At 45.0% G+C, this 142,658-nt stretch overlaps 8 protein-coding genes across 23 annotated transcripts in view; 5 read left to right on the top strand and 3 right to left on the bottom strand.

The window, feature by feature from the left end:
• The window catches only part of LOC109878171 (alsin), a 22,525-nt gene extending 19,496 nt beyond the window's left edge, over window positions 1-3,029 (bottom strand). For 6 of the 13 annotated variants that reach the window (XM_020470391.2, XM_031824408.1, XM_031824409.1 and 3 more), the window contains exons 1-5: window positions 2,706-3,028; window positions 1,914-2,035; window positions 1,524-1,669; window positions 358-1,349; window positions 1-84 (exon numbers count right to left, since the gene is read on the bottom strand). The exon at window positions 1-84 is cut by the window's left edge and continues 280 nt beyond it. In XM_020470391.2, coding sequence (XP_020325980.1) covers window positions 1-84; window positions 358-1,349; window positions 1,524-1,669; window positions 1,914-1,981 — 1,290 coding nt within the window. In that variant the 5' untranslated portion in view covers window positions 1,982-2,035; window positions 2,706-3,028. Of the gene's footprint in view, window positions 85-357; window positions 1,350-1,523; window positions 1,670-1,913; window positions 2,036-2,705 lie in introns of all 13 variants that reach the window. The other 7 variants (XM_031824404.1, XM_031824407.1, XM_031824405.1 and 4 more) reach the window with 4 other exon arrangements.
• A 3,951-nt stretch (window positions 3,030-6,980) lies between these two features.
• LOC109878172 (cyclin-dependent kinase 15) lies at window positions 6,981-30,031 on the top strand. 3 transcript variants are annotated; one of them, XM_031824403.1, is made up of 14 exons: window positions 6,981-7,095; window positions 7,619-7,799; window positions 12,989-13,020; window positions 16,142-16,282; window positions 17,113-17,207; window positions 18,496-18,575; window positions 18,777-18,934; window positions 19,074-19,197; window positions 19,571-19,691; window positions 20,823-20,916; window positions 21,244-21,307; window positions 25,389-25,437; window positions 26,815-26,957; window positions 28,949-30,031. In XM_031824403.1, the coding sequence occupies exons 2-14, from the start codon at window positions 7,754-7,756 to the stop codon at window positions 29,062-29,064; spliced, it is 1,263 nt and encodes a 420-aa protein (XP_031680263.1). In that variant the 5' UTR covers window positions 6,981-7,095; window positions 7,619-7,753; the 3' UTR covers window positions 29,065-30,031. The 3 variants fall into 3 exon arrangements, with proteins under 3 accessions (XP_031680263.1, XP_031680262.1, XP_020325985.2); XM_031824402.1 differs by lacking the exon at window positions 6,981-7,095 and having other exon boundaries at window positions 7,450-7,799; XM_020470396.2 differs by lacking the exons at window positions 6,981-7,095; window positions 7,619-7,799; window positions 12,989-13,020 and adding an exon at window positions 14,324-14,684.
• A 32,983-nt stretch (window positions 30,032-63,014) lies between these two features.
• LOC109878198 (frizzled-7-A-like) lies at window positions 63,015-66,403 on the top strand. Its single transcript, XM_020470436.2, has 2 exons — window positions 63,015-63,421; window positions 63,746-66,403. Exon 2 carries the CDS (start codon window positions 63,757-63,759, stop codon window positions 65,434-65,436), a length of 1,680 nt encoding a protein of 559 aa, XP_020326025.1. The 5' UTR covers window positions 63,015-63,421; window positions 63,746-63,756; the 3' UTR covers window positions 65,437-66,403.
• Window positions 66,404-68,364: 1,961 nt separating this feature from the next.
• On the bottom strand, window positions 68,365-71,419 carry LOC109878191 (small ubiquitin-related modifier 1). Of its 2 annotated transcripts, none has more exons than XM_020470430.2 (5): window positions 71,241-71,419; window positions 70,776-70,850; window positions 69,997-70,074; window positions 69,804-69,875; window positions 68,365-69,526 (listed from the first exon to the last, which is right to left on the bottom strand). In XM_020470430.2, exons 1-5 carry the CDS (start codon window positions 71,256-71,258, stop codon window positions 69,458-69,460), a joined length of 312 nt encoding a protein of 103 aa, XP_020326019.1. In that variant the 5' UTR covers window positions 71,259-71,419; the 3' UTR covers window positions 68,365-69,457. The 2 variants fall into 2 exon arrangements, with proteins under 2 accessions (XP_020326019.1, XP_020326020.1); XM_020470431.2 differs by having other exon boundaries at window positions 71,247-71,419.
• Window positions 71,420-74,564: 3,145 nt separating this feature from the next.
• LOC109878173 (mitogen-activated protein kinase kinase kinase 2-like) lies at window positions 74,565-93,517 on the top strand. Its single transcript, XM_020470397.2, has 15 exons — window positions 74,565-74,958; window positions 79,461-79,539; window positions 79,711-79,829; window positions 79,956-80,096; window positions 84,841-84,954; window positions 85,321-85,417; window positions 85,642-85,772; window positions 86,373-86,452; window positions 86,574-86,734; window positions 86,894-87,106; window positions 87,326-87,474; window positions 87,548-87,679; window positions 87,890-88,019; window positions 88,273-88,450; window positions 89,360-93,517. Exons 2-15 carry the CDS (start codon window positions 79,488-79,490, stop codon window positions 89,577-89,579), a joined length of 1,917 nt encoding a protein of 638 aa, XP_020325986.2. The 5' UTR covers window positions 74,565-74,958; window positions 79,461-79,487; the 3' UTR covers window positions 89,580-93,517.
• A 1,501-nt stretch (window positions 93,518-95,018) lies between these two features.
• On the top strand, window positions 95,019-109,433 carry LOC109878202 (cytochrome P450 27C1-like). The gene is made up of 9 exons (XM_020470442.2): window positions 95,019-95,324; window positions 99,199-99,389; window positions 101,380-101,579; window positions 101,805-102,002; window positions 102,326-102,489; window positions 104,695-104,861; window positions 107,161-107,242; window positions 107,408-107,614; window positions 107,982-109,433. The coding sequence occupies exons 1-9, from the start codon at window positions 95,058-95,060 to the stop codon at window positions 108,096-108,098; spliced, it is 1,593 nt and encodes a 530-aa protein (XP_020326031.1). The 5' UTR covers window positions 95,019-95,057; the 3' UTR covers window positions 108,099-109,433.
• A 104-nt stretch (window positions 109,434-109,537) lies between these two features.
• Window positions 109,538-128,617, top strand: LOC116374166 (transmembrane protein 198-B-like). Its single transcript, XM_031824401.1, has 5 exons — window positions 109,538-110,462; window positions 123,419-123,709; window positions 124,242-124,826; window positions 125,516-125,721; window positions 125,949-128,617. The coding sequence occupies exons 2-5, from the start codon at window positions 123,544-123,546 to the stop codon at window positions 126,111-126,113; spliced, it is 1,122 nt and encodes a 373-aa protein (XP_031680261.1). The 5' UTR covers window positions 109,538-110,462; window positions 123,419-123,543; the 3' UTR covers window positions 126,114-128,617.
• A 730-nt stretch (window positions 128,618-129,347) lies between these two features.
• LOC109878201 (desmin) lies at window positions 129,348-134,985 on the bottom strand. Its single transcript, XM_031824400.1, has 9 exons — window positions 134,167-134,985; window positions 132,860-132,920; window positions 132,357-132,452; window positions 131,845-132,006; window positions 131,210-131,335; window positions 130,772-130,992; window positions 130,258-130,301; window positions 129,831-129,919; window positions 129,348-129,467 (listed from the first exon to the last, which is right to left on the bottom strand). The coding sequence occupies exons 1-9, from the start codon at window positions 134,772-134,774 to the stop codon at window positions 129,426-129,428; spliced, it is 1,449 nt and encodes a 482-aa protein (XP_031680260.1). The 5' UTR covers window positions 134,775-134,985; the 3' UTR covers window positions 129,348-129,425.
• Between the last annotated feature and the right edge of the window lie 7,673 nt (window positions 134,986-142,658).

Genomic DNA, 142,658 nt, shown 5'->3' with positions numbered 1-142,658 from the left:
GCTGTTGAGGGCAGAGCTGGTGGTCACTGGCATGACCCCAGGGAGGAGGTCAGAGGTCAGGAGGTCAAGGCTATCTGCTGGGGGCTGAAACAAATACAGGGTGCATTAGGCACCACACAAAAGAAAACTGACAGAAACAGGAAGACTTCCTGGACCTATAAGAAAAGCACATTTTAGTTTTCCTTAGCAAAAATGTTTTACCTTTGCGTGCCTTAATGAACACGACCCAGGAAACACAGCGTGACAGCTCATTGTCACTTTTCAAACACCTCAAACTCCCAAAGTCAGCATGTCACCCACCAAGTGTGCAAAAAATGGGTAGCTTTAGGCTTAAAGCATCAAATCATCAGTACTAACCTGAAAACTTGCTCTTGCTATGGTCATCTTGGCAGTCTCCTCAGCCAATGAGGTGTCAGACAGTTTCTTGAGATATTCTTTCACTGCCTGATCATCAGGGTAGGGGGAGTTCTGAGACCCTGCACCCCCCACACCGCCAACAGTTCGACCTGAGTCTGTCCCAGCAGCAGAGATGTCAGAGTCTGTAGTGGTTAAGACTTCCCCATTCTGTGCCACTGTCCTCCTCCTCTCATAGCCTGTATGGTCTGTTATTGAGGGATGGAGACCAGGCGCTGAGGCCGAGGTATGAGAGGAGAGGGGCTCTGAAGGGGAGCTCTGGAGCCTGAGTGGAGGGGACCTTCCAGGCTCCAGCCTGGCCTCTCCGTCATCCAGCAACTCCACCCCTAGGGGGCAGTAATGACTATCTGAGATAATGACGTGGTCCTCCTTGTCCGTCATGGTGTAGAGCAGCTGGTTGCACTGGCCACACTTGTCTGGCAGGGGCCGCCGGGCCTCCTGAGGTGGTAGGCAACGCACCAAGGCAAGGCTGTGGAAGGCCCCACAGGCCACCTGAAGGACGTGTCTGCCCGCCAGGTGCTCCACCTTCTGGGGCTTCCATACGGGGAAGATGGTGGTGACCAGGCCCAGCTGGCAGCCGCTGCCCCAGGCCCACACCTCGTGCTGGGCAGAGAGAGCAAGGGAGTGCTGCTCCCCGCAGGCCAGCTCCAGGACCCGGATGGTATGAGGGGGGCTGGTGTCGGGGTCCAGGACAGCCACTGGAGTAGGGTTGGGGACTACAGTGAGGCTGGACAGGCCACACTGGCCGAAGGAGTTCTCCCCCCACATGTGGACCCCGCCGTCCTCGGTAACCGCCCCGCTGTGGAAGTTGCCCGCTGCCACGGCGACAACGCGCTGGCCGCTGAGAGCGCTCTCTAGGACGGGCTTCAGGGGGCCCACCTCCGAGACCTGGCTCTGTTTCCATGGGAACTCACCAAAGCTGTACACCTGCCCGCCTAAATACATCACAACATTCAAGTCATTAGACAAGAGGATTTATTAGAAATGATTAGCAGTAGTATGTGTAGATCAGTGTACAAACCCCAAACAAAATAAATTGTTTTAATTATAGATCAAGCAGGCTAATAATAAATGTCTTTATATATCAAAGACTGTCCATTGACTCTCACCCTCCACCAGTAGAACCCCATGGCGTGTTCCCAGGGCAGCCTGCAGCACAGGCCTGGACAGGAGCACTCTCTCTGGGGTGACACTACAGGAGTAGCCCTTCCAGGTGTGGAGCAAACCTCGCTCCCCTGAACTGTCCTCACCAGAGCTGGAGAATACATACAGAAGTAGACAGACAGACAGATTGACAAGTCATGTCTCAAGGATTCTGAACAACCACACAGATAGAGGAGACATTGTTTTTGAACTACCCCGATTAAACATGCCCTGGAACAGAAGATACAGTAGCTAGCTAGAGAAACAACAAGAGCTTTGTGAGGGCATAGACTTACATGAAGAATATTCTGAATTGTCATATGATGATCACATAACATTTATTGACAACACCCTACCTCGGGGCTGCATACCTTTTCCTCTGGGACTCCATCACTGAGATTTGTCCATGGCAATGCTGATGCATATAGACTGGTGAAATTCAACTTGAAAAACTCCAAATCCGTTTCTAAATTCAGCCCTGTATTGAATACGGCAAACAACATTGGACACAAGACAACTTACAAAAATGACTAGCTAATGGTAACACTGCCTCACTGAATTGCATACAGCCCCTACTGGTAGCTTGGTGGCGTCAAAATAACTAGCACGAGTGACAGTACGCGAGAGTTTGTGTTGTTCACACACACACACACACACACACACACACACACACACACACACACACACACACACACACACACACACACACACACACACACACACACACACACACACACACACACACACACACACACACACACATCATCATGGTTTACATGGCTAGCTGTCAATCATGTGGGAGTGACGTAACTAGCTAACACTGACACCCCCCCCCCCCCCCCCCCCCATTGATTTTAACTATACTATTAACTATTTATTTGACGAAATCCTATTTTCAGTCCATTAACTAATTGGTTCATTAGTTTGCTTGAAATTACGCAACTGGCTAGAATGATTAATTCATACCATAATTACTAGGTGCCTACCAAAGCCTTTGACAGTCTCAGTAACTTACTTTGTTATAGTCTCCGTGTAACTACCGTTAGCTAGCAACTCGGGGCTGACATGTATCCTTCCACTTGCTCCTTGTACTGTAGCTACAAACCATATATTATGTACAATCTCAGATACAATTGTCTTTCACTTACCGGTCCCCTGACCATGTCCATTTCTTCATAAACCTGTGAAATGTGCAGCGACTGAGTTATGCGAGGGATTAGCTGACTAGCTAATCGCTAACCTTTTTTTCGCTTTGTCGTTGTGACCACGAATTGAACGGAACCCGAGAGGACTCAAAGCGTGCGTATTTTCTTGCCTTTTTTATATTTCTTCTTTTTTTTTACAACATCGATTCTGTCAAGTAGCTTAGCTTTGTTAGATATCTATTTTGAAATTCACCAGATATGGAATTCTGCTGTTTTACACTGTGGTTTTCTATTTGATGAACGTGTGTCCTTGCTCAATGTCAAGGTGAAAAACAGGTGCAGGTACAAGGTGCAGGTAGGTGATAAATCATTGTCGGGAAAGTTGACAATTTGTACATTTTGGAAAAAATATAGCTGCAAGCGGCAATGATCAGGGTCCACAAGATGAGAAAGAACAATATCAGTTGGATTAAAAAGCAGGCACTCTATCCTGTAGGGACTATCTTTCTTTATGTGCCATCAGTGAAAACAGTGAGAAGTATTTTTAGCTTTAGAATATGTGCTAACTTGCATCTATAGGTACAGTGCAGCTATATTTGAATGCAAAAACCATTAAAGACTGATGTAATGAGTCTAAATACAAAATCTGGAGTGACTAACATACAGTGGGAAGGAAAAGTATGTGAACCATTTAGAATGACCTGTATTTCTGCATAAATTGGTCCTAATTTGATCTGATCTTCATCTAAGTCACGACAATAGACAAACACAGTCTGCTTAAACTACTAACACACAAACAATTATACATTTGAATGTCTTTATTGAACACACAGTGATGGTTGGAAAAAGTATGTGAACCCTTGGATTTAATAACAGGTTGACCTTCCTTTGGCAGAAATAACCTCAACCAAATGTTTCTGTAGTTGCGGATCAGACCTGCACAACGGTTAGGAAGAATTTTGGACCATTCATCTTTACTAAACTGTTTCGGTTCCACAATATTCTTGGGGTGTCGGGTGCGAATTGCTCTCTTGAGGTCATGCCACAGCATCTCAATCGGGTTGAGGTCAGGACTGACTGGGCCACTCCAGAAGACACATTTTCTTCTGTTCAAGCCATTCTGTTGTTGATACATTCTGTCTTTTGGGTTGTTGTCCTGTTGCATCACTTAGCGGACAGATAGCCTTACATTCTCCTGCAAAATGTCTTGATAAACTTGGGAAATCATTTTTCCGTCGACGATAGCAAGCTGTCCAGCCCCTGAGGCAGCAAAGCAGCCCCAAACCATGATGCTCCCTCCACCATACTTTACAGTTGGGCTGAGGTTTTGATGTTGGTGTGCTGTGCTGTGCCTTTTTTCTCCACACATAGTGTTGTATGTCCACAGAATATTTTGCCAGTAGCACTGCGGAACATCCAGGTGGTCTTTTGTGAACTTCAGACGTGCAGTAATGTTTTTTTTGGACAGCAGGGGCTTCTTCCATGGTGTCCTCCCATGAACACCATTCTTGTTTAGTGTTTTACGTATTGTAGACTCGTCAACAGAGATGTTGGCATCTTCCAGAGATTTCTGTAAGTCTTTAACTGACACTAGGATTCTTCTTAACCTCATTGAGCATTCTGCGTTGTGCTCTTGCAGTCATCTTTGCAGGAAGGCCACTCCTAGGGAAAGTAGCAACAGTGCTGAAATTTTTCCATTTATAGGCCATTTGTATTACCCTGGACTGACTTTTAGAGATACTTTTGTAACCCTTTCCAGCTTTATGCAAGGCAACAATTCTTCTTCTTAGGTCTTCTGAGATCTCTTTTGTTCGAGGCATGGTTCACATCAAGCAATGCTTCTTGTGAATAGCAAACTCTAATTTTATGAGTGTTTTTTACATGGCAGGGAAGCTCTAACCAAAATCTCCAATCTCATCTCATTGATTCGACTCCAGATTAGTTGACTCCTGACTCCAATTAGCTTTTGGAGAAGTCATTAGCCTAGGGGTTCACATACTTTTTCCAATCGACACTGTGAATGTTTAAATTATGTGTTCAATATAGATAAGAAAAATACAATAATTTGTGTGCTTTTAGTTTAAGCACACTGAGTTTGTCTATTGTTGTGACTAAGATGAAGATCAGATCAAATTGTATGTCAAATTCATAAATCCAGGTAATTCCAAAGGGTTCACATACTTTTTCTTGCCACTGTGTGGTTCATGAGGAGAAGCTGGTTGCAGATGATTTTTAGCGTTAGCGTTGCATATGCAAATAATGTTGTTAATAGTTTCCTTGTTTTTTCAGATATCAACACCAAATTTAGTATGGTTCATCTTAGGGACGTCCATTATAGTGGTGACACGTTTCAAGTCTATAGGCCACTGTGGAATAGATTTACAGTGGTTTAAATGGACATGTAAAATCTGATTTTGGATTTGTCAGTAACTCATTTGATTTGTCATTTGGTCCTATGGTTAATGAGAATACGTTTTTCACAGGTTTAAAAATATATACACTACCGTTCAAAAGTTTGGGGCCACGTAGTAATTTCCTGTTTATCTGCAATAAATAGTACCTGCAAAACACCAGTCACAACGTCAACTGCTCTTTTGCACACCAGTATCTCTACTTGCACATCATCATCATCAGCTCATTTATCACTTCAGTGTTAATTTGATAAATTGTAATTATTCGCTCCTATGGCCTATGTATTGTCTACCTGCTGATGCCTTTTGCACACACTGTATATAGACTTTCTTTTTTCTACTGTGTCATTGACTTGTTTATTGTGTTATTGGCTTTTTTTTATTGTTTACTCCATGTGTAACTCTGTGTTGTTGTCTGTGTCACACTGCTTTGCTTTATCTTGGCCAGGTCGCAGTTGCAAATGAGAACTAGCCTACCTGGTTAAATAAAGGTGAAATAAAAAAAATAAAAAAAAACAGTGCAGAGGCGACTCCAGGGATGCTGGCCTTCTAGGCAGAGTTGCAAAGAAAAAGCCATATCACAGACTGGCCAATAAAAATTAAAAATTAAGATGAGCAAAAGAACACAAACACTGGACAGAGGAACTCTGCCTAGAAGGCCGGCATCCCGGAGTCGCCTCTTCACTGTTGACGTTGAGACTGGTGTTTTGCAGGTACTATTTAATGAAGCTGCCAGATGAGGACTTGTAAGGCGTCTGTTTCTCAAACTAGACACTCTAATGTACTTGTCCTCTTGCTCAGTTGTGCACCGGGGCCTCCCACTCCTCTTTCTATTCTGGTTAGAGACAGTTTGCGCTGTTCTGTGAAGGGAGTAGTACACAGCATTGTATGAGATCTTCAGTTTCTTGGCAATTTCTTGCATAGAATAGCCTTCGTTTCTCAGAACAAAAATAGATTGACAAGTTTCAGAAGAAAGTTCTTTGTTTCTGGCCATTTTGAGCCTGTAATCAAACCCACAAATGCTGATGCTCCAGATACTCAACTAGCCTAGAGAAGGCCCGTTTTATTGCTTCTTTAATCAGGACAACAGTTTTCAGCTGTGCTAACATAATTGCAAAAGGGTTTTCTAATGATCAATCAGCCTCTTAAAATGATAAACATGGATTAGCGAACACAATGTGCCATTGAAACACAGGAGTGATGGTTGCTGATAATGGGCCTCTGTACGCCTATGTAGATATTCCATAAATAGTCTGCCGTTTCCAGGTACAATTGTCATTTACAATATTAACAATGTCTACACTGTATTTTTTATCAATTTGATGTTATTTTAATGGACAAAAAATGTTGCTTTTAAAGGACATTTCTAAGTGACCCCAAACTTTTGAACGGTAGTGTATATTTTTGGCATATTTTAGCATAGATGCTAATATGCATCTACTATAGTGTGGCCATCTTTGAATGCGTCAATGTTATTTTCTCATACTCTTTTGGGACTGTTGTGATGAGTCCCCCCCCCAAAAATGTGGGAGTGAATCTGACTTTTAGTTCATGAGAAGATGTTTTATGATTATTCTAATCATTATCATTACATAATCAAATCTTAACATGCTTCATCGTGGTAATGGCTGTGACGACCCTACAATGTTTCAAGTTGATAGGCCATTGTGAAGTGGATTAACAAAATATTTATTTTAATTGGACATGTAAAATCTGATTTCCTGATTTGATCAATAACTCAGCCATCTCTTAACCAACCAAGTGTTTCTCAAACTAAGTTAAGTGTTTTAGTGATGCACCACGGGGCCTACATACCAAACTTGGTGTTCTGTGGACTTATGGGTCATGGGAATTTGTTTTTCAGGTTTTCCAAAATGTCCAAGATGGAGGAAAATCTATCCTGATGGACCTTATGGGTCCTTGACACAAATTTGTTCAGCACGAGGAAAGACACCTACATTTCAAGCCTCTAGGTCAAACAGGTCGGTGAATAGGAGGGTGTAAGTGAGACTACTGGCCAATTGGTGCCATTGTTTTTGACCAAGTTACCCATGGCCTCTAGTTTCTGTGTACCAAATTAGATGTTGTTTTTTAACCAATCTATGTTTGAGTTATTGGAATGAAGATGATCAAAAGCGTGGCTCACTTCTGCCCCCAGGAGCCCACAGTACACACACACATTAGTGACTCCCTGAACACAATAATCAAGCTCCAACCTTTCAAAACACACGGGCAGCCCCGGCTCTCTCCTCCACTGGGCAGAGTCTCCTATCTGACGCCACTGATTGGCTATTGAATGTTGTCTCACAGGCAGCAGAATAACTGGCAGCAGGGGGAGACAGGGAGAAAGGAGGGAGAGAGAGGGAGGATACAGTGCAATATCATGAGAGGGAGAGAGCAAAACAGAGAGAGTAATAGAGGAGGCAAGAGCACCTTCAGGCAGAAGGAGGAATAAGAAAAAATAGGAAAATCCTGTCTGTGCTGCTAAAGCTGTTTACATCCTAGGTTGCTGAAGACAAGGAGGGGCTGTGACTGAAGTGAGAGTGCTGCTCTAGCTGGGTCCAGTTCTAAGGATGCCCGGGGTGTAAGTGAGGTTCTATAGCGGTTCCACAGCACCACCAGGCAGGAACCAACGCTGGGATGCAGAACCTAAGACATGCAGCCACGGAGGCTTTCCATCGCCTGGGTGAGTATCAGTCGAACCTACCCTCCCTAGAAACAGTACCACACTGACTCCAGTCGGGTTAGGGGATCGAACAGTGCTTGCTCAAGCTTTCTCATACCCACAAACAGTATTTACGGAGTTGGTATTAACCTACTATGCTTATTGTGTTCCATCTTTGTACTATGCCAGATTCCAGGATACACTGCATGGAGAATGTACTGCATGTTACCTAGGGAACACAATACCTAACTTGTTGGCATGACAACTATCCTTACACACTCTACAGGTAATGACAGGCAGCAGCTCGTGAACAGGGTCAGATGTTGTAGCGTGGTATGTTGCCGTGTTCCAGGGATGAGGGCACCCCTAGGGACTGGACTGTTACAAGCGTCAGTAGCTTGGCATGGACTGGCAAGTTATATTGCTGATCTGCAGATGCAGCTAGGAAGCCCACGGCTTATTGAATAAAGCATAAAAATGCTGATGAGCAGAGGGGCTGAGGAGACGAGAGGAGGAGAGGCAGCCCCAGTGGGAGCAGAGGGGTGTTTTGCTCGCTAAGTGGGAGAGGAAAGGGGTGAGGAGAGAGGTGAAGGAGGAGGTAAGAAGCAGATGTTTTTCTCGCTGAGTGGAAGAGAAGATGGGAGAGGAGTGAGATGGTAACCCACATCTCCCCCAGAGTGGGTGCAGGTTGTCAGGGGGAAGGAAGGTAGACAGCTAAGGCATCAAGGTGCAGATTGTCAGGGGGGGGGGGGGGAGGTAGACAGCTAAGGCATCAAGGTGCAGGTTGTCAGGGGGAGGGAAGGTAGACAGCTAAGGCATCAAGGTGCAGGTTGTCAGGGGGCGGGAAGGTAGACAGCTAAGGCATCAAGGTGCAGGTTGTCAGGGGGGGGGGGGTAGACAGCTAAGGCATCAAGGTGCAGGTTGTCAGGGGGAGGGAAGGTAGACAGCTAAGGCATCAAGGTGCAGGTGGTTCCAGTTCCTAGGGGAGGTAGGTTGTCAGGGGGGATGTGTACTGGGTAGTTATAGTGCTGTTATACACTCAGGGTAGTTATAGTGCTGTTATACACTCAGGGTAGATATAGTGCTGTTATACACTCAGGGTAGATATAGTGATGTTATACACTCAGGGTAGATATAGTGCTGTTATACACTCAGGGTAGATATAGTGCTGTTATACACTCAGGGTAGATATAGTGCTGTTATACACTCAGGGTAGATATAGTGCTGTTATACACTCAGGGTAGATATAGTGCTGTTATACACTCAGGGTAGATATAGTGCTGTTATACACTCAGGGTAGATATAGTGCTGTTATACACTCAGGGTAGATATGGTGCTGTTATACACTCAGGGTAGATATAGTGCTGTTATATACTCAGGGTAGTTATAGTGCTGTTATACACTCAGGGTAGATATAGTGCTGTTATACACTCAGGGTAGATATAGTGCTGTTATACACTCAGGGTAGATATAGTGCTGTTATACACTCAGGGTAGATATAGTGCTGTTATACACTCAGGGTAGATATAGTGCTGTTATACACTCAGGGTAGATATAGTGCTGTTATACACTCAGGGTAGATATAGTGCTGTTATACACTCAGGGTAGATATAGTGCTGTTATACACTCAGGGTAGATATAGTGCTGTTATACACTCAGGGTAGATATAGTGCTGGGAAAGCAGGATGCTGGTGGTTCTGTAGACGGAGATGAATAATTAATCATTCTCACAGCTGCAGTGTAAACAAAATAAAGTAAGTGCTCTGTAGTCCTCAAAAAAAACTCAGGGCAAATCTGTAAGGGGTCACTGCCAATTCAATGGCACGTCCTCCAACCAGTTTTTTTTCGCCACATTGGTTGTGTGTGGTTTGAATTGCAACTGTGCTAAGTCATTTTGTTATTGTACACAGACAGGACAGCCGATGTTCCTACTCTCTCTTGCCCTGTCAGTTTGAACAAGGAAGTTGTTTTTTCTCTAATCTGAAGAGACTCGGATGTGCTTTGCACATTTCTGTCAGAGAGAGAGATCTGGTATCAGGAGGATGTACTGCTCAGCTGCTTGGCCTGGGAGCATATCTCACTGGATGTCCAAACGAGCGACTAACTCTACACTATTCAGAGAGGCTGATAGTGTGTTTGTACACTAGGCTGCTAGTACACTGCTTCTACACGTGATCACATGTTTACTCATGTCTTGAATCATTACTTACTTGTACCATTTTCCATGCATCCCACACAACACACAATGATAGTATGCCAGAGGTAAGATTATAGAGGAAAGTGCCACGGCCAAAGCTCCAGTGTAGGCTAACCTATAAGACTGGCTACGAGAGGGACACGCCACAGGGCATTCCAATTCCAATAGAGCTCAGAGGAAATAGTATAAGAGCATCAATGACACATCGACTCCCCCCAAAAATGCCTCAACCTCAATTCATTGAGGAGTGGGTTCTTGAAGAATCCAATCTGTGTTTATGTGTGCTTTTTCCGCTTCGCTCTCTCTCTCTCTCTGACACATCCCATCCCCTCATCAATACCCCCACTCCCCCCTGGGTGAGTTGGACAATAGACAACATTGCACCTTTTTTGAACCCCTCAAGCTGTACCTGTATGGTGTCTATCTGTGTGATGTCTATCTGTGTGATGTCTATCTGTGTGATGTCTATCTGTATGTGACTGTCTGGTAGGCCTGGCTGGAGGGCTACAGCGGCTCCGTCCGGTGCACATATGCCTGCCTGGCCCTGAGGCCCCCCAGGCTGCTCCCAGTGGGTAGTGGTTTAACCAGCTGGCTGGAGGCTGCCTGCCTGCCTGTCCGCCTGTGACAACTGTCCACCTCCAATAGTTAGGTCCCACTCTACTCTGCTCTGATCTGCCTCAGGAATACGGATGAGGGCTATGTATGTACAGGTCTGTATGAGGGTGAGATGGAGAGATAGGAATGGAGGGAGGAGGGTAGGTGGTGAATGGTGGGCTCGGCTCGGGGTGTGATGGCGCATGAGTGTCTGTCTCTCTGTGCCTCCATCTCTCCTCCAAAAATAACCCTGACTGCAGTGACGTGCTGTACCAAGGCAGAGCTAGTAGCAATAATATAATATCCTAACCTTGAAATGGTGAGAGGGTTAGACATACCACTCCACACACAACCTCTCCATGGGTCACTAACATAGAAAAATACCTATGCCATAAAAATAGAATCCCTAGAACAGACATAGAACCTCAGACCATGGCATCATTGACTTGAATGGGGATACCCGTTCTTGGGATTCATAAAAAAAAAACATTTTTTTTACCCCTTTTTCTCCCCAATTTCATGATATCCAATTGGTTGTTACAGTCTTGTCCCATCGCTGCAACTACGGACTCGGGTGAGGTGAAGGTCGAGACCCATGCGTCTTCTGAAAAACGACCGTGCCAAGCCACTCTGCTTCTCGACACACTGCTCGCTTAACCCAGAAGCCAGCCACACCAATGTGTCGGAGTAAACACCGAACTGATGACCGAAATCAGCTTGCAGGCACCCAGCCCGCCACAAGGAGTCGCTAGAGCACGATGGGACAAGGCCATCTCGGCCAGCCAAACCCTCCCATTACCCGGACGGCGCTGGGTCAATTGTGTGCCGCCTCATGGGTCTCCCGGTCACGGCCGGCTGTGACACAGCCTGGCATCGAAGCCGGATCTGTAGTGACGCCTCAAGCACTGCGATGCAGTACCTTAGACCGCTGCACCATTCGGGAGGCCTCCGTTCTAGGAATTCTATTTCTATGGTGCCTACTTTACCTCACCTCAGTCAAATGCCCTTCAGTCAGTCATACCAGAACATCCATACTCCACGATGTCCTCTACTATACTGCTCAGATCATGACCTCCATTTCCTGGTTGCCATTCCTAGTTTCTACCTGATCTAATTATAACTTGACTTTGTCAATGGCTGCACATGCTGAGCCAAGAGGAGTTTTAGTTAGTTGGATAAGGCAATGTGCCAGCTGTACTGTATTCTTCCAAGACAAATATATTTAGACTGGAACATGTTTGTATGGGTTTAGTCATCCAATGTGTCCATTTTATAGATGTGGCTTTTATATGAACAACAACAATATACCTTCAATATCAAATTGATCAAATTGATTTGATCAATTATTGACAAACAATTATTGTTTTATATTACTGTATTCTATTCTGTTTACATACTATATGTGTTGCTATACAGAGAATAAGGCTTTCTGTAAAGCCTATTGTTATTGAAATCAAGCAGCCCTAAAGGCAATGTCTGGATGGGTACAGTGAAGCCTTCCCATTTAGTAGATAAGGAGCAGTCATGTTCCTGCAAACTTTGACTGTCACTTATGAGAAAGAGCTACCGATCCAGACTCTTCTCCAAGTTCTCTCTCGGTCATTGTATGTCTTTCTTTCTGTCTCTCTCCTCGTCTGTCTGTGTCTCTGTCTATCTGTGTCTCTCTCCCTCTGTCACTCCGTGTCTCTCTCCAAGTCTCTCCGTGTCTCTGTGTCTCTCTCTGTGTCTCTCTCTCTGTGTCTCACTCTGTGTCCCTCTCCAAGTCTCTAGGTGTCTCTGTCTGTCTCTCTCCAAGTCTCTAGGTGTCTCTGTCTGTCTCTCTGTCTCTCTGTGTCCCTCTCCAAGTCTCTAGGTGTCTCTGTCTGTCTCTCTCCAAGTCTCTCTTTGTCTCTGTCTCTCTGTGTCTCTGGCTCTCTATCTGTCTCTCTCTCCCCAACTTATATCATCACTCACATGTCACACGCACACATTTTCATCTCTTTCTCCTGTCACTCATCCTCTCCCTCCCCATCCTCTCCTTCCTTCCCTGCTCCACTCCTCTCTCATTTTACATTTCTGCTCCACTTTTCACATTCCATTAGAATCTCCCAGCTACAGAATTGTACCACAGTGGACTTAAATTCTATCTTCAGCTGAATTCAGGATTAGAAAGCACGATAACAGCAGTAGACATTGTAGCATCCTTGTAACACAGGATCTTAAAGTTTATGGTTTGGTCCAAATGTTCTATACAAGTGTTCCAACCATGTGTCCTATCCAAGTTTTCTAACCATGTGTTCTAACCATGTGTTCTATCCAAGTGTTCTGCCCTAGTGTTCTAACCAGTGTTCTATCCAAGTTAAGAACAAGTGTTCTATCCAAGTTAAGAACAAGTGTTCTTAATAAGTGTTCATGCTTTCTGTCTTTTGTTTCCTGGCAGGTCTGAAGCAAAGACAGCTGGGATATGAGGAGGTAAGATACCCTATGTTATTGTCTGTGACCGAAAACACTTACGAAATACTATTTTTAAGGGTCAGATTCGACTATGTACCATAAGAGTTTGAGACAGTTAGACATACTTTGTTGTTCCTTCTCTCTGGTTCTCTCTGGCGTCCTCCGTCCCTCCTGGGGAGAGAGAAGATTAACAGAATAGTCAACACTGCCCCCTGCTGAGAAGAGTGGGAGAAGGAGAGGGAGCAAGAGAGAGAGAGCGAGCGAGAGAGAGGGAGGAGAGAGAGAGATGCTGTAGACACACACACACACTCCACCACCACCACTCAGCGTTTCTCCCACTGTCACGTTGAAGTTGGAGAGGCATTTCATTTCAAGGGCCATTAAGTCCTGTCTCCCCCCCCATAGCGGAAAGAGCACCGTGAGATTCTACATTATACGTCTCTGAAAAGAAAGCGAGACAAAAATAGCCTTGCCTCCCCACTGAGCTCGACATTCTGCTCTGTCCTGTCCTCTGCTACTAAAACTGTAATTATACTCTTTATGGAGCTAATTCCCGTTTGCTGCTGCCCTACGTGGACCACTCAGCACTCCCAGAAAGCATCATTATGTGGTGGTACTAACTGCCCTGTGTCCTCCAAAACCTGCACAGAAATGTTATGTACTGTATTCAGTTAAGAAAATGTTTTGAGGGAGAAAAAAACCTGTTTTAAGAAAATGGGGAAAGTGAACCACAGAGAATAAAAGCTGCTCGTGGTTCAGATTGTCAGGTTATGGCGACTCTGTGGGAGACTGTTTTCACCCGCTGGTCTCTCCTCTCACACGCAATCCTTCTCAGTCCTCACACCTCGCCCTCATACAGGCTGGGAATGTGTCTGGAGCTAGCTTGTGTTAGGCCTCAAACTGTGTTTTCGGCACGTCGAGACTTTCTGGAGGGGTGGATGAGCAATGAGCGATGGCGGTTGAGAGATAATTGAGGAATTCTATCAATCACTCGCTGTATTATATTCGGAATGCCCCGTGCACATATTTGGGATTCCATTGAATGAAATCCAAGAGAGGAAGATGGGGGAGAAGCCTCCAATGGTGTGTAGAGGAAATGAGACAGAACCCCTTCCCCCTCCACCAACCCCTAAATGGAACAGAAATAGAATGTTAATTCGTATTAAACCCTCAAATTAGATTTCCCTCTATGAGTTCCTCTCTGTCCCTTTCTTCTCTTTACACACACAAACACACATGCACACCGGGACACACTCGTCGTCTCTTCTCTCAGCTTGTGCTGACTTGAATGGACACTCTTGTTCAAATTAGGTCGAGGTCCATGGTGTTTCTGTTTGTCTGCTACTGGGACAGGGAGGGGGTCATGGGACTGTGCGATTGGAGCCAGACTCATGCTAGTCATATGAGCTTCACCGAAAACAGGAAAAGAGAGACAGAGAGAGAGAGGGGGGAGAGAGAAAGTTTCTAGGAAGTGAGAGAGGAGGAAGATGGAGGATTTGAGATGGAGGGTCAGGGCCATGGCTGCTGTGTGTGTCCGGAATTGCTGCTGGTGCTGTGTTGAGGTCGAAGAAGATGGAGAAAGAGGGAAGGAGGAGGGGAGGGAGGAGGAGCAAGAGGAGGAGGGAATGGAGGAGCCCCCATCTCCAAAGAGCAGAAGTGTCGCGTCCTTACCATCTGCTGAGGTAGCAGTGTGTGTGTGTGTGTGTGTGTCTGTCTGTGTGTCTGTGTCTATGTCTATGTGTGTGTGTCTGTGTCTGTCTGATTCTGCAGACTTGGTTAGGGTGATGTCTGATGCCACTGTGTTATTACTGTCAGTGTCCTTGGATTATCACACTAACACTGAGTGTCATGATGTCAATGTTGTGGGGACTTTAGTGATCTGTCTCCGTCTGTCAGTGTGCCCTGTGCACACCTCCAAATAGGTTCAGTGAAACGCTCCTGACGGGGAATTCTCTCTCGGAAAGCGCCACTCCTCCACTTCTCTCGGGGTAGCCAGGGATTCTTTCAGCTAGCTTGTGAGTTTTTGTTTTTATGCCAAAGTTGTAAGCAAAGCTGGTGGGTAATGTATTCTAGCTGACAAGCTACAAGATGGCCAGTTACAATAATAGATGTGTCATCACAACAGCGGGCGGCGTGTCTCTCTAGGCCCTGGAGGGATGTGAGCTCTTTTTCTCCGCCCACGCCTGTCCACAACATTCAGAGAATCCACACATTCTGCTGTGTCTAACAAATGTATTTTGGGAAAAGGTGCCGTCGACAGGAACAGGGGAAAGCAATTCCATTGAATAGCGTAGACCCTGACGGTGGCGAGGTGATGGATGACGTTCCCATGGGACATCACAGGCCTCTGTCTCAGCACAGCTCACATTGAAACGTCCTGTACTCTACTGTGACTTTTACACTGAGTACACCAAATATTAGGAACCCCCCCCCCCCCCCCCCCCCTCTACCTTCAGAACAGCCTCAATTTGTCAAGGACATGGACTCTACAAGGTGTCAGAAGTGTTCCACAGGGATGCTGGCCCATGTTGACTCCAAGGCCTCCCACAGTTGTGTCAAGTTGGCTGGATATCCTTTCGGGGGGTGGACCATTTTTGATACACACGGGAACCTGCAGTTCTCGACACTGCGCCTGGCACCTACTACCATATCCCCGGTCAAAGGCACTTCAGTAATTTGTCTTGCCAATTCACTCTCTGAATGGCACACATACACAATCCTTGTCTCAATTGTCTCCAAGGATTAAACATACTTCTTTAACCCGTCTCCTCCACTTCATCTACACTGACATCAATAAGGGATGAAAGCTTTCACCTGGATTCACCTGGTCAGTCTATGTTGTGGAAAGAGCAGGTGTTCTTCATGTTTTGTATGCTCAGTGTTCACTGTATCTTTCATCGCGTTAGCTACAGTTGGTGGGGAGGCTGAGAAACTTTTCAACCCACAACAGTCTCCTCATATTGCCTCTTGTGTCTGTCTCTCTGTGTCTCTCTGTCTCTCTCTGTCTCTCTCTCTCTCTCTCTCTCTCTTTCTCTTGTCTGCCATGTGTTTATTTGCATCCACCACTCTCTCTCTCTGTCTCTCTCTGTCTCTCTCTCTCCTGTCTGTCTCTCTATTCTCTCTCCTTAAACCTGGCCAGTTGGATGAGACAGACCCGTCCTACTCCAAGCCCCAGCCTCACTGGTTCCACACGCTGCAGGTCCGCAGGCTGACGGTCCAGAGAGGACGCAGCAACAGTGACCCTATGGGGGGAAAGAGTTTCGATCAGGACTTCCAATGGGTGAGCCCTGGGAAGTTTAGCCTGGTCCCAGATCTGTTATCAAATCACATTTTATTGGTCACATACACATGGTTAGCAGATGTTAATGCTTGTGCTTCTAGTTCCAATAGTGCGGTGATATCTAACAAGCAATCTAACAATTCCCCAACGACTACCTAATACACACAAATCTAAGTAAAGAGATGGAATAAGAATATGTACACATACATATATGGATGAGCAATGACCGATCGGCATGGGCAAGATGCAGTAGATGGTATAAAATACAGTTTATACATATGAGATGAGTAATGACCGAGCGGCATGGGCAAGATGCAGTAGATGATGTAAAATACCGTTTATACATATGAGATGAGTAATGACCGAGCGGCATGGGCAAGATGCAGTAGATGGTATAAAATACAGTTTATACATATGAGATGAGTAATGCAAGATATGTCAACATCATTTTTAAAGTGGCATTAATAAAGTGACTAGTGATCCATTTGTTAGAGTGGCCAATGATTTCAAGTCTGTATGTAGGCAGCAGCCTCTCTCTGTGCTAGTGATGGCTGTTTAACAGTCTGATGGCCTTGAGATAGAAGCTGTTTTTCAGTCTCTCGGTCCCAGCTTTGATGCACCTGTATGATTTACTATGGTGTGTGACAATGGCTTTAGGATTTGGCAAGATGGTACAAACAGATCTGGGATCAGGATTGGTGAGGTAGGTGGCACCTGGTTATATCTGTAATGTACCTGCAGTTACCGCACTCTGTCAGTATGAAGATTTACTGTAAATGTTTTAGGTCGGCACCTTACCCCACCTAACACACTTGTGTCCGTCCTCACAGAAAACAGGCCTACAGTTTGGCACAGCCAACTCCTACCTGAACCTGGAGAAAATAGGGGAGGGGACATACGCTACAGTCTACAAGGGAATCAGCCGGTCAGTATCAATCAATCAATCGATCAGTTGTCATCAAGTGCTTGTACAGTAAGCCGAACCTTGACCCCAAAGAGCAAGCGGAATCTGAAGTCAGTACAGGTGCTATAAGCTGTAAGACATTACCACAACTCAACACTGATGAACAGCTCAATAATTACGTCGCCCACCCTGATAACGTCCAATAGGTCAGTGAGGTCATTCGTATATGACACATCTTTTACATTATCCCTACAAACTAGAGCGCTATGTCAGCTGGTATTGATTTGACTGACCCTGTTTGCCCCCTGTGCTGTTCGTTTGACGAAGGACAATGCGTTTTTGTGAAAATCTATTGGACGGTTCTACGCTAACGAGCACAGAGCATATAAAGCCTCTCACAGTGGTCTCACTTTATATGGTCAAACAGCACACAGCCGAGGCTGCCAGAGGTCACGTCACAGATGGAACAGATATTTCACCGGATGTACAAATGTGAAGCATCCGCTTGGCGTTTCCACTCAAAACCAAATATGGTAGAGAGAGGAAACCCAGTGGCTGGCGGTGGGAGAAGATGGAACGAGATGGATTTTGGCGAGAGAGCTTTATTAACTCATCAAGTCAGACTTCAGAAGACCAGGCAGAGAGTTTTATTAACACATAAAGTCTGACTCCAGAAGACCAGGCAGAGAGCTTTATTAACACATAAAGTCTGACTCCAGAAGACCAGGCAGAGAGTTTTATTAACTCATAAAGTCTGACTCCAGAAGACCAGGCAGAGAGCTTTATTAACACATAAAGTCTGACTCCAGAAGACCAGGCAGAGAGCTTTATTAACACATAAAGTCTGACTCCAGAAGACCAGGCAGAGAGTTTTATTAACTCATAAAGTCTGACTCCAGAAGACCAGGCAGAGAGCTTTATTAACTCATAAAGTCTGACTCCAGAAGACCAGGCAGAGCTTTATTAACTCATAAAGTCAGACTCCAGAAGACCAGGCAGAGCTTTATTAACTCATAAAGTCAGACTCCAGAAGACCAGGCAGAGAGCTGCCAAAAGCCACAGCTGCACTAAGATAAAGAGTTTTTCGGTCGGGTAGGAGATGTGATTTAATTGGTTGGCAGCAATGGAGTGCGAGGTGCGTTTGAGATTTTCATTGACATTTACTGAGGTCATGAATTGTATCGCTCCATTATAAATTATAATTGATGACTGTATTTGCCTGTAATACTATATTTGCCTGTATCTCCTCACCATAACTGAGCTGTGGGGAGTTCACTCTCTCTGTTACTCTCCTCTACTCTACCCTCAGGATAAACGGGCACCTGGTGGCCTTGAAGGTGATCCGTATGAAGACTGAAGAAGGCGTACCATTCACTGCCATCCGGGAGGGTGAGAGCTTTTCCAGGAGGCACATGCTGTGCATGCAAAACAGGATTGATCCTTTCGATGTCTCAGAGTACCCCCCGGGAGATGAACTGAAGTCAAGTCATGTTAGCATTAGCATGTTTAGGAGAATTGCATGTGCTTATCATATTCCATTCCCACTGTGAACAAAGTGAATTGGTATTAGCTCTGTGTCTGTCTGTCCAGCTTCCCTCCTGAAAGGCCTGAAACACGCCAACATTGTCCTGCTCCATGACATCATCCACACCAAAGAGGCACTCACATTTGTCTTTGAGTACGTACAAACAGACTTGGCTGAGTATATGACGCAGCACCCAGGGGGGCTGCATTCCTACAATGTCAGGGTAAGTTCAATATTTCAATAAACAGAACCTCAACCCGAAAATCTGTCCTCTTGTTTTTTCAATTGTTTTAATTGTTCACCGTTGACCACACTCTTCCTGCATGTCTGTCTGTGTGCCTGTCTGTATGTATGTCCATCAGATCTTCATGTTCCAGCTACTGCGGGGTCTGTCCTACATCCACGGTCGGAGGATCCTGCACCGGGACCTCAAACCCCAGAACCTGCTCATCAGCTACCTGGGGGAGCTCAAACTGGCTGACTTCGGTAAACCCAAACCCCTAGCTTAATGTCCACATTCCGGTTCAACACTAATCCTAGTCTGAACCACAACCCTAATCCTAGCTTCATGTCCAGATCCCAGTTCAACCCTAACCCACAACCCCACAACCCCCTAACCCTAGCCAACCCCTCCACACCCTCTGAAGTTCCTGCTAGTCCATTGTCCAGCTATCCTCTGAAGAAACCTATGGTGGCACTCATTCTTGAAAGTGTACAGTCCCCAAACTAACCCACATATGTAATGTTAGCTCCACATGGTGAAGCTCTGTTAATAACTCTCTCTTTATAATGTTATGTCTATGTTATATGTGGTATTGTATTCATGTTATAACTATATGGTTCTGTCTGTATCCACTAGGGCTGGCCCGGTCCAAGTCCATCCCGTGCCAGACCTATTCGTCTGAGGTGGTCACTCTGTGGTACCGGCCTCCTGATGTCCTCCTGGGTTCCACTGATTACTCCACTGCTCTGGACATCTGGTGAGTGGACTGGACATAGTTGGACGTATCTGGACAGGGTCTGAACATCCTCCATAACCAACCACGCTGCAGGCAAGGTTGCAATAACGTCATTTCAGTCAGCTTTTTCCCACTGGGCAGACAGATCTGAACCCACTAGCACTGAACCAGAATAACACCAGAATACCACTGGACCACACTGTTCTAGAGATGATATAACTACTTAGACCACTGTGTCATGGTGTTATCTAGACAATTGGGCGCTCGGGGAAAAACCGTGGTTAAATCATAACGTCAGTGGTCGGAAGGTCAGATCTTAGAAAGATGCTCGAGTTTCCGACTTGGAGTTCCGGGTTGGATGACCGTTCAAACAGATTTTCCCTAGTCGGAGCTGTTTTTTTCCCTGAGTTCCCAGTTGTCTTGAACGCACTGAAGGCTGAGATTTCCTAGTTCCCAGTTGTTTTGAGCGCGGCATCAGTGGTGGTGTTAGAGTAGCTGTCATTAGTGTTGCCATTAGTACTCTCCTACAGAGTGAGTTAAGTCAGTTTGGCTCAGAGAATGTTGCGTGTTCAGAAGAGTTTAACCTCTTGGCCTTCGTCTAACGATGCTTTGGTGCCATACTGAAAATCAAACGTTTAAAGTTGCTCTCCTAAGCAAAATATTATATCCCCCCTAGAGTTAAAGGAATTTTGTACTAATGAATAGCATAAGCGTTGGTATAAACCATCCTGTGCATTAATGTTAATGATATCTGGGCATGTTTCTATTTGACCTTTACCAAATAGAAGAGGTTGGGACCACATGTTGTTTATGGACTTTGAATACAAAGAGAAATGTATCAACAGGGTAGTATTTTAACAGCAATAATCCAAATGGGTCGGCCATAACCTAGGTATTTGCTTTCGTGTTGTATATTTTGGACGGTTTTAATATTTTACCAAGGAAACGTTTTTGAATCCATCCCCTTTTTCTACGCTATCTTTTGCCCTCGATGAATAGACTTGTTTAGGATACAAAACCTACCCTTGGTTTTTACCAAAGTAGTTCACTTATTGTGCCGATTTATGAGGTGCAGAAGAATGATGTCGCGTCCTTCTCTTTCTTTTCACTGATTTCTTAAATGACTTCTCTCAATCCTGTGTTGTCTTCCAGGGGAGCTGGATGCATCTTCATTGAGATGCTCCAGGGAACGCCAGCCTTTCCAGGGGTGGCAGATGTCTTTGAGCAGCTGCAGAAAATATGGGCTGTGAGTAGGATCCCCCTTTCACTCTTTTCAATGGCATCGTCCTCTCTACACTCTTTGGAAAAAGGTGCTATCTAGAACCTCAACGGGTTCTTCGGCTGTCCACATAGGAGAACCCTTTGAAGAACCCATTTTGGTTCCAGGTAGAACCTTTCTACGGCGGGTTCTTCATGGAACCCAAAAGGGTTCTACCTGGAACCCAAAAGGGTTTTCTTATGGGGAAGGACGAAGAACTCCTTTGGAAGCCTTTTTTCTAAGAGTGTAGATCCATAAAAATGAGTAGAGATGACGGTTGATTTCTCATTCTGGACCCTTTCTGTCTGTCTGCAGGTCGTAGGGGTCCCGACTGAGGAGATGTGGCCAGGAGTGAACGAGCTGCCCAACTTCAGACCAGGTCAGAACCTCTTCATCCCTTTCATCCTCCTCCGCCCTCATGACTATTACAATAATCCAATCTATGTGCTGCTGAGAAAATACAGTCATTCCCATTGGGTCAGAGAAAGGTCAGGGAGGGATTAGTTTGGGTAATCTACATTCTAATCTACACACGTAATAAATTCGACATAAACCACAGCAGACTAGTCTCGTGGTTTGCTGTGTGGCTCATCCCTAACCACTAGGGGGCAGCAGAAGTCAATGAGATACATTTTTATTGTGGTTGCATGGGACTGTGGGTCTATTTGTCTATGGTACTACTTTTGCTTTCCAGACTCATGGCATTTAAGACGGCTGTGGGAAGAGAGTATTTTCTAAAGCTCTTCCTAAAGTACTGTGGTCCAAGAGAGTTGAGATGCATGACGTGTGGCCGACAAACACACCTGCGAGAGGAGTCCGTGTGAAGGCTATGTGTGGGAGTTAACTCTTTGGTCTGAGAGAGAATGATGACAGGAACGGAAAAGACCTTCAAATGGACCTAAATACTGTGTGGTTTTGGACAGAGCTTTACTCCCCTGACCTGCCTATGCTGATCTCACACTTTCACCTTGTAAACCACGCTCAACGACACCATACCCAGCTGTGTGTACTTGTCAGTCTTTTATACTCTTCCATCCAACCCTGAGATTTAAACGTCATGCTGAGTTGAACCTGAGTCAGCCTGTCTTCCCACTCTTCCAGTAATGGGCTACAAAGGGAGTCCGAGGGTGACATATTTCACGGCTGTGTGTGTGTGTGTGTGTGTGTTTAACTATACTACACAAGAATAGTAAGCAAACAAACATTTGACCAACTGGGGACATTTTGTTAGTCCCCACAAGTTAAAGTGCTATTCCTAGGGGGTTTAGTGTTAAAGTTAGAATTAGTGTTAGAGTTAGGAGCTAGGACTAAGGTTAGGTTTTGGGGTTAAGGTTAGGGGTTAGGGAAAATAGCATTTTGAAGGACTGAATTGCGTGTCCCCACAAGGTTAGTTATACAAGTGTGTGTGTGTGTGTGTGGTGCTGCAGCTGAAGAAAATATGGGTTACTCTCTGTCTCTGCTAATTCCTCCCCTACAAGACCCATAGGAATTCAAAACCTCAGACTGTTAAAGTCTTAAAGTTCCTCAGCAAACATGAATAAATAAACATAAGATTCATAAATGCTGAATAAATGCATAGATGAATCTCCAAACTACACAGTGGGTCCTGTCTGCGCTGCCCCATGCAGTTCAATAAGGGCTCTGACATTGGTTGGGGGTGATGAGATGGGGAGAGAAGATGGGCTAGTAGAATGGTCTGGCAGTATAAGAGAGAACGTTCTGTATAAAATATGTGTAAAGCAAACAGAGCGGTGAGGCTGGGAGATGAGAAGACAGACAAGTCAGGCAGATGCTTGTACACACTATAGTATGTGAGCGGAGTGGAGCTGGAGCGGAGCGAGGAGCAGAGCGTGCCCAATTTGACTGGAGCGTGGAGCGAGATTCTCAAAGACTGGAGCGTCGGTCTTCTCGCCCGCTCCAATTTCGCTCCGGTAGCGCTCACTTTACGAGCTCAGTGCAAAAATGCTTTCATTTTTTGTTTAATTTGTATTTCATTGTAAGTCACAGCCTATATCCACAATTTATAGACTATATAATGATTTAATACAACAAAATGTTATTTAAATGCTGAGCACTTTATGTCCCTAACAGCCTATTGTGTCGCACTCACAGATGCTTCACAATGTATTTTTTTTGTAGGCTATAGCCTTGAAATCATTGAAATAATATAGCCGAAATAATTCATTTTAGTTCCTTCTTAGGCTTCCTGTCTGTCTCCTGACCTATTTATAGTGTTTATATGCGGTTTAAATATGACATTCTTACATTCACCTCTTCATGTTTATTCAAATACTTGGTTTGGTTTCAATACTTCAAAACCAATTGGTCCAGGTTGTCACAAAAATAGATGGGTGTTAGTTAAATCGTGATTTTAATGAATGGAGTGAATTTGATGTGACATTTCTTTCTCTCCCTATGAGCCCGGAGCGGTTTTTAGCTGAGCAGTATGAAAGCCCATGGAGCATTAGAGCAGTGTGCAAGCACCAACTCCAACAATGAGCGGGATTTCCAACTGCTCAACCCCGCTCACTTGCTCTGATACACACACACACACAAACAGGAAAGAGAGTGAGCCAGACAGCTTTCTATGCCTTGTCTGGCAATCTGGGCATGAAGGATGGCTGGACTTAGAACCTCTGTGTCTGACAGCTATAGACTCAAACATATTGTACCAGTCTGCTGTGTTTGGGATGGCGAACGAGTTGACATAGGGGGAAAACAGCAGTGTGTGTGTGGGGGGGGGGGGGGGGGGGGGGGGGGGAGTGCAGGCGTGCGTGTTGCACATGCACGTTACTGTGGTGTTTTAGGACACCCCCCTTGTGTGGGAATGACCCTAGCTAGGTATCTCCTCCTCTCCCCCCCCCCTCCCCCTCTCTCCCTCCTGGCTAGCTCCCTGCCTGGCCCCCTGACTGCTGCTGGCACCACTGGGCCTCTAGCTAGGTATCTCCTCCTCTCCCCCCCCCCCTCCCCCTCTCTCCCTCCTGGCTAGCTCCCTGCCTGGCCCCCTGACTGCTGATGGCACCACTGGGCCTCTAGCTAGGTATCTCCTCCTCCCCCCCCCCCCCCCCCCCCCCTCCCCCTCTCGCCCTCCTGGCTAGCTCCCTACCTGGCCCCCTGACTGCTGCTGGCACCACTGGGCCTCTAGCTAGGTATCTCCTCCTCCTCCCCCCCCCCCTCCCCCTCTCTCCCTCCTGGCTAGCTCCCTGCCTGGCCCCCTGACTGCTGCTGGCACCACTGGGCCTCTAGCTAGGTATCTCCTCCTCTCCCCCCCCTCCCCCTCTCTCCCTCCTGGCTAGCTACCTGCCTGGCCCCCTGACTGCTGCTGGCACCACTGGGCCTCTAGCTAGGTATCTCCTCCTCCCCCTCCCCCTCTCTCCCTCCTGGCTAGCTCCCTACCTGGCCCCCTGACTGCTGCTGGCACCACTGGGCCTCTAGCTAGGTATCTCCTCCTCTCCCCTCCCCCCCCTCCCCCTCTCTCCCTCCTGGCTAGCTCCCTGCCTGGCCCCCTGACTGCTGCTGGCACCACTGGGCCTCTAGCTAGGTATCTCCTCCTCTCCCCCCCCTCCCCCTCTCTCCCTCCTGGCTAGCTACCTGCCTGGCCCCCTGACTGCTGCTGGCACCACTGGGCCTCTAGCTAGGTATCTCCTCCTCCCCCTCCCGCTCTCTCCCTCCTGGCTAGCTCCCTACCTGGCCCCCTGACTGCTGCTGGCACCACTGGGCCTCTAGCTAGGTATCTCCTCCTCTCCCCTCCCCCCCCCTCCCCCTCTCTCCCTCCTGGCTAGCTCCCTGCCTGGCCCCCTGACTGCTGCTGGCACCACTGGGCCTCTCCAGATGTGGGAGCTGAATGGACCAATAGATGAAGGCCTGGGCAGCTTTCAGCAGGGCAGAGCGGGTGGCCAGCACAGAACAGGGAGAGGCCAAGAAGGGAAGAGGGAAAATATTGGGAAAATATTCCTTCAGTGCCCTGACTGGCCAGGGGAAAGCGATAGCTAGCCCGTACTATAGAGAACGCTTGTCTAAAAATGTATGTTTGCTTATGCTCCGTTGCACCCTGCAGGAGAGACTGAGCGCATACATTTCTTTAAAAAAATGTTTTCAAACAGTTTCATCTCCACGGTTGACTATTAATTCATCATGGAGCATCGGGGCTGTCCAAAAGCATCGGCTATCCAACCGTTAAAACACACTCATTAAAACTCTACGCCAGGGCCCAGAAACCACAAATTGCGATCAGTAGTGCCAAAGCATGTTTCACTTAGTCTCCCCGCCAGGATACCATAGCTGTAGCATTAATCATCAAAGAGAACAAGGCCTACTTTACCGTAAGTTTACACAGATATGTTTTTTAGTGTCCCGTGGGCTGACCACCTCACTGTTCCATCTTGCATTCCTTTGCAGCCATAGTTGCAGGCCAAACATTTCCTAACTAACCTGCTCGTGTTGCTCTCCTCTTCCTACAGAGTGGTTTCAACCGTGTGCGCCCCAGCAATTCAGGAATGTTTGGAAAAGGTACGGTGAAATCAGTTTGCTCAGCGTTCTGTCAGTACTATGAGTTTGCGAATGTGTTTAGTATGTCTTGCAGATCTGTTTAACTCGTGCAGGTTTGTATAATGTAGCTCAGCAACCTGCAAATGTGAACATTTGATACAAATAGTATTCTGCTCCAGCATATAAGTGACTGTAGAGGTAGAGTTTGGATACATGTGTACATATTATAGAGTATGGAACAGCTCTGTTTTGGACGGCCGCATGTGTTTGCCCATTCCATTGCCTCCGGCTGGGGAGGGGGAGGTGAGGGTGGTCCAGAGGTGGGCAGTTAGCCCTGTGGTAACAGGGGATTCTTTGTCTGGCCAGGCGCGTCTCCCCCTCCTCTCGCTTTCCTCCCCCTTCCTCCCAACATGATGACATCTGACCCAACACAGCTCTGCTCCTGTACCAACCCACAGGGAGCCCACACACACACACACACACACACACACACACACACACACACACACACACACACACACACACACACACACACACACACACACACACACACACACACACAGTCAGGTTATGGGAGACTAGGATGTCTGGAGTAGTCTCTGACTCGCTGTCATAACAAATATGAGATCCATTCAACAGTCTATAGCACACTAATGCAGTCTGGTCTGAAAAAAATCACACTGAAATTGGGAAACACATTACTAGGAATATGGATCTAATGGATTTAAATGAGAGACAGTGAATAAGGAAGAGAAAGAGAGAGAACGGGAGATAAGAAAGAGAGAATCCTCACAGTCATCAACAAAGTCAGTCCTGCTGCACAGCACGAGAGAGAGAGAGGGGGGGGGGAGGGGGAAGGGGGAGGCTCAGGGAGAGAAAAAAGGAAAACGGGTGTTTGAGCGAGACTCAGGGGAGTTATGGTGTGATTTTTAATGCAGGTCTTTTCAAGATGGTTGAATGGGAGTCCATCTCTCCCCCCCCCCTCTCCCCCACCCATCTCCCCCTCTCTCTCTTGTTCTAGCCATGGATTTAATTAACTAGACCCCCTGTTGGGACCAAACACTCTTTTCTCCAAATACATGGACACTGTCAGAAAAACACACACAGAAATAGCAGATAATTACATTGTGAAATAAAAGTTGCTTCGGTAGGACAGCGAGAAGGCACACAAAGCAGGGGGGGGGGGAGTACAGAGCTATGCACGCCAGTAGAGAAAATTGAGTTGAATTAATGCAAATGACTGAGAAGTATAGCTGGGTTGTTGTTATATGTCTAATGGCTATGGATGTAAAATCATTTACATAAAGTATGTGTATCTATTGGGGGTTGTCCATCTGTGTGTGTGTGTGTATATGTGTGTGTGTGTATCTCTTATAGTCCCCTCTGCTTCCCCCTCAGACTGTCCCAGTTGCCCTATAAGACAGAGGACCTGGCCCAGCAGATTCTGATCACCATCCCACGAGACCGCATCTCGGCCCAGGATGCACTGCAGCACCCCTATTTCAACACGCTACCGCCCCCCATCATGCAGCTACGAGACAGTGAGTGTATGTGTGTGTGTGTGTCACTCCACATCAATGAAACACATAACATATCAATCTATCTATGCAATATGAATTTGTGTTTTTTTGTCATAGCAATGACAGTCAAGTGATGCATAATGTGTGTGTGTGTCACTACACCTCAATAAAACCCATAACATATCAATCTATCTATGCAATAAGAACGTGTGTTTTGTCAGAGCAATAACAGTCACGCGATGCCTTGTGTGTGTGTGTGTGTGTGTGTGTGTGTGTGTGTGTGTGTGTGTGTGTGTGTGTGTGTGTGTCTGTGTGTACACGTGGGAGATTAAGCATGTGTTTGTACGTGTGTGTACGTATTCATGTGCATACGTTTCCCTCCTCTGACTCCCCCCATCAATATTCTCTGTTTCTCCCTCCCAGTGAGAGAGATTGGCACTCCGTTGCACTAAACTCCAGTGCAGTTTGTCACTTAAACAGTCTACCCATCCGACGCATGATTAAAGACACGAGCTTCCTACTGTGAGCACAGATGGCTCCTTTGAAAAGATCAGACTGTCTCCACAGCTCTCGGGTGGCTAAATATATATATATCAGGAGAATGCATGTATAAGTAAGCAAAGTTGCATTTGAAGTCTCTCTCCACCTGTCTGTCTATCCCGCTGACAGTCTGCCTGGTTTGGTTTAAACATAGATGTGTTTTTCAAGGCCATAGAAATAATATTCAGTGAACAGAAGAAGAGTACAGGGAGTACTAGGATAGATATTAGTGAAATGTAGGAATGTATTAGATGGGAATAAAGCCCAATGGGATACAGTGTCTGATATGGTCAACTAGTAGGCTTCCAGCTGAATGTGTCCTACACACACATGCTGGCAGATGCACACACACACACGCACAGTCTTGCGCAGCTAACCTTCTGAGGACATGCAATTCAGTCACATTCAAAATCCTATTTTCCTTAACCCCTAACCCGTACTCTAACCCAAAAACCTAACCCTTACTCCTAACCCTAACCCTAACCCTAGCTCCTAGCCCTAAACCTAATTCTAACAACAATTTTAACCTTAACCCTAAACACCCTAGAAATAGCATGTGACCTTGTGGTGGACCAGCAAAATGTCCCCAGTTTACTATCCCCACAAGTATAGTTAAACATGTCCACACACACACACACACACACACACACACACACACACAAAGACACACACTCTGCTCTTTTGATAATGAGCCATCATTACTGCTACTACTCTGCATAGCATCCCAGACGGGGAGAAAAGGCAGTAGGGGAGAGACATCAATGAACAGAGCGGAGAAGGAGAATAGGGAGCGACTAAGAAGTGAAAGAGCGTGGGGAGAGAAGGTTCTCTCCGGGATGAACAAACTTATTTTAATGATGCCATGTCTCGGCAGGGCAGAAGTGAGAAGGCCTAGAAGCAGACTAGTAGTAATGAGTACCCCCTTTTACCTTCACACAATGTATCACAATATAACTGGAACAGTGGCGAGCAGCATCAAGTGTTGAGAAGTCATTGTAGTTGTTAGGGATGAGGTTCTAGCTGGACTGTGGACGACCACACCCAACATTGATCACGTCCCAGCTAGTAGCCAGTACGTCTGGAAGGAGGGTGTGGTGGTGTTGAGGTTCTAAGCTGCAGTGAGCTGCCATGATCAGTATCTGTCAGACCAACTGCCCTATGAGGCTTCTCCAGTAGTCAGTGTGGGAGATGTTTATCTTTTTGTTGCTGTTGGTGAAGTGGCTGAGGAACTTTTTCACCTGACTTTATAACGATGTGAAGCTGTAAAAGTTGCCTGTCTCTCTCCCTATCTATCTATCTCCCTATCTATCTATCTCCCTATCTATCTATCTCCCTATCTATCTATCTCCCTATCTATCTATCTATCTATCTATCTATCTATCTATCTATCTATCTATCTATCTATCTATCTATCTATCTATCTATCTATCTATCTATCTATCTATCTATCTACACCTCCCCCGCTCTCTCAGCTGTATCAGTCTTCAAGGTCCCCGGAGTGAGGCTGGAGACCGAGGTGAAAGATATCTTCAGTCCCAGTCGAAGGATCAGACCGTCCCAGCTGGTGCCCTTGGCTAAGTGCTGGTGATAATGGACCTCTACCCCCCTGGGCTTGACCCCTAACCCCAGGTGCCCCAGCCCTGCTTGCAGGCTAGACCACTATCTGATCAAGATGGAGAGGCATGAGGCTTCACACACACAACACTTACCTACACCACCAGCATCCTCCACCAACCTCTGCTCTTGACTCCACCCAGCATTCCTCAGAGTTCCCATGTAAGAAGATAAGAGGGAGGGGTTGAATGTTACCTGGTATATCACATATTAGATGACGTCAGAAGTACTGTATATACTCTATATCTGAGACCCGATGTCTGTTGTTGGTGGCAACCGAAAGCTACGCAGTGTCTAAGAGAACTGTCAGGAAGCTCAGAACTCCTTAACATCTTCCTCCTGCTAAACCACCTCCTCCTGCTTCTTCTTCTTCCTCTTGCTTCCTCCTCCTGCTTCCTCCTCCTTCTCCTCGGCTGGTTTACCTCTTCCTCCTTCTCCCTCTCCTTCTCAGAGCATCTCCTTGGACTCACTAGGCTCTCTCTGCCTCCTCCTAAATGTACACTGAGATTCAATGATGACGATGGGTTAGTTTTGCAGATGAGTGTTTTATTTTGTACTGACAAAACATGCAGATATTATATACCTCTTATGTTAAATCAGGTCCTTGTGGACCATGATTGTTTTTTTTGCACAGCATGCAGGTGGGTATCCCTTCAACAGAGTGACTGTGACGATTGTGTGTACACTGTTGCGTTGTGTGTACACTGTTGCGTTGTGTGTACACTGTTGCGTTGTGTGTACACTGTTGCGTTGTGTGTACACTGTAATTCATGTTAGTATTGAACCGTGAAACTTCCTCCTTAACACCCCATATAGCGTCTTTTTCATTCGGCAATCTTGTGATCAATTGTACTATACTTGGGTGCAGCTTGCTTTTAAAATGTGTGTTTTCGTGAGAATGGGTGAAGGAGTGTGTGAGTCAATAAATGTTGCAGTCATGATATGTTTGTTATTTTCTGATATATACATATTGAACTGCCTGCAGGTCTACATATCATATTTAATTTGTTGTCTTCTCTTACAAGCTACACTATATAAACAAAAGTATGTGGACATCCCTTCAAATTAGTGGATTCGGCTATTTCAGCCACACCTGTTGCTGACAGGTGTATAAAATCGAGCACACCGCCATGCAATCTCCATAGACAAACATTGGCAGTAGAATGACCTTACTGAAGAGCTCAGTGACTTTCAACATGGAACCGTCATAGGATGCCACCTTTCCAACAAGTCAGTTTGTCCAATTTCTGCCCTTTTAGAGATGCCCCGGTCAACTGTAAGTGCTGTTATTGTGAAGTGGAATCGTCTAGGAGCAACAACAGCTCCGTGGTTGGCCACACGAGCTCACAGAACAGGACCGCTGTCTGTCTTCGGTTGCAACACTCGCTACCAACCAGCTCAAGAAATGTTTGTTGGGAGCTTCATGAAATGGTTTCCATGGCAGAGCAGCCGCACACAAGCCTAAGATCACCATGCACAATGCCAACAGTCGGCTGGAGTGGTGTAAAGTTCGCCGCCAGGTGTCCACATACTTTTTGGTCATGCAGTGTATATTGTTGTAAATGGATTTCGTCCTTCCTGTCATCCTCCCCTTTTCTCTCATGAACTTATACAGACCTTTTGTAGCATGGCAACATGTTGTTTTGTGAAGTGACTACATTCCTAGGAGGCTCCTCCAGTCGTCCAGACTCCGTCCATTATCATCCCACTGACCATCTCTCCTCTAAGACTGCAAGTCTGGACCTCCTGAAGACTGGCTGCTGCAGGGCCCCAGCTGGTATGTAATCTACCATTACACCATGTTTTAACTCTAGTGTACTGTGTAAAATAAGACATGTCCAGGTGATGAACAACTCTGACTTCCCTCTTCTGTCATAATGTCATTTCACATGATTACACAACACTATCCCCACTGGCTGGCTCTCGTGTACAGTATTAGGTTTCATACTTAATGAATAGACACTAGGTCACCGCAGAGGGAGAGACGGAAAGCAAGGGGAGAGGAAAAGAGTAGAAATATGGGGCAATGTTATGTTTATTTCCAGAGTCTCTGTGAGAAGCAAGAGTTCCCAGTCTCACATATCCTGCGTTAACTCCCTAGTCTGAGTGTTAAAGAGTAGGGTGAAGTTGCCCCTAGGGCCGAGATGCTGATCTTGGGTCAGTTTTGCATTTTCACCACTAATGGTTATGGTTAGGATTGGGGGAGGGGAAGCTAATCCTACATCGGTACTTAGGGGAACGTCTCCCCCCCCGAGCAAGGGTTTACCCTGAATTAATTTGTTCCCAACAGGCATCTGAGAGCACTGTATCTGTTGTCCACTAGGGGACACTACAAGCTATGCATGTCGTCCCCCTGAGACCGCACTGGTACACAGGTGTGTGTTATGCTGACAGTTTTATCTAGAAGTTCACACACATTCACACACACACATTCACTCACACATTCTCACACACACACACACATTCACACACACACACACACACACATACACACACACACATTCACACATTCACACACACATTCACACACATTCACACACACACATTCACACACTCACACATATGGAGAGGATTTATTGTGTTTATTTGAGCAGAAACTTATCCAAATGGAAGTGTTGCTTTGCCAGTTCACAGGGAGGTGTGACAAGCACAGGGGACTAAGGTGCCAAACCACCACTTGGGCACATGACACCTAGCTAGCTTGTCATCTCTCTGTGCCATGGAGCCTATAGTATTTCTGAGCCAGCTCTCGATCAGTTTACAGCCGATAAAGACAAAATGTTCCTAAGACAAAGACAGAGAATCAAACAGCCAACCGTGACGGTGAGGTAAGACTCCTATTCAAACAAGCTGTTCTCCAGAATGGGGGATGTATGTGTTACTATGTAACATAAACCTAGTCTAACAAACTAATGTCGATCTAATGTGATTTACTATGCTTAGTGAGACACCACTAACTAACAAGCCCCTAATCCACCTAACACCCTCAGCCTTCTTTGAAGGCCAGACAATGTAATGGGATGCTCCATGCCCAAACACCATCTTCCTCCCTGACAAACATCCTACGAGTATTCCTAGGTGTCCAACCCTTCAACTTCCCTACTCAAACACCTTCACATTTGGCCCGTTTAAGTCGCCCGCTGGCTGAGGTGTCACTAGGCATTGGGGGACCTTCACACTCGCACAGGATGGACTGGACTGGATCCAACCAGTCAGGCTAAAGCAATACGAACCCAGAGAAGCATAGAGAAGCATAGAGGAAGGACCTGGGATGGTGAACTTGAACCCTGGCTGCCTCATTCAGTAACAGTTGCTTGCTTAGCACATGTGACTCCCAGGCGTGTGTGTGTGAACAGTCCTGTGGGCAGTGGTGAGAGGGACCATATGCTCTGGGTCTGGGAGTGGAGGTCTGGTCCCAAAGCGTGGTCAACCGGCTCAACCCCGCACAGCGTGGTCAAGCCCTCACAGCATCCACACTGACCCCCTCTCCACAGGGACAGACCCCCCCCCCCCCCCCCCCCCCCCCCAGCACCACGTCCTGTTCCTCCACTCCGCCTTGCCAGCTATCAACCACTGGGGAATAGATGAATGGTCTCCCCCTGGCTTATGCTCTGCCTCCCACTCAATCGCTGTCTTGTCTATTTTCTCATCCTCAACTATTGCTTCATCTTTACACCCACCTCTCTTCCATTATCTGAACTCTTTCTCAATCCAATGAAATGTATGATTCCTATGACAATATTTGGATTAATTATTGTCTTTGTGTATTTACCATGCATCAGTTGTAACTGAGTAGTTTAGCTTGTATTACACAAGCTGGTCGTCTATTTTTTTTTCTTCCCAGAAGGAGACATGCCTGTCTTCCATCCCTGCCAGATGTCCATAAAATCACACAGTGTTACACAACTGGAGGCAGAGTGGTGGGGTGGGGTGGGGGGAGAGCAGAAATGTTTTTAGGAATTCCAGGAGGCGTAAAAATGTGAGATCAGATCTGCAGCATGAGATAGCCAGGGAGGACAGGAAAGGCAGAAATGTGAAATCAGATCTGCAGAGAGACAGAGAGCGCAGTAGGCGGGAGGTGGAGAAGCAGAGTGCGGTATGAGATAGCCAGGGAGGACAGGAAAGGCAGAAATGTGAGATCAGATCTGAAGAGACAGAGAGCGCAGTAGGAGGGAGGTGGAGAAGCAGAGTGCGGTATGAGATAGCCAGGAAGGACAGGAAAGGCAGAAATGCGAGATCAGATCTGCAGAGAGACAGAGAGCGCAGTAGGAGGGAGGTGGAGAAGCAGAGTGCGGTATGAGATAGCCAGGAAGGACAGGAAAGGCAGAAATGCGAGATCAGATCTGCAGAGAGACAGAGAGCGCAGTAGGAGGGAGGTGGAGAAGCAGAGTGCGGTATGAGATAGCCAGGGGGATCAGGAAAGGCAGAAATGTGAGATCAGATCTGAAGAGACAGAGAGCGCAGTAGGAGGGAGGTGGAGAAGCAGAGTGCGGTATGAGATAGCCAGGGGGGACAGGAAAGGCAGAAATGTGAGATCAGATCTGAAGAGACAGAGAGCGCAGTAGGAGGGAGGTGGAGAAGCAGAGTGCGTGCGGTATGAGATAGCCAGGAAGGACAGGAAAGGCAGAAATGTGAGATCAGATCTGAAGAGACAGAGAGCGCAGTAGGAGGGAGGTGGAGAAGCAGAGTGCGGTATGAGATAGCCAGGGGGGACAGGAAAGGCAGAAATGTGAGATCAGATCTGAAGAGACAGAGAGCGCAGTAGGAGGGAGGTGGAGAAGCAGAGTGCGGTATGAGATAGCCAGGGAGGACAGGAAAGGCAGAAATGTGAGATCAGATCTGAAGAGACAGAGAGCGCAGTAGGAGGGAGGTGGAGAAGCAGAGTGCGTGCGGTATGAGATAGCCAGGAAGGACAGGAAAGGCAGAAATGTGAGATCAGATCTGCAGAGAGACAGAGAGCGCAGTAGGAGGGAGGTGGAGAAGCAGAGTGCGGTATGAGATAGCCAGGGGAGACAGGAAAGGCAGAAATGTGAGATCAGATCTGAAGAGACAGAGAGCGCAGTAGGAGGGAGGTGGAGAAGCAGAGTGCGGTATGAGATAGCCAGGGAGGACAGGAAAGGCAGAAATGTGAGATCAGATCTGAAGAGACAGAGAGCGCAGTAGGAGGGAGGTGGAGAAGCAGAGTGCGGTATGAGATAGCCAGGGAGGACAGGAAAGGCAGAAATGTGAGATCAGATCTGAAGAGACAGAGAGCGCAGTAGGAGGGAGGTGGAGAAGCAGAGTGCGTGCGGTATGAGATAGCCAGGAAGGACAGGAAAGGCAGAAATGTGAGATCAGATCTGCAGAGAGACAGAGAGCGCAGTAGGAGGGAGGTGGAGAAGCAGAGTGCGGTATGAGATAGCCAGGGAGGACAAGAAAGGCAGAAATGTGAGATCAGATCTGCAGAGAGACAGAGAGCGCAGTAGGAGGGAGGTGGAGAAGCAGAGTGCGGTATGAGATAGCCAGGGAGGACAGGAAAGGCAGAAATGTGAGATCAGATCTGCAGAGAGACAGAGAGCGCAGTAGGAGGGAGGTGGAGAAGCAGAGTGCGGTATGAGATAGCCAGGGAGGACAGGAAAGGCAGAAATGTGAGATCAGATCTGCAGAGAGACAGAGAGCGCAGTAGGAGGGAGGTGGAGAAGCAGAGTGCGGTATGAGATAGCCAGGGGGGACAGGAAAGGCAGAAATGTGAGATCAGATCTGAAGAGACAGAGAGCGCAGTAGGAGGGAGGTGGAGAAGCAGAGTGCGGTATGAGATAGCCAGGGAGGACAGGAAAGGCAGAAATGTGAGATCAGATCTGAAGAGACAGAGAGCGCAGTAGGAGGGAGGTGGAGAAGCAGAGTGCGGTATGAGATAGCCAGGGGGGACAGGAAAGGCAGAAATGTGAGATCAGATCTGAAGAGACAGAGAGCGCAGTAGAAGGGAGGTGGAGAAGCAGAGTGCGGTATGAGATAGCCAGGGAGGACAGGAAAGGCAGAAATGTGAGATCAGATCTGAAGAGACAGAGAGCGCAGTAGGAGGGAGGTGGAGAAGCAGAGTGCGGTATGAGATAGCCAGGGGGGACAGGAAAGGCAGAAATGTGAGATCAGATCTGAAGTGACAGAGAGCGCAGTAGGAGGGAGGTGGAGAAGCAGAGTGCGGTATGAGATAGCCAGGGGGACAGGAAAGGCAGGAAAAGAAGAGGCTGGAGAAGACAAGCGTTTTTACAGACACAGACAAAGGAGATAGAGGAGATAGAGTGTTTCCTTACAAACGCTGTCAGAGAATGTAAGGAAACTCAAGGCAGGAGTCGCTCATTTTGCATTCTGTTTCCCTGATGAAAAAATAACATGGTTGCGTCTGAAATTGCACCCTATTCCCTATGTAGTGCACACATTTTGATCAGAGCCCATAGCGTCAAAAGAAGTGGACTATAGGGTGCCTTTTAGAAAGCACAATAAAGTCTTCCAATGATAACGTCAGGTATGCAATATAATAAACCCATTACAAAGCTTACCTGAAGTGTTGCCTAACGGAGTTCTGTGCGATAATAATTAGGATCCTTTACAATAATTCCTCCGATCATCTTTAAATGGGAGAAATCTGGGGAGGTGGGGTGGGCTGGTCCAACTCAAGGTGTCCTAAAAAAAAATCCATCCCCAGCCCCAATATTAAAAATATTTTCGCATGACCCTCCCCTTGTACTGTAAAATATACTGAACCCCCCCCCCCCCCCCCCCCCCAAAGAATTAACTCAAAATAATGTTTACAAAAATAACACTAATTGTAGCGACTTTTGTGTTTATAAACGTGGATGTCAACTTTGCAACTTCAGCATGCTTTGTGGCACAGTCGATGCCACACAGGGCTACGAGACCAAAGGTTGAGTGTTCGCCGACCACCACAGACGAGCTCAATCTCTCTACCTGTTTCATTACACTATGATCAGAGCAATGATCAGCTAGGGGGAAATCTGACTTTCAACATTTTGAAACCATATTTTAAATATATAAAATATATCCAACAAATGTTCAACCAATAGGTTTCTGTGCCAATACACCACGAGACCAATAAACAAAACATACCGACTTCAGACACTTCAATATCATGGTTTGCGTTTTCAACACCACAATGAAAAGACTATGTCAATCTTGACAAACAGAAAATCCATCCCTCACTACCTTGTAGACTTGCCCAGAATCGAAGGCTTGGCTTGACAATCTCCAAATGTTATTAAACGTTTTAATGTTTTGTAACAGATGTCTCTTTCCATTCATCAATTGGCCGCTGCACAGTTTGTATTGATTGATTGATTTGATTTCTCAGCTTAAAAAAATACATATGTACACAAATATTTTTTTAAGTGACCAGGATTGCACAATAAAGTCGGGGACTTATTTCCATTGTGGTCCCTATTTTTTTTATTTTTTACATCAATACATACAGTATACAATACAGAGATACAGAGATGGAGACAAAAACATTCTCAACCTCCAGATAAGTGTGAAAGGGGAGTTTTTTAAGTACACTTCTTTACAAGCTTGTTTGGCTGGTAGCTTATTCTTTAGATGTTTAGGGCTGCTGGTGAACCATGACATGCAGGCAAAAAATCAAAGTGACACTGGCCTAGCACACTTGCCAGAGTCTTTAGAGGGTCTATAGCTGGGTTTCCATCCAACTGCCGACAGATTTTCATGCGACGATTCAAAGATCGAAATAATAATATGCCATTTCGAAAAAGTTGGCGCTGGACAACACGACGGGGAAGATTTTTTATTTACCCGGACATTTGAGAAATTTTACGGATATCCATATGCGTTCCGATCCGACCTGGCGCAGCTCCGCAAATAAACGAGGGATATTGGCCAAATGAGCCACATTTACGTGTCTTTAAAAAGCATTATATTGTTAGATTATAGAAGTAAGTCTGGTAGGCCTGAAACAGACTTCCTCACCTCAAGTTCAAATGTTGGAGTCAGTTGGAGCGCTGGGACGCACTGCCGTCATTTCAAAGGCCTGCAGTAGCTAAAGCATAATAATCGCCACGCCATACCAAACCTTCACAAACGTTTCTAAACTTTATTAGGGTAATATCAAAAGTAAGTCAAATCATTGTTTATAAGGAAAGTACGAGCAGAAGAACGAATGTCAAACAGGGGGGAAAAATACACTACCCTTCCCTGTGCCCAGTAAAACAAAACACCCAACCCTTCCCAAAGCAAAAATAAAAAAGTTTGACAACCCTCCCTTTTTAAACATTTTTTCAACCTTTATTTAACTAGGCAAATCAGATAATTCAGAACAAATTCTTATTTACAATGACAGCCTACCCCAGCCAAACCCGACCGATGCTGGACCAATTGTCCGCAGCCCTATGGGGCTCCCAATCACGGGAGGTTGTAATACAGCCTGGTATCAAACCAGAGGATCTGTAGTGACGCCTCTAGCACTGAGATGCGGTGCCTTAGACCACTGCGCCACTCTTGAGCCCCCTTTTGGACCCCCCCCCCCGAGTAAATTTCGATCTGTCCCTAAGGGGGATCCAATGACAGCAGGTGTCAAATTGAGTCATTGAAAGCACAATGCATACCTCATTATTTTAATCCTATTCAAAACATTATCTCAGAGGAAACAGGCTATTATACGAACAGGAGGCTTCAGTGTTTTGTGATGCACACCTGCAGGGACTGGAGCTCTGGGGCCCTACATTACATTAGCATGTAAACAGTGCTCTCTTTAGCATAGAGATCCCATGGCCTGATATGGGCTTAATTCAATTGTCTAGGGAAATGTCTATTGTTTTCTCTCTATCCATTTAAGGGATAGCGAGGGGGCAGGGAATGGTGCTAGGCACAACACAAAGTACCTGATTCAAATTTGAACCAGGGTAAGATTTTATTTTGTAAAATCTTTAAAATGATTCCCTGTTTATTGCACTTTTACTGGGCTTTCTGGAGACGGATAGAGGAGAGGTGGCATGGGGGGATGGTGTCACTCATTCACTCTCTCGTTCTCTCTCACAGAGCTAGAATGAACGGCCGGGTGGCTGTGGATGTTGGGCTGTGTTTGTCATTCACACTCAAAGTCTACCTCTGTCACAGCAGATGGGAGCCGAAGGGGGAGGAGTACTTTGAGAAGGGGGACCAAAGGAATCTCATTCCCCACCAGTGTGTGTGTGTGTGTGTGTGTGTGTGTGTGTGACCACCACCCTTCCCTGCAGCTCCCCCCCCCCCCCCCCTCCTCCATTAGCATAACACCTCCAGAGAAGAACAAAACTCTAGCCTAGGCCTGGTGTTGGTCCTCCCCCCATGTGAAAACACAGACACACACACACACACACACACACACACACACACACACACTAGCCACGAGGAGCCCCCACAGCAACAGATGTCAGTATCATCTGACTGAGAGACAGTAAATAAACACAACTAGATAAACAGGACTCTGTGGAGACGCCACAAAGAGAGAAAGAGACGGAGAGAGATCGAGACGAAAGAGAGAGAGGGCCAGACCACAAAGACATGTTATAAATAAGAAGATGGCTGCTCATTTTCCAAAGCGGAGTTGAATGAGTTTTTGGAGACTGATTTTGATAAAACTGTAAGAAAACCTGCTGGCCTTGTCAGTCCAAGTGGAGTAGCAGCCTTCTCATTAGAACGGCAGGGATATTAGCTGATCATTTAGCGAGATTCACGTTTTCCCTGTCTCCTCTTTGGGACTGGTTATGATTGTTCTCAGCAGACAGAAAGCGAGTGAGTCCCAAATGGCTCTCTATATCCTATTTAGTACACTACTTTGGCATTTGGGACATTGCTAGTGCTATCCTTAGCCTATGGGGCTGAATACAGCTGTGGCAGGGCAATATGGTCCATCCATATAGTGTCAGACCTCAGGCCACGGAAGGCTACTGTGCCAGCTGCATGGAACTGTATCCAATAGATCTGTGGTTATGGGAGTTTTATATCAGCACAGGTGTCTGAGCCAGGTGTGAGAATATTGATGCCAATGTTTCTTTCTTTTTTTCTTTCTTTCTTTCTTTTTTTCTTTTCTTTCCTTCAATTCAAGGGCTTTATTGGCATGGGAAACACATGTTTACATTCACAAAGCAAGTGAAATAAATAATAAACAAAAGGGAAATAAACAAAACAATTACGGTAAACATTACACACACACAAGTTCCAAAGGATTAGAGACATTTCAAATGTCATATTATGGCTATGTACAGTGTTACACCAACGTGCAAATAGAAGTACAAAAGGGAAAATAAATAAACATACATATGGTTTGTATTTACAATGGTGTTTGTTCTTCACTGGTTGACCTTTTCTTGTGGCAACAAATCTTGCTGCTGTGAAGGCACATTGTGGCATTTCACTCAATAGATATGGGATAATAGATATTTATCAAAAATGGATTTGTTTAACAATTCCCCAACTACCTAAAACACACAAATATAAAGGGATGGAATAAGAATATGTACATATAAATATATGGCTGAGCGGCACAGGCAAGGTGCAATAGATGGTATAAGATACAGTATATACATATGAGATGAGTAATGTAAGATATGTAAACATTATTAAAGTGGCATTGTTTACAGTGACTAGTGATCCAGTTATTAAAGTGGCCAATGATTTGAGTCTCTATGTAGGCAGCAGCCTCTCTGAGTTAGTGAGTGCTGTTTAGCCCTTGTGGGGCCCCAGTGTTGAGGGTCAGCGACGTGGAAATGTTGTTTCTTACCTTCATCACCTGAGGGCGGCCCGTCAGAAAGTCCAGGACCCAATTGCACAGGGCGGGGTTGAGACCCATGGCCTCCAGCTTAGTGATGAGCTTGGAGGGTACTAAGGTGTTGAATGCTGAACTGTAGTCGAAGAAACAGCATTCTTACATAGGTATTCCTCTTGTCCAAATGGGATAGGGCAGTGGGCAGTGTGATGGCGATTGCATCGTCTGTGGACCTGAAGTGGGTCTAGGGTGGCAGGTAAGGTGGAGGTGATATGATCCTTGACTAGTCTCTCAAAGCACATTCATGATGACAGGTCAGTGCTACGGGTCGATAGTCATTTAGTTCAGTTATCAATGCCTTCTTGGGTACAGGAACAATGGTGGCCATCTTGAAGCATGTGGGGACAGCAGACTGGTATAGGGAGCGATTGAATATGTCCGTAAACACACCAGCCAGCTGGTCTGCGCATGCTCTGAGGACGCAGCTAGGGATGCCGTCTGGGCCAGCAGCCTTGCGAGGGATAACAGTCGGCCACGGAGAAGGAGGGAGAGGGGGAGGGGGGGTGCAGTCCTTGTTAGCAGGCCGCGACGATGTCACTCTATTATCCTCAAAGTGGGCAAAGAAGGTGTTTCGTTTGTCTGGAAACAAGACGTTGGTGTCCGTGACGTGGCTGCTTTTCTTTTTGTAGTCCGTAATTGCCTGTAGACCCCGCCACATACGTCTTGTGTCTGAGCCGTTGAATTGCGACTCCACTTTGACCATGTACCGGTATATCGCTTGTTTGATTGCCTTGCCGGAGGGAATAACTACACTGTTTATATTCGGCCACATTCCCAGTCCTCTTTCCAAAGTTAATTGCGGTGGTTTGCGCTTTCAGTTTTGCGCGAATGCCGACATCCATCCATGGTTTTTGGTTAGGGTAGGTTTGAATAGTCACAGTGGGTACAACATCTCCAATGCACTTCCTTATAAACTCACTCACAGTCAGCATATAGATTGATGTTATTCTCTGAGGCTGCCTGGAACATTTCCCAGTCCGCGTGATCGAAACAATCTTGAAGTGATGATTCCGATTGGTCAGACCAGTTGAATGGTTCTAGTCACGGGTACATCCTGTTTGAGTTTCTGTTTGGGCAGTAGAAGCAAGATGGAGTCATGGTCGGATTTACTGAAGGGAGGGCCTTGTATGCATTGCGGAAGTTAGAGTAGCAATGGTCCAGTGTATTTCCCGCGCTGGTGCTGCAATAGATGCTGATAGAATTTGCTGATAGAATTTAGGTAGCCTCAAGGCTACCTGCCAAACCTTCTCGCTTCCTTTTATGTGCTTGTAATTTAACGTCTCTTTTCTGGATTTTGATCATTAGTGGGTATCGGCCTAATTTTGCTCTGCAAGCATTATTTGGTGTTTTACGTTGTACACTGAGGATATTTTTGCAGAATTCTGCTGCAGAGTCTCAATTTGGTGGTTGTTCCATTTTGTGAATTATTGGTTTGTGAGCGGACTCCAGACCTCACAACCATAAAGGGCAATGGGTTCTATAACTGATTCAAATATTTTTAGCCAGATCCTAATTGGTATGTCAAATTTTATGTTCCTTTTGATGGCACAGAAGGCCCTACTACTACCTTTTCTCTCAGCTCGTTCACAGCTTTATGGAAGTTACCTGTGGCGCTGATGTTTAGGCCGAGGTATTTATAGCTTTTTGTGTGCTCTAGGGCAACGATGTCTAGATGGAATTTGTATTTGTGGTCCTGGCAGCTGGACCTTTTTTGGAACACAGTTATTTTGGTCTTACTGAGATTACTTTCAGGGCTCAGGTCTGGCAGAATCTGTGCAGAAGATCTAGGTGCTGCTGTAGGCCCTCCTTGGTCAGGGACAGAAGCACCAGATCATCAACAAACAGTGGACATTTGACTTCAGATTCTTGTATGGTGAGGCCCGGGGGTGCTGCAGACTGTTCTAGTGCCCTCGCCAATTCGATGATATGTATGTTGAAGAGGGTGGGGCTTAAGCTGCATCCCTGTCTCACCCCACTGCCCTGTGGAAAGAAATATGTTTGTTTTTTGCCAATTTTAACCGCACACTTTTTGTTTGTGTACATGGATTTTATAATGTTGTTTGTTTTTCCCCCAGCACCACTTTCCAACCCTTTGTATAGCAGACCCTCCATGCCAAATTGAGTCAAAAGATTTTTTGGAATAAACAAAACATGAGAAGACTTTGCCTTTGTTTTGATTTGTTTGTCAATTAGGGTGTGCAGGGTGAATATGTGGTCTGTCGTAAGGTAATTTTGTAAAATGGCAATTTGACAGTTGCTCAGTACATTGTTTTCACTGAGGAAATATACGAGTCTGCTGTTAATGATAATGCAGAGGATTTTACCATGGTTGCTGTTGACGCATATCAAACGGTATTGTACATTCAAGTAAATACAGTTGAAGTCAGAAGTTTATATACACTTAGGTTGGAGTCATTAAAAGTCATTTTTCAACCACTCCACAAATTTCTTGTTAACAAACTATAGTTTTGGCAAGTTGGTTAGGACATCTGTTGGCAAGTTGGTTAAGACATTTTTTCAACAATTGTTTACAGACAGATTCCAGATTACACAATTCCAGCGGGTTAGAAGTTTACATACACTAAGTAGACTGTGCCTTTAAACAGCTTGGAAAATTCCAGAAAATATCATGGCTTTAGAAGCTTCTGGTAGGCTAATTGACATCATTTGAGTCAATTGGAGGTGTGGCTGTGCATGATATTCAAGGCCTACCTTCAAGCTCGCTCAGTGCCTCTTTGCTTGACATCATGGGAAAATCAAAAGAAATCAGCCAAGACCTCAGAAAAAAATTGTAGACCACCACAAGTCTGGTTCATCCTTGGGAGCAATTTACAAATGCCTGAAGATACCACGTTCATCTGTACAAACAATAGTACGCAAGTATTAACACCATGGGACCACGGAGCCGACACACTGCTCAGGAAAGTTCTAGGAGAGTTCTGTCTCCTAGAGTTTAATGTACTTTGGTGGGAAAAGTGCAAATCAATCCCAGAACAACAACAGAGGACCTTGTGAATATGCTGGAGGAAACAGGTACAAAAGTATCTATATCCACAGTAAAATGAGTCCTATATCGACATAACCTGACAGGCCGCTCAGCAAGGAAGAAGCCACTGCTCCAAAACCGCCATAAAAAAGCCAGACTACGGTTTGCAACTGCACAAAGGGACAAAGATTGTACTTTTTGGAGATGTCCTCTGGTCTGATGAAACAAAAATAGAACTGTTTGGCCATAATGACCATCTTTATATTTGGAGGAAAAAGGGGGAGTCTTGCAAGCCGAAGAACACCATCCCAACAGTGAAGCACAGGTGTGGCTGCATCATGTTGTTAATCACCCAACTTATTGTGTGAATCTTGTGGAATGCTACCTGAAATGTTTGACCCAAGTTAAACAATTTAAAGGCAATGCTACCAAATACTAATTGAGTGTATGCAAACTTCTGACCCACTGGGAATGTGATGAAAGAAATAAAAGCTGAAATAATGAATTCTCTCTACTATTATTCTGACATGTCACATCCTTAAAATAAAGTGGTGATCCTAACTGAGCTAAAACAGGGAATATTTACTAGGATTAAATGTCAGGAATTGTGAAAAACTGAGTTTAAATGTATTTGGCTAAGGTGTATGTAAACCTCCGACTTCAACTGTATATGTGTATGCTCTGGGCGTGATGTCCCATCCCGAGTGGCGCAGCGGTCTAAGGCGCTGCATCTCAGTGCTTTAGGCGTCACTACAGACCCTGATTCGATTCCAGGTATCACAACCGGCCGTGATTGGGAGTCCCATAGGGCGGTGCACAGTTAGCCGGGGTAGGCCGTTATTGTAAATAATCATTTGTTCTTAACTGACTTTCCGTAGTTAAGTAAAGGTTACATAAAAAATAAAAAATACTGAACATACACTAGGCTGATGCTGACACAGTCAAGGTATTTAAGACCCCAGGGCTGTAAACGCCATGGCATCCCGTTCCAGCAGACCACTCTTCTCTTCTCTCTCAGTGGAGCAGGAAGAACCTCCCATTGTCCTGGGGATCCACAATAGCTCCCTGGGAGAGAGGGCTAGAGGGAGGGAGGGATGGAAGGAGGGGGGAGTGAGGGAGACAGGGATGGAGGAAGGGAGAGAGGGATGTAGAGAGGAAGGATTATAGAGAGGAAGGGGGGGAAACCACACACTCCCTCCCTCTCTCGCTCTCACACACACACCCATCTCGCTCTCTCTCACACACCTCTATCTATCTCTCTCTCTCTCTCTATCTCCCTCTCTCCCTCTCCCGCTCTCCCTCTCATGTGACCGGCAGTTGAACCTACTGTTTCTATACCCAGCACGTGTTGCCATAACACAGGAGTAAAGCCTTGATCTGCCTGTCAAGCTGACTAAATAAAAAGGTCTGGAGTCAAAGCTTTGCCGTTTTAAAGGGTTTAATTCCATTAGGCCTTTCTTGTGTGAACTGTTGAATTCCAGGGTTTGTTGAGTATTAATTTAGAGCTCTATTCAATTCGAAATTCCGCGTTCCAGCTTGATTGAAATTTGAAGGCAACGTTCCCGTGTTAGCGGAGACTGCATTCACGGCAACCGCTGCAAATGTCGGCTCAATAGGAAATGACCCTTACATTTCTAGTGTATCTCTCACGCCTCAGCAATACAGGTTGAATAGAGCCCTCACTGCTCCAGAGATCAAGCTGTTCTCAGCCTTTCACAGCCACAGTGAGGTGCCTCGAGTGAGCCTCTGAAATCACTCTGCTCAAACACACTGACATGGAGCACACCGTTTAGAATGCAGCCTTTGGTAAGAACAGGGGAGGTTATGTGTGTCTCTGCCTGACTGCCTGTCAGGACAAACTAGAGAGAGAGATCAACCAAAAATGCCATGCACAGATGATATCTTTTATTGAAGCCTGCCTGGCAGTATCTCTGTGTGTCTTCTGCCCTAATCTCATCTCTAATCCCATCTCTGTTTTCTCTGAGTCTTGTTGGGGTATCCCAACCCCTGCAGCTCTGAGGCCCGACACCCTGCAATCGGCCCTGTCTCATCCTCCAGACATCTTTCTCCACCTCCACCATGAAGGTAGAGATGGAGGGTATGGTAATCTCATTGGTAAAGGAATGAGCCATTCATATTTCTTCTCTCAGGGGAATCACATCCCTGTGTGACTTTCACACCAAATAAATGTCACTGCAGTATGTGTTTTATATAAGTGTGTGTGTCTGTGTGCATCTCTCTCTCTCTCTCTCTCTCTCTCTCTCTCTCTCTCTCTCTCTCTCTCTCTCTCTTTGGTGTGTGTGTTTGTGTGTGTATTTGTGTCCACATTCTCGCTTGAACTGCATGTAAGGGAGGGTGCTTACATATCTGTGCCTCCTCAGTCTATAAGCCCAGAGCAGCCCAGAGCGAGCACTGTCCAATTAATAACCCTGTAATTGTCCTAACCTTGTATTCCTCTTCATTAGACGTGTGACCTCTTTCCCAGAGGAGGCTAGCTGTTGTCCTTGCTAGTCCATGTCTGCAGCTCACACACTTCACATACTGACTTAAAGTTTATGTCTCATTCTACCTAAAGTAGAGTAGTGACGTGGGAAAAGTTGTTAGCTGCATCCTCTGCCAAGAGGATGGCGTTGTTAGCTGCTGTCATGTGCTCTTCTCTCTCTATTTCTGACCCCAACTAAAGACGAGTACTCATCGCCACAGATGTGTGTACTCATCATCAGCATGACAGGTCAGAGCCCCTTTTGAGATTTACAGCAGTGTTTAGGTTAGTTGACTCTGGCCGGACACGTCCTCTACTCCCACTGAGCTTTATCATGCCACTAATGACCATGTGGTCAAGTTGCTTGTATAGAAACAATTGGCCGTTTGAACTTCCTCCACACCCCCACACCCCTCTCTCCTCCCCCCCAGCCAGAGGTCTATGTTTAGGTTGCCCTACTCCTTTGAGCCCCAAGCCTCTACCCCTCTGTGCCTGTGGGAGGGCGAGGGGAGCGGGGGAAGAGGGGAGTGGGGAAGAGGGGAAGAGGGGGAAGCTAGCAATGAACCCAGGGCTATTCCTGGGAGGACAGCTCATATGTTTTGCCTAATGGCTCATTGCATCTCCTTAGAATGTGATTGGAGGGTCCTGAAACAGCCCCATAGCAATATGGGTTACAGTTAAACATAGAGCGATACACAGATTATTTTGCAATGGCTTCTGAAACATTAAAATGGATTCTCAATTCCTCCCTCCCTCTCTAAAACACTAACCACTTATCTAATTCCTACCCCTTCCTCTCCCTCTCCTCCTCTGGCATCTCTCTCTCTCTCTCTCTCTCTCTCTTGGTGTGCTGAGTGTGTTGCTCTGCTCTCTGCTTTCTCACACAGGGGTGTCTCAGTGCCATGATTAGACTCACACTGCGAGTGATCAGGCGTCAGGAAGCCTCTTCGTGTTCAATCTCCACTCAGAGCTTAACCCACTCACTCACACAGGAGGAGACTGTGCCTCCAGGAGTCATAGACACATACATGGCAGCCACACAATGATAAGCCGTCTAGACACACATTTGTTTCAGATAGAAATGGTTTGAATGTGTTACCTCCCAAGGACTAACTTCCTCCCAATAGAAAAGACATACCGGTACACCAAGGCTCCAAATTGAAAAAGAATAGGGATGGAAGAAGTAAAAACCAAGGCCTGAATTCAGTTGGAACGTGAACCCTGTTCAACTGAGGAAGTGACAAGAGATTTATTGAGAAGGGAGGACACATCTCCGATTTCAGAAGACGGAGGAGAACAGAGAAGAAAGAGAAAAGGTCTGCTCTGCTCTCCCTCCAAGATGGCCCCTGCACAATTCAGTCAAAGCCTCTACCCATGACCCTTTGGCCCCCAGTGACCTCTGCGGGTCAGCAAATGATGCAAAAATCTAGAAGTGTTTTGTCGTGTATGAACTGTGGCCAGGGCCTCGGGGCAAACATCTAAAAAGAAAACAGAGGGGGGAACGAGAGAGGAGGCGGGGAGAGAGAGAGAGCGAGTGAGAGAGGACGGGGGTTGGCTACAAAATTTGCCAGAATCTAAACATCAAAAGTAGAGGGTGTTGACTGATAAATATTGATGAATTTGGGAACACTTGTGGTGTTGTGCAAGACTGAGGTTTGTTTGTGTAAGATGAATCAGTGGGATAAGTGGAGGATTGAACAGAGGAAAAATACAATTAAAATCTCCATGATTTACATGAAACACTTTACAGTGTCCTTATTACTATTACTAATTAATGACAAAACATTTCATTCAAGAGATATTAGCAATACCAGTTGAAATCAAGTAAAGATTGTCTGTCATTTGAGGTTGTGTGTAAACAGTACACAGGAATGCATACACAGTTGAACCAGTTGGCTACTTTCTCCATAGAACCGCAGTTTATATAACACAATCTCGGTGTCCTATAGCTCTAGATGCCTTTCGGAGCACTTTTCAGTCTGCGTCTCTCCCTCAAGTTAGTCCGCCCACTCAAACTCCTCTTTTTTTTGTATCCCCCTGCCTATTCTTTCTCTTTGTCCTGCTCTACCCTTTTCCCTTACACCAGCCCTACTTCTTTCTCCCTCTTTCTCTCTTCTCTCTCTCTCTTATTCTTTTTTTCTTCTCCTCTCCTTTTCTCTCCTCCTCCCTGTGACTGACCTGTGGGAGGAGCTCTATTGTCCAGGGTATCCCAGGGTGCACTGGGCCCCCCCTTCAGGCAGCTTGTCATGTTAATGTGTGTGAATGGGATGGTAATGGGATGTTAATATCATGTGCTCTTTAACATAGCATCAACAGTGCAGGAATCCCCAGTACCCTTCCTGCCCTTTTTTACACAATATCTTTTATTTTATTTCAAAGACTTCATGGAATAAAAGGTGCTTTCTGAGAAAGTCTAGAGAGGGTGTTGGGTGGAGGTTTGTAGCTGGAGGTGTTGTTGTCACTCTTGTCACCCACGAGGCACTCTGTTTAATTCCTCAATATGTAAAGGTTAATGGAGCCAATGTGTGGATTGAAAGCACAACTTTCTCCATATTCGTTGATCTTATAAAATCAGTGATCGTGTAAGTCATTATGCGATGGAATGCTCTGTGATCGTGTGTTAAAAAAACAAAATAATTACCCCCTTTTTCTCCCCAATTTCGTGGTATCCAATTGTTAGTAGCTACTATCTTGTCTCATTGCTACAACTCCCGTACGGGCTCAGGAGAGACGAAGGTCGAAAGTCATGCGTCCTCCCATACACAACCCAACCAATGCTTCTTAGCGTGAATCCAACCCGGAAGCCAGCTGAACCAATGTTCCGGAGGAAACACCGTGCAACCTTGGTTAGCGTGCACTGCACCTGGCCTGCCACAGGAGTTGCTGGTGCACAATGAGTCAAGGATATCCCTATGGGCCAAACCCTCACTAAACCAGACAACACTAGGCCAATTGTGCGTCGCCCCACGGATCTCTCGGTCGCGGCCAGTTACGACAGAGCCTGGGCACAAACCCAGAGTCTCTGGTGGCACAGCTGGCGCTGCAGTACAGCACCTTTAACCACTGTGCCACCCGGGAGGCCCTAGGGTCTTGGCTTTTGATTGATTATATTATCTTTGGTAATTGAACTCCTGTGATGTCATGTCAGTGTCACAATCTACTGGCTTTATTTCAGCTAGTTGCATCAGCTTCTCAGACAGGGCCAAGAGCCTCACACATTGTCCGTGACAGCAGTTGATTCTGTACGCACTACATTCCATGTCCACTACACCACGGTCTGTATTACAACAGTCCAGTCAGATGACATCAGAGGGCCACAGAGATCTAGATTCTAGTGGGATCATCCAAATCACACGTTACACTGATCATTCAGAAGCCTTGTTTAAGCCGGTTACAATATGGTTCATATCAGTGGATAAACCCTTTTTTTTTTTAAAGACAAAGCTCTGACTTTAAGTGGTTGTTTGAAGTGGTGGTTATCAGATTTGAGACTTACTGCTGTTTCCTCCTCAGAGCAACTCGCCCGTATCTAACCTCTCCTCCTGAAACGGTCCCCTGGGAACCTTCACAGAGCGGGCATCAAGGTGACGAGGAAAGGGCTAAAGGGGAGATAAAGGTTGACTCTTTCTTTCACGTCATCCATCTGTCTGAGGCGGTCAACGGTATCAAGTGACAAAGCCAGACCTGTGGAACAGCAGGAAAACACATTATCAGCTCAGCCACACCGACACAGCCGGACGATAGAGCTGATGTGCTGGGAAACCAGTCCATGGGTATATCTCCACTTCTGCCATAGGTGAATTCTTCTCTGGTTATAGGAGACCTCTGGGTCACTGCATTGCACTAGCAAATCCAAAGAGACGCTTGTTGACTTTTCCAGGATCTCTACCAAAAGCTAAAGGTAGCTAAGTGGTCACTGAGTTTCTGATTTCACATAGAATGCTGTATCAGTCCTGAGTTACACAAGTCTTCTGGATGTGTATTTAATATCATTACATTTCTGAAAGCTCTAATCTATCTGGGATCTTTATGTTGGCTCATCTCTGGCTATCATTATGGGAATATTAGCTATGAAAGAGCTTTGTGGCTCAGGGGCCCTTCACTCTCACATCTGGCAAATGAATCAGAGAGACAATGGATAGCATACATCCCAGTCTGATATGTGATCCAGCAAAGGGAGCCTACAACTCCCATTAAATGACTATTATAAACCGGGTAGTTTCGGTCCTGGGTTTTGAAACAGCATTCCAGCCATGTGTATATCAGATAATATACCACGGGTGTGACACAACATGTTTACTGTTATATTTGGTATATAACAGCAATAAGGCACCTAGTGAGTTTGTGATATATGGCCAACAAACCACTAAGTGCTGTATCGAGGCACTCCGCTTTGCGTCATGCAAATAAACCACCCTTAGGCGTGGTATATTTAAGCAATAAGGCATGAGGGGGTGTTGTATATGGCCAATATACCACGGTTAACGGCTGTTCTTAAGCATAACGCAACAAGGAGTGCCTGGATACAGCCCTTAGCCGTGGTAAGTTAGTAATATATGACATACCTCTGAGGTGCCTTATTGCGATTATAAACTGGTTACCAAGGTAATTAGAGAAGTAAAATAAATGTTGTGTTATATCTGTGGTATATGGTCTGATATACCACGGCTGTCAGCCAATCAGCATTCAGGGCTCAAACCCCCCATTTTATAATTAAGTGATAACGCCAAGAAGGGTGTTTGGAATATATATTGGCATGGTGTTGTTATATTGGCAAACTGTGACAATATATCCTCTAAACACCGGCATCGAGGGCATAATCACTTTTATATTTAACGGGTTGCCAACATATTCAAATAATGATTAACATATTTTAATTAAAACAATATTATTAATTTATTCATACTATTTCATCCTTCCACAAGATATAGTCCGGGCACAAATCTAGGGTTGCTACCCTAGCCGGCTGGTCGTTCGTTCTATCAGTTTGGTTGCCAGACATTTATTTGGGTAGATCCATAACAATGAGCTAATGATGCACAATTTCGCCTGGCATAGAAAATGTGCTCTCTGGTCAGGACACTTGTTCAGAGGAGCTAGCCAACAACACAGCAAACACAATCGCGTCAAACTTGTATTGAATACTCAGGGAGAAAAAGGTATAGATTCATGCGCAGAGCGCGGCAGATGTTTATTAAGCCTTCACAGAAGGCAGGAATTATGGTCACAGGCAGGCAATGGTCAAACACAGGTAGGAAGTAAATAACAAACAATACCTCACGACCATACAAACAGAAAGAACTGAGCTAAAAAGGGAGCTGATGAGACCAGGTGAGAAACGAATGCAGATTAAATCAATGAACAAAAATGAAAGACAGGGCTACATTCCAGAACACAAAGAAACAGGGCTACGTTCAAGAACACAGAGAAACAGGGCTACGTTCAAGAACACAGAGAAACAGGGCTACGTTCAAGAACACAGAGAAACAGGACTACGTTCAAGAACACAGAGAAACAGGGCTACGTTCAAGAACACAGAGAAACAGGGCTACATTCCAGAACACAAAGAAACAGGGCTATGTTCAAGAACACAGAGAAACAGGGCTACGTTCAAGAATACAGAGAAACAGGGCTACATTCCAGAACACAAAGAAACAGGGCTACGTTCAAGAACACAGAGAAACAGGGCTACGTTCAAGAACACAGAGAAACAGGGCTACGTTCAAGAACACAGAGAAACAGGGCTACGTTCAAGAACACAGAAAAACAGGGCTACGTTCAAGAACACAGAAAAACAGGGCTACGTTCAAGAACACAGAGAAACAGGGCTACGTTCAAGATCACAAAGAAACAGGGCTACATTCCAGAACACAAAGAAACAGGGCTACATTCCAAAACACAAAGAAACAGGGCTACATTCCAGAACACAGAGAAACAGAGCTACATTCCAGAACACAAAGAAACAGGGCTACATTCCAGAACACAAAGAAACAGGCCTACATTCCAGAACACAAAGAAACAGGGCTACATTCCAGAACACAAAGAAACAGGGCTACATTCCAGAATACAGAGAAACAGGGCTACATTCCAGAACACAAAGAAACAGGGCTACATTCCAGAACACAAAGAAACAGGGCTCCATTTCATAACACAAAGAAACAGGGCTACATTCCAGAACACAAAGAAACAGGGCTACATTCCAGAACACAAAGAAACAGGGCTACATTCCAGAACACAAAAAAACAGGGCTACATTCCAGAACACAAAGAAACAGGGCTATGTTCAAGAACACAAAGAAAAAGAACACAAGGTTGACTAAGAAAAGAAAAGCAGAACCTTACAAAACTGAAGCTGTAAAGACTGCAAACTAGCTGCATTTCGTTTAGTTTGACCTGTTTTCTATTGATAGATATTTGTATATATCCATAATAATGATGCTGAATCATGATTTCGACTGGCTGAGAAAACCTGCCTGCCTGTCTGTCTCATCCTGATTCCTGACACGTTCATTGATATAGGACAGCTGGAGATCGAACTTGAATATTGAAACAATGTTGCAAATGTCGGATAGACAGAAACCAAGGTTTATATAAATCTCCAATGTTGAAAATGAAATGTTAGTCTAAAAGAAATGTGAGATAATGTGTAGATGCTTTTTAGAGTGCAGATTATGTTTATAAATTGCCTGGCTGGGCTGATGACACAGTGGATTGCGCAGTAAAATGAAACAGAGTAAATAGGCATTTTAATGCATTGATCTAACCGGTGGTAACTTGTGGAATAGACACAGGCTGGAATGCGGTTTTAACCAATCAGCATTCAAGATTGTACCCACCCGTTGTATAATGGCCATTATAAACTGGGTGGTTCGAGCCCTGAATGCTGATTGGCTGACCACCGTGGTATATCAGACTGTATATAATTACGTTGGTAACCAGTTTATAATAGCAATAAGGCACCTCAGGGGTTTGTGGTATATGGCCAATATATAACGGCTAAGGGTTGTGTCCAGCCAGTCCACGTTGCGTCGTGCCTAAGAACAGCCCTTAGCCGTGGTATATTGGCCATATACCATACCACCTCGGGCCTTATTGCTTAAATATAGCATCTATACAGATCCTATGTAATCTGTGAGGTTATGGTATCTCTGAGGTGGGCAATAGCATAGGCCCGATGACCTCCAGTGTGTGTGTATGTGTATCAGAGGGAGGAGAAGGGGAGATGGAGACACTGAGAGAGAAAGGGGGTGAAAGAGAGGGAGAGGTAGAGAGAGGGAAAGGGAGATAGAGAGAGATAGAGAGATCTGTTGGAGAGGAGAGGCCTGGTTTTTCTCAACACCACTTTCTCTGGAATTTGGATGATGGGAGGATAATTGAGTGGGGAGATGAAAAGATGGAAGGAAGGGAGAGAGAGATAGAGAGAGTGAATGAGAAGGAGAGATATGCTTACTGGCATCGCAGGTTACAGGAGTCCAGTTTGTGGGAGTAAGAGAAGCACTAATGTGTTTAGTTTAAATAGTATCTGTCACTATGGCTGACTAGTAACAGGCTGATCCTACATGGCCATGGATTTGTGAATAAAACAAAAATGTAAATGGTGAATGTTATCAATGTGTGTGTGCATATGTATAAATATGTATGCAATTGTGTGTGTGTGTGTTAGGGAGGGAAGGGAGCTGGATAAATGAAACATGAGCCAGCGGTGTGGGTGCTGGTGCTGCCTCGGAATATAAATGTTTTTTCATTCTCTTTTATCTTCCATACTGAGAGTGGCGAGTAAGTAATCGCAAGACTCCTCTCTGGAGACTGACCCCCCCTTAGCCCCCTCCATCCACCTCCTCTTCCTCCCCCCGCCCATCCCCCCATTCAGTCATTTGATCCCTATTCTCTACCCTTGTCACTCCATCGCCCTTATAACTTGTTTTAGCGCTCTCTTGCGGTTTCTTCTACTAGTATGTTTCAAACGTACGTACAAATACTGTACACGTGTCCATGGACACACACACACATACACACACACACACACACACACACACACACACACACTAAACCCGTGGGGTGCGCTGAATTGATGTTCACAGGTGTTATCCCACAGACATACTGTACAGTAGATCACAGTATGAGCTGGGTAACACACATTTAACACAGACACACAATCTATCATCCCAGGTTAATGTAAGCTTAAATCCTCAGCTGTCTCAAGCGACCCTGTGTTTACAAAATCCTCCATCCAGACCTGAGGCACAGCTAGTTTTAACAGAGCCAAGCTCAAGAACCTTAGTGGGGGTTTCTCTCTTCCTTTTGTTGTGATGAGTCCAAGATGGCTGCCTAACATACCACTTAGTTTACACAAGGATTGTAAGACATCCAGTCATACCCACCCTCTCCCCGCACTCTGCACCTCACACCCACTTACATTTCCAGGGGGAAATATCACTCATTCTTTCAGCATGTTTTATTTTATTTTATAAATGGGGATAATGCATGGAGCATTGTGTGTGTGTGTGTATGTAAATGGGGTTCATGCATGGAGCATTGTGTGAATGTGGTGTGTGTGTGTAAATGGGGTTCATGCATGGAGCAGCCATGCTTCATATCTGTAAGTAATAAATCATTCTGTCATCACCACTTTTTCCCGGGCCCCTGGTTGTTCCCGTGTGGGTCCCAAATGCCACCCAATTCCTTATTTAGTCTATTACATTTGTAGCAGGACCCATAGTGCTCTGGTCAAAAGTAGTGCACAATATAGGGAATATGGTGCTATTTGGGATGCAACCCTATGTTTTGGGAAGGAGATGTACACCCTTGCCCCTGTACTGCAGGGGCTCTGTACACTGTAGAGGGATTTGAGCCAGCTGCACTGAACCCACCACTCTCTTCTACATTCTCAACTCAATCAATTCATCACCACCAATACTCTACTAACCAGTACGATGAAGCATGTAGGTGTTTATGGTTATGTCACTGTATATGTTTGAATGTATGTGTGTATGCTTGTATTGTATTGAATGTATGTGTGTATGCTTGTATTGTATTGAATGTATGTGTGTATGCTTGTATTGTATGCAGATATGTGTAAGCTAGAGAAAGAGAGAGAGAGAAATTGAGAGAGAAACAGAAGGAGAGAGAGGGAGAGAAAGCTAGAGATGAGAGAGAGAGAGAGAGAGAGAGAGAGAGAGAGAGAGAGAGAGAGAGAGAGAGAGAGGTCGACAGATCCACACCAGCCTGCTGCCTCCATGCACTTGATGCTGCAGAGCCTTCCACAATGTTTTGCCTAAAAAGGTCCTTTGCAGTGTGGTGTGTTTGGGTTAGTGGCATGGTATGTTTACGTTCCCCGCACATCTCCAGCGGTGAAACAACGGCAGGGTTGTGAGATATCCAGGGTCAGACGTGTCCTGCCGACAGCTGGCCTCTTGAGTTAAGAAAACAACCGGAGAGAAAGAGAGCGAGAGAGAGAGAGAGAGAGAGAGAGAGAGAGAGAGAGAGAGAGAGAGAGAGGGAGAGGGAAAACCCCAATACAGCAACACAATTAAACAGAAACAAATTATGCGAAAGCTCAAATATAATTATTTGACACACTGAAAATAATTAACAAAACAACGGAGCAAATTTGAACCCTATCTGTCCCCAAACAGAGAATACACAGTGGCAGAATACCTGACCACTATGACTGACCCCAAATCCTTGACTATGTACAGAGCATAGCTTTGCTATTAAGGGAGGCTGCCAATGGCAGACCTGGCTAACGAGAGAAGACAGGCTATGTGCACACTACCCCAAAAAATTATGGGGAAACTGAGCTGCACTTCCTAACCTCCTGACAAATTTATGACCACATTAAAGACACATATTTCCCACAGACCCACAAATAATTGGAAAACAAATCAAACATGGATAAACTCCCATATCTGTTAGGCGAAATACCGCAGTGTGCCATCACAGCAGCAAGATTTGTGGCCCGTTGCCATGACAATAGGACAACCTGTGGAGCACAAACAACATTGGAAATACAACCTATATTTTGTCTGTTTATTTATCTTCCCCTACTATTCATAACACAACACTATGTCTTTATCTTTTTGAAACCTCCCCAATCCAATAAAACCCTGACAAATTTAATTGAGAGAGAGCAAGAGAGAGAGAGAGAGAGAGAGAGAGAGAGAGAGAGAGAGAGAGAGAGAGAGAGAGAGAGAGAGAGAGGAGTGCTATAAGTGAATCATAATATAAAGACTGATGGCATGACACCACATGAAAAAATGTCCCATCCCATGTGTGATTTTTAGGCTGCATACAAAGCAATATTTGTGGACGTGTCATGAGTTAGATAAAGAAAGCAGGAGAAAGAGGCAACATTGGTTCAAAACATTCCAGATGTCCATTCGAGAGCCCTGACCAGGTTATCAGTGGAGTGAGGGAAAAGTGTGACCCCTTGAACCTTCCATGAACTTCCATAACCCAGATTCCCCCAGGCTACAGGTTGGATCTGAGAAGAGCCCTGCCACCGGTGAAAGAAGAGAGGGAAGAGCGGGAAGAGAGGGAGGATAGGGTGTTGTCTAAATTCACTAATTAAAGCCAGAGTTGAGTCCCTAACCCCCATCCTCCCACAAGAAGAAGCAATGATACACCCCCCCCCCCCCACACACACACACACACACACACACACACACACACACACACACACACACAGCGGACCCTCGGTAGCATTTGCACCGGGGAATTCTAATGAAGGAATATAATATTTAGACCAGAGAATCAATGATTGTGGTACGACACAGGCGGAAAGTGAATTATCAGTCAAAGAGCAATGGAATTTGTGAGCAAATCAAGGTCAAATGTTCTCCTGTACGCCTCAGTGTGATAACAATCTAACCTACTGTACCATGAAGACCATCAAATTGAATAGGAAGGGACTGTTTCACAGATCTATTTCAGTGGGTCAGAGTCAGACACATAGCTGTCTTATGTATGAGACATTAGGGAGTCATCCTCCTCCTGAACAACTCCAAGCTCCAAGCTGCTCCTTCAGTTGAACCCTTGGTGACCCAACTCCATGCAGTACTCTGTATGCAGTTCAGATACATCTATCAGGACCACTGGACACTAGTCAGTGTCTTATACCGTACATACCTGCCCCACGGAAGCTTTGATCTCAGGAGATATGCTATGCTAAACCTACTTGAACAATTACTGCCAATTTTGACTTCAGCGCCACTCAAGGGCAGAGAGAAAACCGAGAGGCATGAAAATGTAACTGATAGAGAGAAAGAGAGACAAAAAGAAAGAGGGAGATGAGAGGGGGGGGGGGAGAGAAAGCCCCAGGACAGCAACACAATTAGACCCAAATTATGAGAAAGCGAAAAGATAACACTGAAAAGAATCAACTAAAAAAAACGGAGCAAAATGGAATGACTTCAAATGGCCATTCCTTGTTTGACCCTCTAGGCTCTGTATGATTGATGTTGGGAGCTCAGCGTGGAGTATACTCACCTCTCCCCGTCTCCAAATGTACATGGAGAACGCGAGCGTGCTGCTGCTATACTCTAACTGTGATCTATTTTTTTAAACACACTCCAGAGGTAGGCCGGGAAAGGTTTTTAATTCATGGAATACTGTAAATTAATCAATAACCGAACAGCATCAGTCATTGATGATGAGGTCTAAGACATGATTAATTGATTGATGGGTTAGATTTGCGCAGATATCTTGCTGTGATGGAACCCTGCATGGTTTGAAGTGCAGATACTGTTGCGTACTTCCTTAACGAAGTCTCATCTCTATGAAACTTCCATTAGTGTCATCAGTTCTTCAGGTCAGCTAAACTTAATCTCTCCATTTCATCAGATTTCTTTTTCAGTTTACTTTTTTCATAACTAGACTACTGGTCAAAAGTTTTAGAACACCTACTCATTCAAGGGTTTTCATTTATATTTTATATTTTCTACATTGTAGAATAATAGTGAAGACGTCAAAACTATGAAATAACCAAAAAAGTGTTAAATGAATCCAAATATATTTTATATTTGAGATTCTTCAAATAGCCACCGTTTGCCTCTATGACAGCTTTGCACACTCTTGACATTCTCTCAACCAGCTTCACCTGGAATGCTTTTCCAACAGTCTTGAAGGAGTTCCCACATGTGCTGAACACTTGTTGGCTGCTTTTCCTTCACTCTGCGGTCCGACTCATTCCAAACTATCTCAATTTGGTTGAGGTCGGAGGATTGTGGAGGCCAGGTCCTCTGATGCAGTACTCCATCACTCTCCTTCTTGGTAAAATATCCCTTACACAGCCTAGAGGTGTGTTGGCTCATTGTCCTGTTGAATACCAAATGATAGTCCCACTAAGCGCAAACCAGATTGGATGGCGTATCGCTGTGGTTACCATGCTGGGTAAGTGTGCCTTGAATTCTAAATAAATCACAGACAGTGTCAACAGCAAGCACCCCCACAACCTCACACCTCCTCCTCCAAGCTTTACAGTGGGAAATACACATGCAGAGATCATCTGTTCACCCACACGCGTCTCACAAAGACACGGTGGTAGGAACCAAAAATCTCCAATTTGGACTCCAGACCAAAGGACACATTTCCACCGGTCTAATGCTTGTGTTTCTTGGCCCAAGCAAGTCTCTTCTTATTATTGGTGTCTTTTAGTAGTGGTTTCTTTGCAGCAATTCGACCATGAAAGCCTGATTCACGCAGTCTCCTCTGAACAGTTGATGTTGAGATGTGTCTGTTACTTGAACTATGTGAAGCATTTATTTGGGCTGCAATTTCTGAGGCTGGTAACTAATGAACTTATCCTCTGCAGCAGAGGTAACTCTGGGTCTTCAATTGCTGTGGCGGTCCTCATGAGAGCCAGTTTCATCATAGCGCTTGATGGTTTTTGCGACTGCATTTGAAGAAACGTTCAAAGTTCTTGGAATGTTCCGTATTGACTGAACTCCATGTCTTAAAGTAATGGACTGTTGTTTCTCTTTGCTTATTTGAACTGTTCTTGCCATAATACGGACTTGGTCTTTTACCAAATAGGGCTGTATACCACCCCTACCTTGCCACAACACAACTGATTGGCTCAAACGCATTAAGAAGGAAAGAAATTCCACAAATTCGATTTTAAGAAGGCACACCTGTTATTTGAAATGCATTCCATACCTCATGAAGCTGGTTGAGAGAATGCCAATAGTGTGCAAAGCTGTCGTCAAGGCAAAGTGTGGCTATTTGAAGAATCTCAAATATAAAATATATTTTTGATTTGTTTAACACTTTTTTGGTTACTACATGATTCCATATGTGTTATTTCATAGTTTTGATGTCTTCACTATTATTCTACAATGTAGAAAATAGTTTTAAAAAATAAGAAAACCCCTTGAATGAATAGGTGTTCTAAAACGTTTGACCAGTAGTGTACGTATTGTTGTGGTTGAATGAGCCGGTTGGAATTAAAATATACTGCTGGAACAGTGCACAAGAGAAACTATTGGCAAGCTCTGACATACTGTACATTGTTCAATAGATGGAGAATAAGAGCACCTCTTCCTAGCTGCCCACTGTACTGAGGCTAGGAAACACTGTCACCACCGATAAATCTACGATATTCGAGAATTTCAACAAGCATTTTTCTACGGCTGGCCATGCTTTCAACCTGGCTACCCCTACCCCGGTCAACAGCTCTGCACCCCCCACAGCAACTTGCCCAAGCCTCCCCCGTTTCTCCTTCACCCAAATCCAGATAGCTGATGTTCTGAAAGAGCTGAAAAATCTGGACCCCTACAAATCAGCTGGGCTAGACAATCTGGACCCTCTCTTCCTAAAAAGTATCCACCGCAATTGTTGCAACCCCTATTTCTAGCCTGTTCAACCTCTCTTTCGTATCATCTGAGATCCCTAAAGATTGGAAAGCTGCTGCGGTCATCCTCCTCTTCAAAGGGGGAGACACTCTAGACCCAAACTGTTACAGATATATATCCTACCCTGCCTTTCTAAAGTCTTCGAACGCCAAGTTAACAAACAGATCACCGACCATTTCGAATCCCACCGTACCTTCTCCGCTATGCAATCTGGTTTCCGAACGGGTCATGGGTGCACCTCAGCCACGCTCAAGGTCCTAAACAATATCATAACCGCCATCGATAAAAGACAATACTGTGCCACTGTCTTCGTCGACCTGGCCAAGGCTTTCGACTCTGTCAATCACTGCATTCTAATCTGCAGACTCAACAGCCTTGGTTTCTGAAATGACTGCCTCACCTGGTTTGCCAACTACTTCTCAGATAGAGTTCAGTGTGTCAAATCGGAGGGCCTGATGTCCGGACCTCTGGCAGTCTCTATAGGGGTGCCACAGGGTTAAATTCAAGGGCCGACTCTTTTCTTTGTCTACATCAATGATGTCGCTCTTGCTGCTGGTGATTCTCTTGTCCACCTCTACGCAGATGACACCATTCTGTATACTTCTGTCCCTTCTTTGGACACTGTGTGAACAGCCCTCCAGACGAGCTTCAATGCCATTCAACACTCCTTCCGTGGCCTCCAACTGATCTTAAATGCAAGTCAAACTAAATGCATGCTCTTCAACCGATCGCTGCCGGCACCCGCCCACCCGACTAGCATCACTACTCTGGACGGTTCTGACTTAGAATATGTGGACAACTACAAATACCTAGATGTCTGGTTAGACTGTAACCTCTCCTTCCAGACTCACATTAAGCATTTCTAATCCAAAATTAAATCTAGAATCTGCTTCCTATTTCGCAACAAAGCATCCTTCACGCATGCTGCCAAACATACCCTCGTAAAAGTGACTATCCTACCGATCCTCGACTTCGGCGATGTCATTTACAAAATAGCCTTCAACACTCTACTCAGCAAATTGGATGTAGTCTATCACAGTGCCATCCGTTTTGATGGGATTTGATCTTGCAACCTTTCAGTTACTAGTCCAACGCTCTAACCTTTAGGCTACCTGCCGCCCCAGCGTAGAGACAAAGGCACTCTCACCAACATTTCCCATCAGTGTTTCAAGATTTAGCAGCGAGATATTCATTCTCACTCCCTGGTAATAATCAACAGACACAGGATGGCAAAAAGGAGAGGCCACCTACTTAGGTTCTGTAGCAGCCACAGCGTAGTGTTAAGTATAACACACGGTTGCCAGTAAAGCAGAGCAAAAACAGAGCTTCCTAAAGACACCCATCACACAGAACTGGAGTCTGCATCACAAATGGGGCCTGGTAAAAAGTAGTGCACTATATAGGGAATAGTGGTGTAGCAGTTAGATATCATTATAAGAACACACAGCATTAGATTATCTGGTGAATAAAACCCAATTAGATTGACCGTCCACAGCGTGAATCAGCATGCGTGTGTCCCTAGATACGGTGTTTTATGCAGGTCCCAATGACTGTATCTGTATAGTCATTCACAACAGATTACAAAGACTGTATCTGTATAGTCATTCATAACAGATGGAGATTGGGGTTAAGGTCTATAATGTGTTCATATAGGAGAGGGAACAGTGGTAGTCTTTAGGCTAGTAGGGCCCATTGAGAAACTGCAGTGACAGTTGAGGTATAAACACACACATGCCCGCCCGCACGCACGCACGCCTGCACGCTCTCTCTCTCTCTCTCACACACACACACACACACACACACACACACACACACACACACACACACACACACACACACACACACACACACACACACACACACACACACACACACACACACACACACACAGAGCTCTCTCTTTTTCAACGCAGCTTGCTTTCAGCCCTGAGTCAAAAACATTCCCATATGGTTTGCTGCATAGATTCAGAGGGATGGTATAAATACATAGCTGTACTTGCGGACCCCGGGGGTTATGTTCTGCTGGTCTCTCTGAGGGGAATGGAGGGAGGAGGGGAAGGGTAGTACGGTATGGCTTTCTCTACTCTGGGAGCCTTGATTGAAAAACAGAATGTAGGAGAAAGAGAGAGAGAGAGAGAGAGAGAGAGAGAGAGAGAGCAACAGCGAATCCATATGCTGGATGGAAAACATCAAGGCATTTCCTCCCTATAAGCTCTCCCAACTCAGTGGACCACCATCTCTACAGAAAACAAACAGGCATTATATTACACACACATTACAAAACAGCAAGAGTCATGAAAACCATGTCGGAAAAATCAATACCCACACCAAAACAAATACTATCTAGAACTTAAACTGGTTCTTTGGATGTCCCCATAGGAGAAAACCTTTTAGTTCCAGGTAGAACCCTTTTGGTTCCAGGTGGAAACCTTTAGGGCTCCATGTAGAACCATTTCCACAGAGGGTTCTACATGGAACCCAAAATAGTTCTACCTGGAACCAAAAAGGGTTCTCCTATGGGGACAGCTGAAGAACCCCTTTGAAACACTTTTTTTCTAAGAGTATAGGACTACTACTATGTAACTACATAGATGATACATCACATGGTTACATCATAAAGGCTATGTGCTGCTATCTCATGATAATCACTGTTGTGGGTGTGAAGATATCCAATCAATAGGAAAATATGAAAAATGTTTAGGAATAAGGAGAGGCTAATATTTGTATTAACATTAATACATTACCATACAATAGGGTACAATTGTCACGCCTGCTCCCGCTCCCCCTCCCTGGTGCTCAAAGGCCCCAGGCTCCCCAGCATTACGCACTCCTGCCACCCTCATTACGCACACCTGCCTTCCCCCCGTCACGCGCATCAGCGTTCATTGGACTCACCTGGACTCAATCACCTCTGTCATTACCTCCCCTTTTTCTGTCTGGTTCCCCGCTCTGTTCCCGGCTTCTGCATTGATTGTCATTTGTCGTTGTTTACCCGCGTGCTGACGCTGTTCCTGTTTTGTTACCTGTCTGTTCCTGAATAAATGTTGAATCCCCGTACCTGCCCCTCATCTCCAGGGTCGGTCATTACAACAATAGCAGCCCATTAGCTTGACTCTATCAGTGGCATGCAAGGCCATCTCTAACACCATCCAAAAAACAACCTGACATCCACCAAGAATTACATTATAAGGACATGTTTGTTTTGAAAAACTCAACAAACAAACAACTTAAAATTATATTTGATGAATGAGCCATGGGCAAAATTCTAAAACATACTTAATCGAGATACAAGTCATAAGTAAAACGTTCTTGGCTGCGTAACAGTTTTCGCAGTCCACATACCAAGATGATTTACCAGAAACTTTGGGCTCCACTCTGAAATAAACAATACCATAAATATTACAATTATTGCTCTACTTTGTCAGAGGCCTGGCTTACGAGTTTAACCCTGGACACTATCCTGACAAACAGAATGAGATATAGGGCATGCAAAAGAACATCAATTACTTCATGTAGGTCTAAGAAGCTGTAAAGAGTAGGATAGGTGGTCTAATGTACTTTTTCAACTTCTAATGTTTGAATGTCTCCTAAATTATCTATAGCCCGCTCCCAACATAGAATATTTAAAAAAAAATGTATATTCTAAACCATTTTTATATTTTAATTGACTAACAAAAAAGGTATACAAAAAAAAGATAATCCACTGTATCGCTGAAGATAGCATAAAACTCCACCCTTTTCACTTCACTCCAATCAATGGCGAGATGGGAGAGAAAACAAATCATTCAATTGGTGGAGAAAGTGTGGTTTCAAGGCGCCCCTGAAAATACGCATGTGTGGGCACCAAGAAACCGATCAAACTCTGTAGTGTGTGGGGGGAATCAATCTTGCAAGTTTCTCTAGAAAGAAGATCACGGTTTTAGCGTTGTGGGAAGAAATAGTTTGACGAGTAGTATACTTTTGGAAGAGATTTGCCTTTTACTACAGACTTTGAGCCGGGTTAATCGTAGTGCATAGCCTACCAATGCGCTTCGAGCTGAACATTGGCTGAGTTGTAAACGCGAGATGGAAAACCATGAGGTTTTGCAGACTTCAATTTTGCTTCAACCTATAATGTGATGTAAGGAAGATTTGTGGGTATCTGGAAGAAATTAGTCAACGCATTCCATTTTCAAGTCATACGTTTGTTTCCAATACGAAGAACCAGGTCAGTAAAGAAACGAACTGCAAAAAAAGAAATACTATTTTGGAATTTCACAGGTTTTCAGTGGTTTGATTGGAATAAATAAATCCCTCACCAGCAATCCTCCATTTTCTTGGAGAGTTCTGTGAACACTGGAATAAGGAATGTGGGGAGAGCGACCGATGGCATTTTCAAGCATTTAACTTTGTTTTAACTTTAGGCTCCTCTCCCTTTTTAATATAGACGGGAGAAGAGAGGACATTTCAACCTTTTGTTGACTGAAATTGATTTGGTCTTTTTGCAGCTCCGGGGTAATATTCTAAGACACTTTTTTTGTTCTGAACACAGGGGCTGCTATCATGGCGGTAAGGAGAACCTGTGAGTGGATTTGGATAACGGGGTGCGCGCTGGTGACTGTTTGTTTAATGCTGGAGCCGTGTACCGGTCAGTATCATGGCGAGAAAGGAATTTCTATACCAGAACACGGTTTTTGTCAGCCAATTTCCATCCCCCTCTGCACGGACATTGCCTATAATCAAACCATCATGCCGAATCTTTTGGGACACGCAAACCAGGAGGATGCGGGGCTGGAGGTCCATCAGTTTTACCCGCTCGTAAAGGTCCAGTGTTCCATGGACCTGAAGTTTTTCTTGTGTTCCATGTACGCACCGGTGTGCACAGTTCTAGAACAGGCCATCCCTCCATGCCGATCACTGTGCGAGCGCGCACGCCAGGGCTGCGAGGCGCTCATGAACAAGTTCGGGTTTCAATGGCCAGAGAGACTCCGTTGTGAGAACTTCCCCGTCCACGGCGCTGGGGAGATCTGTGTGGGTCAAAACACTTCAGACACGGACATCCCTACCTCGGACCCCACTCCCAACCTGCCTGAGCTCATGACCCTATCCCCAAACATTGGTCGCCCTGCTGCCCAGCCCTTCTCCTGTCCCCTACAACTTCAGGTCCCAACCTACCTCAACTACAAATTCCTGGGGGTGAAAGACTGTGGTGCCCCATGCGAGTCCACCAAGCCCAACGGACTAATGTATTTCCGCGAGGAGGAACTGAAATTCGGCAAACTCTGGGTGGGTATCTGGTCTATCTTGTGTTGTGTGAGTACACTGTTCACTGTGCTCACATACTTGGTAGACATGCGGAGGTTTCGCTACCCGGAGAGGCCCATCATCTTCCTCTCAGGCTGCTACTTCATGGTGGCGGTGGCCTACACAGCAGGCTTCTTCTTGGAGGATAAAGTGGTCTGCATAGACAAGTTTAAAGAGGACGGTTACAAGACGGTGGCCCAGGGCACCAAGAAAGAGGGCTGCACCATCCTCTTCATGATTCTCTACTTTTTTGGCATGGCTAGCTCCATATGGTGGGTGATCCTGTCCCTCACCTGGTTCCTGTCTGCTGGTATGAAGTGGGGTCACGAGGCCATCGAGGCCAACTCTCAATACTTCCACCTAGCGGCTTGGGCGGTGCCGGCTGTCAAAACCATCACTATCCTGGCCATGGGGCAGGTGGATGGGGACCTTCTCACAGGGGTGTGCTACGTCGGCATCTACAGCGTGGATTCATTACGAGGGTTCGTCCTGGCCCCCCTGTTCGTCTACCTCTTCATCGGAACCTCGTTCCTCCTGGCCGGGTTCGTGTCTCTGTTCCGCATCAGAACCATCATGAAGCACGACGGCACCAAGACGGAGAAACTAGAGAAGCTGATGGTGAGAATCGGTGTGTTCAGCGTCCTGTACACCGTCCCCGCCACCATCGTCATCGCCTGCTACTTCTACGAGCAGGCCTTCCGCGACCAATGGGAGAAGACCTGGCACATGCAGACGTGTAAGCGCTTCGCGGTGCCGTGCCCGGCCAACAACTTTGCCCCGATGACCCCGGACTTCACGGTGTTCATGATCAAGTACCTGATGACTATGATCGTGGGCATCACGTCCGGCTTCTGGATCTGGTCAGGGAAAACATTACAGAGTTGGTGCAGGTTTTACAAACGGCTTAGTAACCGCAACCAAGGAGAGACGACCGTATGAACTTTGTGGAAGTTTAATGTGGAGGAGTTGTGTGTTTAAAAAATATATATATATTTTTGATGAAACCGACTGAGCATATCCCTTCCCATCTCCTATTGGACGTAGGACATTTGAACTCTGAAAACAGTACTTTTACTTTGAGAATGTCCCTCCTGACGACCTTATGAGCCATTGACTGAACATTTGTTCATTATTTGAAGGGTTTTAAAATCTTCAGTAACCCCCCCCCCCCCCCATGACATTTTAAAACATTCTATAATCTCTTTTAAACGTGACTTTTAAACCACAATGTGCCACCCAGTGATGTAACGGCAGCAACAAAGAAAGTCTGTTTTGCCATGACTTTTCAATATGTTTTCAGCTATTTTGTATTATGTCGTGAGTTTCTCATCCAAGGAGAAACCAGGGATACAGGGCTAATGTCTGACGAGACCAATGTATGTTAAGTATTGCAAGGAATTGCAAAGGTTTTTGGAATATGTGCATTTCATTCCTTGCTTCTGTACTTTTTAAATTGATGTTCCTGTTTTTGTTAACGTGTGGCTGATGTTACTTTTACGCTAACTTGCAGACATCTGAGAACATTCATCTTGGCACAGAGAGAAATGTCTAACACACCTTTAAAAAAAAGTTGTATTATGCTTGTGTATAGTGTTTATGTCCCAAATGGCACCCTATTCCCTATATAGTGCACTGCTTTTGACCAGAGCCCTAGTGGACCTGGTCAAAAGTAGTGAACTACATAGGGAATAGGGTGCCATTTGGGATGTAGTCTAGCTGTAAGATGTCGCTATTAAATTGCCACATTCTGTAAATATTCACCCTTTTTTAAAAGAACATATGTATTTATAAGACTTATAATCTTGCTGTTTCTACTTGATGTTTCTTAATGCAATATGGCTTGTATCTTGTACAGTTTCACAGAATAAAACGATGACGTTTTTAACCTGCGGTCACTTGAACGTCATTGGTGTTCTGTTTGGATGTTTTTAAACTTACGTTTTTGAAAGTCTAAAAGAAATCCTTGGACGAGGCAATGTAAAACCAGCGTGATTGTGATGCCTTCCTAAAATGTATCCAATGGGTAGGATGAAGGGGTACACTGTAAACGAAGGCCTAGATATAGAGATTCTGTTTCTAACGTGGTTTGGAATATCAACCATTCCACACCTAACGTCCTCAATTACTTTTAACATCTGCTTGTACAATACTCCCTATGAAGGCTGTAGTGTGGACACATTACCCTGTTATACAGCATGTTGCTATTTAGTTTCTCTGGTCGTCTCCTGTTCTATCCTCCAGGTCTAATTTCTACTCACTCTGATTGGCTGTGGAATAGTATCTCTCCAATGGTGTCAGGTCAATATATCAGAGCCATTGATTCAAGATGGTATTTCTGTAGGAAAAATAACTAGCATGATGAGTTCAAGGGGGGGGGGGGATTTGCCCCGAAAGCTTACGAACAGGAAATCGACACACTGCCTTGAGCGGATCTCCTCCTTTCCTGCTGAAATGTGAGATCTCCTTTTTGGCTTCTCTTGTCTTGAGTTCACCTCTCCTTCCCTTTTGTTTTGGTAGTGTGTCCTAGGTAGGGCGGAGTGTACCAGAATGTTGTTTTAGACATTGTGCGTTATCTGTTCTATATCTATTACGTGTTGTGTTCAACTGGAGTGTCAGGAGGCCTTAAATAATGACCCCGAACGTGCATTTGTATCGTATTACTGTTGCATTTGTGCAACTGAAACGAGAGTACCTAATCCAACAAGCAGACATGATTTTGTTGAACAATAGAAATATTTTGGGAAAAATCTTATTTGCTTTAAAACTGTTGCAAAGACCAGCATGATATTGCCGTCCAATCAAGGACAGATGCCTGCAGTCAACGTAATCTGATTGAAAGAGTATGGAATTTTTGCATGTTAACCTGGCAAACCATCAAGCTAATTATAGGTCATTATCTCTTGCTGTGTTTCACTTTTCTATAAGGTGATGTAACTGGTCAGGGTTGGGTGGGTCAGGATCCACAAATTTGAGCAACTTTCAGTGTTCTGCAAGCACAATAGTAAAAGCAAAAGGCTGCATGTGTAACTGAGTTGATATATAGCGTTGAGACATGTTCACTCTTCATATCGTGAGTTCACACACACCATCCCCTCCCCGTCTCCTGGCTGGCCCACATCTGGTAGTGTTTTGCCACTGTGAGGTATCCCAGGCTTAGAAACCAGATCTCCTCCAGGCAGTCTTAACCCAGGGCCTGATATATACACACACACAGTTTACTGACCTGACCCTAAGTCGCTCTCTCTTTCTGCACTCTCTGCTGTTTCTCTTACCCTGTCACTGGTCAATGACTCTCCTCCCCCTCCCTCAACTCTTCCTTTCCCCCCTTCAAACTCCACACCATCCTCCCTTCCCTGGGCCTCACAGAAATCGGACGCTTTACAAATAAATATTCGCTCCGTCTGCAGCGCGGTGATGTACTCATGAGGTACCTCCCTCTCTACAGTTCCACACTTGCCTTTTCCAGGTAAGATAATTGTGAGTAAACATATTAAAAATCACATTGAGAAGCCTCACTGCTACATAATGGAGTAAAAGTGACATTTCCAACCCACATACATTTTTTATCACAACCAACCCCACACTGGACAGTTATTTTAAGACTCATTTTGCTTTTACATTGTCCAAGGCCTTGAATGGAGGATAGGCAGCACGGTAAATACCCTCTGCATGTGGCTATGTACATGGCCAAAGTTGTTTTCATAATGTATCATGGAATGTGAGATGTCAAATAAATACCCAGTCACTCTTGTCATAAACATGACGAGAGCTCCCTCTGGTGGACAGGAATCCAACCTGCAGTCCTAATTCAGGATATTCTTGTTTTGTCTGCAATGGTATACAAGTGTCAAAGTTGGAAAATATCAGTCCTGTTTTTGTTAAACATTTTATTCAAAAAAAGAAAAATGATCTGCTTCAAACCATCCGGATCAAAGCCTCCATAAAAGGAGTCATTTGTTGCATTGACATTTCTGTGCGGCTACTGTTGTGGTTCAATACAGCAAGATTATCTTGATTAAAAAAAGAGACAAACATTTAAATCCAAGAAGAAGCCAGAGATTAAACAGAAACTTTAACCCCTTGAAATGATCTGAACTTAATAATTCAAATAGAAATAAAAAAGAACACCTAGGAAAGGCATCAACTGGATTCAGCCATGGGCTGATTTTTTTCTTGAACGGGTGGTCAGGGGGCCAGAACATAATTACGAATAATTTAGAGACTGCAAATTGACCCCAAGAAGCCCAAACAGATATATATTTGACTGAAACATAATTTCAAGCCTTGCTTACATGTGTATATGATCACAGCTCTCTTTTTGAAACAAATATCCCAAATTAAAATCACTTGTAGCAGGTTCGCTGGTGTTTTTACAGTCTTATGTCCAACAATTTAAAATATTGTTTTTGGCCCGTGGGCAAATAATCACCCGCGGGCCCAATTCAGCCTGCCAGTTGGGGAACCCTGACCACGGACAGACTAATTATTACACACAAATAATGGATGCAAAAATATACATCCTGATCATAAAAACATTTCATATTTTAAATATCATTAGACCATATCCATCAGTGGTAGGAAATGTGGGATAGTTAAAGATTCATAACAATGCTTTAGCATTCAGAGGTGGTATATTCAAACTTTAGGTGCGAAAGAGGCGTGTGTAGCAGAGTCTAGAGAAAACCAGTCATTGTATGCGTGTTCTCTCTCTCAATAGGGGGACATTCAGCTATGACGCTGTCTGCACTACAATGTTACCTGCATTGTAAAGGAAGGGAGAAGAAATGACTGTGCGAGGTGTTTAAAAGGAGAAAGAACAGATCATCTATCCATTCTAACACAGTCGTTCTTTGTGCCCTCGCACATGGAAGCCCCAATAGAGTGTGTGATCCAGATGGTGCAAAGAACAAAAGCAAAATACATACAAAATTCTAAATGAGAAAAAAAAAATACAGCAAGTCTAATCATTCCAAAGTCCACCGGTCTGTTCCTGATACACTTCAATGACATCCTCATCTTCCATTCCAAGCTGGGGAGGGAGAGAAAGTCAGACAAAGACGCAGGGGAAAGTTTATCTGCAAGCATGTTCAAGGTTCACAGGAAAACAAATTGAAATGTCACCTAAATAAAATTATAATAAATAAGAACATTTTGACTTTAGGAGACAGTGGTGGTTGTATAACCTGAGTGCCAGTCTGTTCATGTTTGGAATTGCCATTCCATAAGGGTTTGGCCAGAGAAACAGCCTGGCACCCAGACTAGTGACTGTATGGATGATACAAGGGAAGAGGGATGGGTTGGGTTACCTCTTTGGGGGTTTGGTTGTCTGAGATTCTCTGTCCTTCAAAAAGAAACCTTAGGGTGTTCATTGGTACACCCTGCAGGAAGGAATCACACATGGTTGCATCAGATACTGAGAACATGATGACATTCATTCTGAAGTTCTGACCCACATTGTCAAAATGAGATGGGACAATCGTTGGGGCTTCATAACTCTACCTGTCTTTGACTGTAAGATTCCTTTAGCTTCTTTAGATGTGTTGTCATCTTCACTTTGAAGTGAATTTCGCTGTTGTCCTGAAAGTAAAGATAGAATTAGGCTTTTTTGTTGTTGTTGCCTTTTCTCAATTGGTTTTACTCGACTGCTGCATCCTCTCTCTCCTCCGTCCTCTTTTTTGTAAAAGGTCAAAGGTAACCGATGGAGATGGAAGGTGGACGGAAATATGCACTAGTATGAAATGAAACTCGTCCAATGGTGTGTCATCAGGCAAATTACGTTTACAGGGTGGAATCCCAAAATAAATGTATAAAGTGAATAAAACTAATTTAGCTAGTTGTGAAATACATGTAATAGATTAAAGGAGGAGCAGCATATGGTTTAAATGTTTGCATGCTTTTCTCCTTTGAGAAAACATTAGCTGATTTAATTGTGGCAAATTTCTAAACTTGTCCTAAGGACTCAGGTAGGATACACTTGTGCCACAGAAAGAACAATGAGCTAGTTACAAAAATATTTGCTTGTGCTTACTTACCAAAAGGAGGTTATCAAGGGAGGACCCTCTTCTATTTGCCGACTAACGAATTGACACTCTCCTCGACCACTTATCGGTTTCCGAGAGAGGGCGGAGGAGAGCGGGAGGACAGACTTTTACCCAAATGAGAAAAGGCCTATGGCTCCCCCAGTGTCCTTTCATATTAGCACGTATAGGAAAGGAAATAAGGCAAGGAAGCGAACTCTCCTGTCTGAGATGCATCCACACTTCTCCATATTATCTTACCTGACCAATCACCTTCAGTTTAATGTACTCTCCATCCTTCTTCTCACTTCCATCTCCACTTGAGGGTTTTGTCTCCTGGAATAAAAGTGTCCCATTGACATGTACATACAACATTACATCAGCATAGTCAGCCAGCCTACTGCACTGTCAACATGTCACGAATCCCTCCATGGTTGCCAAACAGAATAAGTTGAATCGGTACGTATTATACCAAAATGGAGAGTCAGGTGACATATAGCTAGCTACAATCTTGTAAAAGTAAAACCTAATGTTATACCGTTCGTGCACAGTCAGTGGCACTATTTTCGATCTAGCTAACGTTACCTACAGTAGATAGCCTGTGTTAGCAAACACTACTCTTCTCGGCCCACACAGCGGCTAACGTAGCTTGCTAGCTAGCATTGCTCAACCATTATTCTGTCTCTTCAACCAATTCAGAAAAGTAAGATGTTTATTAAACCGTACCCCTACCGTGTCTGACATGGTATTTTTCTTGTGATGTTTATTTTATTTCACTAAACGTTTTGTTCAAATTGTATACACTGCCTCGGGATTCTTGCTGTTGTGAGAAGCAGGTACCATTAATAAACTGACCCGGAAAGTGAATAGTTCTGGTTCTTCTTCGTCTGTGGTTTTTATATGGCGCCTGGGAACCAACTCTAAGGTGAATTACCGCCCCCAACTGGACTGGATTACTGGAGCAGAGATAGGGAAGGGCTCAATCTTACCCATTATTCATCGTCTCCTTAAAGGAAACTAAGTACCTAATTAAACACTACATAAGATTTTCTCAACAGTTCATTTAAGCTTGGCTCTTCAACACCATTACTCCTTAAATCTAAATACTCCCCTTTCCCTCCCATGTTGCTGGCACTGAAGTAGCATGTGTTCCACTGTCCCCATGTTTTCCCGACTGTGTTTACACCTCCCAGTCGTATGTTTTCCTACCAATTTCAATGTACTGTTGAGCCTTGTGTGTCCCAGTCTCAGCTTTGTGATTACACTTTCCTCCCCTTTTCTCAACCTGAGGACATCCCTGCCCCCACCATTTTCCTGGATCTTATACAGCTTTCTTCCCTTTCCCTCCCTGTTCCACATTGCCATTCGTTTTTAACCACTGTTCTTATTAACACGTAGCTTCTGCTTTACTGATTGACATGTCCATATCAACATTAGGATGTTTGAGAGCCTGCTTGGTGAGAGCATCCACCTCCTCATTCCCCTCTACTCCCACATGAGCTGGTACCCAGACGAACATCACAAATACCCCCATCTGTCTCACCCGACACAGGCACTGCAAAATCTCATACAATACATCTTGTCTGCTTTGTGACAGAAATTAAGCTCATCAGTGCTGCACGAGTCAGAGCAGTTGACTATCCTGTCTGGCCTCACCTCCTCCACACACTCTGCAGCCAAGAGCATAACCAGCAACTCCACTGCGTATAAATGGCCTGTTGCTCTTTTTGTCACTGCCACCTGAAACTCAGAAACACTAAAAGCTTCACCTGTCCTCCCTGTTTTAGGGTCCTTAGATCCATCAGTGAATACAACATATTCAAGACAGCATACAAACAGTCCCACCTCTCTCACCATGCCCTTACCTAACCCCCAAAACTTGCATTCAGATCTCATTTATGCTCCCAGGACCACCTTTTTTTCCCAGGATGTGTGACTTTATGTCCTTGAAGATTTACCCAATATTTCATGGGTAGTTATTATCTTCTCAACTTTAACAGCATCTCTCAAATCAAATCCAATTGTATTGGTCACATACACATATTTAGCAGGCGTTATTGCGTGTGTAGCGAAATGCTTGTGTTCCTAGCTCCAACAGTGCAGTAATTTCTAACAAGTCACAACAATGCACACAAATCTAAAGTAAAAGAATGGAGTTAAGAAATATATCAATATTAGGACGAGCAATGTGGCTGCCACCGGGGGAGGTCCTGACTGCGCCACAACGTATTCTTAGAGCTTGAGCCTGGATTACGTCTAGCTTTTTTGAATATGTCAGAGCTGCTGATCCATATACTACACTACCATAGTCCAGTGATAAGCTTGATAGGGCTGTATATAACGTTTTTAAATGCCATTCTACCCGACCCCCCACTCCATTCCTGACAGGCAACGCATCACATTCAGTATTTTATTTCCTTTGCTAACTACTGTGTTAATATGTTCCGCCCATGTCGTTCGAGTGTCAAATCAGACCTTCAGGAACCTAAACACTTCCACCGTCTCCAGCTTCCTCCCGTAGAGCTTCAGCTATACTTCCGCCCGAACATTCCTTCTAGTAGGAAACCCAGTCTGTGTTTTCTCAACGGAGAACATGAACATGAAGCCCCACCCGAGGGACCACTGCTCAACTTCTCTGATTGCTTCTTGAACTCTCTCAGTTGTATGTGGAATTTTTCTTCCTCTCTTCAACAGCGCCTGGTCATCCGCAAACAATCACCTCCCAATATCTGATCTCACCTGGAGAATAATTCACCAATCATAACGGAGAACAACAAAAGACTAATCACACTTCCCTGGGGGGGGGGGGTACCATTATCTACCTCATAGCTTTCTGACATACAGCTACCCACTCTCACTTGTACTGATCGTCCAAAAAGGAAGTCCTTTATCCAGTCAAAAACACTTCCTCCAACCCCCATGCTATCCAGTTTGATAAGCAGGCCCCCCTTCCCCATCATATCATAGGCCTTCTCTGAATCAAAGAAAATGGCTACCACCACCACCTTATTTGCCTGTGCCTTCCGTATGACTGACTAGACCCAATACACGATGCATCGTTCCCCTGCCTTTCCTGAATCTGATAACATCGGCCTCTGCTCTCCAGGAAGTACGTCAGCCTTTCTGTTATCCTCCTTTCCGTAAGTTTACAGACATGAGCTGTCAACGCTATCAGTCTATAACATGATGGATTAATAGGGTCTTTCCTTGGTTTCCGTATTCCGTCCTGCCACACCTTATTGTAAAGGTCCAATTCTTTCCCCATGATGTAACACATCTCCTCCTTCTCTCCTCTGATCCTCTCTTTCCAACGCTGTCCCTCTTCCGTTAGATTATTTGAGCTGTGCACCTTCACAAATGTCTGAGCTAACATCTCTGCCTTCTCCATGTCTCTCATTGCAACAGTCTACCCACTTTTCAGCACAGGGAGATCCCGATCTCGTATGACCCCACTCATCCTCGTAATCATACCTCTCCCACAGAAGTAGTCCTGCCTATGTTTCCACAGAAAGGGAATAGCTTGTTTTTCTAAATAAGAGTCCTTTTAATTTTGTGCTTTGGCCATTGCATCACTAACTATTCGCCAGCAGATTTAGTGGCACTGAAGAAGCAACCTGGAATTTGAAATGTTGGAGTAAAAACAATTACATACATTTCACATGATTTAAGTACTGTAGCTAAATTGTATTGCCCAAGTGTGAATGCCAGGGTTAAATTGCAAAAACGTTGGAAGATTGAGATTGGAAGTGCATAGCAATGCACATAGTGAGATTGGAAGTGCATAGCAATGCACATAGTGAGATTGGAGGTGCATAGCAATGCATTCTGACCTATTTTGAATCAAAACGGAATAATGTGAGATTTCTACAATTATTGTATGAATATTTTAACTATAAAGTGCAGGACTCGGAGTGTAAGTTATTAACAAATATATTTATAACTATCTTTCTTTTTCTAGGTTACCTCTTCTGTCTGTGTTATTAATCTGACAGCCAAATCGAACGACCACATATTCTGATGACGAAACCAGAAGCACACACACATTTCTCTGACATCAACAAACTTGTGTTGTGGTTGGACTCTTCCAACTAGGCTTGCTGTTATTATTGGGGGAAGATTGCAGCTGAGCTGTGTCGGTAGAACCGTTTTCATGTAGCTAGGTTTACAAATCAAACAGAAGTGTGGATTAAGTTCTCGTCAACGGATAGATAATCAAATGCTTGTTTTAATTTGTGCACGTCGCCATTGTCAGTTTTCACGTCGAAGAACGTCTTGCACAACACAAGCGTTAGTGATATCTTGGCCTGAAACTCTGGGCCTTGGACTCAAGTAAAGTTCGAAGCGGACTCTAAACTTCTGCTTTCTCAAAGACCGCTATCCGCGGGGCCGGGGCTCTTGTCGCTGGCCCTGTGGATGAGGAAGTGAAGATACAGAATCCACCCAGGTGAATTAGAAACATTTTAGTTAACCGTTACAATTTACAGAAGGAAAGTACTTGACGAATTGATTTGCACGATGTGTGTGGCCCACGTCACGTAGCTAACTAGCTACGTACCGGTAGCAAGCAAGTTAATCGTGGAAAACATTTAGCTAGCTAACGTTAACCAGCTAACTCGACAACTTCCCTGTCAGGCGATGTAATCTAACGTTCGCTGTCTTTTGCAAATTGTTGATTGTAATCAGATAATATCAGTTTGCTAGCACAGATGCATGTCACCGTCGATAACCAACTAACACGTTAGCTAGCTGTCAACTTCTGTCATGAACCGACTGGTTAGCTGTGCAGCTAGCAAATGAGGGTGTCTCATGTTGATTTGGATCGAAGTGTTTAGAGAGATAATGACCATAGTCATAGATCCGAATGTTATAGCTCAATTAGCTAGAAAAGCGTGCATTGCTAACTAGCTTGAACAATAGCCTCATATGGGTTCGTTCCATTTGATTTCAATCACTTTTTGACCGCACCCCATTTGGTTTGAATGACACTTTAAATATTTGCCAATGGCAGAGGTGGTCAGAAAGCTAAAACATTTTAGTAGGTAGAGGGGTGTTCAAATTGAACCAATTTTGCACACGGGCAACTACAGTAACAGTGACGCTGAGACTCAGATTTGTCAGACTCAGAAACAATTTCCACTTAACATTTTATAAAAACACATTCACTTAAAGAACAGTGCAGATGCAAAGTTTAGTAACATAATGATTGCACAAACCTTCACTCTATTACCAAAGTTTACACCTGCACTGTTCAAGTAAATGTGTTTTTTGTAAAATGTGAAGTGGAAATTGAAAGTAGTCATTGTGCATTAAGTTCTATGGTTAGTTTAGCTTTGCAAATATTGTTTTTTGTTTGACATTTGAATGTGAAAAAGTCTGTCACACTGTTATCGTGAAATTGCACACCCCACCCTACATTGCCTAATAAATCAGACTTTGATACAAATGATTGGTATACAGTCTGAAACAAAGTACAGCAAAATTGTGGACATTTTCCTTACAAGCCAGAATGTTGAATAAAATTATATTTGAACTTAATCTACCGGTTGGTCCTTCAGCTGCTTAACATGTTTGTTAAAATATCAACAGGAAAGTATTGTTTACCTAACTTACTGAAGTAGACATTTCTATAACCTGCCACATGCAAAACCATGTAAAGACCTGTTGGTATGAGTGTGTGCATGTACTTCTGTCTTGTGCACATGCCTTCGGTCATAAGCAAACACGTTTTGATTGCCACACACACAGACCCACGTTTTGATGTCTGTTTAATAATACTTCCCTGTTGATATTTTGACCAGCTGAAGGATCAAATATCATTTTATTCAACATTTGTTGGTAGAGAATGTAATGTTAATTTCTCTACCATAAGCCGCCTCCAACATTGATTTAGAGAATTTGGCAGTATGTCCAACCGGCCTCACAACCTCAGACCATGTGTATGGTGTCGTGTGGGTGAGTGATTTGCTGATGTCAATATGGTGGGGTTATGGTATGGGGCAGGTATAAGCTACGGACAACGAACACAATTGCATTTGATCGATTGGCAACTTGAATGCACAAAAATACCTCTACGAGATCCTGAGGCCCACTTCTTTTTTTTAAAGATGGGTCCACCCACTTGTTAGCCAGGCCCACCCACTGTGGAGACAGGCCCAGCCAATCAGAATTAGACAGATACTCCCCAGTTTCATCAGCAAGTCCTGATGGCCGGTCTCAGACGATCCCGCAGTTGAAGAAGCTGGATGTGGAGGTCCTGGGCTGGTGTGATTACACATGGTGTGCAGTTGTGAGGCTGGTTGGACGTACTGCCAAATTCTCTAAAATGACATTTGAGGGGGCTTATGGTAGAGAAATTAACATTCAATTCTCTGGTACCAGCTCTGGTTGACATTCCTCCAGTCAGCATGCCAATTGCACGCTCCTTCAAAACTTGAGAAATCTGTGGCATTGTGTTGTGGCATAACTGCATGATATGCCACACTTGTCAGGTGGATGGATTATCTTGTCAAAGGAGAAATGCTCACTAACAAGGATGTAACAAATTTGTGCATTTGAGAGAAATGTTTTTTGTGCGTATGGAGCAGTTCTGGGATATTTTATTTCAGTTCATGAAACATGTAACCAACTCTTTACATGTTGTGTTTATATTTTTGGTCAGTATATTAAATTGTTGCATGTTACACAGCATACTCTTGAATACAGGTTTAGTGTCATGTCAATCATAGATATATATTTCAGACCCCTTCAGACCACTGCAATTTAACAGGTGCATCATTGGCATTTTAAATTGAAATAACATTTTTACTTCCATTTACTACCACAACGATGGCAGCTGGTCCACCCACTGGCGAATGTCAACTTAAATGGGAATGTTGGTTCTATTATCTATATTTCTGTGATTTCAATAGGTTTCCTATGGAGGACTGACAGTATAATTTACAACAAATTATATTTCCATTAAAGTAAAATTTTTTTGATGTGTGGACAATCCAATCATCTTTGTGCTACCAGTTTTGAATGTTGAAATGTTATTCCCATTTTAGTTCATTTATCATACTCATCCTGTATTCAAGAGCCTCAATGTCTGTGTCTCAAGCGATGGCGGGCACAACACAAGCATCACAGAAGATGTAAAATAGGGTGTAAAATAAGAGTTTTTAGATAATTGATGTTAAAATATTATTAAAGTAGTTTGACAACCCTGTTTGTAAGCTTCAAAATGTATATCAAACTGAACTGTTTATCTTTTCCGGTGATGAAGACATGGATGTCTCATGGTAGGGTGGGGGTGTGCAAAATGGGTAATCTTTAAGCACCTCTATCTCCTAAATGTTTCGGCATTCGGGTCCCAAAAGTTACTTTCTGACCACTTCTACCATGGGCAAATATACACTGCTCAAAAAAATTAAGGGAATACTAAAATAACTGGCTCCTGGATGAGCCAGTTCCTATGCTTCCTGGCTGATGTTTTGGTCACTTTTGAATGCTGGCGGTCTTTCACTCTAGTGGTAGCATGAGACGGAGTCTACAACCCACACAAGTGGCTCAGGTAGTGCAGCTCATCCAGGATGGCACATCAATGCGAGCTGTGGCAAGAAGGTTTGCTGTGTCTGTCAGCGTAGTGTCCAGAGCATGGAGGCGCTACTAGGAGACAGGCCAGTACATCAGGAGATGTGGAGGAGGCCGTAGGAGGTCAACAACCCAGCAGCAGGACCGCTACCTCTGCCTTTGTGCAAGGAGGAGCAGGAGGAGCACTGCCAGAGCCCTGCAAAATGACCTCCAGCAGGCCACAAATGTGCATGTGTCTGCTCAAACGGTCAGAAACAGACTCCATGAGGGTGGTATGAGGGCCCGACGTCCACAGGTGGGGGTTGTGCTTACAGCCCAACACCGTGCAGGACGTTTGGCATTTGCCAGAGAACACCAAGATTGGCAAATTAGCCACTGGCGCCCTGTGCTCTTCACAGATGAAAGCAGGTTCACACTGAGCACATGTGACAGTCTGGAGACCCCGTGGAGAACGTTCTGCTGCCTGCAACATCCTCCAGCATGACCGGTTTGGTGGTGGGTCAGTCATGGTGTGGGGTGGCATTTCTTTGGGGGGCCGCACAGCCTTCCATGTGCTCGACAGAGGTAGTCTGACTGCCATTAGGTACCGAGATGAGATCCTCAGACCCCTTGTGAGACCATATGCTGGTGCGGTTGGCCCTGGGTTCCTCCTAATGTAAGACAATGCTAGACCTCATGTGGCTGGAGTGTGTCAGCAGTTCCTGCAAGAGGAAGGCATTGATGCTATGGACTGGCCTGCCCGTTCCCCAGACCTGAATCCAATTGAGCACATCTGGGACATCATGTCTCGCTCCATCCACCAACGCCACGTTGCACCACAGACTGTCCAGGAGTTGGCGGATGCTTTAGTCCAGGTCTGGGAGGAGATCCCTCAGGAGACCATCCGCCACCTCATCAGGAGCATGCCCAGGCGTTGTAGGGAGGTCATACAGGCACGTGGAGGCCACACACACTACTGAGCCTCATTTTGACTTGTTTTAAGGACATTACATCAAAGTTGGATCAGCCTGTAGTGTGGTTTTCCACTTTAATTTTGAGTGTGACTCCAAATCCAGACCTCCATGGGTTGATAAATTTGATTTCCATTGATAATTGTTGTGATTTTGTTGTCAGCACATTCAACTATGTAAAGAAAAAAGTTTTTAATAAGAATATTTCATTCATTCAGATCTAGGATGTGTTATTTTAGTGTTCCCTTTATTTTTTTGAGCAGTGTATATATATTTAATTCAAATGAAAAAGGTGACGCGGTCAAAAAGTGAATGAAATCAAATGGCACGACCCAATGTAAACTATATTTAGCTAGCAATGCAGTCTGATTCTTGGTTGAATCGGCTTGCTAGTGAGTGACTGATTCTGTTGGTGTGCAATACTCAGATTTTACAGGAGAAAGGAACCCCTTTGATGGGAGAATCCTCTATCCTGGACTCCTGGGTGAATCAACGTGTCAAGATGAGTATGTACACTTCCTCCCAACACATAGACGCAGTTGTAATACATCTGAACTGTCATGACATTAGACCATATCTGATCATCTAAGGTGCCCTGGGAATGCTTTGCAATACTCTCTGTTCTATGGCTTCTATTCTGTGTTTTCTGTTCTGAGCTTTCGATCTGCCCCAAACAGACGAACAGGAGGCGCTGAACTCTATAATGCAGGACCTGGCCGAACTGCACCGCTCTAGCCGCCCTGCCATGACCCTATCTGACCTGGGCAAACCCAAGGCCTCTTCACCCAAAAATCAGGTCTGTCCACTTCTCAACTTGTCACTGATCAGAGAATACTCTCAATACAATAAATGGCATTTCTCTTCCTCATCCCCTTTCCTCTCATGAATGCTGATCTCTCTGTGTGTGTGTGTGTTTATACAGAACGATGTGCGAGTGAAGTTTGAGTACAAAGGGGAGAAGAGGATCCTGCAGTTCTTTCGCCCAGTCAGGCTTGATGACCTGGGGAACAAAGCCAAAGTGGCCTTCGGTCAGGCCATGGACCTGCATTACACCAACAATGAGGTACATATCACGATAACATCATCACCAAGTCACAGTGGGGCTGGGCTGTATACCGTATTTTACAATAGACCGGTATTGATGTACAGACTAGTTTGGGTTTCAACTTGACCTTCTATAACGGTATTTGAATATTTGGTTTGTGATACGCTGTGTGTAACGTCCATTGTTATTGTTTATGTTGCTACTTGAGTCATCGCTCACCATGGCGCTTTCCACTCAGACCTAGCCCCTGCCTCTGCCCCTGAAGGAGCTCTTTTGTTGTTCCTCAACCACAAGCATGTGTACTTCATAGTAATAATAATAATACAATAATACAGTAAACCTTGAGACACTTGCGTTCTGTCTGCATGGTCAGTGCAGCAGATGCTACAATGATGTTGATGACAGCTATGATGTTTTCACTTTGCTTCTGAATATAAATCCTCTAGTGTTCTATAATGACACTATTAGTTTGTGTTTCTTACATCTGCAAACAGCTAGTTTGTCTTTCCTTAGGAAGTTGGGCCTAAATCTTGTTTGCCGCTAATGGATAGTTAGCTGGCTAGCTAGCTAATAAATGTACTGAGTAAGAGCAAACGTAACTAGCTGAACAGCCTGATAATACCAGTGATGGTGTAGACCTAAATCAGCATGTTTGTGCAATAGTATCTTCTAAATAAAGAGGAGTACCCAAAGCATGAATGTTAGCTATGTGAAGTAGCTAAGAGAGAACATTCAATGTAGCCAAAGAATATAGGGTCCCCTAGAAAACACTTAGGTTCCTACCCTGTCACAATAACTTCTCCTTGGCATTTTGTCATGTCAAACAACACTATATTCAAAATGCCCACTATTATATTCTAACTATAACATATGAATGATCATTATATGTCCATGATATCAACAGTTCACACAAGTGTTTGTCTTTAAATTTCAAATCGGATCAATATTCAATCAAATGTATTTATAAAGCCCTAATTACATCAGCTGCTGTCACAAAGTGCTGTACAGACACCCAGCCTAAAACTCCAAACACCAAGCAATGCAGGTGTAGAAGCACGGTGGCTAGGAAAATCTCCCTAGAAAGGCCAGAACCTAGGAAGAAACCTAGGGAGGAACCAGGCTATGAGGGGTGGCCAGTCCTCTTCTGGTTGTGCCGGGTGGAGATTATAACTGAACATGGCAAGATGTTTAAATGTTCATAGATGTCCAGCAGGGTCAAATAATAATAATCACAGTGGTTGGAGAGGGTGCACCAGGTCAGCACCTCAGGAGTAAATGTCAGTTGGCTTTTCATAGCCGATCATTCAGAGTATCTCTACCGCTTCTGCTGTCTCCAGAGAGTTGAAAACAGCAGGTCTGGGACAGGTAACACGTCCGGTGAACAGGTCAGGGTTCCATAGCCACAGGCAGAACAGTTGAAACTGGAGCAGCAGCACGACCAGGTGGACTGGGTACAGCAAGGAGTCATCAGGCCAGGTAGTCCTGAAGCATGGTCCTAGGGCTCAGGTCCTCCTCTGAGAGAAAGAGAGAGAGAGAGAGAAAGAACAGAGAGAATTAGAGAGAGCATACTTAAATTAACACAGGCCACCAGATAAGACATGATAAATACTCTAGATATAACAGACTTATCCTAGCCCCCCGACACAAACTATTGCAGCATAAATACTGGAGGCTGAGACAGGAGGGTTCGGGAGACACTGTGGCCCTATCTGACGTTATCCCCGGACAGGGCCAAACAGGCAGGATATAACCCCACCCACTTTGCCAAAGCACAGCCCCCACACCACTAGAGGAATGTCTTCAACCACCAACTTACCATAATGAGACAAAGCCGAGTACAGCCCACGAAGATCTCCCCCACGGCACAACCCAGGAGAGAGGGAGGGGGGGGGGGGTGCCAACCCGAACAGGAAGATCACATCAATGACGCACCCCTCCTAGGGACGGCATGGAAGAGCACCAGTAAGCCAGTGACCCAACCCCTGTAATAGGGTTAGAGGCAGAGAATCCAAGTGGAGATAGGGGAACCGGCCAGGCAGAGACATCAAGGGCGGTTCGTTGCTCCAATGCCTTTCCGTTCACCTTCACACTCCTGGGCCAGACTACACTCAATCATAGGACCTACTGAAGAGATGAGTCTTCAATAAAGACTTAAAGGTTGAGAGCGAGTCTGCGTCTCTCACATGGGTAGGCAGACCATTCTATAAAAATTGAGCTCTATAGGAGAAAGCCCTGCCTCCAGCTGTTTGCTTAGAAATTCTAGGGACAGTAAGGAGGCCTGCGTCTTGTGACCGTAGCGTACGTGTAGGTATGTACGGCAGGACCAAATCAGAAAGATAGGTAGGAGCAAGCCCATGTAATGCTTTGTAGGTTAGCAGTAAAACCTTGAAATCAGGCCTAGCCTTAACAGGAAGCCAGTGTAGGGAGGCTATCACTGGAGTAATATGATAACAATTTTTGGTTCTAGTCAAGATTCTAGCAGCCTTGTTTAGCACTAACTGAAGTTTATTTAGTGCTTTATCTGGGTAGCCGGAAAGTAGAGCATTGCAGTAGTCTAATCTAGAAGTGATAAAAGCATTGATACATTTTTCTGCATCATTTTTGGACAGAAAGTTTCAGATTTTTGCAATGTTACATAGAGGGAAAAAAGCTGTCCTTGAAACAGTCTTGATATGTTCGTCAAAAGAGAGATCAGGGTCCAGAGTAACGCCGAGGTCCTTCACAGTTGGGACCTAGAACTATCATCTCTGTTTTGTCCGGGTAAGAAAGGTAAAACATTTGCCGCCATCCACTTCCTTCTGTCTGAAACACAGGCTTCCAGGGAGGGCAATTTTGGGGCTTCTCCATGTTTCATCGAAATGTACAACTGTGTGTCGTCCGCATAGCAGTGAAAGTTAACATTATGTTTCTGAATGACATCACCAAGAGGTAAAATATACAGTGAAAACAATAGAGGACAAACCATCCACAGAGACCAGGCCAGAACATGTCCGTGTAGACCAATTAGGGTTTCTAATCTCTCCAAAAGAATGTGGTGATCAATGGTATCAAAAGCAGCACTAAGGTATAGGAGCACGAGGACAGATGCAGAGCCTCGGTCTGACGCCATTAAAAGGTCATTTACTACCTTCACAAGTGCAGTCTCAGTGCTATGATGGGGTCTAAAACCAGACTGAAGCGTTTTGTATACGTTGTTTTTTTTCAAAAAATGTTGAGAGGAATGGGAGATTCGATATAGGCCGATAGTTTTTTATATTTTCTGGGTCAAGGTTTGGCTTTTTCAAGAGAGACTTTATTACTGCCACTTTTAGTGAGTTTGGTACACATCCGATGGATAGAGAGCCGTTTATTATGTTCAACATAGGAGGAACAAGCACAGGAACAAGCACAGGAAGCAGCTCTTTCAGTAGTTTAGTTGGAATAGGGTCCAGTATGCAGCTTGAAGGTTTGAAGGCCATGAATATTTTCATCAATGTGTCAGGGGATAGAGTGTTAAAAAACCTGGGTGTCTCCCTTGATCCTAGGTCCTGGCAGAGTTGTGCAGACTCAGGACAACTGAGCTTTGGAGGAATACGCAGATTTAAAGAGGAGTCCGTAATTGGCTTTCTAATGATCATGATCTTTTCCTCTAAGAAGTTCGTGAATTTATCACTGCTGAAGTGAAAGCCATCCTCACTTGGGGAATGCTGCTTTTTAGTTAGCTTTGCGACAGTATCAAAAATACATTTAGGATTTTCCTCAATTAAGTTGGCAAAATAGGATGACCGAGCAGCAGTGAGGGCTCTTCGATACTGCACGGTACTGTCTTTCCAAGCTAGTCGGAAGACTTCCAGTTTGGTGGAGCAGCAGTGAGGGCTCTTCGATACTGCACGGTACTGCCTTTCCAAGCTAGTCGGAAGACTTCCAGTTTGGTGGAGCAGCAGTGAGGGCTCTTCGATACTGCACGGTACTGCCTTTCCAAGCTAGTCGGAAGACTTCCAGTTTGGTGGAGCAGCAGTGAGGGCTCTTCGATACTGCACGGTACTGCCTTTCCAAGCTAGTCGGAAGACTTCCAGTTTGGTGGAGCAGCAGTGAGGGCTCTTCGATACTGCACTGTACTGCCTTTCCAAGCTAGTCGGAAGACTTCCAGTTTGGTGTAGTGCCATTTCCATTCCAATTTTCTGGAAGGTGCTTCAGAGCTATATTTTCTGTATAGCAGGGAGCTAGTTTCTTATGAGAAATGTTTTTTGTTTTGCAACATTTGGTTAAAAATAAAGCCTAGATTGTTTGCTCATATTGTGCAGCCCTACGTGACAGTGTGGAGATCTCAAATGAGTGCAGAAATGGATTAAAATGCAGGAAATTATATTTTGTTGAATTGAACACTATAGAACCATCAGATTGGAGAAAGACACATTGAAATCACTTAGGATGTATGTGTTGCCACTCTAGGGTCATAAAGCAAATGTAGAACTTATTATTCATAACATAAAATACTGTCATGCCGTCCAATATTTAGTAAATACCGTGATATGATATTTGGGCCATATAGCCCAGCCCCAAGTCACAGTGTTGGTTTCTGGCAGTCAAATAAGCACCAAAAGCCAAAATCCTCAACATGTCTGAGCGAGATAATTTATTGTTCTGAGAGAAACTACCAATATACCTTCCACTTCTCTTTCACTTCCTTCTCTTCCTGCCGTTTTGCTCTCGTTTCTTCCTCTTCTTCTAATCCGGCCTGTCTGTTTCCCTCTCTGTGGTTCTCTCCTCTCCTCCCTCCCAGCTGGTGATTCCTCTGACCACTCAGGATGACCTGGACAAGGCCGTGGAGCTGCTGGATCGCAGCGTCCACATGAAGAGCCTGAAGATCCTCCTGGTGCTCCAGGCCTCCTCTCAGGTTAGGACCACAGAGTTGGGAGTGCTGATCTAGGATCAGTTGAGCCTTTTGGATAATAATGAATAAGATTACGCGGACAGATCCTAGATCATTACTTCTACTCTGAGAGGCTTGGCGGATATGGGCCCAGATCACAGCACAGTGACTAGGGAATCACACACAATCCATAGCATACTGCTGTACTGGCTGATTGACCCATCAACAGCTCACTATGTTCAGCACACTTTCTTGAGTATTTACTTGAATGAATCATCTTGAGACCAATGTTTAAGCTGACATAAAAGCATTGTTTTATTCTGTAAAAGAAACGGTTGTATAGTAAAACTGTTTTGATATGGATGGATGGTGTTTAATTTCTCCTCTCAGACCTCCACGTCCAGCATGGACCTGCTGCCCCCACACGAAGACCTGGACAACACCCGCTTCAGGGCCACAGACAATAAAAGCATGCTGGCTTTGATAGGTGGGTCATCAACTCTGTGGTGTTTTCAATGACAAGTGTGTGTGTGTGTGTGTAATTCATTAATTCATCTGCGAAATTGTCCTTCTAGTAAATACTTTCCATTTCTTTCTCCAAATCCATTTGCTTCATGACATTAGACGCATCCAAAACAAATCGTCTTTCACCACCAGTCAGTCTAGTAGTAAGTCTTCAGCTAGAAATGTGTGTAATTGTCTTTCATCCAGGGTCCCACTCCGGGGACCGCAGCTCTCCCCCTCCAGGCTACATTCCCGATGCCCTCCAGCAGGTGGCCAGAAACGGCTCCTTCACCAGCATTAACAGCGAGGGAGAGTTCATTCCAGAAAGCATGGACCAGGTAACCTCACCTATAGAGATGGATAGAAGACTCTTTATCCATCTAACCTGTTTTAGCATTGACATTGCCTTTTAGGACTTCCACCATTTTTTTAAAGTAGTCAACTGTTTGGGGTATTCCTATGGGTTGGGCGATCAGCCAATCAGAGCGTCGTCTTCTTCAAATTGGGTTGCCTATGGTTTGTAAATGGCTTTTAAGCTACATCACCGCCATCTAGGGGCTGTAATAAATGAGTGACACACGATTTTGTCCAGGACTCCAGCACTGCAGTTGGTGGTAAATCACAAATATCAGCTTCACTCTTCTTTTTTTTTTATACACAAAAGAAGAAAATTGACTACTTTAAAATGGAGATGGCCTCAATGGCGATGCCCATGCTCTCACAGATGCCATAATGGCACAGATACAAAGATGAGTCATCTATCTGTATGACCTCACCTCTGAGACTGGGGAAAGATTAGGAACAGTCATACTAAGGCCTGGTCCCAACACTCTCGCCTACTCGTAACTGGCATCATTACCACTGTTATGAACATTTTTATTAACATGTTCAGAGTATAACAAATAACAGCAGTCACAAACTCAATCTCTCCTTTCTAGATGCTGGACCCTCTGTCAATGAGCAGTCCAGAGAACTCTGCATCAGGGAGTTGTCCCTCACTGGACAGCCCACTGGACAGGTGAGTCGTGAACATCCAACTGAGAACCACATAGCCAGCATGCATTGTGGTAACCTTCAACACTTCACCTTCTGAATCAAACTGTTTTTAAAGCATGTATTCCTCCTGTATTTCCTTGCAGTGATAACTATCCTAAGTCCCGTATGCCCCGGGCACAGAGCTACCCAGACAACCACCAAGTTTACCCAGAGTATGATATTCCAGTGTTTGAGAAGTCGGGGAAAGGGGGCACTTACCCAAGGCGATACCACATTTCCTTTGGCCTTCAGGACTACAGTGATGGTGAGGGACCAACAAAAAAAACAGACTCTCTCTAAAACAAAAGTCCTATTCAATTCAACTTTAAATCCGGGTGTCCCGAGTCCGATTCTTTATTTTTAGAGTATCACAGAAAACTATTGTTGTTTACCTTCATTCTCCCTCTCCCATCCTCCCCTGCAGGGCGTAAGACGTTCCCTCGAGCGCGGCGGACCCAGGTCCACGGCTTCCATTCCCCGGTCAGTTTCAGCCCCACAGAGCAGTCGCCCAGCACCAGCAGTGGCAGCAGCATATTCACCCCAGACCTGGAGGAGCCCGGGGGTCGCAGACGCAGGGGCAGCGACATCGAACCCAACCCCACCCTCTCCGTTATGGACATCAGCCCACCCAGCCGTTGTGAGTAGAGCTGGCTGGGGGAGAGAATAGGGAGGGGTGGGAGAAAAAGGACAGATTGAGAATGGAGAGAAGAATGCTTATGTGGGGGTGGAAGAATGGAAGAAAGTTCAGGTGGAAGGATAGCTGGTCTGGCCAGGTAGCTGCTAAGCACTTTGCAACAAACTTATTTCTTGGAAGCGCACACAAATGACCTGATTGATTTCCCCCATGTGTCCCCAGCTCCACGTGCCCCTACGAACTGGCGGCTAGGTAAGCTGCTGGGTCAGGGTGCGTTTGGCCGTGTCTTCCTGTGCTACGATGCAGACACGGGCAGAGAGCTGGCTGTTAAACAGGTCCAGTTTGACCCAGAGAGTCCCGAGACCAGCAAGGTGAGTGGAACCGAGATTGTGTTTGTCGAGAGTTGTGTACACTGTGCACTCAACATATCTTGTCTATCTGCAGGAGGTAAGTGCCCTGGAGTGTGAGATCCAGTTACTGAAGAACCTGTGCCATGAACGGATCGTCCAGTACTACGGCTGTCTACGAGACTCCAACGAGAGAACTCTGTCCATCTTTATGGAGTACATGCCCGGGGTAAGTGCGTGTGTATACGGTTGAATAACTGAACTTAGACCAACTCAATCCTGTCTCTGTCCACCAGTGTGGCGATGTCGGCTGCGTTCCAGGTTGTATTTGTTTCAGTGAAGTTTCACAGATGACCGGCACGGCGCTGCTGCAGTAACGATGACCTGGAACGGACCCGCCGGTTGCTTTAACTCCCATATGGTCACCCTCTGTCCCCAGGGCTCCATCAAAGACCAGCTGAAGTCGTACGGGGCCTTGACGGAAAACGTGACGCGTAGGTACACCCATCAGATCCTGGAGGGAGTGTCCTACCTCCACAGCAACATGATCGTCCACAGAGACATCAAAGGTACAGAAGGAGAAGGGGATAAATGGATGGAATATTGGAGTAAAATGTTGCTGATTCCAATAGGAAGGACCATTATCATGAATGAGAGTGCTGGGCCCATATTCTGGTTAATGTAGTGCTTATGACAGATTGTTGATGGGTATTGAGGGAAACATTGCTGTAACTCAAGCAGTGCCTTCTGGGTAATGTTTCTTATGAGAGAATGTACCTATACCACCTCCTTACCTCTTCCTGTCCCTCCCTCTTTTTCCAGGGGCCAACATTCTGCGGGACTCTGTGGGAAACGTGAAGCTGGGGGACTTTGGGGCGAGCAGGCGGCTACAGACCATCTGTCTGTCAGGAACAGGGATCAAGTCAGTGACTGGTACTCCCTACTGGATGAGCCCAGAGGTGATCAGTGGAGAGGGCTATGGCAGGAAGGCTGATATCTGGTAAGACTGATTATTACTGAGGCAGACTTACCAGCAAAATAGTTTCCACCTCCTTGTCTCCTCTTTCAAACCATGGGCTGAGACTTAAAGCCCACATGCAGTCTTTGTATTTAAAAAAAAAAAACGCTGTATGGCTAAAATGTAATGAAAATAACTCATACATTTTATTTTATCATGTATTTCCCTGAGCATCCCTGAGCCCTTGCTCTGTCTGATCGTGTGGGCGTTAGGGAACACACATTTAGAAGATATTTGGATACACACCTGTGATTAGCTAAAAGGATGGTCTAGAGCCCACCCCCTTACCCAAATGACTAGTCATTGGTCTATTATAATCAGATCCCATTGTCATGTGGGCCAAAAGTTCCATCCCACCTGAACTTCCAGGCATTCTTTTCAAACCGCTCTTACACCAAAAGCTCATTATAATTTGTACAATTTCAGACTGTTATTTTGACCTCATAGTGTCGAAATATCATAACAGAACATGAAATACTAGTTTAATTGCACTGCACCTTTAAGAGGTTTCATATGATTTTCAATTAAGTCTCTTTAAATTAGTGGTCAGAAAGGAGAGTGTATCTGGAAAGGAGGCTATGGTAGATGAGTGTAACAGCCACTGTCATGTAAATCTTGGTGAGATGAGAACCAATAACGATCTTGATGTGTTGAGTGGGAGGCTGGTGGGAGGAGCTATAGGAGGACGAGCTCATTTTAATGTCTGGAATGGAATTAATGGAGCAGAGTATCAATATGTTTGGTACCATTCCATTGATTCCATTCCAGCCATTACAATGAGCCTGTCCTCCTATAGCTCCTCCCACCAGCTGCCTCTGGTGGGATGTCAAGTCAACTGTTGATGAGGAGAATGATGATGATGTTGGCTAATGTCAGTGGTGTTCTCTCCAGGAGTGTGGGTTGCACGGTGGTGGAGATGCTTACCCAGCGGCCCCCCTGGGCTGAGTTCGAGGCCATGGCGGCCATCTTTAAGATCGCCACCCAGCCCACCAACCCCTCGTTGCCCGCCCACGTCTCCGACCATGGCCGTGACTTCCTCAAGCGCATCTTCGTGGAGTCCAAGCTGAGACCCTCGGCCGACGACCTTCTGAGGCACATCTTTGTTCACTAGCCCCTTCCCCCTGACCCCTGAACTGCCAGAGATGTCCTTAGATGATTCGCTGCCTCTGACTCCCCCTGACTCCACCCTCCCAGCTCCAGACAGAAAGCCCCCATTGGACCAGAGAGGACTTGGTGGGAGGTATCCATCTGGTGATTGGATGAGGTGGGTAGCAGTGGGGATTACAACTCCTGCGTCTCTGTTTTTAGGAGACTGGCAAGGAGGAATTAATGAAAGAACTCATTTAGAGAAAAAGTTGCACCTTAATTTCAGAAATATGGTAAGTTGCTCAACCAAGATGACAAAATAACCTTTTTTGAAAATGTTTTTCTGATTAATATCTCCTGCTTTTGATTGTGGAGTGTGACTCGGTCACTCTGCACTTAGCTCACTGAGTCAACGTCTGTGTTTCTGATCTGGACCTTAGTGGAGATTTGAGGTGATGATCATGATAATCTGGGCCACGTTTAGTAGGCAAACGTTGTGGAACACATTGCAGATAGAGGTGGCATGACTAGAGCCGAAACGATTCCTTATTCTACATATCTTAGAGGAAGGTTTGTTCTACATGCTATATCGATCTGAGCGTTGCATAACGTTGTGTCCTGCTGAACGCACCCCTAGTGTGGTCCTAACTCGACCCAGAATGTACAGCTGAAAACCCATAGCACGCTGCTATCGAATCCACAACCAGAACACCGGGTGAGGAGAACACCCCCCCCCCCCACGCTTCCTGTCACACTGCTGCCTACGTTGCTCCCCCCTCACTTGCACATTCACAGTCCATGTAGAGCACCCAGAACTCAACGGTTCTTCTTACTTATACTGTAGACATTCTCTCGATGCTGAAAACATGCTTTTGTTGCTAGGATCCCTCGCTTTACGTCAGTCTGTCCTGCGACAGTTGTGAGTGTCCGTCTGTTCCTGTGCTGTGTCAGTCAGGTCGCCTGTCTGTCAGGGTCTGTTGTCAAATCCCCTCCCAGCCTTTTGTTCTTTTCCTTGTGCCTTTTTTAGCAGTGTAGAAACATGTCTAGTTGAAACGTTTTCGGTATGCATCAGACAAGTACCAGCCTATTTACGGTGCGGATCAGATCCAAGTGTTGTGGCACTGTTCTCTGCCTTCTCCTCACCAGGGGTCATAGGTCTCTTACTGACCCCAGATCAGATACAATCGAGACACACCAAAGCAGAAACCTAGAGTGCTCATCATAATGGTTTTGGTGCTTCAGTTCTTAACAGAAATGCATCTGAACTCTGTGATTGGCCGTGTGGTACTATGAGGCCAGTTGATTGCCTAAAGTTTAGGCAGGCCTTAGTTGATTGGTCAAAGGTACATTATGGCATTTTAAAACCGGAAGAGTGGAGAACCGCTAGCCAATTAGGATGCTTGTTACTCAGTTGTAGGCATACTGTATGTTAATATCAGGTACTACTTTGTGCTGAAGCACTATGTTAGCCAGTTTACATCTTGACTAAGATACTACTGCACTGAACAGTACTCAGCAAAAAGCTCTGTAATTATGCCAATATCAATACTCGACAGTACTGGTGAATACTCAGTTATACTCCACAGTGTTGGACACCATCTGGTACTATTGTGCCCCCTTGCCCTACAATGCCTTGCGAAATAAAGTACTGGTATGTTGTAGTAGTATGTGCTGTGTCATGTCTCACATGCTGCTCCTCTCAAACACTCCTTTAGCATGCGCACACACCAGAGCAGTTTTCAGTATGTTTCAGTTGGGGATGGGCTTGACTACTCGATTCTCGATTTGTATTGGAAATGTGCAAATGCAACTATTTAGCAGGTTCAAATGACAACATTTCAAACTCTAATATGTGTTTTATTGTTTGGAGTGTGTCAAGTGCACTGCAAATATCTCATTTAAAAAAACATGAATTGAAGCAATCGATAGCATACTGCAAGATGGTTTTGCCAGCAGCCCTGTATTGTACTTGCATGTGAGTACTCGAGTACCTGAAATTGTTTGCATGAGAATACTCAGACATTTTTTTCCAGATGTCAATCCCTGGTTTCAGTGCTGTACTCAGCCATACCTCAACATTACTAACAAGTAGACTTATCTAAAATCACAGCAGTGCTACCTGTTTTGTGCTGCTTTGCACAGTGAATGTCAGATATATTTGACCCTTATTTTCTAGATGCAGAAGGATAGGTATTGGATGACGACCTCGTCCTTTTTTAAATTAGTGATGGAAGGGGCTGTCTATTTGACTCCAGGGGGTGTTGTTGTTGTCATTGCCTGTAAGCTAACCCATAGGTACTCATGGTATGGAAACACAAGCTCTTTTGTGTGAGGAGTTCAGGAAACCTACTGATAAACTAGCCTGAAATATGATCGAGCATTTCTCCCATCACCTAGGCATTAACTCCCCCTCAACCATAGGTACTAAATCCGGTCTCTCTCGCCCGCTGAAGGAGTGCTGGTTAAGCTGGTTAAGAAAAATAATTGTCGTTCTTTTAGTCTGAGAAGCAAAATAGCGACCGTGCGTGTTATCGGCTAAGCTGGTCCCCAAGAAGCTAGACCCCTTCCTTACCCTCCTGCATTGCCTGTAAAAATGAAACTGAACATTTCCATTGGCACTGGACTCGCTGAAATCAACTGTCAACAGAAATAGTGACGCCATATGCACTATTTAAAACTGGTACATAATGCGTTCTCTACCGCTCGCTTCTTCAAGGTTACTCATTGGACGACGGACTTCTACTCTGTTGAGCATAGACTGTCTTGTGTTGTTTCTGTTAGTGATGACCTTTTTTGCACATTTTTTAAAGACTTCAGATTTTTTTACACTGATTGTAATACTTTTGCTTCTGTGGATGTGTGTGAATGTTGTATGTGAATGTCTGTGGTTGTGTTGCACAAGGATCTTAGTCAGGAATGTAATGTTTCATTCTCACCACCAGGTGGCCTCATTCACCATTGTGGATTAACACTCCCCTGTTGAAATGAGAAGTCTATTCTAACTCTGAACACAGACTTGGTGGCTGTCCTTCATTTGGTTTTTAATTTCACACCCCCACTCAGAGGGACTGTTAGTTAGTGATAGTAGTGTATGGTAGACGAGACCTGAATCCCAAAACCCCCTGCTCCTTACTTGTGTAGATCTGAGAGGATTGGACAGGTGGGTTTGGGATCCAGGAAAGACGTAAAGTAAAAGGCAGTGAACTGAGATACATATGATAAGGAACCACATGGTATTCCCCTGCTTCTTCTAGAAAACCAACAAGGTACAGACAAACTATACCAATATGGTCCAATATGTGCTTTTATAAGCAACTGCTGACACTCCAGGGTGCTGTAAGCACTTCTCTCGTGTGTGTGTGTGTGCTTGACTGTGTGTACTGCAATTTGTGCTCAAATGACACTTGGGGGTGCCCAAAATGCCTTGCGCATTCGGACTGTAAAAAAATATATAGTTGAAGAAAAATAATGTGCCCCTTTTTAAAAAGAAAGATTACACTTATATCCCACACATTTGTTTTCTGTGTATTGTAAAAGAAGCCATGTTTATAATTCCATTTGGTTTGTGACCAATAAGCCTGTTTTTATCAGAACTGTATATCAGTGGTATGCATCATTTTTTAATATATATTTTTATTTTTAAATGGGAGATTTTATGCATGGTTGGATCCTGAGGAGAGGTTCAATGGTGGCGGGAGGCCCATTGGTTTTAGCCTGAGTGCCAGTCTGTCTGTGCCACCATACTAATTCCATGTCACTCATTGTTTGGTTTGTCAAATGATAGCAATGGAGTAAACAAGAACAGATCTGGGACCAGGCTAAGGCCTATTGGCTCCTCTAAATGAATGCTGAAGAGAGGAGACATCTTGATGGAAAAGGGTTGGGAGAGACTGTCAGTCTGTTGGCACTTTGATGTGTTAATAATTATGATGACAATGAAAATAATAAAATATATTTATTTCACCTGTTTTTCTAAGATTTACTTATTATTTTTGCAAAAAAATGTATTTAACCTGTTTTTGAGATTTATGAGCACAATATACTGCTGTGTAGTGCTAGGGCAAAAAACTAAACATGGGACCGAGTTTGTGAAACACAATTAGTGACAGGTCTGAGTCTCACACCCACACTGCCCTGAGCCACCTAGATAAGACAAATACCTATGTTCATTGACTGCAGCTCAGCGTTCAGCACCATTCTCCCTTTAAGCTCGTCACCAAGCTTAGGACCCTGAGGGCTGACCTCTGCCTTGCTGTCCCTCAACACGGGGGGCCCCACAGGGGTGTGTGCTTAGTCCCTTCCTGTACTCCCTGTTCACCCACAACTAACACCAAGTTTGAGACATGAAGGGGGTAAGCCTGATCACTGGTGACAATGAGACGGCCTACAAGGAGGAGTTCAGAAACCTGGCAGTGAGGGGCCGGAGCAACTTCTCCCTCAATGTCAGTGAGATCAAGAAGCTGATCGCGGACTACGGGACACGGAGGGGGGACGAGCACACTCCCATCCACATAGACGGAATTGCAGTGGAGTGGGTCGAAAGCTTCAAGTTCCACAGTGCTTAAAATGGTCCGCGCAGAGTCGCGAAGAAGGCACGTCAGCGCCTCTTGCCCCTCAGAAGGTTGAGAAGGTTTGTCATGGACACTCAAATCCTCAAAGTTCTACACTACAAAGTGTAACATTGAGAGCATCTTGACTGGCTGCATCACTGCTTGGTATGCCAATAGCACCGGCCTAGATTGCATTGTGCTACAGAGGGTGGTACGGACAGCCTAGTACATAACACGGGCCATACTCCCTGTCATCCAGGAACTCTATATCAGGTGGTGTGAAAGGAAGGCCCGGAAAATCATTAAAGACTCCAACCATAGACTATTTGTTTTCTCTGCTTCCGCACGGCCAGCAGTACCAGTGCATAAAGTCTGACACCAACAGGCTCCTGAACAGCTTCTATTCTCATGCCATAAGACCACTAACTAAATGGCTACACAGACTGAATTGAGTTGTCTCTGCACACTTACAGGGCCCTACACACTACTGCACACACACTCACTCCATCATTTGCTCACAAACACATATGCACATACATTTATACGGACTCTAAACACACCCGCACACACAATCATATAACATGCTGCTTCTCTGTCTATCATCTCCTGATGGTTAGTCACCTTACCCCTTATACATATCTACCTCTATAGATACAATATCCCTGCACATTTGTAAATATGGTACTGGAACAGCTACTGTATATATTATAGTATGCTTGCTTTATCGTGTTCTTGTTTTTATATCTCGTGTTTTGATTTAACATTATTTTTAGTATTACATAGTTATTGATAACTGCATTGTTGGGTTTTGAGTTTGCAAGAAAGGCTTTTCACTGTACTTGTGCACGTGACGTTGAAATGTGAAACGTATGGGCGAGTCCCAATGTGCTGCAGGGCAAACTGTACTAAAAAGCCACAGATGGTAGAATGAATTTGTATGCGCTCCACTCAACATGTGTAGCCCTACGGCGGTGACCTGGCCGCTCGGACTCACAGTTCACCACGGCCAGAAACTGTCAGTGGCGCTGGACGGCTTTGTGTCTGGTGGTCGGAGGTTCAAGTCCGGTGCCAGCAGACACGTGGGACAAAAATTGCAGACAACGATAGAAACAACTCCGGAGAAGTGCAAAACAATAGACGATCTACACGGACCTAGTTTGGCCACGACGGTGTATTGGCTGTTCGTGAAGGGATATGCAGATAAGAGCCATGCGATGCAGGTAAAACGAATCCCACAATCTCTCATTTCTGCCACTCTTTCATCCAAGTATGTCTAGTTTCATACGTGTCGTGAGTGCACGTTATCGAGCGAATTAAATTATATCAACGTAATATTTAACGACGTAGACTAAGAAGCTAAATTCGATTGTCCATCACAATCCTAATTGTTGCAAGAGAAGAGGTAAATCGCTCTTATTCAACTATACAGAAGAGGTAAATCGCTCTTATTCAACTATCCAGATCATTTTCCATCAAAGGATGTCGATGTAACTTGTTTTGACGACTGCTATGATTAAACAATAAGACCCGAGGTGTGGTACCACAAATCCCTGAGGTGCCTTATTTCTATAAACTGGTGACCAACGTAATTAGAACATAATTATTTTTGGTCATTCAGGTGGTACATGGTCTGCCGTTATTTTGTGGCAGATGTTAAGACTACAAACCGTTATAAATGACCTATTTGCGAGATTTACTTATTTCAATAGGTATCGGCTACTGACTAAAATCTGGGTTTATAATCGCAATTCAATGTTGATATGGTTTCCTGAGCTAGATGCAGGTAGGGCAACATCTAATTTCAGTGAAAAGTCCACAATGAAACGGGCATTAAATGTGTAGAATGATACGTTTTCAATAGAGCTGTAACCATGATCACAATTGATAACTGCAGCACTCTCAACCAGTGCCCTCTCTTTCAGTCTCACCTCCGCCAATTGAATGAATTTATACTGTTGTTGCACAAAAATATGGTGTAAGAATACCTTTTACTCGATCAAAAAACAGTACGTAAACACCAGTAGCTGGTTTCCCTTACCTATTGAAATCAAGAAGAAGAAAATAACAATGGTGAAATAGACCAGTTTACTGCTGTGCAATGTCACATGTACAGTTGAAGTTAGAAGTTTACATACACCTTAACCAAATACATTTAAACTCAGTTTTTCACAATTCCTGACATTTAATCCTAGTAAAAATTCCCTGTCTTCGGTCAGTTAGGATTACCACTTTTATTTTAAGAATGTGAAATGTCAATAATAGTCGAGAAAATTATTTATTTCCGCTTTTGTTCCTTTTAGCACATTCCAAGTAGGTCATATGTTTACATACACTCAGTAGTATTTGGTAGCATTGCCTTTAAATTGTTTAATTTGGGTAAAACGTTTTGAGTAGCCTTCCACAAGCTTCCCAGAGCTGGTGTAACTGAGTCAGGATTGTCGGACTTCTTGCTCGCACACGCTTTTTTCAGTTCTGCCCACAAATTTTCCATAGGATTGAGGTCAGGGCTTTGTGATGGCCACTCCAATACCCTGACTTTATTGTCCTTAAGCCATTTTGCCACAACTTTGGAAGTTTGCTTGGGGTCATTGTCCATTTGGAAGTCACTTCCTGACTGATGTCTTGAGATGTTGCTTCAATATATCCACATAATTGTCCTCCCTCATGATGCCATCTATTTTGGAAGTGCACCAGTCCCTCCTGCAGCAAGGCACCCCCACAACATGATGCTGCCACCCCTGTGCTTCACGGTTGGGATTATGTTCTTCGGCTTGCAAGCCTCCCCCTTTTTCCTCCAAACATGATGATGGTCATTATGGCCAAACAATTCTATTTTTGTTTCATCAGACCAGAGGACATTTGTCCAAAAAGTATGATCTTTGTCCCCATGTGCAGTTGCGAACCGTAGTCTGGCTTTTTTATGGCGGTTTTGGAGCAGTGGCTTCTTCCTTGCTGAGCGACCTTTCAGGTTATGTCGATATAGGACTCGTTTTACTATGGATATAGATACTTTTGTACCTGTTTCCTGCAGCATCGGGTCCTTTGCTGCTGTTCTGGGATTGATTTGCTATTTTTGTACCAAAATACGTTAATCTCTAGGTGACAGAACGCGTCTCCTTCCTGAGCGGTATGACGGCTGCGTGGTCCCATGGTGTTTATACTTGCGTACTATTGTTTGTACAGATGAACGTGGTACCTTCAAGCATTTGAAATTGCTCCCAAGGATGAACCAAACTTGTGGAGGTCTACAATGTTTTTTTCTGAGGTCTTGGCTGATTTCTTTTGATTTTCCCATGCTGTCAAGCAAAGAGGCACTGAGTTTGATGGTAGGACTTGAAATACATCCACAGCCAGACCTCAAATTGACTCAAATGATGTCAGTTAGCCAGAAGCTTCTAAAGCCATGACATAATTTTCTGGAATTTTCCAAGCTGTTTAAAGGCACAGTTAACTTAGTGTATGTAAACCCCTGGCCCACTGGAATTGTGATACAGTGAATTATAAGTGAAATAATCGGTCTGTAAACAATTGTTGGAAAAGGGACTTGTGTCGTGTGTAACGGGTGTGAAACGGCTAGCTTAGTTAGCGGTGGAATAGTGCGCGCTAAATAGCGTTTCAATTGGTGACGTCACTTGCTCTCTGACCTTGAAGTAGTGGTTCCCCTTGCTCTGCAAGTGCCGCGGCTTTTGTGGACTGATGGTTAACGATGCTTCGAGGGTGACTTGTTGATGTGTGCAGAGGGTCCCTGGTTCGCGCCCGGGTATGGGCGAGGGGACGGTCTAAAGTTATACTGTTACACGTGCACAAAGTAGATGTCCTAACCGACTTGCCAAAACTATAGTTTATTAACAATACATTTGTGGAGGGGTTGAAAAACGAGGTTTAATGACTCCAACCTAAGTGTATGTAAACTTCAGACTTCAACTGTATGTATATTAATAAAGACTAGGGTAGGCCAATTTATTTTGTAGATTTTCTTAATTGAAATAAAAGATGAAGGTGGTTCTGGAAGTATTCTCAGGGCGATTATTAGGTTGTATAAACATGAGTGCTTTCCTCCCACAATTCCACAAATGATCAGTCATTTTGATAAATAGGACTCACATGCGAGATGTCACTTCACAATAGAAACTTGCTCTATTTCAAATATATAATTTTCTATAATTCTTATTTGTACTTATGAGTTTAACAGGGGTGATCCAGTCATAACATTTGGAATTTAGTAGTACTGTGTAGAAAGCCAGTACCTAAGGTGGTTAAATCATTTCACATCCATCAAATTTATCATAGCATTTTATTTAGGAGGTCAAATTGGCTCTGATATTGGTGGGATCATGACCCCAGAAGTTATGCACCTGGATTCATGGTTTATTAAACTAGAGGTTGATTTGACTAATTAGGATAATAAGTAGTTTATATACTGTTATTTTTAGTAAATATACACTGTGTACAAAACATTAAGAGCACCTTCCTAATATTGAGTCCACCCCCTTTTCCCCTCAGAACAGCCTCCATTTGTCAGGGCATGGACTATAAGGTGTCAGAAGCATTCCATGGGGATGCTGGCCCACGTTGACTCCAATGATTCCCATAGTTAGGTCAAGTTGGCTGGATGTTCTTTGGGTGGTGGACCATTCTTGATACACACAGGAAACTGTTGAGAGTGGGGGGGAAAACAGCAGTGTTGCAGTTCTTGACACAAACCGGTGCAACTGGCACCTACCACAATACCCTGTTCAAAGGCACTTCAGTCTGTTGTCTTGCCCATTCACCCTCTGAATGGCACACATACATAATCCATGTCTCAAGGCTTAAAAATCCATCTTCAACTTGCCATCTTCCCTTCATCTACACCGATTGAAGTGGATTTAACAGGTGACATCAATAAGGGATCATAGTTTTCACCTGGATTCATTTGGTCAGTCTGTCATGGAAAGAGCAGGTGTTCCTAATGTTTCGTATACTCGGTGTATATTTTGTGAATCATTAATTCATATGAAATATAATTATATAGGACTGTCTCACTGTGCATTTCCAACATCTTTGTGTACATTTCCAGAATCAAATATCTTCTACTCTTTGCCCCCAACCCAGGTTGAACACAAGAAACTGTACGGGCCCATCTGGCGCTCGCGGTTCGGCCCGTTTGATGTGGTGAACGTGGCGTCTCCAGAGCTCATATCCCAGGTGATCCGTCAGGAGGGCCGCTACCCGGTCCGGACAGAGCTGCCACACTGGAAGGAGTACCGCGATATGAGGGGACAGGCCTATGGACTCCATGTGGAGTGAGTGGCCGATGAACCACATCAAAGACTATTCCTAGATTGGGTGTAGGAAAGGGTTAATACTTACACACACTGTTTCCTCATTTTTTTGGCGCACTGAGGAAATATTTGCTCTCGTGAAACTTGCACAAAATCCTCACATGTTTACAGTAAACCCTGCGGCTGTACCATTACAGTTTTAGACCGTAGCCAATAGGCTATTGTGGCTATTTGACCGTAATGTAGGCTTACCAACAAAACCAATGGCGCAAATCCCATAACATTTTCACATGGAAACAGCTTTAGATTTCCGTGATATAGCCTACAGTAGCCTATATGTGATGTTCAATGCAGGCCCATACTGCATTCCATTTTTAATCATGTTTTTAACATTATGCAACACTTGATATTAATCATGTTTTACTTGGCCTGTGACACTATAGGGTGACAGTACATTGTGTTGTATGATGCAAGAAACCACTTTACAAAATACTATTTATTATTGCCATACAGAGACTTAGACAATGTAGGATATGCAAGCGTGTTTCAAAATACAACACTGCCCCTTTAATTACGATGTAAGCTTTTAAGCTGATTAGCATTTCAAAGAGAGCTTGAAATGTGGCCTACACGTTTTGTGCTCTTGTAGGGAGGGGTAACTCCCCATTGCTGACCTATATTTAAGCAGTAAAGCACCTCGGGGGTTGTGGTGTATGGCCAGTATACCACGGCTAAGGGATGTTGTTGTGTCGTGAGTGCCTGGATACAGCCTTTAGCCGTGGCATATTGGCCATATACCACAACCTCTGAGGTGCCTTATTGCTATTATAAACTGGTTACCAACGTAATTAGAGCAGTAAATGTTTTATCATACGCATGGTATACGGTCTGATGTACCACGCCTGTCAGCCAATCAGCATTCAGGGCTCGAACCACCCAGTTTATAATTATCAATAACTGGGCAAATAACTCGCTAACTAGCAAAGAATATCAACAAATGTGCACATGCGTGCTCTGAACTGATCTGAAAAGCGCATTCACTCGCGGGTGATTGAAAGACCGCTCATGGGCTACCCCCACCCAAATAATTATACTCTGCTGCACACTGGCTCTGCCTACAACTAGCGACACAACGCGGAGGGCCTGGATACAGCCCTTCGCCATGGTATATTGGCCATATACCACCAACCCCCGAGGTGCCTTATTGCTATTATAAACCGGCTACCAACGTAATTATATACGGTCTGATATACCACGGCTGTCAGCCAATCAGCATTCAGGGCTCGAACCACCCAGTTCATCCTTTTGATTCAATCACAGAGAAAACGGTAATCTATATAGTGCAAACGAATGCGGCGAACTCAGTGAAGTTCAATCTCTTACGTCTCTGCATGGCATTTCTTCTGCGCGGCATCCTGGGGGAGGTGCGCAGCTTAGAGGGAACATTGCTTACACCCTATGCTTCAAAGATACACTATGACAGTTATTGGTAATAAATCATTGCCTTGGGTAAAAGCAATGTTGGTCTGGTTTGAGGAAACCCTAACTCTACAGGTAAACTTGTTTCAGTAGTACCTCCACCTCCAACATGATCAATCTAATCTATAGGTAACTGCCAAAATAAAGGAAACGCCAACATAATGGGGCATTGGGCCACCACTAGTCGCCAGAAAAGCTTGAATATGCCTTGGTATAGATTCTACAAGTGTATGGAACTCTATTGGAGGGATTTGACACCATTATTCCATGAGAAATTCCATCATTTGGTGTTTTGTTGATGGTGGTGGAAAACGCCGTCTCAGGCGCTGCTCTATAATCTTCCATAAGTGTTCAATTGGGTTGCAATCTGGGATGTTCATTGCTTGCTGTGTGGAAGCAGCTGCGTTTAATATACTTTGTATCCTTCATTTAAGGTTTTCCTTTATTTTGGCCACGACCTGTAGATAAACCTCCACCCCTTTATTCTGAATATCCACTGTAGATTCAGTGTCTGTCCTCTCCTCTCCTACAGTAAAGGCCCACAGTGGTACCGTATCCGTAGTGTCCTGAATCCAAAGATGCTGAAGCTAGCGGAGGTGTCTGCGTACGCGCCTGTCATCCACCAGGTGGTAGGGGACCTGCTACAGCGTATTGAGAGGCTCCGCCTCCGCAGTCAGGACCACACCACCGTACCAGACCTCACCGCAGAGCTCTACAAGTTTGGCTTTGAAGGTGTGATACCATTGGTTCATTCAGTATTATTTATGCTTTTAACCCCTTCAGAAACACACACACACACCCAGTGGGGTTGGAAGCCAGAGTCTGCCACAGTCAGCAGCTTAGGTAAAGTGCCTTGCTCGGGGGTACAACGGCAGGAGATATGCATCTAGGATACCGAGAATCCCACCAGCTCTGTGTCGTCCTCATTGTTCAACTGTGTTCTCTCCGCCCCTGCAGGGATCTCTTCCATCCTGTTTGAGACGCGGCTGGGTTGTCTGCAGGAGGAGATCCCTAAGGACACGCTGAAGTTCATCGCTGCAGCCAACGACATGCTAACTCTGTCTGAGACCGTCCTCTTCCTCCCGCTCTGGACACGCAATGTCCTGCCCTTCTGGAAACGATTTGTCCAAGCCTGGGACGACCTGGTGGCTGTAGGTATGTTTGCAAATAATGTCCGGGGCTCCTTCTATTGAGCGACAAGCGGACTTAAAGGTTGGAAAGTAGACATGGTAGGTTCGACCCCCACAATGCAAGCGTACGGTTATTTCTATTGCACAAGGGCTTTCCCTGTCACATCAGCCACTGTCAGTCGCTAAGCACCGTTGAGACGGGTCGGAAATCGCAGACCTACACTTTGTTAGTGTGGGAGGCAACCCGTCTGCCAAAGGAAACTCACTGTTGAGCTTTGTTCAGTGTGTGTTTGTGTGCGTCCCCTACATGAATGTGTGTGTTCAATGTATTTCTACATAAACCCTCAGCTCAGCGTCTCATTGACCATAAGTTGGCGCAGATGGATGCCCAGGTGCTGGCTGGGAAGCAGGTGGAGGGGATGTATCTCACCTACCTGCTGTCCTGTGATAAACTGACCCTGGGAGAGGTGTACATCAGCATCACAGAGCTGTTGCTGGGCGGAGTGGACACGGTGAGAGGAGAGGGTCATGGGAGGTCATACATAACAGCAGGGTCACGTTCTGTAGGGTACACCGTAAACAAACCTTTTGAAATGGAAAGCGAACATGTGAATTTCTCAATGGCAAATTATATTCTTTCCTCTTCATTTCAAAATGTTTTCTTCTGTTTTGTGCCTACTGGACATGTCCTAGGGAATGGGGGAAGTGATGGAGTCAGAGGCTTTTGTAGGGTGGAGGTGTATTTTGGCTTTAAGATTACACGATTCTCCCCAGGCCATAAATACTAAAAACATTTGCTTTAGTTTGTAGACATATATATTCGCGGTGTAACTTTGTATTAATTTTAGAGGGTACAAAATGCACTCACAGAACCACAGATACACAGTAACCATACAAACCATACAAACACTACATGACCTGCCTGGCTGCATTCCCTGGTGCAGTCGGGTCTTGTTTTTGTCAGGCGTCACTTGCTGATTTCTGGGATCTGTTGCTGAGTAAAGCACAAGTCTCAAGCTCCATTTATTCCACCTTTTATGTTACGTCATAGAGATAAATGTATTTTGCTCACTGGAAATCAGTGTTCTCACTTGAGATGGTCTTTTTCAATGACTAGATGTCACTTGAAAGGATCTACTGTTCCAAAGTCATTTCCTCTGCTGATTTTATGATGAATTGATGTCAATAAATGTTGATGATCACTTGATAACTAGTCTCTGATACAGCCTCCACCACTCCCTCAACTTTGAATATATTTATTTGTTGAAACATCAGCACTTTAATTGTCCAAGTCAAATTTCCCCTCAGGGACGATAAAGTACGCTGAACAAAAATCTTCAAAGGTTTTATAGAGTTACAGTTCATATAAGGAAATCGGTCATTTGAAATGAATTAATTAGGCCTTAATCTATGGATTTCACATGACTGGGAATACAGATATGCATCTGTTGGTCACAGATACCTTAAAAGAAAAAGTAGGGCCTCCCGAGTGGCGCAGCGGTCTAAGGCACTGCAGTGCTTGAGGCGTCACTACAGATCCGGGTTCGATCCCGGACTGTGTCGCAGCCGACCGCGACCGGGAGACCCATGAGGCGACGCATAATTGTCCCAGCGTCGTCCGAGTTAGGGGAGGGTTTGGCCAGCCAGGATGTCCTTGTCCCATCGCGCTCTAGCAACTCCTGTGGCTGGCCGGGCTCACGTACGCCGACACGGTCGCCAGATGTACTGTGTTCATCTGACACATTGGTGGGGCTTAAGCGAGTAGTGTGTCCAGAAGCAGTGCAGCTTGGTAGAGTCGTGTTTTGGAGGATATATGGCTCTCGACCTTCGCCTCTCCCGAGTCCGTACGGGAGTTCCAGCGATGGGACAAGACTGTAACTACCAATTGGGGAGAAAAAGGGGTACAATTAATAAGAATATGAGAGAAAAGTAGGGGCGTATCTGGCGTGACCACCATTTGCCTCATGCAGCGCGACACATCTCTTTCACCTAGAGTTGATCAGGCTGTGGATTGTGGAATGTTATCTGACTCCTCTTCAATGGCTGTGCTAAGTTGCTGGTTATGGACGGGAAATGGAACACGCTGTCGTACACGTCGATTTAGATTACCCCAAACATCCTCAATGGGTGAAATGCCTGGTGAGTAAGCAAGCCATGGAAGTACTGGGACATTTTCAGCTTCCAGGAATTGTGTTCAGATCCTTGCAACATGGGGCCGTGCATTATCATGCTGAAACATGAGGTGATGGCGGCGGATGAATGGCACGACAGTTGGCCTCAGGATCTCATCACGGCATCTTTGTGCATTCAAATTGCCATCGATAAAATGCAGTTGTGTTCGTTGTCCGTAGCTTATGCCAGCTTATACCATAACCCCACCGCCACCATGGGGCACTCTGTTTACAACGTTGACATCCTCAAACCGCTTATGGTAGAGTAATGAATATTCAATTCTCTGGCAACAGCTCTGGTGGATATTCCTGCAGTCAGCATACCAATTGCACGCTCCTTCAAAACTTGAGACATCTGTGGCAGTGTAGTGTGACCAAACTGCACATTTTATAACAGACTTTTAATGTCCCCAGCACAAGGTGCACCTATGTAATGATCGTGCTGTTCAATCAGCTTGCTTTCAGATGTTTGTTCAGTATATATCATATCACTTCACTCTAAGTAAACCCCTCTTTCTTTCTATCGTCCTTCTCCTTTTGCCTCAGACGTCCAACACCTTGTCGTGGGCGTTGTACCAGTTGGCTCGCGACGCCGCGTCTCAGGACAGGCTGTACCGTGAGATCATGTCTGTGTGTCCGGGAAGACAGCAGCCCAGATCAGAGGACCTGAGCAGGATGCCCTACCTGAAGGCTGTCATCAAGGAGACTCTGAGGTGAATACACGCACGTAGGCACGGATGCATGTACACACATGCAGGTTCTGAGGTGAACACACGCACGCCAAGAACGGTGACCTGCAACTGGCCTCTTGTTTTGAGCATGCCTGGTCAAAGAGTTTTTCTGCCTGTGTGCGCTTGCATTTTCCTTTCCCTAATTATACTGATGATGACTGATAAGTGAGATAACATGTTGGCATTTAATCCGGAGTGCAGAGGGTCAAGGTGGAGGCATGGGGCATGCTTTTTAGACAGTTTATGTAAGGAGGGAGGGGAGTAATGTCCTTATACAGTGCCTTGCGAAAGTATTCGGCCCCCTTGAACTTTGGAACCTTTTGCCACATTTCAGGCTTCAAACATAAAGATATAAAACTGTATTTTTTTGTGAAGAATCAACAACAAGTGGGACACAATCATGAAGTGGAACGACATTTATTGGATAATTTTGCACGCCCAATTTTTCAGTTTTTGATTTGTTAAAAAAGTTTGAAATATCCAATAAATGTTGTTTCACTTCATGATTGTTTCCCACTTGTTGTTGATTCTTCACAAAAAATACAGTTTTATATCTTTATGTTTGAAGCCTGAAATGTGGCAAAAGGTCGCAAAGTTCAAGGGGGCCGAATACTTTCGCAAGGCACTGTATAACCTGAATGGTGTGTTCAAAATTTACTTGTCACATTCTTCGTAAAGAACAGGTGTAAACTAACTCTGAAATGCTCACGGCCCTTCCCAACAATGCAGAATAAAATATATATGTTTTAATAATAAATAAATAAAAACATTGTAACACGAGGAATACATACACAATGAGTAATATTTACTTGGCTATGTACATGGGGTACCAATACGGAGTCAATGTGCAGGGGTATGAGGTAATTGAGGTAGAGATGTACATATCGGTAGGGGTAAAGTGACCAGGCAACAGGATAGGTAAGACGGAAGCAACAGCGTATGTGATGTGTGTGCGGCAAGTGTGTGCCTGTGTGTACATGTTATCTGTGGGTGAGTGTGTGTATGTGTTTAGAGTAAGTATGTGTCAAAGAGGGTCGATGCAGATAGTCCAGGTAGCTATATGGTGAACTATTTAGCAGTCTTATGGCTTGGGGCTTAAGCTGTTCAGGAGCCTTTTGCTCCCAGACTTAGCTCTCCGGTATCGTTTGCCGTGCGGTAGCAGAGAGACAGTTGATGACTTGGGTGGCTGGAGTCTTTTGACAATTTTTAGGGCCTTCCTTTGACACCGCCTGGTATAGAGGTCCTGGATGACAGGCTTATAGAAGGAAATTGGCCCCCTCCACCTCTTCCTATATGGTCATAGCCATGTCCTTGATTTTCGAATGATTCAAATGCTCAATAACACCATCTAGGTCAGAATCACAACCTGCCATTGCCAACTCTCCGGTATCAAAACTTTACCAAATACCAATGTGACCAGCCCTGTCAACATGCACGAAATATGGGGTACCAACTACGCAATTCTCTGTCCATGTACGCAGGTAATGAATAGGGCCTGATTTAAAAAACAAACATTTTAATAAAAATAAATCCACTAACATCCCAATTCTCGAGCTGCAACACACAGACATGTACAGAGTTTGTGTCAACAGACATGCAGATGAATACATCATTATTGGACGTAGCTACCCGGTGTCTGCCCCTCCTGTTTGTTGTGATGCTGAGTTTGAAGACTGTCAGCTGTACGTAAACACATGGACAAATCCCTTTTCGACTCCGTGTGTTGTGGGAAGAAGAACACTAATTGTTTCAAGCTAACGTTAGCGAACATAAGATTCAGTGGGCTCTAAAGTGTCGGCAGTTCACTCGCATTTGCTAGTGAAAGAAATTAAATGCAAATACGACAAATAACTGGTCACATTTGTGCGAGTATGATGTACATTTAATACTGCGTCCCATTAGTTGTATTTTCCACGTAACATGACGAGGATCACGCAACCTGATAGACTGTAATTATGATCCACGTCACAAAGAGCATTACAAAAGTATAATCAAAGTAAATGTCTTGGCATTAAATGGAGTCGGGTGTTTAGAAGATTGTACAATGAAAAATGAGTGAGTGTCCGGTATTAGCTACAGAGGCAATGCTTCTAAAATGCCTTTGCACTAAATTTGCGAGTTGAATCTCCAAATTGCTGCCCGCGTCTGGTACTCTAAAAAAGTTGGACAGGGTTGGCAGGTCTGGCATACTGAACATTCCTAGCCACACACAGGTTTATATAAGGCAGTCCTACAGAGGCTCCCCATGTTGCTGAAGCTGTTCTCTCTCTCTCTCTCTCAGAATGTACCCTGTAGTTCCAGGGAATGGCCGTCTAACCGTAGACAATGAAGTTGTTGTGGACAACTACTGGTTCCCAAAGAAGGTAGGGGCAGGCGAAGAAAGATATCAACATCTCTCTCTCTCTCACCTTTGTCAATACTTAAGAAATCTCCATTTCTTTCCCCAAAGGATGAGATGTCATTTCCATGAAATTCTGTCAGTCGCTCGCCTTCCTGTATGTCTCCTACTTCCTATTCCCCTCTCTCAGACCCAGTTCCATCTCTGTCACTATGCTGCCAGTCATGACGAGGGGGAGTTTGTGGATGCAGAGTGTTTCAGGCCTGACCGTTGGCTGCGAGGGGACCCAGAGTCGTACCAACACCACCCCTACAGCTCTATACCCTTCGGGGTGGGCGTGAGAGCCTGTGTGGGCAAGAGAGTGGCAGAGCTAGAGATGTACTTTGCCCTCTCCAGGGTGAGCAAGAGAAGTATTTCATTGAGATTGTCAAGGAAGTGTTGAGTAATAAAAAGCCGTCAGTGCCAAAATTATGTTACCACAGACTGTTGGAGGTGATTGTTGTTGGATTTCGTCCATCATCTGTGGTGATTTGCTAATGGTAAATCCCCAGAAGCAATCTAAGAGTGTGTGGGAACAGGTGTGACGAACCCCATTTTTATGAGTGGGGCAATATTCTGCTTTTACTATCCCAGTTGGCATGGGACGTTATAGAGACTTAATTTTATGGTTGTAAACTGATTCTCTGGCTAGAGAGACGTCAGACAACTAGGTGGCTCATTAACACTAAACCCTTGAACTTGAACTCTTGTCCCCCCCTCTACAGCTGATGCAGCATTATGAGATCCAGCCAGAGGATGGGGCCCCGACCACAGAGCCCAAGACTAGAACACTGCTCATCCCATCCAAACCCATCAACCTGCGCTTCCTACCCCGAGCCTGAGGAGGGTGCCAGGGAGTTATAGAAAGGGATTGACAGGAGGGTCTGGTGTTGTGCTGTGCTGTGGTAACCTCCAGTCCCCTAGATCCCCTTAAACATAGCTGAAGTAGTTTGGGTGGGGGTGGGGGGAGGGGATGCTGAAAAATAAAGTTTGTTCATGCTACAGACAGCTATATCGGTCTGATAATACAGGACTAGTAAAGGCTCAGTGCACAACTTTTGTGAAGAAATTATATTTCCCCCCCACCCCTATATCCTGTGGCTATGCCCTCAAACCAAATCTGATTCATATCAGGTTATTCTGACACGGAACCCAAACAGGCTGCGCGCGTGCTCTATCGTGCATACATTTATTTGTCCCCCTACACCAAATGCGATCACGACACGCAGGTTAAAATATCAAAACAAACTCTGAACCAATGACATTCATTTTGGGACAGGTCGAAAAGCATTAAACATGTATGGCAATTTAGCTAGTTAGCTTGCAGTTGCTAGCTAATTTGTCCTATTTAGCTAGCTTGCTGTTGCTAGCTAATTTGTCCTGGGATATAAACATTGAGTTGTTATTTTACCTGAAATGCACAAGGTCCTCTACTCCGACAATGAATCCACACATAAAACGGCCAACCGAATCGTTTCTAGTCATCTCTCCTTCCAGGCTTTTTCCTCTTTGAATTTATATGGTGATCGCATCTAAACTTTCATAGTATTACCACGACAACCGGCATAACAGTTCGTCTTTCAATCACTCACGTGGGTAAAGCCAATGAGGAGATGGCACTTGGGTACCTGCTTCTATAAACCAATGAGGAGATGGGAGAGGCAGGACTTTCAGCGTGATCTGTGTCAGAAATAGAAAGGAGTTCTATTTTAGCCCTTAGCATTGCAGACGTTCGTTGGTGCGCGCACGAGCAGTGTGGGTGCAATAATTGAATATCATGGATTTCTACATTTATTTTCCGATGCGCACGCGACGTGTGCGTTCTGGTCAGCATGTGAGGTGTATAACTGGGGCCTTTGCTCTGTTGACCTTTACTATGAAGCTAATACATATAGAGTAATCTGCCCTGTAATAAATGCACATTGGTGTCGAGGAGAAATGTATCACTGTGTGTGTGTGTGTGTGTGTTTGTGTGTGTGTGTGTGTGTGTGTGTGTGTGTGTGTGTGTGTGTGTGTGTGTGTGTGTGTGTGTGTGTGTGTGTGTGTGTGTGTGTGTGTGTGTGTGTGTGTGCTTGTGAATGGCATTATAATATCATCTGTGCTAATACACCTTGTATATTTGTCTAGGGTATTGGTCATCAACTTTTACTTCATTAAAAGTCTTTATGAAATGTGAACTTATGTGCCCACATTAGTGTTTAACAAGTGCTGGCAACTCTGTGGTCCATACAAAGATTAAAAGATGGGTTTTTATTTACGTTAAATATTAGTTTGTATTTGTGTTAGTTATTAGGTTTAACCAAAGGGGATAAGTAAGTTGAGTGTTAAAATAAATACAGTAGGTTGCAACTTGAAATATAGGTTTGTTAATAATCAAATATAACAGTTGGCGTTGAATCATATGTTTGGTTTCAACAAATGCCCCCCAAAAAATCAATTGAGAACCTAACTCGTTTACTTGTAACTAGTTGAAGCAATTTTATACAGTACATCTAGCCACCAATCCTATCGGCAGATTTATGGATGATTAGGCTCACATTTTACATCTCACATGTGGGCTATATTATAGGCCAATAGCCAGCCTAGACATATTTATCAAGTAGCCTATCGGGCCACAGACACTTAGGGCAACTCAGAACACTGGATGTATTTAGTTAAATGTATTTTATGTTGAGAATAGTTAAAAAAAAATCTATGCAGAACATCTCACATGGGTCGGGACCACTGTCCTCCATATTTTGTCCTAGAGCGCTCCTTCTTATCCTCATCCATCCAGCCCTGCACTTTTCCTTAGAATGGTATGCCCCGGCATGAGCCTATAGAGCCTGCTGATGCGATACATCTCCTCTACACCCTGCACGCTCATATTATTTTCCTCGGCACTCTGCAAAGCTTCGAATGTGGATTGGATGAGGCTGTAGGATACATCTCTAAATTGATGCTATACATAGAATAGTGTAGTCTATAATGTAGACTAGTCACGGTATATTTTTGAATTAGGCTACAGTTGTCTTGTGTCTGGCTACATTGGATTACCTGGAGCAGCTAGAATCATCCGTCGCCCTAATGGGCTTTGACTGTATCCTATTCATAGGGAGTGAGTATCAAAATGAGGGATGCTGAACGATTCGGATGAGTCGTTCTGGGGCAAGATGCGGACAGAATGGCTGGGGCAGTGCTTCGCAGGATGCTGAGGCTTTGTGATGGTGAGTTGCCGCCGACGGTTTGCCTCTTTGTTTGTTCGTTCATTTATAGGAACCATTCGATGTTTGTTCATTCATAGGAACCATTCGAATGGACATTCCATGCCTCGGGCATCCCAGGCAGAACCGTTTTCCACTGTCCTAGCTGCGATGACCATTGGTTCGATAGGGTTCGGGCGCTATTGTCAAATGACCGTTGCCGTTGCATTATTTGATCCTACGGAATGGTTGTTTACATCTAATTAATTAGGTCAGACCTCTTACAAGTCCGACGGCACTATAGCATCAATGACATCATCATTTAATTTCTGCCATGTAAAGCTATGTCCATGACGTCCACAAAGCGCAATGTGTGCAAAGATTCCATTCCAGTCAATGATGCTTCTATCACGGGGTCAATGTCCGTTACATTACAATACAAAATGTGTAGACGCTTTGGGTAGGCAACATAGCACCATCTATTATAAAGCGCAAACCAGGGGAATGCCACCATAAAACAGCCAGTCAAAATAAATGTGTAGGCTAAGCCTATGGAGGTGTGAGTGACTGGGTTTCTGCCCACCTCGATGCTGTGGAATAGCCCACTGAGCTAAACGCCTAGGCTATTAGCTCAGGGAACTAAGTCTTTAGGTCTCACTGGTGTGTTGTGGAAAGAAAAGCGTTCAGTTGTCATTGAGTCACAGGGTAAACACATTGAAGATAATACTACCTGCTCTCTCGCCTAACAGACAGGATACGACTGTCTGTGTATTATTATTCTAGTGAGGCAGTCAATCTGTCAACTCCACAGCCTTCATGCCGTGAGGGTTTCCTTAGCCTGTTGGTGGTGCACACTGGTTTGAATGATCCTAGAGGGAAAAACAAACAGACAACATCTTGAGCCTTGTCGACAACAATCTGGCGTCTGTGTCTCTCTCTTTTCATATTTCTCTCTCTTTCATCCGATCTCGCTCTCTCTTTCGATGTCTCTCCATATTTCTCATGTTAAGTGTAGATTCTGTCTCCTAGTGTAAACATCTGCCTTCCAGAGAAATCGCAGGCTTTGATAACACACAGACATGTTTCCTTTCTCACGCACACTGAAAGGTGTGTGTGTGTGTGTGTGTGTGTGTGTGTGTGTGTGTGTGTGTGTGTGTGCGTACATGGTGTTTGTCAGTGGTGGAGATAAAGAAGCATGTTGCCCATTGATTTCCATGGCAGCAGTGGAACAGCCTTGCCCTGAAAACAACCATGCCCTGACACTGATCCAAGTTCCACTTCATTATCCTGACCTCTGACCTGTTCCAACCCCTTCTCAGAACAGGCCAGGCAGCGTCAGTCAATGTAGACCTACATAGGAACAAGACACTGTGGCTGAGTGACCATCTACTTAGACAGAGCTATCTGTCCTCATCGTGACCCTTTATTGGCATTCTAACTGTCATAACGACCAATGGAAGCATTGTTGTTTTATCAGCAAAAACATGTCATTGAATTATCCCATGAATTCATCACTGTGTTGATTGAATTGCATGATAGATCCATTGATGAGGGAGTTCATGAAGACTATTGATTGACTCTTGACTCGTTGCTGTGTTGTTATTCGACAGTGCTAGTTTAGAGGTCAGGGGTCATGAACGGGGTCATATGAGCATGCAGCCTGAATTAAGGAACTGAAAAGCAAAAGTCCTTCCTCAACATGCACACACACAAACACAGGAATGTCGTATTGCTTATCAGACATGTGTTTTGTTGTACATTCTGAAATCCTTTGTTTACTTATGTGAGTGACCTTTTTTTTATTGTACACAGATTATGTAGATTATGGAATTCATTTTAATTATGCAGATGAGCGTAACTATGATGCTTTAATCCCTTCAATTATGATGATGGTTAAATAGTTATGTGTCTAATCCCATGTCCTGATGAGCTGCTGAGATATTTTTTTATATTACGTTGCGTTTAAATGAAATAACTTAATTCAGAGAGGGGGAGAGAGATCTTGATTGCCTGCTATGTGTGGTTGAATGATGGCTAAGTGTCAGGCTGCCAGTAGTTTAAGTGCATGACTTCCTCTCATTCCCTTCCCATCATCGCCTCCGAATTCGAGGAACAAATCATTCATTTCGACCATTGCGAGGAGAGAAAAAAGAGAAAGGGAAAGGAAACACACATCTGAGAGTATAGAGGGACGAGGAGGTGGTGAGAAGAGATGAGGTGAATCGTTATGCAGCAAGATACACTTCCTGAATGAGCAAGAGCGGGATGTTTTTTGGGATATTATCGAACTCCTTCCTCGGGGTGTACAGGGAGAGAGTGTGTAGGGGTTTCAGTGAGGAGGGGGAGTGTTGTGAACACTGAGGGGGGCTTATACTGCAGGAGCATCTTAAAGATGGTGTGGAGACCGAGCCTTTGTTGGTCCCAGTTATGTAACAATGACAACGCTAAGTAAAGACTAATAACAGTGTTCACACTCAGAAGGAGCAAGGGACATGGGGGGAAGAAGAGCAGAGAGAACGTGGAGACTTGGTAGAGGAGAGAGATGGGGAATGGGATGCACATGTATGGAGGAGTGGTGGCAGCAGACGCAATATAAAAGTCGTGGGATACAGAGAGAGTTGGAGAGAGTGAGTACGGGAGGTGAATTGAGGAGAGGTGAAGCGTGTATGCACGAGGGGTGTGAATGAGATGGATTGTAAATGGCATTAATCCAGTCCTCTGCTGTCCTTCCCCCTGGCTACAGATACAGATAGCAGGTCCCAATCTCATTATCTGTCTACGTGCAGAACACACACACACACACACACACACACACACACACACACACACACACACACACACCAAGATTAACACCAGATCAGACTGACACAGACTAGGACTAACTGAATCGTCAGTATGAAGAGCATGAACCGTAACACGCTGAATTGACTTTTACAACTGCTTAAGGTCTAGCCTTTGTTTCTGGATCTCAATCATTTGTCCTTGTGAATAAATGAATTAATAAATACAGGTGAATCGATTTCAATTAGATTAGAAGAGTCAGTAGAGAGAGACTCTTTGTATGTGTAATAAACCACTGCAAGTCAGCTCTACGTCCACACACAGAAGGAATTCGACTCCCTTAGATTCCCACTAGACTGCCTGGGTCTCTTTTGAGAGATGCGTAAAGTGGTCTGTTCAGTTCATTAACGACTCCAAAGGAACTCCATCCCAGAGAGTGTGTAGGAGCTGCAGCCTCTGCAGTCTGCTGGGGGAAACAATTGGTAGCATTCATGGCCATGTCTACTGACACACAAAGCTCTCATAGATAAACCCATCGCTCTCTCTATCTGCCCCCGGATCCACCCCACCACCACCACCACCACCACCACCACCACCACCACCACCACCACCACCACCCCCTTTTATGGGCAGAATGAAGAGATTTCTAGTCCATCCAGTCTGATGGGCTAGCTGATCCATTGATGAGCACCAATTGGGTTTACGTGACAGTTGCTGTCACTAGGCCATTCTCTGTTATACCAGGCAGGATTTACTGAAGTAAGATCATTTTTATTTGCCCATTATGTGCCACTGACTGTCTAACCAGGTGATCCCCAGGCCAGACAACACATCCTCCTCTACCCAGGTCCACAACACTCTGCCTGGGTCTCCATGGAGAAGCTCTGCCTGGGTCTCCATGGAGAAGCTCTGCCTGGGACTCCATGGAGAAGCTCTGCCTGGGTCTCCATGGAGAAGCTCTGCCTGGGCCTCCACGGAGAAGCTCTGCCTGGGCCCTTGTATCAGAACCAGAGGGGGTAGAGGACAAATAATAGTCCAACACCATGTCTCCTCTCTCTGGTAGGGTTTGACAAAGCCCCCTCAAGGGTTTCTCATTGTCCCTATGGTGCCCCAACACAGCAGCCTGGCTCTCAACGGGACCGTGTGGGGGAAACACGTGAGACTGTTGACATACACACCGATGATCTGCCTGCCACCACAGCTGTCCTAGTTACCACGGTGACACAGCCTGTCATGTTTCCACTGCGACCACAGCCAGTCAGACATCAGTGATGGATATTGATCGACATGCGAGGCAGCTTTAGAGGTTCAGGGTTGAAATGAACAACTATATTGATTGATAACTGCCACTGTTATCACGCTAAACCCTTGTGTCCATTCCACAAGTTCTAGTTCTTCATTGGAAAGTGGCTCTGATAGGACTGTGTGATCTAAGTCTGTGACCGGGTGAGCTCGGGTCTGTCACACACCTCACGGAATTCTCACAGTAGTTCATTGGCCTTCATTCAGTTACGTGGGCATCATACTTTCATCCTAGCCTGGCTGGTCCCTGATCTGTTTGTGCTCTTGCCAACTCCTTTTGCTGTCATTGTCAAGCCAAACATGTTTGGCATAACAATTCCATAAAGAGTTGGCAAGAGAGAGGAAACAGATCTGGGACAACCCAGGCTACATTGATTTCAAATCGTTCGACATAACCTTGTGTTTCTGAACTAGGTATTTATTTGGGTTTTGGGGAGAGAACGATAGATAAGACTGGCGAACCCAAAGATATCTGCAACAACCGATAGGGGAAGGAAGACTGGAGGAACTGAGGAAACGAGAGAGAGAATGGAATGGTGCAATCTTGCTTGATCAGACTACTGATTATGAAGTTGATGGAGATAAGAAGCAAAAAAGGAAAGACTGGCAACAAAGCCACCATTTTGTATCTCTGGGATTGGACATGAAAATATAATTACTCCCAATACAATAAATAGAACTTCAAAATGTATATTTCCTGATAAAATGGGTGCGCTTGCTTCATTGTATTTTTTTAAGAAGCACACTAATTGTCCTCCTAGCTCCAAAACAGTGAGAGAACATCTGGGGAACCCTTTGAAGACATTTAGTAGCAGCAACAGACCAGATCCCACAGCAGCAGTAACACAGTGAGAAAACATCTGATGAAGTCTATGAAGACATTTAGTAGCAGCGACAGACCAGAAGCCCACAGCAGCAGTAACACAGTGAGTAATGCATTATGAAGTGGTTATGTCAGCAAACACTGCGGAATGGGGAGCCCATTGGCAGATCTGTCCTATCATTCGTCTTGCTTTCTTTCTTTTTCTTGTTCTCCTTTTTCACTCTTATTCAACCCTTTCTTCTGTGTAGTCTCAGGTCTCCTTCATGTAATTCACTTCCTGCTCTCACCCCATGTTCCTTTTCAACATATCCCTTTGAGATTGGGAAATGCGACAAAGGTGTTGGATTCGGGGTCACCTTTGAACATTGAGATACTAAAGACATGCTAGATCAGAAGCATAGTATCTAAAGGAGTGAAAGAGACTGGCTTTTAATGTCAAAAGTGAATGGTTCTCTGTATAAAGACAGAGGGCTTTGGAATGTGTTGGGTGGACGGGAAGAAGTCACAGGATTGCTATAGGGGAAGCGGATGGACATCTGTGGATTAGGCAAAGGAGGGGTTTGAGGTCAGGAGGTCAGGTCAGATCCCCTGATGGGAGAAAGTATGGTTCACTATCCTATTACCCTCTTCATGTGGAACCATAAGATGTAAGGATTGGAAAGATTTATGATTTTTCAACGCCGATACCGATTATTGGAGGACCAAAAAAAGCCGATACAGATTAATCGGCCAATTTTATTTGTTATATATATATATATATGCAGGTTTAAAAATATTTACTTCAATTGATTTTAAGAAAGGCAAAAGATGTTTATGGTTAGGTATATTCGTACAACAATTGTGCTTTTTTCGCAAATGCGCCTTTGTTAAATCATCACCCGTTTGGTGAAGTAGGCTGTGATTCGATAAATTAATAGGCACCACATTGATTATATGCAATGCAGAACAAGCTAGTTAACCTAGTAATATCATCAACTATGTGTAGTTAACTGGTGATTATGTGAAGATTGATTGTTTTTTATAAGATAAGTTTAATGCTAGCTAGCAACTTACCTTGGCTTCTTGCTGCACTCACGTAACAGGTGGTCAGCTTGCCACGCAGTTTCCCCGTGGAATGCAATGTAAGCGGCCATAAAATGCCGATTACCGATTGTTATGAAAACTTGAAATTGGCCCTAATTAATCGGCCATGCCGATTAATCGGCCGACCTCTAGAGTATATACTGTATACTGGTAGTGGTGGGAACATGGCTTTGTCTGAATACAGCTGTTCCGACCCTTTGGGAAGAATTCAACTTGGTTCAGCTTCTCTAGTGTTTGTGAGTTATTTACTCTGAAAAATAAGAACAGTTGTCAGATACATCTTTCATAGTTTCAAGATTGTATGTGTAGTCGTACTTATGAGAGTTATACTATATGGCTCCCGAGTGGCGCAGTGCTCTAAGGCACTGCATCTCAGAGCAAGAGGTGTCACTACAGTCCCTGGTTCAAATCCAGGCTGTATCACATCCGGGTGTGATTGGGAGTCCCATGGGGCGGTGCACAATTGGCCCAGTGCCTCCCGGGTTTTGTCGTTATTGTAAATTTGAATTTGTTCTTAAACTGACTTGCCTAGTTAAATAAAGGTTACTTATGGTTGGCATTGGAAGCCAAGCCTGTGCTGGGTATCACACGTGTTACAGCTATTGCTGATGCCCACTCACTACAGTGGGATGATCATACAAGGTGACATCCCTGCACATGTCCACTGGTGTTCTTCTCACGACACTGTCACTGTGACACAGAGGAGGGTAAAACCAAGAGGGAATGAGAGAGAGCGAGAGGGGAGCTGAGAAACAGACTGTCATCTGTAGTGACACATTTGTTTGTATTGAGAAGAACATTGCGATGACTAAATAGGTTAGTGCAATCTGCTAATGGAGTAATGGAGGCAGCCACACACACAACCCCCCCCCCCCCCATACTGTCCTTAAACATATATCAAAGGTCTCTGTGGAGCCGTAGGAGGATGAGTATTATATTATGTGAGCGTACCAAATGGCACTCTATTCCCTATTTAGTGCACTGGGCTCAGGTCAAAAGTAGTGCAGTATATAGGGAATAGAGTGCCATTTGGGATGCAACCGATGTCTTGCTGATCGTGTGTGTGTGTGTGGAGACTGGAGCGGGTCCAGTTCCTGTATGGTGGGTTGTGGGTAGTCACCAGTCAGCATGGTTACATCAGCTCCAGACTGCACTGCAAGGCTGTAGCACGACAACAGCTTGCAGGAAGAGGCTTGAGTGGGCTGTGTGTGTGGGGGGGGTGGTACATGCTTTGGCTAGGCGTCAGTCACGACGACTGTGGCGCAGACGCAGAAATACATACACTATTCAGTGCTGATCATTGTGTCTAATGAGACTGACGTGAGACTGACGTAAGACTTTGTTAGAATTCTCAGCCACATTGTTAGTCAGCCCTCTCTTCTTGAAGGCTTTGATGACATTTCTACAGAAGCACTGACATTTCCATCCTTAAACATACAGTCAGTCACTACACTGTGGTGCCACACATAACTATGATATGTCAGCTAAGAGCAACTCTCTCAGAGAGTTTATATATAGATATAGCGAGCACATGGAGGGCTGTGCGGCCCCCCAAAGAAATGCCACCCCACACCATGACTGACCCACCGCCAAACCAGTCATGCTGGAGGATGTTGCAGGCAGCAGAACGTTCTCCACGGCGTCTCCAAACTCTGTCACATCTGTCACGTGCTCAGTGTGAACCTGCTTTCATCTGTGAAGCTGCACTACCTGAGCCACTTGTGTGGGTTGTAGACTCCGTCTCATGCTACCACTAGAGTGAAAGCACCGCCAGCATTCAAAAGTGACCAAAACATCAGCCAGGAAGCATAGGAACTGAGAAGTCGTCTGTGGTCACCACCTGCAGAACCACTCCTTTATTGGGGGTGTCTTGCTAATTGCCTATAATTTCCACCTGTTGTCTATTCCATTTGCACAACAGCATGTGAAATTTATTGTCAATCAGTGTTGCTTGTGGACAGTTACATTTGTGTTGTTTAAGTGTTCCCTTTATTTTTTTGAGCAGTGTATTTACAGTACCAGTCAAAAGTTTGGACACCTACTCATTCCAGAGTAATTCTTTATTTTCTACTATTTTCTACATTGTAGAATAATAGTGACGACATCAAAAACTATGAAACAACAAAAATGGAATCATGTAGTAACCAAAAAAGTGTTAAACAATTGGCATTCTCTCAACCAGCTTCACCTGGAATGCTTTTCCAACCATCTTGAAGGGGTTCCCACATATGCTGAGCACTTGTTGGCTGCTTTTCCTTCACTCTGTGGTCCAACTCATCCCAATTGGGTTGAGGTCGGGGGATTGTGGAGGCCAGGTCATCTGATGCACCACTCCATCACTATCCTTCTTGGTAAAATAGCCCTAACACAGCCTGGAGGTGTGTTGGGTCATTGTCCTGTTGAAAAACAAATGATAGTCCCACTAAGCGCAAACCAGATGGGATGGCGTATCGCTGCAGAATGCTGTGTCTATGCTGTGTCTAAGTGTGCCTTGAATTCTAAATAAATCACAGACAGTGTCACCAGTAAAGCACACCATCACACCTCCTCCTCGATGCTTCACGAGGGGAACTACACATGCGGAGATCATCCGTTCACCGACTCTGCGTCTCACAAAAACACGGCGGTAGGAACCAAATATCTACATTTGGACTCCAGACCAAAGGACAGATTTCCACCGGTCTAATGTCTATTGCTCGTGTTTCTTGGCCCAAACAAGTCTCTTCTTATTATTGGTGTCCTTTAGTAGTGGTTTCTTTGCAGCAATTAGACCATGAAGGCCTGATTCACTCAGTCTTCTCTGAACAGTTGATGTTGAGATGTGTCTGTTACTTTAACTCTGTGAAGCATTTATTTGGGCTGCCATTTCTGAGGCTGGTAAATCGAATGAATTTATCCTCTGCAGCAGAGGTAACTCTGGGTCTTCCTTCCCTGTGGCGTTCCTCATAAGAGCCAGTTTCATCATAGAGCTTGATGGTTTTTGTGACTGTATATCTGTTTTTTGCGTCGGAATACCTATCTTCTGTACACCACCCCTACTTTGTCACAACACAAATGATTGGCTCAAACGCATTAAGAAGGAAAGAAATTCCACAAATTAACTTTCAAAAAAGGCACACATGTTAATTGAAATTCATTCCAGGTGACTACCTCATGAAGCTGGTTGAGAGAATGCCACGAGTGTGCAAAGCTGTCATCAAGGCAAAGGTTGGCTACTTTGAAGAATCTCAAATCTAAAAATGCATTTTGATTTGTTTAACACTTTTTTTTGTTACTACATGATTCCATGTGTGTTATTTCAGAGTTTTCATGTCTTCACTATTATTCTACAATGTAGAAAATAGTAAACACTAAAGTAAAACCCTGGAATGAGTAGAGAGAGAGAGAGAGAGAGCACAAACCCTCAGTCTGGAGGTGATTCTAGCCTGAGCACAAACCCTCATACTGGCTTTTCATGCCAATAAAGCCCTTTGAATTGAACTGAATTGAGAGAGAGAGAGAGAGAGAGAGAGAGGGAGCATGTTTGACCAGAAGGAGAGGTCCAGCTGGGTGTGTATGTGTTTGTATATGTACACTACCATTCAAATGTTTGGCGTCACTTAGAAATGTCCTTGTTTTTTAAAGAAAAGCAACAAACAAAAAAAGTCCATTAAAATAACATCAAATTGATCAGTGTCTGTTATTTTGCCCATCTTAATCTTTTCTTTTTATTGGCCAGCCTGAGATATGGCTTTTTCTTTGCAACTCTGCCTAGAAGACCAGCATCCCAGAGTCGCTGCTTCACTGTTGACGTTGTGACTGGTGTTTTGCGGGTACTATTTAATGAAGCTGCCAGTTGAGGACTTGTGAGGCGTCTTTCTCAAACTAGACACTAATGTACTTGTCCTCTTGCTCAGTTGTGCACCGGGGCCTCCCACTCTTTCTATTCTGGTTAGACACAGTTTGCGCTGTTCTGTGAAGGGAGTAGTACACAGCATTGTACGAGATCTTCAGTTCCTTGGCAATTTCTCGCATGGAAAAGCCTTAATTTCTCAGAACAAGAATAGACTGATGCGTTTCAGAAGAAAGTTCTTTGTTTCTGGCCATTTTGAGCCTGTAATCGAACCCACAAATGCTGATGCTCCAGATACTCAACTAGTCTAAAGGCCAGTTTTATTGCTTCTTCAATCAGAAAAACAGTATTCAGCTGTACCAACATAATTGAAAAATGGTTTTCTAACGATCAATTAGCCTTTTAAAATGATAAACTTGGATTAGCGAACACAACGTGCCATTGGAACACAGGAGTGATGGTTGTGGATAATGGGCCTCTGTACACCTATGTAGATATTCCATTTAAAAAATCTGCAGTTTCCAGCTACAATAGTCATTTACAACATTAACAATGTTTACACTGTATTTCTGATCAATTTGATGTTATTTTAATGGACAAAAAATGTGCTTTTCTTTCATAAACAAGGGCATTTCTAAGTGACCCCAAACTTTTGAACGGTAGTGTATATATGTACACATACACACCCAGCTGCACCTCTCCCTCTGGTTAAACCTGCTCTCAGTTCAGTACAATTTATGAAAAATAAAATGAGCTTTTTGGTCTTAATTTAAGATTAGGGTTAGCAGTGTGATTAGGGTTAAGTTTAACATGTCATAACTTTGTGGCTTTGCCCGCTAGTGACCACTCTGCAGAGCTGCCTCTGCATTATGAAAAACGCTGCAGAAAATAGTGGAGTAGGAGTAACAAATGCATCAAAATGTATTTATATAGTGCCTTTTGAACATTCAATTGAGAGTAGAAGTGGGAGGCAGGTACAGTATAATGTTGTCAACGTGCCTTTTTTCACATATGCTTATGTCGTTTTCCTATGACAAGGTTGACCTGTAAAGCCCACAGTCCATTCAGTGAAGTCTCTCATTTGTCCACACCAGCAGACACCATATAAAGGGGCGTGCGTCATAGCAGCTATATTGATGCTGTCTGTTAACATATGGCTGAGTAGATTTTGAGCATCTGTCAGATGAGATGATGTCAGCAAGTACAGCTGTCTGCTATGGTTGCCCCACTGGCCAAGGGGAAGTCATAGACCGTACAAACACACACAGGCCCGTTGGGGATTAACACAGCTGGATGTCTGCTAGACTAGAACATGATGCCGCTGGGCAGTGGACAGACTCCACCTATCTCACAGGATAGGCTGCTCCACTTCACAGCACCTACAGTATATATACCATGGTTTTATCCACACCACATTGCCCTCTATCATATGATATTCTTAGATTCTGAGTTTGTCCTGAACCTGTGACCTGACCAGGAAAAACGCCAGTTACTAGATTGATTCTGTTCTAAAAAAGATATGACGTGGAAAGCCATTCAATGAGTGTGTTTGCAAGTTTCCACCCTGTCCAGACAATCGCTAGTGTATGGACGCTCCATATGGATCTTAAAATGTCTGGGACTAAATGTAGGATCTAACGCTATTCTACTTGTCCACACTTTCACACCGGCCTCTAGTGTTGCCATTTTATCTCTCACACCACTTGTCCCTTCTCACCCTGTCTTTTTCTGTTCTGTGCTTTCCTCCCTCAGTCCTAACCCAATTCTATTTTTAATCCATATCCTCAGGGATGATTTCATGAATCCCAGTTGATACCGTAGAGTCAGCCAGGGATCAGATTTTCACTAGGTTCTCCTCTGAGCTCTCCATTACCCCTCCTATTCCATCCTTAGAGGACGGTATAAAGGCTGTATCCTACAGAGACCTATTGCAGCTTCAGTTCATTCATATCAATGTGTTTACTCTCCCTTCAGGTGGATGATGCATCACTTCAGACACACAGTTTCATGCTGGGCCATTGATCAGGCCTGACACGGGCACTGAGCCACACAGAGAAACACACACACACCTGGCTTTCTGGTTGATGCATATGCAGAGGCCTTGGTAAATGCTGACATGCTAAAACTTTCTACCCAAGCAAGCACCTTCACTTCTATGATGTTAAATGGTGTGAAACCTGTTTGCAGTAACCCCATAGCTGTCAGAGCCACACCTTCTGGGAGAGAAATAATGAAACCTGCCATGGGAAAGGAAGAGAAAAGGAGACGAAAGGGGAGGGGAGAGGAAAGGAAAGGAAGGAAGGAAGGAGAAAGGGGAGGAGAGAGGAAGGAAGGAGAGAGAGGAAAGGAAGGAAGGAAGGACAGAGAAAGGGTAGGAGAGAGAGAGAGGAAAGGAAGGATAGAAGGGGGAGAGAGAGAGGAAAGGAAGGAAGGAAGGAAGGAGAGAGCAAAAGAGAGAGCGACGCAAGAAGGGGTGGGGTGATGTTCAGGTGAGGTGAGGATAAGCGATAGCGAGGCGTCGGGGAGGTAAAGTGATGCATGCTGGGAACAATATGGAGCTCATGAATATCTCACCAGCAACAGCTCCAGTGAGAGTCAGACGAGCTCACTAACACACACTGGGCTCCTTATGTAACCCAACATCTGACCCAGAAACCTCCTTGCACGGAAGGCTAGAGAGACGGGGGGAGAGAGAGAACAAAGGAGGAGGAGTGGGAAAGAGGGGAACGAGGTCGTTGGGTGAGAGCTTTAGCGAAGCATATGTCAGTGTCTTTGTGTGGGAGAGAGTCCGTCACTGTTCAAATAGAAGAACACGTGTAGAACAATCAGACTGTGTTTCTGAGGTTTGTTCCAACGTGTTGAGAGATGGTATTCACACTGAAATGCCAGATCGAAACACAACGGAGTCTGTCCTCTGTAACTCTTGATCACTGCTCTACTTACACACTGTGTGTGTGGAGGTTTTTGCAACAGCTATAGTAAATGCAAACATGTCTAACGTTGACCGCTCTCTCTCTCTCTAACTCTCTCTTTCGCTCTCTTTCTTTCACTCTCTCTCTTTCACTCTCTCTCTTTCACTCTCTCTCTCTCTCTCTTTCACTCTCTCTCTCTCTCTCTTTCACTCTCTCTCTGTCTCTCTCTCTCTCTTTCTCACTACAGGTGGATTCGTTTGGATGGGAAATGCTCCCTGATCTTCCCTGCCCTCCTCCTCCCTCTCCTGAACACCCCAATCCCTCCATCTCTCGTTCTCACTTTCTCCATCACTCCATCACTCTCTGGTCGCCATGACGTCCACGCTGCAAACGCTGGCGCTCAAGCTGGCCCCGCCCCCTCAGGACCTAAACCCTGAGCGGTTGGACGGCTGCGAGGAGACGGGCCGGCGCTACAAAGTGGTTCCCTCCGTCGTGTGCTCCATGTGTTGCCTCTTTGGCATCATCTACTGCTTCTTCGGTGAGCAAAAGGGATTCTTTGTAGCAGTTGTAAGGTCATAGCTCCTTCCTTCTTGGAAACACTGAGGGGTAATTCACTAGTCTCAATGGTAATGTTCATCTGTCACAGCAGCAGAACCTCTCTGACACTATGATTTAACAGTTATTACAGGTGATGCACGGTAATGAGATTATGTGAGCAACACTGAGCTGATTTTCTGGAGAATTTAGCCGCTCCGGGGTTATTCATAGGATAATCATCTCTCTGTCTCTCTCTCTCCTGTCTCTCTCTCTCTCTCTCTCCTGTCTCTCGCTCTCTCTCTCTCTCTTCCCCCTCGCTCTCTCTCTCTCTTCCCCATCTAAAAATGTGACTCTCGCGTTCTGAATCCAATTTAATTGAATAAACTATTGACTTGGTACATTGTACATTGCCACGGTAAACATATAACAGAGATGGTCAAACAAGTCAATCTCAAGACCGCAGAATTATATAGAACACCAATATAGTGGACCTCTATGTTCAAGACCAACTCCCTGTCTTTCTCTCTCCTCAGGGTACCGTTGTTTCAAGGCGGTGATGTTCCTGACGGGCCTGATGTTCGGCTCCATCGTCATCTTCATGTTGTGTTATAAGGAGCGCGTCTTGGACACCCAGCTCAGTGTTGAGGCCTCTGTGGGCATCGGCCTGGGCATCGGCACCCTCTGCGGCCTGGTCACCATGCTGGTTCGCTCCGTGGGTCTCTTCATGGTGGGTCTCCTCCTGGGCCTCTTGGTGGCTGTGGCTACCCTGGTGGGCATGGAGGAGCTGTCCAACAGCCCCCCGAGGTCGGTCTGGGTCCCCCTGGGGGTGCTGCTCGGCCTGGGCATGCTGTTCGCCGTTCTCACCCTCCAATGGCAGCGCTTCTTCACCACCGTGTCCACGGCCGTGTTCGGGGCGGCGGTGATCACCGTGGCGCTGGACTACTTTGTGGAGCTGTTTGCCCTGGTGCTGTACCTGTATGAGAGGGTGAAAGCGGCGCCCAGAGGGAGACCCGTCTGTTGGATCACCTGGGTGGTGCTGGGGGTGTGGCCTGTTCTGACGCTCCTGGGGGTGCTAATACAGTGGAAGGTGACAGCAGAGGGATACTCCCACACCAAGGGTGAGTCTGAGATTCTGGGTTGAAGGGGTTACACTGACGTCAATGCTGAAGTTTGTGGACTTTTTATTTTGAGAGTGACAGCTATTTATATGCGAGAGAGGTGCTTGAAAGGGGGTGCTTGTCCAACTGAATGTATTCAGCTGAAATGTGTCTTCCGCATTTAACCTAAGCCCTCTGAATCAAAGAGGTGCGGGGGGCTGCCGTAATCGACATCCACGTCTTCGGCGCCCGGGCAACAGTGGGTTAACTGCCTTGCTCATGGGAAGACGTTGTCAGCTCGGGGATTCGATCCAGCAACCTTCCGGTTTACTGGCCCAACGCTCTAACCACCTGCCGCCCGAATGTAAACAAAGATTACGAGTGAGAAACAAAGAGAAAAAGAGAGGGAGGGGTAGAGACAAAGAGCAGGTAGCTTTAGGGGAAGAGAGAGAGTGAAGCAGATTATTGCTGGGTGAACTCCCTGTCTGCCAGATGGTGCCTGGCTCTGCTTGTCTAGTCTAAATAAAAAGATGAACACAATCAGAACACAATCATGTGGAGCAGGGCAACTGTCAAAGGGCGCGTTGGGTCGTTCTTGTGTGCGTGTTTTAAAACATCTGTTGCTAGCTGCGCAATGTCGTTATGTGTGTTCTTTGAGTGTGTGTGTGTGTGTGTGTGTGTTTATCTGAACCCCGTCTTCCATCTCTCAGTGATAATCAGTCGTCAGCAGCGGCGGGTCCAGCTGATGCGTATCCGTCAGAAGGAGGAGCGGAGGGACCGCAGCAGGAAGAGGAAGAATAAGCAACAGAGAGACTCTACCCACAGCTCTCACCCTCCCAAACCCCTGCACCCCGAGCCCGCCTATCGCAGGAAACCCAACCCTATACGACGCTTTGACGGGGACGTCCTATCGCCTGTGAGTGTGCAAGTGTGCTCTCTCTCTCTCTCTCTCTCTCTCTCTCTCTCTCTCTCTCTCTCTCTCTCTCTCTATCGTTGCCTTTCGCTTCCACTGTCCATTCTCCTCATCTCTTCTTACTCAGTGTCTTCATCAGCATTCATCAAAAAACACGGTCTCTCTTTTTCCTCTCTCTTGCTGTCTCTCTCTCACTTTATCTCTCACTCTTTCTCTCCCTCTCTCTACAGAGTTACATCCAGAGTTTCCGGGACAGGCAGGTTGAGGCCAGGCCGTATCCTGGAGGGGGCAGACTGATGGGGGGAGGAGGGGCTCACACCAATGTGGATGTGGACTATGACTGTGGCTCCACCACGCCCCTCACTGCGGCTGCAGGCCCCTTACTACGAGTCTGAACACTCCCCTAACCACTGGTCCAACCACACCCCCAATGATCTGGCAGCCACATCACACCCCCAAAAGGTGTGACCACACCCACAACCCACCTGTGCTGCAGTATGGATCTGACCACACCCCTAAATGGTGCGACCACACCCCCAAAGGCCTGTATTGCGGTATAGGTCTGACTGACCACTCCCCCACCACAATGCTGGAGCCAATCAGAGTATGTGAATAGTAAAGGGCTGAACCTTTTTCTGTTTCACACACACACACCAGCCACATGCATGAAAATACTGTACACACATCCACAAACACTGCAGTGGAACTGGACCTGGTGGACAGAGAGAGAAATACAGGGCCTCCAACTGGATGGATAGATGTTACCTGAGGCTTCTCTCTCTCCATCCAGCCTCCAGCCAGTCTCCATCGGGACACAGTTTAAAGAAGCATGGCTCAGGTTTCAAACGAGGCATCGTTTTACCACGGACACCGGAATACAATCCTCTCTCTTCAGGATTTTGAAAGATTCAACTTAAAGTCTTGTCTACTGCTCGGCAGTCTTAATTCCTCAAATCATTCTCTGTCGTCAACAGGCAGTTCCTTTGTACTGCATTTCTACGGTTCCATCCTTCTATGGAGTTGGGACCTTCTGATGAGAACTGACTAGTCATAAACACCCCTGCTCTGTGCCATGCCAGCCCAACAACAGATCACCTCCTGGGAAGGAGAAGAATATCTGTCTTTTAAGAGGAAGCATTATGCATTCTTGGTGCTGGACGATATCCTTCTTAGGAAAGCAGTTTGAAATCCCCCTTCTTTAAATGAAGTTGGGAGATCCGGTTGATTTACGGGTGCCTTGTGACTGCCCTTACTTGGACTGTACCACTCAGCAGTGAGATAGGGGTTATTGGCAGTGGTTACTGACTGAGAGATGTGAGAGACTATATGATAACGTGCTATATTATTATAGTGACAGACAACAAAGTTGTTGCGATAGGAATGAGGGTAGTCCTATGTCTAGCAGAGGAGCAACAGTGACCCAATCAGGGAGCAAGCAAGGAAACAGTGGATGGTGATTGGTCTAAACTGCCCTGGGCTCTACCAAAAGGAACCCTACATGAAGTCAGCACAGGGTCAACAAGAGGTCAATAAAGAGTTCAAAACAGAAAGGGGTCCGAATAAACGATCGACCAATACAACGAGAGTATTGACCACTCCCCCTCCACTCTACAGAGAGGACCATTCAGGTCACAGAGGATCGCCTACATATAGATAGACCCCTACATAATGTGCATTGGCTTTTCAATATGGGTCATAACATTCTGTCTATCGTGTATCAGTAAATGACATGACATCTATGGTTTATTATTGTCTTTGACTCAGACTGTGAAAGGGACTGTGAGTGTGAAACCCATGATAAAATAATACGGGCGTGATGTTATTATTATTATGATTATTATGATTGCCCCATTGGGCTGTGGGTCGGGACAGGGTATGAGAATCAAAGTTCTTTTCCCAGAATCTTCCAGGGGAAATCGACCTGGCTGCATGACTCAGTGGTTCCTTCCTGTTCCTGTCCCCCTCTCTTATCTGTCTCCCGTGGCTTTGTCCTCCTCACCTCACCAGACAGTGGTTCCTATCCCCTCTAGCCTGGTCAGCCCACATCTAACAACCACGTGCATAGTTTGTTAAACACTTCTCATGAATAGCTTCTTAATAATGCATTATAAGCACATGTATAATGCCTTATGAGCTATGTATAGTGCACTATAATGCATGGAGATTAAATTGATATTCATGAGCACTTATTATGCGCTTATTTTACATTATGAAGAGCATATTCATAGGAAGTGTTAGCAAATTAGCCTGAGTGCCAGTCTTGTTAAAGCCATCGTTTCAACTCCTTGCCGTGACAATGAGTTGGCATGGTAGCACAAACAGATCTGGGACCAGGCTATTACAGACTTGTCCATACAGCACAAACAGATGTACATAAACAACACTGTATTTTTACCATTTATCTGTATTTCTTGCTTAATTTGATTGTTTATTTGTTCTTATGGATTTATTTTAGGATATTTCATTTTATTTATATGAAATGAACCTTTTATTTAACTCGGAAAGTCAGTTAAGAACAAATTCTTATTTACAATGACGGCCTACCGTGGAACAGTGGGTTAAACGCCTTGTTCAGGGGCAGAACAACAGATTTTTACCTTGTCAGCTCGGGGATTCGATCCAGCAACCTTTCGGTTACTAGTCCAACGCTCTAACCACTAGGCTACCTGCCGCCCAAATAACGTGTCCTTTCTGAAGTACTGTATGTAGATTTATTTATCAGGTAATTTATTGACATTATGTTATTGACATCTTTTGACTTCAAGAGTGCAGCCTCATAAATGTAGGCCAGTGATATTCCATGCTTCTTATTACAAATATAATTATTAATACTATTCTTATTATTATTAAAGCATGTGTTTTTATGGGCCTGTATATGATAAACAAAGTGATTCTTCAATGTCTTTGGCTGTTAATTCAAAACGCACCCACACACACACACACCCACACACCCACACTGAGAACATGATAGACTGGTACAGAGACTGGCAGCCTGGTGACCGTGTGTCGCTGTTTGTTGTGTTTGTTAACCAACCTATAGGCCCACCATTCAGAACAGCATAAGCGATTGTCAGCCTCACTCTCATTCCATGTTCCCCCTTTTCCATCTTTCATTTTGTCTCCCCTTCTCACCTGTTTCACCCCCCCCCCGTCTCCTTTTCCCTAGACACATCTCTCCCTTCTCACCTGTTTCACCCCCCCCATCTCCTTTTCCCTAGACACATCTCTCCCTTCTCACCTGTTTCACCCCCCCCGTCTCCTTTTCCCTAGACACATCTCTCCCTTCTCACCTGTTTCACCCCCCCCGTCTCCTTTTCCCTAGACACATCTCTCCCTTCTCACCTGTTTCACCCCCCCCCGTCTCCTTTTCCCTAGACACATCTCTCCCTTCTCACCCCTCTCCTCTGTCTCTCTGTCCATTGAGAACCCTCCTCATACTAACGTCAGCCTTGTGATAGAACGTACAGTATCATATATAGTCATAAATAAAGGCAAACGGTGCACATAGCTGTAGTAGGAAGTTACAAACAGGTCGGCTCGTACTTGAAGTCACCCAGCCTTTTGACTATTTCATTGGAGCGAGTGACCTTTGTGTCTTTGAAATAAGAACAACTAAAGGGTCACCAGGGTGAGTTGATAAAGTCGTTTTCGTTTTTATTTAGTCTTTTTGTCTTCCCTCAGTCTTCATCTTCTCTTCTGTTTGTCTGTTACATGATATCCTGCTGGTGCTGTGTTGACTCAGAGACCACCTATAGGGGGAGACAAAGAAGACATTTACTGTAACGGGAGGAGGAGAAAGCAGGGGTGGTGTGTATTAGAAGTGAAATAACAAGCCTATTATACTATTGGGAACGATACAGGTGTGAAGTGAAGTTGCAATGTGTGTTGGTAGGTAAGTATGGCTTGTGAGAACTTGACTCAGGTGGAAGGAAAACATTTGGTGGATTGTATTGTTGTCAGCGAGGGGAGAGGAATTTCAGATATTCTCTCAAATACAAGTCTGTGCAAATACAAGTCTGTGGGTGTGTTTGTAAGCTATCTCTGGTTCACTCTACAAACAGGGGTATCTCTATGTCAGGGTGTGTGTGTGTGCTTGCGTGCGTGTGTGTTACCTCTCCATCACGGGTCTCGATGGTCTTGATAAGGACACTTTTCTTTGAGTGTGACTCAGCAACGCGGTGATGATGCTCTGGACTCGTTTCTATCCAGACAGGCAACCGTGGAATTAATACTCATCATCTTTTACATCTCATCTCTCACCTTTTTTGAACATCTCTGTTCACCTTCTTAATATTGTGCCACCCTTTAAAATCTATTAATGAATGGTTATATTTATGCGTCAGCAGTGAGGGGATCATTTGAAGTTCAAGCCTGTCACTTTTGATTTACGGTGAGGTAAACAGCACTGCAAAAGATTTAGCTACTTGTATCAATTGGGCCCTCTTGTGGCTCGATGCTGTAACTCATCTTATTTTGAAGCAGCGTTTGACAAAATAGAGCGTGTGTGTCCATGTGCGTTTGTGTGTGTGTTATTCTTACCACGGAAAGTCATGGTGGAATAGTTCTGTATGGGCAGGGAAATCCTACAGACGGAGAGAAAAGGGGGATGTCAGTTTTTAGCAGTGATACTAAATACCATCATCATACAATATTATTCATCACCTCTCTATCCTCAACCCTCTCCTCCTTTCTCCTCACTCTATTCCTTCAGCCCCCTGCCATTGTCTTCTCTTTCTTCCCCCTCTCTCCTGCCCTCTTCTATCTCTCCATCTCTCCTGCACTCCTCTTTCTTCCCCCTCTCTCCTGCCCTCTATCTCTCCCGCCCTCCTCTATCTCTCCTGCCCTCCTCTATCTCTCCATCTCTCCTGCCCTCCTCTCTCCATCTCTCCTGCCCTCCTCTATCCCTTCCTCTCTCTTTCCCCTGCTTCTCTCTCTCCTGCCTCCCTCCTCCTGCTTCTCTGTCACCTACCCCCACTCCTCCTCCCCCATTTAACTTGCTCTCCTCCTCCTTCCTTCCTTCCTCTCTCTCATCTCCTCTTCTCCCTCCTCATACCTGCTCTCCTCTCCCTCCAGCAGTTTCCTGTAGGTTGCTATCTCTACGTCCAGGGCCATCTTGACATTGAGCAGGTCCTGGTACTCTCTCAGGTGCCTGGCCATCTCATCCTTCATGTTGGCGATCTCAGCCTCCAGACGGGAGATGGTGTCCTGGAACCCGCCGGCCTCCCGCCCGTGGCGCTCCTCCATCTCTCTCATCTGCCTCATCAGAGACTCGTTCTGCAGGGAGGGGGTTAGGGGGGGGGGGGGAATTAGAGAACGAGATTGACATGTTTCTTGGACGTGAACTTGCAGACCAGGGAAGGAACAAATGAAGAGAATGAGAAGGAGAGGAATGAAAGCGTGGTGGCATGAGTTCTGAAAGTACAGAAGGATATGGGGAGGAATAAATGGTGTCGTGAGAAGAGGAGAGAAGTATTCAGACTGAGAGACTTACGGTGCCTTTAAGTGAGTCAATCTCACAGGTGTAGGACTGGAGCTGGTGTCTGAACTCCATGGTCTCCATCTTGGCCTCCTTCAGAGCCTCATTGTTCTTGTTCACCGCCTGGTTCAGGTCTGTCACCTATAGTTCAGCAGGGGTCAGAGGTCAACAGGAAGTACAGGAATCACTTTGTCTGACATCACAATAACGGCACCCCCCAGTGCCAGAGACATTTTCTAGTAAATCGAAGAATTTGACTGATCTGATCTCTCTCTCTTTCTCTTTCGTTCTATATCTCTCCCTCTCTCTCTCTCACTCTCTCTCTCGCTTTCTCTCTTGTTCTCTCTCGTTCTCTATCTCTCCCTCTCTCTCTCTCTTTCTCTCACTCTTGTTCTCTATCTCTCTCTCTTCCCTCTCCCCTCTCTCTGTCTCTCTCTCTCTTGTTCTCTATCTATCTCTCTCCCCCTTCCCCCTCTCTCTGTCTCATTCCTCAACCCCCCCCCCCTCTCTTTCTCTCACTCTTGTTCTCTATCTCTCTCTCTTCCCTCTCCCCTCTCTCTGTCTCTCTCTCTCTCTTGTTCTCTATCTATCTCTCTCCCCCTTCCCCCTCTCTCTCTGTCTCATTCCTCAACCCCCCCCCCCCCCATCACCTTAGACTTGTACCACTCCTCAGCCTCTGAGATGTTCTTGGCGGCGATGCCCTCGTACTGGGCCCTGATGTCCCTGAGGGCAGCTGTCAGGTCCGGCTTGGACATGTCCATCTGGATCTGCACCTGGGTCTCCTGCATCTGAGACTGCATCTCACGGATCTCCTGCAAGTGAGGTGGGAAGGGAGGGGGAGGTCAATAGGTTTAAAGTGGAAGAAAGTAGAGGAGGAGGAGAGAGAGTTGGAGAAGGAGAGAGAGTGGGAGAAGTCAATAGGTTAAGGTTTCTATAGCTTTCTCTTCTCCATTGTCTGTTATGAAGCATACACACACACAAGTAGTGTTTGTGTGTGGTGTGTCTGTTTGTGTGTGTGTGTGTGTGTGTGTGTCTTTGTTCATTCCTACCACAGAGAGACAGACAGATGGAATGACCAATGACTGGATACATAGACAGATAGACAGACAGACCAACTGTAATAACACATAGCACATTAAATTACACAGACTGAGTAACGTACCTCCTCGTGAATCTTCTTGAGGAAGGCGATCTCCTCCTGTAGCGTCTCGATGCGTCTCTCCAAGTCTAGACGGGCCAGAGTGGCAGCATCAACATCCTAGAACAGACAGACGTTAGATTAGATTCATTCAACAGACATCTCACTGGGCAAAAACTGATTGAACCAACATTGTTTCCAAGTCATTTCAACCCCCAAAATAAGTGTGATGACGTTGAATCAACGTGGAAAACTAAGGGCATTTCGTCTTTTTTTTTCACCCAACTTTTAACCTAAATCCAATGGTATGGTGATTTTTGTTGTTGATTTAACGTTAAATTCACATTAGCTGACAACTCAACAAAATGAAAAACCTGCCGTTGAACTGACTGACGTCGGTGCCCAGCTGTGTGGCAGTTCAAACGACTATCCAGTCTACATTCAGATTAAAAGCAGGGAAAATACTAGTAGTGAGACATGAACATGTTCTCATATAATCTGTGTTGATTTAATAGTGTTGGACTCACAGCTCTGAAAGCAGCCAGGTTGTTCTCTGCGTCCTCCCTCTGAAGGATCTCTTCCTGCAGTCTGGATACACAGTCGAACAAAGAGATGGAGCGAGACCCGATCACAATTGTGTCTTAAACATGTTTTTGTTGAACCTTTATTTAACTAGGCAAGTCACCCGTCTAATAACAAGTGATTTGTCACCCAGGAATTGTTTGATAGGGACTTTACGACTGCTGTGTGGATCTAATGTGCAAATGTGGTCTTAATCCAATCCCAGGTCCCATTTTGAATACCAGCTCTAGATGTCACAGGGGGCCGTACAGACAGCTAGAGAGATCTGGATTATATCTGTCTGAATACAGATGTTTTCATTCCTGGCCTTTTATAGAGTCGGACCGCGGCGCCAGTAAGCGACGGTAAGGACATGCCTCTGTAAGGGCTAGAGGCTTAGGCCATACCCTAATGCGAGAAGGAGGCTGGCTTTAGTCTTTCAGAAGGAGGCTGGGTCTAGTCCTTCAGGGGTTAGGTGGAGGACGGATCTTGTTGACTTAATTAAAGGTCCACTGGAGTTGGAACAAGACTCTCCCTCTCTGCACTTGTGTGCCTCTATCATTCTTCTCCAGTCTTTATTCATCACTAGTGCTCCTCTCCTATTTCATGGGTTGAATGAGAACGACATGCACTGCGTATTTAATGTCATCTAGGCCTACACTTCAACAGCAGAGGAGGCATGCCGATCTCGCAGCTATGCAAATGGCAGTAAGACTATCACACACTTGAAGAACCTGAAGCAGAAGCACTTCCTATTTTACCTACAGTAAGAATCCAAATACACAACGTCTCCAACAGCACCTCACAGTTAGTCCACTTGTAGTGAGTGATATGACCAAGTTTAAAAATACTTGCCGTGACCACAACAAACAAACCAGATGAACCACAACAGCTACTCGAGAGTATGCATGAACTGTATGCATGAACCAGCCGTGACATCAGTGCTGCTTTTGGTGGCTGAAATGTCACGCTTACATTATACTAGAATCTTCACTTCTAGAGTTCTCCTCTCTCTAATCTTACCCACAATCCTCTCCTTCTTCCACTTATCCACCAATCAGAAACTACACCCCTGCAGTCTTACTGAGCAATTCATCAATCAATCAAATGTATTTATAAAGTCCTATTTACATCAGCAGTTTTACAGTAACTTCTAGTTACCGTATTTCTACCCAACTCTTCCTCCTTCTCCTCCTACCTCCTCCTTCTCTTCCTCTCCCCCCTCATCCTGCTCCTCTCGCTTCTCTTTCTCCCTCCTGCGCCTCTTTCCTACCTGAGTTTGAGTTTGTCCAAGTCTTCACCCAGGTTGTCCCTCTCCACCTCGACGCGGCTCCTCTGATTAGTCAAGGCCTCCACCTGGCGACGCAGGTCCCTCATCTCCTCTTCGTACAGGTCGGCGATGCGTGTGGGTTCACGCCCCCGCAGCCTCTCAATCTCCACCACCAATGTAGCGTTCTGCTGCTCCAGGAAGCGAACTTTCTCGATGTAGCTGGCGAAGCGGTCGTTCAGGTGCTGCAGCTCGACCTTCTCGTTGGTGCGCGTGTGGAGGAACTCCTGGTTCAGCGCGTCGGCCAGGCTGAAGTCTAGCGTCTCCCCCATCCCCGCATAGGACCGTGAACCGTGGGCGGTCGATGACATCACAGGTCCGCCAAAGTGAGACGAGGTGCGGTAGCCGGAGTAAGAGGGCGAGGCGGAGGTCTTGGTGACTTCGTAGACCCGGGAGGAGATGTGGCCGGAGCCGCCATGTCCGAGCCCCCCACTCGAGCCCCGGCTGCTGTAGAGGGAATGGGACATGGCAGGGCTGTATCCTGCGCCAAAGGTGCGGCGGTAGGAGGAAGAGCCAGACTGGGCCGACTGAGCAGAAGAGCGGTAGGAGCTCATGGTGGAGTGCAGAAGGTTCTGGTCTGGAGCAGGAGAATGTTCTGGGCTGGAGCAGGAGAATGTTCTGGGCTGGAGCAGGAGAAGGGTCTGGGCTGGAGCAGGAGAATGTTCTGGGCTGGAGCAAGAAAAGGGTCTGGACTGGAACAGGAGAAGGGTCTGGGCTGGCAGCTGGAGTGGAATGGAGCAGGGAGGCTGACTGAGGGACACACAGGACTCACTCTGGCTATTTGTAGTACCTACCCCCTCATATCCCCTCCCTCAAATCCTCTATATACCCTCCCCTCTTTCCATCTCTACCCCTCTCTGTCTGTGTCTCCATCTCTCAGTCTCTCACCCCCCCCCCCCCCCCCCCCCTCTCCCTCTCCAGTATGGGCTGTCACAGGTCCTGGTGTGGGGTATGGTATTTGGTTCAGATTGTGTTCCAGAGGGAGAGGAGAGGGTTCTGGGAGGCTGTGTCCACCCTGACCGTCACAGCAGCATGACTGGGCTCACAATGGCCAGCTAGACCTCAGCTCAGCAATTGGACAGCTTCATGTCCACACCCCAGCTCAGCCCTAACCTTAGCCTCAACCATAACCCTAACCCTAGCTTCATGTCCACACCCCGGTTCAACCCTTACCCTTGGGTTAGGAAGGGGTCTATACTACATCACTCAAAGCAAGGCTAGGATGATATCAATGCTACTCTTTTGCTCTTTCATTTCTAAATGGGTTTGTAGAATATAATTTGTTGTATTGTTGCTCTGTCTGTTGTAGTTTGATGGAGCTGATTGGTTGATTCAGACATGATCCGATGACTCATGTTCTTCAGAACATTAGGTTTACTGGATAGCTAAATACGAACGCATAGTCATTCATTGACAGCATGTAGTACACAATACACCATATTAGTTCACCCTACATCATTTGAAGTGCTTCCGCAGGGAAGACCTGGCTTCACTGAGTTCATGACAGAACAGTTTAAAGATGGGTTTAAATGCTGCATCATCCACACATGGTTAGGCAGAGTGCTCTTCTCAGTGGGGGAGGTTAGGCCAACCTGCCTTAAAAAGGAAACGCATCCCAAAGAGGAGAGAGGTATGTGCCTGGCCTGCCCTCTCTCCTCCAAGAAACGAGCAAGAGAGCCATCATCGTTCCTAAGCAAAGCGTGGCCTAAACAAAGGGGTGCCATTAATGATGATGTCATCATAAACATCTGTCACAGCTCTCACTGGCTGACGGAAGGGGGCTTTAACTTTCTAAGGACATCGTATGGACTACGGATGCCATGATGGGACGAGAGGAAAAAATACATTTCTCAGGAGACCTCATCCTCTCAGATTAACCCCAGACTCTAATGACTTTTATGGAGAATTGTATGTATTGGTGAAGTCAGAAGACATACAATTCCACGTGTGCAAGACACTTTGGGTTTAGCCCTTGAGGCTCACATTGCTCCTAGGGGCTGAGTGTGATAAGCCACTATCTACCTAGAGAGTGGAGTGGTACTATACCACTATAGAATTATCACTGAACCATCACAGTGGATTATTGTAATGTTTGTTTATTTGTCAATTAATCCCATAAGGGATGGGTTGCCAATTGGCGATTTGACACGAAAATTTTATATAATTAATTATTTTTTTCATTCATTCATTCACCCACCAGTAGTATCACATAGACACAAAAACCTACCCCAGAGGCCATCACTGTGGGGCCCAATGAGTGAGTGAGGTGTGCAGTAATGGCTCCTCCCCTACCCAGGCCTGGTGGTGTCAGAGCTACAGCTACAGCCGAAGTCGGAAGTTTACAAACACTTAGGTTGGAGTCATTAAAACTCGTTTTTCAACCACTCCACACATTTCTTGTTAACAAACTATAGTTTTGGCAAGTCGGTTAGGACATCTACTTTGTGCATGACACAAGTCATTTTTCCAGCAATTATTTACAGACAGATTATTTCACTTATAATTCACTGTATCACAATTCCAGTGGGTCAGAAGTTTACATACACTAAGTTGTCTGTGCCTTTAAACAACTAGTAAAATTCCGGAAAATTATGTCATGGCTTTAGAAGCTTCTGATAGGCTAATTGACATAATTGGAGTCAATTGGAGGTGTACCTGTGGATGTATTTCAAGGCCTACCTTCAAACTCAGTGTCTCTTTGCTTGACATCCTGGGAAAATCAAAATAAATCAGCCAAGACCTCAGAAACAAAAATTGCAAACCTCCACAAGTCTGGTTCATCATTGGGAGCATTTTCCAAATGCCTGAAGGTACCACATTCATCTGTACAAACAATAGTACGCAAGTATTAACACCATGGGACCACGCAGCCGTCATACCGCTCAGGGAGGAGACGCGTTCTGTCTCCTAGAGATTAACGTACTTTGGTGCGAAAAGTGCAAATCAATCCAAGAACAACAGCAAAGGACCGTGTGAAGATTCTGGAGGAAACAGGTACAAAAGTAAAACGAATCCTATATCGAAATAACCTGAAAGGCCGCTCAGCAAGGAAGAAGCCACTGCTCCAAAACCGCCATAAAAAAGCCAGAATAGGGTTTGCAACTGCAAATGGGGACAAAGATCGTACTTTTTGGAGAAATGTTCTCTGGTCTGATGAAACAAAAATAGAACTGTTTGGCCATAATGACCATCGTTATGTTTGGAGGATAAAGGGGGAGGCTTACAAGCCAAATAACACCTTCCCAGCCGTGAAGCACGGGGGTGGCAGCATCATGTTGTGGGGGTGCCTTGCTGCAGGAGGGACTGGTGCACTTCCAAAATAGATGGCATCATGAGGGAGAACAATTATGTGGATATATTGAAGCAACATCTCAAGACATCAGTCAGGAAGTTAAAGTTTGGCCGCAAATGGGTCTTCCAAACGGACAATGACCCCAAGCATACAGTTGTGGCAAAATGGCTTGAGGACAACAAAGTCAAGGTATTGGAGTGGCCATCACAAAGCCCTGACCTCAATCCTATAGAAAATGTGTGGGCGGAACTGAAAAAGTCAGAGCAAAGAGGCCTACAAACCTGACTCCGTTACATCAGGAGGAATGGGCCAGAATTCACCCAACTTATTGTGGGAAGCTTGTGGAAGGCTACCAGAAATGTTTGACCCAAGTTAAACAATTTAAAGGTAATGCTACCAAATACTAATTGAGTGTATGTAAACTTCTGACCCGCTGGGAATGTAATGAAAGTAATAAAAGCTGAAATAAATAATTCTCTCTACTATTATTCTGACATTTCACATTCTTAAAGTAAAGTGGTGATCCTAACTGACTGAAGACAAGGAATTTTTACTTGGATTATATGTCAGGAATTGTGAAAAACTGAGTTTAAATGTATTCGGCTAAGGTGTATGTAAACTTCCAACTTCAACTGTAGATCTACCAGACTGAACACTGTGTTCACAGTGGAACAGACCCAAGCAGAGACCCAAGCAGAGCAGTCAACACTCAGCAGAGAGACAGTCAAGACATGTAAACAAAGAGCAAAATGCTACCTACAAATCCTCTTCCTTTCTTTCAACTCTCCTCCTCGTCTTCCATCCCTCTCTCTCTCTCTCTCTCTCTCTCTCTCTCCCTCCCCCCTATCGCTCTCTCTCTCTCTTTCTCTCTCCATCCTTCTCATACTCTCTCTCTGTCAAGGCATGTAAACAAAGACCTGTGCTTCGGCCTTCCTCCTTTTCTTTCTACTCTCCTCCTCTTCCATTCCTGTCTCTCTATCGTCCTCCGCTCTGTGCGTCCCAGCACTATATAAGGCCGGGTGCTGCTGGGTCTGATAGTGGTGGTGTTAAATGACCAGCATGAAGACCAGCAGATGGAGACTAATATGAATGAGAAGCAGAGCAGGGAAAGACCATGTTTATGATCTCTGTGTGCTTTGTTATGGACTGAGCCAAAGAAAGCCTGGACTGAGCCAGAGAAAGCCTGGACTGCGCCAGAGAAAGCCTGGACTGAGCCAGAGAAAGCCTGGACTGAGCCAGAGAAAGCCTGGACTGAGCCAGAGAAAGCCTGGACTGAGCCAGAGAAAGCCTGGACTGAGCCAGAGAAAGTGCATGGACTGCTGGATCAAGACGATCTGAGCGTCCTTCCAGTTATTATCCTGGTTTTGGTTGCAAGGCCAAAGGGCAAGGACATAAGCACAGTTGGCCGTCACTAAGTAGGTTTATCTCCATTTTAAAGGCCTTTGGACTGATATTACGTGAAACATCCTACTTTTATTGAGATGGTTGAATCGATTTTTGCTATTCCAAACGTTACAGAGAGTAGCGTGATTCTTTTTGAACCACTGTTAGATGTTCGTTTACCATACTATTTGTATTTGTATTTATTGAGGATCCCCCGTTAGCTGTTGCCATGGCAGCAGCTATTCTTCCTGGGGTCCAGCAACATTAAGGCAGTTGTATACAATAACAAAGTATCACATGACATCACATTTCATAACACTTTTCACAACACATTGAGAGTGTGCCCTCAGTCCACTACTCTACTACCACATATCTACAATACAAAATCCCTGTGTACCTGGGTGTCGAGTGTGTGTCTTATCATGTGTATGTGTTTCTGTGCCTGTGTCTCTTCACAGTCCCGCTGTTCCATAAGGTGTAAATACTGAGGAGTATTTCTGTCTGTAATAAAGCCCTTTTGTGGGGAAAGACTCATTCTGATTGGCCAGGCATGGCTACCCAGTGGGTGGGCCTTTTTCCCACGGTGGTGGGCCCTTGCCCAGTCATGTGAAATCTATAGATCAGGGCCTAGTTCATTGATGAACTGTAACTCGGTAAAATTGTGTAAATTGTTACATGTTGCGTTTATAATTTGTGTTCTCCATTTAGTCCCTTTAATCCGTGTGCACCTTTGTTATATCTCCCGCTCCCTCTTCAGGTGACACCATTGTGCTCTACTTTGCCGGGCGAGCAGGACCCCTGTTCTCTCACACTCTAAAATGAACACACGGCAGAATGGGAACAAAAGCCCTCAAACCCTTCCAGGCAGCAGGCATTCCAGTCAGGCTGCGTCAGGGGGGAGCAAGTCCCTGGTAGGTCTACTGTACACTGAGCGAACCAAACATTAGGAACACCTTGCTGATATTGAGTTGCACCTCCTTTTTCCCTCAGAACATCCTCAGTTCATCGGGGCAGGGACTCCACATGGTGTCGAAGGTGTTCCACAGGGATGCTGGCCCGTGTTGACTCCAATACTTCTTACAGTTGTGTGAAGTTGGCTGGATATCCTTTTGGGGGGGGGGGGGGGGGGGGGGGGGGTGGACCATTCTTGATACACACAGGAAACCCAGCAGCGGTGCAGTTCTTGACACACTCAAACTGGTGCGCCTGACACCTACCCAAAGGCACTTAAATATTTTGTCTTGCCCAGTCACCCTCTGAATGGCACACATACACAATCCATGTCTCAATTGTCTCAAGGCTTAAAAATCCTTATTTATCCTTATTGTTTTGGACACTCAGTGTACGTCTCCCTCCAATGTTTTAACTGTGCAACAGGGTTGGGGAAGCTACTCTGAAAATATAATTTGCCAAGCTAAAGCTATCCTTAAGAAAAATATAGTTTACTTAAAACCTTCTACTGCAGTGGGCTAAATCAGGGTCACACCGAGTGACTCTTGGTAGTCTTAAACAAATCTACTTTGAAACAAAATTATAAAACTCACACACATTGTTATGGGCTTAAAACCCTGTACCATGTCAGATATAGAGTTGAAATGTATTACATTTTCAGTTTGCATCCCAATATTACACTTTATATACATCACAGAAGACTCAAATATAACAAAACTGTTTGACATAGAAACACCGGAATTTCACCATTAAAAAAACTTGAGAAATTATGAAAAATATGAATAACATTCCACCCATGAGGCCACTAGGTCATTTGCCTGCAGGAAAGGGCTACCTTTAAAAAATATATATATATTTCACTTTTATTTAACCAGGTAGGCTAGTTGAGAACAAGTTCTCATTTGCAACTGCGACCTGGCCAAGATAAAGCAAAGCCGTGCAACACATACAGCAACACAGAGTTACACATGGAATAAACAAAACATAGTCAATAATACAGTAGAACAGGAAAACAAAAAGTCTATATACAGTGAGTGCAAATGAGGTAAGATAAGGGAGTTAAGGCAATAAATAGGCCGTGGTGGCGAAGTAATTACAATATAGCAATTAAACACTGGAGTGATAGATGTGCAGAAGATAAATGTGCAAGTAGAGATACTGGGGTGCAAAGGAGCAAGATAAACAAATACAGTATGAGGATGAGGTAGATTGGATAGGCTAATTACAGATGAGCTATGTACAGCTGCTCTGACAGCTGGTGCTTTAAGCTAGTGAGGAAGTAGGTGTCTCCTGCTTCAGTGATTTTTGCAGTTCGTTCCAGTCATTGGCAGCAGAGAACTGGAAGGAAAGGCGACCAAAGAAGGAATTGGCTTTGGGGGTGACCAGTGAGATATACCTGCTGGAGCGTGTGCTACGAGTGGGTGCTGCTATAGTGACTAGTGAGCTGAGATAAGACGGGGCTTTACCTAGCAGAGACTTGTAGATAACCTGTAGCCAGTGGGTTTGGTGACGAGTATGAAGCGAGGGCCAACCAACGAGAGTGTACAGCTCGCAGTGGTGGGTAGTGTATTGGGCTTTGGTGACAAAACGGATGGCACTGTGATAGTTAAAAGTTACTTTGAAAAAGAGGTTCCCTACATCCAAACTACTTTGTGATAAGTTATCAGATTTAAATCTGAAGTGTCGTAGACTGCAAATTGCAAGGTCACTTTGGGGTCATACAGACATAGGATCTCAGTCTGAGCCAGTTTGCTACAGCAGGATAATAATCATGCAGCAACAGGAAATGTGAATTACTATGTCAAATTAACAGAATGTATAATTTTGCAAATTAAACTTGAAAAAAATGTTTCAAGTGAGAATTAGATAGGTCTGTTGCAATATATGATTTTCTTGCAAAAAGTAGTGTGTAGTGTGTAGTTCCAGTACTTAGCTACACCTCTATCTACACTAGTTCACTACTTCCCAACACTGTTGAGCACTACACTATAATGTTGATTACGCTCTAAATGAATGTACTACAAGTCCATCTCAACCAGTAGATGTCAGTCATGTAGCACGTGTGAATGTGGGCTTCATTCATGTTTCTTCCATCAATCAACACGCCCCATTGCATTGACCAAAAATGAACAAAAGGGATTTCATGAACATTTCAGGAAAAAAATGCATGTCTGGTCTTAGATATCTAAAGACCACGTGATTATATATGACAGTCCACCAGAGAAGTGCTACAGGGACTCCTATATAGGATATAGGACCCACAGTACCGACCACCAAAGATCTCCTCCAACCTCTGTTGAACCCCAGAGAGGTTCAGTTTCCATGTTTTCCCCCAATCTGTCATAGTACATTTCATTAACCCCCGAGGAGCACCAGGCCCTTTCAGGGGGGTCATCTAACACCCGCAGCTCAAACAGAGGCACTCTGACCTTCAACCTACTTCCCCAGCTTGCAACAAAATGAAACAGGCTCCCTGTCGTGCTGAAACGCTCACCCTCCATTTGGGGTCTCTGAACTCTCTGTCTGAGGGACGGGAGAAGAAGTGTGTGTGTGTGTCCGTGTCCCTCCCCGCCCGCGCGTGCTTGTGGGCATGCGTATGTGAACGTGTTTAACTACACTTGTGAGGACAAGAAGTCTCCACGAGAATAGTTCAACAAAGAAAAAGTTTACCATTGTTAGTCCCCACAAAGAAAAAAGCTATTTCTGGGAGGTTTAGGGTTAAGGTTAGAATTCGAGGGACAGAGCTGGTCAAGAGAGAGCTGGTCCTTGACCAAGGTAAGGTTGCTGTCTCCCTGGGTACATGTGCATCCAA

The sequence above is a fragment of the Oncorhynchus kisutch genome, linkage group LG5 (genome assembly GCF_002021735.2).
Source record: "Oncorhynchus kisutch isolate 150728-3 linkage group LG5, Okis_V2, whole genome shotgun sequence".
Taxonomy (NCBI): Eukaryota; Metazoa; Chordata; class Actinopteri; order Salmoniformes; family Salmonidae; genus Oncorhynchus; species Oncorhynchus kisutch.
The sequence above is the reverse complement of the archived record's forward strand: the minus strand, read 5'-3'. Positions and strand labels throughout refer to the sequence as shown.

Coding starts and splice junctions, on each gene's coding strand:
- LOC109878172 (XM_020470396.2), top strand. CDS start 14,490: ATGGAGGATTTGAGATGGAGGGTCAGGGCCATGGCTGCTGTGTGTGTC. Junction 21,308..25,388: donor GCTGCCCAACTTCAGACCAG/GTCAGAACCTCT, acceptor CTCTTCCTACAG/AGTGGTTTCAACCGTGTGCG. Junction 25,438..26,814: donor TTCAGGAATGTTTGGAAAAG/GTACGGTGAAAT, acceptor CTTCCCCCTCAG/ACTGTCCCAGTTGCCCTATA.
- LOC109878198 (XM_020470436.2), top strand. CDS start 63,757: ATGGCGGTAAGGAGAACCTGTGAGTGGATTTGGATAACGGGGTGCGCG.
- LOC109878191 (XM_020470430.2), bottom strand. Junction 69,876..69,996: donor AATCTTACAGTCAAAGACAG/GTAGAGTTATGA, acceptor TCCTTCCTGCAG/GGTGTACCAATGAACACCCT. Junction 69,527..69,803: donor ACAACCAAACCCCCAAAGAG/GTAACCCAACCC, acceptor CTCCCTCCCCAG/CTTGGAATGGAAGATGAGGA.
- LOC109878173 (XM_020470397.2), top strand. CDS start 79,488: ATGGGAGAATCCTCTATCCTGGACTCCTGGGTGAATCAACGTGTCAAG. Junction 79,540..79,710: donor GAATCAACGTGTCAAGATGA/GTATGTACACTT, acceptor TGCCCCAAACAG/ACGAACAGGAGGCGCTGAAC. Junction 87,475..87,547: donor AGAGTCCCGAGACCAGCAAG/GTGAGTGGAACC, acceptor GTCTATCTGCAG/GAGGTAAGTGCCCTGGAGTG.
- LOC109878202 (XM_020470442.2), top strand. CDS start 95,058: ATGTGTAGCCCTACGGCGGTGACCTGGCCGCTCGGACTCACAGTTCAC. Junction 95,325..99,198: donor ATAAGAGCCATGCGATGCAG/GTAAAACGAATC, acceptor CCCCCAACCCAG/GTTGAACACAAGAAACTGTA. Junction 102,490..104,694: donor TGCTGGGCGGAGTGGACACG/GTGAGAGGAGAG, acceptor CTTTTGCCTCAG/ACGTCCAACACCTTGTCGTG.
- LOC116374166 (XM_031824401.1), top strand. CDS start 123,544: ATGACGTCCACGCTGCAAACGCTGGCGCTCAAGCTGGCCCCGCCCCCT. Junction 123,710..124,241: donor CATCATCTACTGCTTCTTCG/GTGAGCAAAAGG, acceptor CTCTCTCCTCAG/GGTACCGTTGTTTCAAGGCG. Junction 124,827..125,515: donor GGGATACTCCCACACCAAGG/GTGAGTCTGAGA, acceptor TCCATCTCTCAG/TGATAATCAGTCGTCAGCAG.
- LOC109878201 (XM_031824400.1), bottom strand. CDS start 134,774: ATGAGCTCCTACCGCTCTTCTGCTCAGTCGGCCCAGTCTGGCTCTTCC. Junction 130,993..131,209: donor TTGACTCACTTAAAGGCACC/GTAAGTCTCTCA, acceptor CCCTCCCTGCAG/AACGAGTCTCTGATGAGGCA. Junction 129,468..129,830: donor TCGAGACCCGTGATGGAGAG/GTAACACACACG, acceptor CTCCCCCTATAG/GTGGTCTCTGAGTCAACACA.